Genomic DNA, 121,896 nt, shown 5'->3' with positions numbered 1-121,896 from the left:
CTGAATTCTGCAAGTTCACTATGAGGTGGAAGACTCTAGAACTCAGTCCTACCCCAGGCTCAGAACAATCTAGATCTCATCTACGTTTCCATTTATCCCCACTCTACAGTGCCTCTCCTAAGTCACACAAACTACTTTTAAGTATCTCTTCTGTAAGGTTATTACCTCAATAAACCCCTGTATAACACCTGAATGGCTCTTTTCCTGAGGTAGAATGAGCAAGTCAGAAGGCAAACTCCATACAAGGAGTCCAAAATGCATTGAGCAAATATTTTGGTTCCAGGACTGAGAAGATGAAAGAAAAGGGGGTATAAAAGGCCATTCTGTGGCTCCTCTCCCTGTTGGCCTTCTAAATCAAATTGTAATTTCAAAAAAACACAATTTCCACTATTATTTTCCTCTTAAACATTGTATTGTTTTCTCTTCTTTCCCACTGATTGTCAACAATCTATGCCTACAAGTAAAGCAATACTTGCTCATACATTGAAACAGATTTACGTGCACTGGTATGTCCTGAGAATGGGGGAAAACATCATCTCTGCTTTTGCCTGGTTTAAAATGCATGGAAAGAGATCATTTATTCTTAAACATTATACTGAAGATTTAAACACATTCTTATAGAAAATGTTCTCTGTTTATTGAATTTAATTAGGACCTACTATCCTAGTGATATGCCTAGTTGCATTCTGCTTAGTTTCCTGCCATCTTTCTCATTCACTAATCAAAAAATGACACAGTTTTCAGGGTAAGCTTGAACCAATTGTCAGTAAAATGAACATATAATGACACTTTGTAATATTTTTTTAAAATTACAAGTGACCCATATTGGTATTGAGAAGAGGTAATTTTATCAAAAGTTTCTTTGTTACACTGTGGTTTTTCAAAAAAGCATAAACCCTTGAATAAAATATTTGTTCCTTAAAACTTTTCAGGCAATTAATGTGTTGAGTAACACGTGAAAGAATGGGGACTTTTCCCCTGACATTCAACTACAGAATTTCATAACATAGATTCTCCAGTCAGAAAAACAAATCCTTGTTACACCTGCCTGCCTGAGTCATTTTGGTTTAAAGTATCAATGGAATGGAATAAAAAAGATCTTTTGTGATTTTTCATGGTGTACCTAGGAGTCAGTTATCAAAATTACGGATAGTGAAAGAAAGAAAATCCCACTTAAAACAGACTACCTAAATGTATATTCTTTGTCATATAAATTATAATAGTATTTATCATTAACTTTATATATGTAGCCTTTACATTTATGAATTATGAGAATCTCCAAACATGAAGCTCTTCATAAGAATATGGAGGTATTAATTTCTGTCTCCCCCCAAGATTTGGTTTAATAATTACTCTTGGCTTCTATTGCTGAATAACAAACCACCCCAAAACTTAGTGGCTTAAATTGATGATATTTATTTTTGTTCAAGGATCTACAAAGCAGGTAGGATTCAGTGGGACATAGTATCTGTATTCCACCCAGCATCAGCTGGAGCATCTTGAAGGCTTGGTGCTAGGATCATCTGAAGCCTCACTGTCTCATGTGCCTGGTGGTTAGTGCAGGCTGACCTCTGAATCCCCAGCTCACGCTCATGCCCGGACACCTACGTGTGGCCTTTATGTGTGGTGGTTTGGTTTCCTCACTATAGGGTAGCTGGGTTCCAAGGATGAGCATTCCCCAGACAGAAGTTGTATCACTTTAAAACAAAAAGACAAAACAAAAAACAAACTTTTGCTCTGACAACATGTATACACCTAAAATTTTTCCTTTTAAGCACATTCAAATTGATAATTCAGTGGTGTTAATTACTTTTACAATATTGTGCTGCCATCACCACTATCCGTTACCAAAGCTTTACCGTCATCGTAAATAAGATCTCTGAACCAATTAAGCGTTCACTACCCATTCCCTACCCCACCCTGGCCCCTGATACCCTGTATTCTAGTTTCTGACTCTGTGAATTTGCTTATTCTAATTATTTCACATCAGTGAGATCATACATTTGTCTTTTTATGTCATCTTTTTCACTCAACATGATTTCTCTAAGGTTCATCCCTGTTGTCTCAGTTGTCAGAATTTCATTCCTTTCCAAAGGTGAATAATATTTCATTGCATGTATTTACTACATTTTATTTATCCATCCATCTGTTGATTAACACTTTAGTTTCTTCCGTCTATTGGCAATTTTGATAATGCTACAATGAACCTTGGTGTGCAAATATCTGTTTGAGTCCCTACTTAGATTGTTTTGGGATTGTTGGGTTATATGGTACTTCCATACTAAACTTTCTGAAAAACTGTTGCACATTTTTCCACAATGGCTGAAACATTTTACAGTTCCACCAACAATCAACAATTGTTCCTATTTCTCCACGGCATCCTTGATACTTGTTATTTTCCATTTTTTTTTTATAGTAGTCATTTTAGTGGCTGTGAAATGGTATCTCACTGTGGGGTTTTTTTTTGCATTTCCCAAATGGCTAATGATGTTGATCATCTTTTCGTGTACTTATCATTTGTATATCTTCTTTGCAGAAATGCGTATTCAAGTCTTTTGCTCAATTTTTAGCTGGATTGTTTGTCTTTCTGCTGTTGAGTTCTAGGATTTCTTTATATATTCTGATAATAAACCCTTTTAGGATACATGGTTTCCAGTATTTTCTCCCATTCTGTAGGTTGTCTTTTTCTTTTCATGATAAAGTCCTTTGGTGCACAGTATTTAGTTTTTATGAGGTCCCTTTTATCTATATTCTGTTTTGCTGCTCGTGCTTTTGGCGTGAAGTCTAAGAAACCATTGTCTAACACAAGGTTCTGAAGATGCTTCTCTACGTTTTCTTCTAGAAGTTTTATAATTTTGGTTCTTATATTTTGGTCTTTGGTTCATTTTGAGCTAATTTTTATATACGATGTGAGATAAGGGTCCTCTTTCATTCTTTTGCATACTGATATCCAGTTTTCCCAGCCATTTGTTGCAAAGAATGTTGTTTCCCAATTGAATGGACTTGGTGACCTTGTCAAACATTAATTGGTCATAGATATGAGGGTTTATTTCTGAACCCTCAATTCTATTCTGCTGGTCTATTTGTGTACCTATGCCAATACTGTGCAGTTTTGATACTGTAGCATTGTAATAAGTTTTAGTACTGGGATGTCTGAGTATTGAAACTGCATTGTTTTTCAAGATGTTTTTGGTTATTCAGGGTCCTTTACGCTTCCATATAAATTTTTTTATTGGCTTTTCCATTTTAGCAAAGAAGGGCATTGGAGTTTTGATTGTGATTACATCGGATCTGTGAATTTCTATGGGTAGAATCTTACCAATATTTAGTCTTCCAATTCATGAACATGGAATGTCCTTCCATTTATTTAAGTTTTCTTTTATTTCTACTAGCAATCTTTTGTAGTTTTCTGTGTACAAGTTATCTAACCATTGGTTATTCCTAGGTACTTGATCCTTTTAGTTGCTATTCTAAATGGAATTTTTTCTTGGTTTCCCCTTCAGCTTGTGCTATACTGTTGTATAGAGAAAAACCTGATTTTTGCATGCTGATCTTGTACCCTGCTACTTTGCAGAATTTCCTCATTGACTCTGTCTTAGTTTGTTAAAGCTGCAATAATGCAATATACCAGAAATGGAAGAGCTTTTAAGAGGGAATTTATTAAGTTGCAAGTTTATAGTCCAAATTAAGGAACCAGCAAGAGGGTACTTAACTCCAAAGAAATTGCCAATGACATTTAGGCTTTTTCTCTCAGTGGAAAGGCACAGGGAGACGACTGTGAGCTTGTTCTCCTGGCTTCTAGTTTCATGAAGGTCTCCCAGGGCCATTTTTCTTCTTCCTCTCCAAAGGTCGCTGGCTGTGTGGGCTCTGTTGGATCAGTTGGCTCTGAAGCTTTTTCTAAAATGGTTCCTTCTTAAAGGGCTCCAGTAAGCAACCCCACCTTGAGTGGGTGGAGACACATCTCCATGGGAACCATTAATCAAAAGTTACCACCCACAATTGTGTGGGTCACCTCTCCATGGAAACACTAAAAAGCTCCCACCCAACAATTCTGAATGAGCATTAAAGAACTTGGCTTTTCTGGGGTACAAGACAGTTTCAAACTGGCACAGGCTTTAATTACTTTGTTGTGGATTTTTCAGGATTTTCTGTTTATAACATCATGTCATCTGCAAATAGGAAAAATTTTACTATTTCCTTTCCAATTTGAATGTCTTTTATTTCTTTTCCTTGCCAACTTGCTCTGGCTAGAACTTCTGGTACAATGTTGAATAACAGTTGTGGTAGTGGGCCTTCTTGTCTTGTTCTTGATCTTAGAGGGAAAGCTTTCAGTCTTTCAACATTGAGTATAATGTTAGCTGTGGGTTTTTCACATATATCCTTTATTATATTGAGGTGGTTTCTATTCCTAGTTTTCTAAGTGTTTTAATCAATAAGGGGTGCTGAGTTTTGTCACGTCTTTATTGCATAAAATGAGACGATCATGTTTTTCCCTTTGTTCCCACATATGTGTCCTCACATATCTGGGATAAATCTCACTTAATCATGTATAATTCTTTTAATGTGCTGTTGGATTCAATTTGCTAGTATTTTATTGAGAATTTTTGTATTGATATTCAAAAGGGATATTGGTCTGTAATTTTTTCTTTTGGTATCTTTATCCAGCTTTGGTATAAGGGTGATTTTGTCCTCATAGAATGAGTTAGGCAGTGTTGCCTTCTCCTCAATTTTTTGGAAGAGTTTGAGCAGGATTTGGTGTCAATTTTTCTTGGAATATTCAATAAAATTCACCGGAACATTTTTTGGGGAATGTTCAGTAAAATTCATTCATGGGCTTTCTTCTGTTGAGAGATTTTTGATTGCTGATTCAATCTCTTTACTTGCTATTGAGTCTTGTTATTGGTCTTCTATTTCTATTTCTTTTTGTGTCTGTGTAGATAGTTTGTGTCTCTAGGAATTTGCCAATTTCATCTAGATTATCTAATTTTTTGATATTTAGTTATTTGTAGTATCCTCTTATGATTCTTTTTCTTCCCCCATAGTGTAGATAATATTCCTTCTTTCATTTTTGAGTTTAGTTATTTGCATCTTTTCTATTTTTTCTTGCTTAGTTGATCTAAAGCTTTCTTGATTTTATTGCTCTTTTCAAAGAACCAGTGGTAGTTTTCATTGATTCTCTCTTTGTAAAAAATCTCTATTTCATTTATCTCTGCTCTAATCATTGCTATTTCCTTCCTTCTAATCATTTTGGGTTTAGATTGTTCTTTTTTCTAGATCCTCCAGTTATGAGTTTAGGTCTCTGATTGGAGATCTTTCTTCTTTCTTAATGTAAGCATTTAGAGCTATAAATTTCCCTCTCAGCACTGCTTTTGATGTGGCCTAAAGTTTTGGTATGCTGTGTTTTCATTTGTCGCAAGATATTTCCTAATTTCCCTCGTGATACATTCTTTGACCCATTCATCGCTTAAGAATGTGTTCATTTCCATATATTTTGAATTTTCCAGTTCTCCCTCTGTTATTGATGTTTGTGATCAGAGAAGATATACTGTATGATTTCAATTTTTTAAAAATTTATTGAGGTATGTTTTGTGACCTGACATTTGGCCTATCCTGGAGAATGACATATGCAATAGAGAAGAATGTGTAATCTTCTGCTATTGGGTGAAGTGTCCAATATATGTTTGTTAGATCTGGTTGGTTTACAGTGCCCTTCAAGTTTTCTATTTCATTTATTGATCTTCTATCTACATGTTCAATTCATTACTAAAATGGTGTATTGATGTTTCCTACTATTAGTGTAGCACTATCTATTTCTTTCTTCACATCTATCAGTATTTGCTTCTTATATTTTGGGGCTCAGTTATTAGGTGCACATATATTTATAACTGTTATGTTTTTTTGTTGAATTGACCCATTTATCATTGTAGCAAACTTCTTTATCCCTCTTAACAGCTTTTGACTTAAAGTCTGATATTAATAAAGTTATTCCAATTCTTTTTTGGTTACTAATCTACTTTGTCTTTGAATTTAAGTGAATCTCTTACAAATAGCATATAGTTTGGTCATGGTTTTTTTTTTAACTACCCTGCATATCTCTGTCTTTTGACTGAAGAATGTAATCTGTTTATGTCTAAATAACTACTGATAATGTAAGAATTTCTTCTGTCATTTTGCTATTTGATCTTTTGTAAGTTTATATCTTTTTTGCCCCTCAATTCTGCTAATGCTTATTTTCATACTTCTTGTTTTTTGGTAGTTGTCATGTGAGCCCTTTCTCAATTCCTTCTGCATCTATTTTTCAGATATTTTATTTGTGATCACCAAACAGATTAAGTTTAACATCTTAGCTCTATAGCAGTGGTGTCTGATTTAATACCAACTTGACTTCAATAACACACACAAACACTGTTTCTACACCCCTTGGTCACCTACCTTTTCATTGTACTTATTACAAGCATAGAATTAACATTACTTATTATGTATTTGAATTTTAGAACCTGTAAGAAATAAAAACTGGAGTTATGTACCAAAAATACATCACGAGAAAATGGGGAATGCTTCACAAATTTGCATGCCATCCTTGCTCAGGAGTCATGCTAACTTTCTCTGGATCGTTCCAATTTTAGTATATGTGCTGTCAAAGTGAGCACTGTATCACCTTTCCTTGCTTAGCCATCAAAAGCACATAATGTCACTTCAGTCCACTGAAGTCATAGAGCCATTTAGTTTTAAAAGGAAAGAAATACAGACATACATCTTTCAATGGAAGAGTGTTAACCTTGCATTGTGAGGAGATCATGTTGTGTGTGTGGGGGGGGGTGCGGGAGGATATATTATTGTGTCCACCTTAGGAAAATGTAATTTACCACAGTACTGATGGGAAATCATTAGAAATAAATGTTGCTCAGTTATATATGTGAAAAGGATTGATGTTTATTTTATTTATTTAATGCAAAATAGCCATAAACCTTCTAATTATATTAATTTGATTATGTGTATTTCAGCCAGAGTCAGAAGAAACTATTGCTTAATTAAACTGTGTTCCAGATTCCTAAGGTAGGAAATGAGAAAAACAAGAAGAAATTGACTAATCCCACTGATAACATTTCTGGGGGAAGCAGAAATTAGGAACCAAATGTCTTCTGAATAACCTGTGGTCAAATTACATAAAAAGTAATCAGTCTTAAAGTGTCCTCTCCTCAGAATGATTTTTCAGACATGCTAATGGATTTAATGGGATAGTCTACAAAATCTTGGTCCAATATAGAAGCAATACTGTTGTGTGATTCACACATCACAATTTTCCAGAATGTGCAACACTTCCACTCTCCTTCACATATTGAGGTTAGAAAGCAAAAAAAAAAAGCATTTTTTTTCTGCTTTTCTCTTTTACCACCCTTAAGAAAATCCAGGAAGTACTCCCACCAGTGACTTAATGTTTTCCATTTAAATTATTTTATTCTTATTTTTCAGAGTTTTTCTAGCTTTAGTTTCCTAAATAACACATTGACACTATACCCCATCTGCTGCCTTTTCAAAGAAAACAGAGCATGACAGGACGGAGAAAGGGAAATTCCTCAAACTGTTCACTCTTTGAAATGACTTCTAATAACAGCCTATTTTACCTTTTAATATCCTAACCTGCATGTTTATCCTTTTTTTCCCCTTTAAATTAGGTTTGCAAATTTTCTTTGCTTTGAATTTTGCTGTAGGATTTAAAAATGCTTTGTCTTTTGATTTGTCATTAATATTTCTTTGGTGCCTTGGAGCATTTTGTACTGTGGAGACACCTCTTTTCCATGGCTAAAGAGTCACGTCTCTCTGGTTCATGCATGCACAGGGACACAGCAGCACTCAGAATTATACATGAAAATGGACAATTTATAGATCTTAAAAATTGTGCATACACTAACAACATATGTCCAGCAAATTAGAGCAGGGTAAGCCCAGAAAAAGTATTTTGTATTCTCACTGACATTTTCCTGCCAACCTTCCTTTCTTATCCCACTTCTTTCAACCCTCCAATCCAAGCGAAAACATTTCCTTTGGTCATGATTTTCTCAATGACCCAGCCACCAAGCCATCCCACCTCGCTTCTCTTAATTTGGTAGCTTCCCAGCTGTTTCTACATTCTTCGCCATCTAAGAATGGTAGAGTTTCAAACTTCAACTGTTGGTGGATGCTTGAAGGAGAGGGATGAGGTAGAAGAAGAAGCTGACACATCTTTTCAGCCATTCTTCCATGACTTTTTTTGTCAAAGCAAATCCAGGTTTTGTGGGACATGTAGCTTATTGAATTTGGGAGACCCTTTCTTCTCTTTAAGAAAAGAAATACGAAATGATCAGAAAATTACCTCAAAAACCAAATATGTATTTAGGTTGAAAAATGGAATCTTCAAAAATTACAAATTTATTTCCAAAGCTGACAAATACCACAAATACTTAAGTCCAGAAAATAACATCATTTTATTTATTAGCTTTCTGTAATGCTTTTTCCTATGTTTTTACCTGAATATACTCTCATCACATGTTCGAAAGACAATGATTTTGTGATATTTTCTATAGAGAGACTAGAAAGATATTAGTCTTTCTCTAGCATAGTTGATTTAAATTTCTTTATTTTCTCATTGTTAATGACTTAAAAAAGTTTCTCCCAGCTCCACAACTCACTACTGGTAAGGTCATACAAAAGTTAAGATTGAACAAAATTTAGGGAAATCTCTCAAGCTTCATTCATACATGGGCTGAAAGATTTCAGGGCTTCTTATGATTTCTTGTTCAGTTAAATATTCTTTGAATATATGTCACAATTTAACCAGTTTGTTGCTGACGTCATTGTTGTAGAGTAGAGATGAGTGTGAATAACATAAAAATATCCCACCAAACTCAAATAAACCTGTTCCCACCTCAATTTCTTCTTTGCCTGAACTTAAAAATGCCTGTGGCCATTCCATCACCTAATATGAGAGGGAGGATGAGAGAAGAAAGGTTGAAGTGGAGAGACACAGTGGTCTTAACCAACTGTGAACAAAACATTTTAGTTTTGTAGTTTTACAAAAAAAAGCTTTAAGCATGTGGACAAACTAATGAGGCCCCTCCCAGGACCAAGAGAAGTGTCCTGTGGAAGGCGGAAGCCCTGACTTAATCTTATTAGGTGCATGGTAGATCCACCTTTGTTTCTGTTCCTAACATTTTTGTATAGTTTTTTCAACAAATATCTTTAAGGGTCTCTTACAGGCATTCTTCAGAGATATTGTCGGTTCTGCTCCAGACCACGACGATAAAGTGAATATAACAATAAAGTGTTTCCAGAGCTTCATGCATCAGAGCAGTATGGAGTAGACTAGGTATGCAAAAAATCCAGGTTCAACATTAATCAACTTTATGTCACTGAGCAACAATCAATCTCTCCAGGACTCAGTTTCTTGCTATTACCCATGAGTTTAGTCTAGATCTAAGATCTCTTTCAGCAGTAAAAATCAATGCATTTTATATGTTCTAAAAAATGATCATGGTGATGAATATAAAACTATGTGATGGTATTGTGAGCCACTGATTGTACACCAACTATGGAATGTTTATGTTAAGAATGCTGTGTTTGTATGCTTTGTTTTGTCAATAAAAATTGAAAAAAAAAAACAATAAAGTGTTTCACACGAATTTTCTGGCTTACCGGTGGATATAAAAGTCATGTTCATGCTATAGTTTATTGAGCATGCAATAGCTTTATGTTTAAAAAACAATGCACACACTTTAATTTAATAATACTTGATTGCTAAAAATGTTAACATCTGAGCCTTCAGTGAGTCATAATCTTTTTGCTGGTTGAGGCTCTGCCTCTGTGTTGATGATGGTGGTTAACTGATCAGGGTGGTGGTTGCTGAAGGTTGGGATGGTTGTGGCAATTTCTTAAAATGAAACAACAATGAAGTTTACTTCATTGATTTGACTGACTCTTCTTTTCATGGGAGATTTCTCTGTAGCATGCAATGCTGTTTAATAGCATTTTATCCACAGTAGTACTTCTTTCAAAATTGAAGTCCACCTCCTCAAATACTGCCATTCCTTTGGCGACTAAGTCTATGTAATACTCTAAATTCTTTGTTGTCATTTCAACAATGTTCACAGCATCTTCTAACTAGATTCTATCTCAAGAAACTACTGAGCTCATATATAAGAAGGAACTTCTCACTTGTTAAAGTTTTATCATGAGATGCTGCAATTCAGTCACATCTTTAGTCTCCACATCTGCTTCTCTTATTATTTCCACCATATCTACACTTTCTTCCTTTACTGAAGTCCTGGACTCCTCAAAGTCATCCATGAGGTTGGAATCAACTTCTTCCAAACTCCTATTAATGTTGATATTTTGACCTCCTCCCATTAATCATGAATGTTCTTAATAGCAACTTGAATGGTGAATCTTTTCCAAAACAATTGCAATTGACTATCTGTGGTAACTGTAGCCTTATGAAATAGATTTCTTAAAAAATAAGATTTAAGGGTGCACAGGTGGTTCAGTGGTAGAAAGCTCACCTACCATGCAGGAGACCTAGGTTCAATTCCCAGACTATACACCAAAAATATATACATACATACATACACACATACATACATACATAAAATAAGACCTGAAAGTCAAAATCACTCTGTGCCAGTTTGAAAGGATGCATGTACCCTAGAAAAGCCATGTTTTAATCTAATCCCATTTTGTAAAGGCAGAATAATCCCTATTCAATACTGTATGTAATTAGATCATCTCCCCGGAGATGTGATTTAATCAAGAGTGGTTGTTAAGCTGGTTTAGGTTGAGGTGTGTCTCCACCCATTTGGGTGGGTCTTGATTGGTTTACTGGAGTCCTATAAAAAAGGAAACATTTTGGAGAATGAGAGATTTAGAGCGAGCAGAGAAGAACAACATAGCCATGAGAAGCAGAGAGCCCACAAGCCAGCAACGTTTGGACATAAAGAAGGAAAACACCTCCCGGGGAGCTTCATGAAACCGGAAGGCAGGAGAGAAAGCTAGCAGATGATGCCTTGCTCGCCATGTGCCCTTCCAGCCAAGAGAGAAACTCTGACTGTGTTCACCATGTGCCTTCTCACTTGAGAGAGAGACTCTGAACTTCATCGGTCTTTTTGAATCGAGATATCTTCTCCTGGATGCCTTAGATTGGACATTTCTATAGACTTACTTTAATTGGAACATTTTCTCAGCCTTAGAACTGTAAACTTGCAACTTATTAAATTCCCCTTTTAAAAGCCATTCCATTTCTGGTACATTGCATTCTGGCAGCTAGCAAACTAGAATGCACTCCTTGATTCATGGGCTGCAGAATGGATATTGTGTTAGCAGGCATGAAAATAACATTAATGTCATTGTACATCTTCATTGGAGCTCTTGGGCAATATTTTGAAAGGAACTTTTGTTTTCTTTCTGAGCAGTAGATCTTAACAGAGAGCTTAACAGATTTAGTAAACCATGTTATAAAAGATATGATGTCATCCAGGCTTTGTTTTTCTATTTATAGGGCAAAGGTAGAGTAGATTTAGCATAACTCTTAAGGGCCCCAGGATTTTCAGAACAGTAAATGAGCATTGGCTTCAACATACAGTCATCTAGCTGCCCAGTCATCATTAACCCCTAACAAGAGAGTCAGCCTGTCCTTGAAGCTTTAGAGCCTCAAGCTATGAAAGTCCTAGATGGCATCTTCTTCCAATATAAGGCTGTTTCATCTACAAGTAAAATCTGTTGTCTAGTGTAGCTACCTTTATCAGTGATCTTAGCTAGATCTTCTGGATAACTTGCTGCAGCTTCTATATCAAAACTTTGCACTTTGATGTTATGGAGACAGCCTCTCTTCTTTCATTAACCCCCCTGAACCAACCTCTCCTAGCTTCAAACGTTTCTTCTGCAGCTTCCTTACCTCTCTCAACCTTAAATGAATTGAAGAGAAATAGGGCCTTGCTCTGGATTAGGCTTCGGTTTAAGGGAATGTTGTGGCAGATTTGATCCATCCAGATCCCTTTCTCCACATCTGCACTAAAGCTGTTTTCCTTTCTTATCATTCAGGTGTTCACTGAAGTAGCACTTTTGATTTTCTTTAAGAACTTTTTTTTTACATTCACGACTTGGCTAACTGGTGCAGGTGGCTTAGCTTTGGACCTAACCCAGCTTTCAACAAATCTTCCTCCCTAAACATAATCATTTCTAGCTTTAGATTTTAAATGAGAGAGATGTGACTCTTCCTTTTACTTGAACACTTAGAGGCCATTGTGGGATTATCAATTGGCCTAATCTCAGTATTGTGTGTCTCAAGGAAGAGGGAAGCATGAAGAGAGGGACAGAGACAAGGAAACAGGTGGTCAATGGAGTTGTCAGAGCACACACCGCTTTTATCATTTAAGTTTACTTTCGTGGTGCCCCAACAAAACAATTACAATAGTAATGTCAAAGATAACAGATCACCATAACAGATAAAATGAAAATGTCTGAAATGTAAAAATTACCAACATGTGACACAGAGATATGAAGTGTGAGCACATGCTGTTGGAAAAATGGTGCTAATAGATTTTTTCAACACGTGGTTGTCACAATCTTTCAATTTGTGAAAAATGAAGTATCTGTGAAGCGCAGTAACACAAAGCACAGTAAAAGAAGGTCTGCCTGCATATGCCTGGTATCACGAATACAAATATTAATCTATAATTTGGGTGAACTCAGGTTTCTTGAAAATCTACTAATTTTTAAATTTCAATTTGTTGACTTTTTCATTTTTTCAACATGCATCTATTAAATGCTTCCATTTATGCAATGTGATAGAATTCCTGTCTTAAGGCAATGAAATACATTATTACCTATAGAATGTAAGTACAAAATAATACTGTATAATGAATTTTTGAATGCATTATTGTGCATTGTGTATTTCACAGGATTGTTGGAATGAAATAATGAAACAGTGGAATGAAATTACATAGGAAAAGGAGTGTTAGAGGAAGTCTTAAATGAAGTGATGGTCATGAAATGAGGAAAGGACTTGGGTGATGGGCAATAAGTAAAGAAATAAATGTTGATAATATTACAGCGAGAATCTGGTTGAAGCTCTTCATTACCTTTTTGAAGAAATAGAGGGCCTCAGGAATGAAGATTTTGCTCAAGAGTCCTGATCTACTAGAGTATGAACTACTTCCAGCTGCAGCTAAGGGAAGTCATTCATTCACCAAAATTTATCACGTGTTTGCAGCATGGTTTGTTTGAATTGAACAGTGGTATTGAATGCCAGCTAACCAGTGACATTGTGCATTGGGGAGCGCCAGCAGCTAATGGAGCTAACTGTTTTTAATCAATGCCACTGTTGTTATTATGCTTATATTATGATGGAGAATTTGATAATAATTATTATGAGCAAAAGAGTATTTTTCATGAACACATTTCATTTTATGGAGGGATCTCTAGTTTGGGATACAGTAATGCTTATGATGTAATTAAGTGTGAGCCATTTGCTTACCATTAAAATTTTTGTAGCAAAATATATAATAGAAAGAAAGCAAAGGTCCAACAAAAAAGAAGTTAGCAATTAGTGATTTTGATTAATTATATTATAGATTTATCAGTCATTTTGGAGTGAATCATTTGATTTAGTAAGTAGACGTTTGCTTCATAAGGTATTGTGAGGAAAGAAATTAAATAATGCTTTTAAAGCATGTTACAATGCCTGAAATATAGCAAGTGTTAAGTAAATGTTAGCTATCTTAGTTATCTATTATCTGATTATTATCATAATGATTTTATCACAAAACAAAAACATACATAAATGGGAATATCCACTAAGATACCTCCTCCTCTTCTTTCTTATATGCCTCCTCCTCTTTTTCATGTATCCTTTCAAATTTTCCCATATACATAAATAATTTGCATATTATTATTAAAAATCATCACTAAAATGTTCATATGACAAATTTGGTAGAACAAGTAACACAACAGAAATTAGAATATGAAATCTATGTTCAAAAAGGACTGTACCCTACAACTTGGGTATAAGTTGTTGCATTAAAGATTCTTAGATTGGGGTGGGCAATGGTGGCTCAGTGGCAGAATTCTCGCCTGCCAAGCCAGAGACTTGGGTTCAATTCCCAGAGTCTGCCCAATGGAAAAAAAAATATTCCAGATTAGTTAGAAAAATCCAACAATATTGGGAGCCTCATGTTGTTTCCTTGAGCATAGCTTGGGGAGCTGAAAGTCCTTCAAGAGAGCCCCATGCTTGACATGGTGCAGAATCCAATGTTCAAAGTTGGGCCGGAGGGTGGTGAAGCTGTATCTTAACAGGGACTAACAAAGGTGGCTAAGGGTGAGCTCACTGAGTTTTGCATATTGCAGCACAGAGCCAAGGAAGTGTTCAAAGTTCTACTGGACCAAGAGGATAATGTAAAGATGAAGAGGCCTCCTGGGAGCTTTGTAACTGGAGGCAGTGGCAAAACTCCAGGGGATCCGTGGTGCGTGTCAGTACCAAGGCAGTTAAGACCAGTCAACTAAGCTACCCTACCTCGGCAGATACCAACATTCCATTTGTCTTAGTTTGCCAGAGCTACTTTGACAAATACCCCAGTGAGTTGGCTTAAGTAACAGGAATTGATTCGCTCATGGTTTCAAAGGCTAGAAGTCCAAAAGATCAAGATGTCAGCAAGAACACGCTTTCTCTAGGGATTGGAGGCATTCTGGTGATGGCAGTCCTAGGTCACATGGCACTGGCTTCTGACTTCTGGCTTCTACTGGTTTCCGGCTTCACTGACTGTGTCTGAATTTCTCTCTTTAAAGGCCTCCAGTCATGTAGATTAAGACCTACCCTGATTCAATTTGGCTGTACTTTAATGATATCTTCAAAAGTTTGCATTTACAAAGTGGCTCATCTCCACAGGAACATAGATTAAGATTAAGAGACTGTCATTTTTGGGATACATGATTCAATCCCCTATATTATTCCAAGATCAGATGGGACCTGTTCCACCAGTGTGAGTCAGCAGGGTCAGAAGAGAATCAAACCTTGGTTTCAGAAGCTGTTTCGGTGCTTTTCATCAATTAAGATGTTTAAATTCTCATTACAACTGTTTAAGGCAGTTCTATTGTCCATCCCCCCACCCCCTACCATCTTACTATGGTGGTAATAGGGTGCTGAAAGGGGAGCCATTCGCCCAAGGTTACCCAGTTGGTAAATGGCAGAGCAGAAATTTTTGCCCAGACTGCTGCAACCATGACAGCAGGCTGCCCCAGAGCCATGGAAGCTCCTCACCAGCCCCATGTTTCTCAGAAGGCAGAAACTCTGATTTTCAAATTGATTATTTACCTAAAGACATTGAGTTTCAATTAACGAGACTGTTCTTTTTGTTAACAGCTTTAATGAGATATAATTGACATACCCAACAATTAACCCATTTAAAGTGTACAATTCAATGGTTTTTATTATCTAAAGTGTTTTGCAACCACCAGCACAATCAATTTTGGAACATCTCCATCACTTCCAAAAAGAAATTGAATGCCCATTAGCAGCCACTCCCCAATCCCCCATCCTCCCCAACCTTAGGCAACTATTAATCTATATTTTAATCTATAGATTTTCCTATGCTGGATATTTTGTATAAGTGGAATCATACAATATGTGGTCTTTTGTGACTTGCTTCCTTCACTTAACACAATGATATCAAGATTCATCTGTATTGTAGCATGTGTTAGTTGGTTAAAGCTGCTGGAATGCAATATGCCAGAAATGGAACAGCTTTTTAAAAAGGGAATTAATTAAGTTGCAAGTTTACTGTTCTAAGGCTGTAGAAATGTCCAAACTAAGGCATCCAGAGAAAGATACTTTAACTTCTAAGAAAGGGTCAATGACGTTTGGGCTTTCTCTCTCAGCTGGGATGGCACATGGTAATATGTGCTGGTTTTCTTTCTGGGCTTCTTCAAATGGCTTCCCCAGGGGGCATTTTATTTCTTCACCTCCAAAGGTCCCTGGCTGTGTGGGCTCTGTCAGCATTGAAACTTTTCCCAAAATGGTTCCCTCTTAAAGGACTCCAGTAAGCACCCCCACCTTGAATGGGTGGAGACATATCTATCTAATCAAAAGTTACCACCCACAATTGGGTGGGTCACTTCTCCATGGAAACAATAAAAATGATCCCACCCAGCAATACTGAATGAGGATTAAAGAACATGACTTTTCTGGGGGTACACAACAGTTTCAGATTGGCACACAGCATATATCAGCACTTCATTCCTTTTAATTACTGAATAATAATTCCATTGAATGGACATACCACATTTTGTTTATCTATCTTTCAGCTGATTGTTTCCACTTTGTGGTGATTAAGAATAATGTTATAACATTAGTGTACAAATTTGTGTGTAGACATATGCTTTCATTTCTTTTGCGTATATATGCGAGACACTTTTAATCTAAAAATTTATGCCCCGCCTCTATTTTGACAGTACCCACTTTCTTTCATTTCTTACAATTTCTTTCTCCAGAATCCCATGGAAATTGGTGTTTCCAAAGTCATGAACTTCTTCTATTCTTGCAGATATGTTTACTTTGCACATTGTAAATGTATTCAACAATCCTTCAACAGAATTTATTTTATATATTCAAATTTTGTGCCAACCACTATATTAGGTACTGGAGACATAAGATAAACAAAATGATGTCCTTTCTTTAAGGAGCTTATATCTAGTTGAGGAGATGAAGGTGGGTAGATGCAAACATAGACAATTAGAATATGATTAATATGTGTTCTAGCAGAGACAAGCAAAAGGTGCTTTGAGGGCCTAGTGGAGGGGTGCCTTACTCTATCAGAGAATCAAAGAAGGTGTCACAGAGCGGGTGATGCTAGTAGGACTCTCCTCAGGAATGTTAGGGGCATAGGGATAGAAGGTGTTTTAGGCATGTACCAATGTCCTAAGACAGGAAGAGCATGGCTGGACTTGAAACCACAAAAGCAGGGACTGTGGCATGGAATGTCTCAAGGTGGAGTGGTGTCAGGCCAGGTGGGAAACCAGACAGAGGCAAAACCAGAAAGAATTCCTCTGTCTTTCTGAAGGTTGGGAAGTTATTAGTAAGCAATATGGCACCACTGAAAGATTTTAAACTGGAGTATACATATTACCGGAACATTTAGAGCAACATGAATTTTTGAAAAGCAAATCTCATAAAGAACTCCTGAACAATCTTTAGTGTGATATTTCATGATAAAGCTGCTTGACAGCCAGAGAGCCCAGGATTGGTGGTTGAAAGAACCCATCTGTGCAGGGGAAGGTCTTGCGCAGGTACTATTGTTTTGCTGGTATTCCCCACTGAGTGGTTCATGTCTAAATATAGAGCTCTTTCACTTCAATTCTGTTCTTGCCATGGTTCATCCTACCTTATGAAGTTCATGACCCCACCACTGCTTTTCTAAGGTTTTGATATGTTCTGCATTAAGCTCTATAATACCCCATCACCCACTAAGTCTTCTTTGAAGATCCGTTTCAACTTCCCTGAATACCTTGTTTGTTTAATCATGCTGTCAACACTTCTGTCAAATATGAAATCCTTGGAAGGCCCCAAGCCTTTTGGGAGCCAAGCCTTGCCTTGATGAAGGACCTGTTCACAGGATCTTGCCAATTTTCACTCACCTAGATTTCTGCCTTAAAAGACAGGAAAAAAAAAGAAAGAAAGAAAAACTGAATAATAAGTGAAGAGAGTTGGGGGAAATTCCAGAGATAGAGGGTAAGAATATCAGTAGTCAGACAGAGAGTTATAGAACTAACTTGGAAGGTTAGCAAGAAATTAATCTGTTTATAGATTTACAGATATTTGCTAATAATGAGGATGATTAGATTTATGTACAATCATAAGCCTTCAAATCAACCACAGAACTGAAAAGAAACTCAAAAGGACTCTTCTATACAACTATGTCATGTCATTATCTGTAGTATGTCCTAGACAATTAATTGAAAGCTCTAGAACTTCTCTTACATGCACTATCTCATAATCACAACTATCCTCCTTCCGTCCCTCTCTTTCTTTCTTGATAATCAGTATCAATTCCTTCATTTCTTTATAAGAATTATGGGAGACAGAAGTCACCACAGTTTATTTATCAAAACTCATATGAGTATTTAAGTAGTGCTCAAGAGCAGTGCTGTTTCAGCAGAAAAGAACATTTTAATTTAAGTCCAAAGTTCAAAAAGATCAGTATTTGTTCAGATTAGAATAGAAAATAGAAGGCAGACAATACTATTTTGATATTATTTTTCATGAAGTGTGTGTCTGAGACTTTTGCCTACTTTTAAATCAGGTTGTTTGCAATTATTAGGTGGGGGGGATTACGGTATTCTTTATATGCTCTAGATATGTTCTTTGCCAGATATATGTCTTGCAAATATCTTCTCCTAGGCTGCAACTAGCTTTTTTACTTTCTCAATGTTGACCTTTGATTAACAGAAGTTCTTACTTTTAATAAAGCCCAAATTATGAATTGTTCTTTTATGATTAGTGCTTTCTGTGTCCTGATTAAAAATTTTTGACTGCCTCAGGGTCATGCAGATATTCTCCTATGTCTTTTTTCTAGAATTGTGACCACTTTATCTTTCACATTTAGGTCTATGAGCCATCTCAAGTTAATTTTGTTTATGACATGAGGTAGAATGTAATGCCTCTCCCCTCATATGATATCTAATGAACATAGCATCATTTATTGACAGGACCATTCTTTCTTACCCTGAACTGCTGTAGTGCCTTAGTTGCAAAATAGGTGACCACATGTGGGAGATATTTTTCTGAACTCTCCACAGTATCTCAATGGTATATTTGCCTATCCTTGCACCAGTATCATACCGTCTTTATGACTATGATTAAAGAATATCTTAGTCATAGTCTAAGTACTTTAGTTTGGCTCTTCTTTGAGATTATCTTGGTATTCTAGGATTTTTTAATTTCCAGAACCTGACTGTCAGTTTCCACCAAAAAAACTGCTAGGTTTTTTTGGATAACATTGAGTATAGATTAATTTGGGTAGAACTGACATCTCTCCCAATTAACATAATAATATTGACACTTCCAAACCTGGTGCAGCTCTTCAGTTAATTTGGTTTTCATTAGTTTCTCTTAGCAAGCTTTCTAGTTTTAGCCTTATACATATTTCCTTCCATTTATTCCTAGGTATTTGATGATATTCTGATGCTAATGTAACCAATTTATTTTAAATTTTATTTTCTCATTGTTTGTTCCTATTCTACACATATAAAAATCTTGCATATTGATTATGCTAATTAATGTATAATTTTAATAGTTTATTTGCATGCCTTTAGATTGAAACTTTTCTAAAAATACCATTTATACTAGCCTCAACAATATGTGAAATACTTAAATCTTCAACAGTTATTCAGAACCAGGCACTGAAAACTGGTAAACATTGCTGAGAGAGATAAAGAAGACCACTCCATACAAACACCGACTGTAAGACTCCAAATTGTCAAACTGTCAATTCTTCACAAATTAATCTATGGATTCAACAAAATAGCAGTCAACTTCTGGCAGGATATTTTGTAGTAATTGATAACGTCATTTTAAAAGTCATATAGACATGGCAATGACTTAAAATAACCAAGACAATTTTGAAAAAGAAGAACAAAGTGGATCATTAACACTACCTGATTTCTAAGGATTATTATGGAGCTACAGGAATCATGACAGGTTATTGGTGTTCAGCCAGATCAATAAATTAATGGAACAGGATAGGGAGTTCAAAAATAGACCCCACATGTATAAAGATAACTGATTTTTGATAAAAATTCAAATGCAATTCAGAGGAGAAAGGATAGCCTTTTCCACAAAAGGCATGGGTGCAATCGAATATCCACATGCCAAAAATAAACTTCCATCCAAATCTTGTACCATATACAAAAACCAACTGATAATGGATTACAGCCCTAAGTTAAACCAACACTGTGCATCTTAGTGAAAATTTTGTGCCTTTGGGCTAGAAACAGATTTCTTAGATATGAAATTATAGCACAGTCATTACTGAAAAAGATTAGTAATTTAGATTTTTGTCTTGGTTTGCTAGGGCTGCCAAATAAAGTATCACAAATTGTGAGACTTAAAACAATAGGAATTTATTTTCTCATGGTTCTGGAGGGTATAGTCTGAAATAAAGACATCAGCAAGACCACACTTCCTTTGAAGCCTATTGGGTTCTTGGGGCGGTTGGCAATCCATGATGTTCTTTGGTTTATGGCATAATTTGGTCTCTGCCTCTGTCACATGGCCATCATTCTGTTTCTCTCTTTCTGTCTTACTCTGTGTCTAAATTTCTTTTTTTTTAAAGGACACCAGTCATATAGGCTTCTTCTTAACTCAGTATCTTCAAATAAGAATAATATTTTCAAATATTCTATTTAAAAATAAATTTACATTTACAGGACTTGGGGCTAGGACTTGAATATATCTTTTTGGGGGACAAAATTCAATTCATAACAGACATCATCAAAATTCTGCTCTTTGAAGGACATGGTTCAGAGAATGAAAAACCAGCCACTGATTGATTGAGAGAAATGTTTGCAACTTACATATGTGATCCAGAATATATTAAAAGAACTCTTCAAACCCAATAATTAAGGGAAAAATGCTCAGTAAAAACTGGGGAAAAAAGACATAAGCAGATACTTCACTGAAGAGAATATACCTATGACAAATAAGCACATGAAAACATGCTAACATCACCAAATGATGACAAAGATGCGGAGAAACTGAAACTTTTCTGTTGGTAACTGAAACTTTTCTGTTGGCGGGTATGGAAAATGCTAAATCACCTTGGAAAATATATTGGCGGTTTCCTAAAAAGATAAAGCTACACCTAACGTATCATACAGCCTCTCTACTCCTGGGTATTTATACAGGAGAAATGAAAGTTTATGTCCAAACAAAGATTTTACAGGATGTTTGTAACAGCCTTTGTGTAAATGCCAAAAAATTAAAACAACTGAAATGTTTACCATCAGGTGAATGGACAAATAGAACAGAATTCTCCTTTGTGAAAACAAAAAAGGCATAAACTCTGATTTGAGCACCTACATGGATGAAAATCAAAATAATTGTGCTGAGTGAATGAAGCCAGAAAAAAAAGAATACATAATGTATTATTTCATCCATGTCAAAGTTTTGAAAACACTAATCCATAGTGACAGAGAGGTGATCAGTTGTTGCCTGGACCAGAGGTGAGGAAGAAGTGAGTGGCAAGAGGAAGGGATTACAAAGGTAGTTGGGGAAACTTGTAGAAGTCTGGATATGCTCATTATCTTGACCGGGGTGATGATATCACTATTGTGTACATATGTCAAACTTAACAAATTGTATACTTTAAATATGTGCGGTTTATTGCTTGCCAATTATACTATAATAAAGCTGCTAAATATATTTAGTAATGTAGTTATGCCATTTTCATTTATAATTTTTTACAAATAAGTATGAAAACGAATTTTTTAGTTGTTCATGACATTTGCTAAATATCCCATAGCAAGAGACATATCACTATATTTCTTGTCTTTTATTCATTAATTCATTTAACAAACACTCAAAGTACCAGATTTAGTGTGCTGGAGAGAGAAAGATAAAACTTTTTCAATTAGTGGGATATATAAGTAGCATATATTAAGCACCTAGTATGCATTACTGTAACCGAGAAATAAGGATTTAAAAGGGGTAATTTTGATTACTGAATCATTATATACATATTTCGTTTTGCTTTCTGGTACACTGAAGTAGACAGAGGGAAATACCTGAAATCTCTAAATTGTAATCCAGCTGCCTTGATATCTGATAATGATTTTATAACCTTTATCTTCTGCCCCTGTAATTGTAAAAACCTTGTGACTAACCATTTATAATCAGTTATCCAATTTTTCAACTTCAGAGTCTGGTCATCATTAAAGACAGCCCCTAGGGTTTATTAAAGAAGGGTTTTGGGTCAGTCCAGAACTACCCATCTCAAGCTCAAAGCTATCTTGATAACCAAGATTGGATCTAACCAAAATGGGCCCTCCTGACATGTGCAGTAGCTTAGACTGTACCCTATAAGTCTTCTATACCTCATTATAATATTCCGCCATTTTCTTACCTGTGATTAAACATGTCATCAATCTAGGCATATTAATAACTAGATCACCTCTAATTACAACTTGGACCACTATGCTCATTATCCTAAACCCTGCCCATCCTTTTCAATAATAAAACTCTCAGAATGACTGCAGTTTGGGGAGATAAATTTTGGGCCCATAGGCCATCTGCTCTCTCACTATTGCCTCGTAATAAACTCTTTCTCTCTTTGAAACCCTGGTGTCTCCACAATTTGTTATTGAGTGCCTAGGCAAAAGAATCCATGACCTTTGTCGGTTACATTAATGATGATCCAAGAGGCAAATGCACTACTACCCAAGGGGCAGAAGCAATGCTTTCCTTCCTCAGCCCTTCCTTGGTATTTTGTTCAAGTGATCTATTCATAATACATTCATTTCAAAGTAAGGTGAGTTGTATTTGAGTTTGAAATTGACAATTACAGAGGGTGAGGTGGGGAGGGTTGGAAGCTGCTATTTTTATTGTAATAGCATAATTTCAAAGCACCTACTATGATCTGTGCTAAATCCTCTTACACAGATACATTAATTTTGTTACAATTCTATTAGATACTACTACTACTATCTCCATTTTACAAAGAAACAGATTGTGCCATAAAAGTAATCTAAATATGCAAAATAAAACACTCAAGCCATATAAATTTAACATCTATCTCCACTTTTGGGTAAAATTTTGTCTTGGAGTACATTAAACAGAAGTAACAATTAAGAAGAAACATCTCGTAGTCAGACACGTTCAAATGCACATGCACAATACATTCCAAGCTACTCATGAAATCTGAATTAACTATGTATTATTCTTACTGCTTCTTTCCGTTGTGGATAATAAAAAGTTAAGTAAGCTTTATTAGAATTCTGCATCTGCCTTTCAGGTAAAGTTATCAACATTTCGAAAAACAAGCTGAAACTCAAGGCTGTTTTGTCCAGTGTGATAATGCGGTCGCAAATACCTACCGCGCATCATTCGTCTTATGTTCCAACATCCAACAGTCGGTCATGGTTACATAATTACGCATCAAAACATTCATTACTGCCGCCTAAGACCAGAGCTATGTTTAAAATACTATATTTAGTGTTCCTAGATGTCACACGGCTTTACGTGTTCCGCGAACGCTCACTGTGCGCTCCTTCAGGAATGCGGATAAAACGCGTTTACATGACTAAGGGCAGACTAATGGCGACTCCCGCACACACGGAAGCCGTGAATATCGAATGCCTATTGAACCACAAAGATGAAAGGTGGATAAGACAAATGATCTGGAACCTTGGGGGAAATCAAGGACCCCGCTGCAGACTTTCCATCTAAACTAACAAATTGTGCTCGGCGGGACTTAGCTCCTGAGCCACCTCGGTCACCCAGTTTACAGGCGGGGCCGCGCCAACGTGCGCGCTGTCAATCTCATGGAAGGAGGGGCCTGCCTGGAGCCGTGAGTACGCATGCGTCCGCTGGAGGCGTGCAGGGACCCTGAGCGGCTGCCGTCCGATCAGACGTCGCGCGTGCGCAGGCGCTCGGCGCAGAGGCCTGCCGGAAGCCAAGATGGCGCATAGGTGTGTTTTGGGCCGCAGTTGGCTCCTGTTCAGTATCTGAGCGGGTGTTTTGTAGGGGGCTGTGGTCAGCGCCCCCTCCGCTGTCATGGCCCGGCATCGGAATATCCGAGGCTATAACTACGATGAAGGTAGGTGGCAGGGCCGAGCCGGGACGTCATTTTTGCTGTTCCAGCCTCGTTGGCATCCACTTCGACCTGTGAGTTTCTCGTCAGTGGTGCCAGTCTGAAATTCGGGGAAGGCCCAGCGGGGTACAGTAACATGGCATCTGAGTGTCAGCGACTGGCATTTCTTAATGATCTCAGCCTTCTGAAATTGATCACATTTAGGGTGGGAGGTACTGCATGGCGACATATGGAATATGTCGAGGTTGGGATCCCGTGATATTTATGCATGTTAAATCTTATCACACACACCCCCCCCCACCGCCGTTCTTTCGTCACTGGTCGGGCACGTGTCTCTCCTTGCTTCCTCCGACCTTCCCCACCCGTCACCCCCTGCCCCTAAAAAAAAAAAAAAAAAAAAGAAAGAAGAAAGAAAGGTTGCCAGTTCGTAAAACACAGATTGACTTAATGCTTATGTTCAACTGACTTGGTGTATTTATTAGGTTTATACGGTAAAAGTTTTATTAACGTTCGTGCATATTAGTGCAGAACCTGACTTGAGTTGGTTTTTCAAGTTAAATTAGAAATTTAAGAGACAGTAAAAACATAACATATTGAAAAGACCCAAGGAGTAAGTCTATCAGATGATCTTGAGGTGTATAATCAGGTCTTGGCTGGTTATGCTTAGTGTAAATGTGCTTTCAAGTGAGAAAAAAAGTAGTACTAGAAGAAAGGGTTAATGGAAATGGGCTTAATGATTTTTTTAAAAATATGGAATAAAGAAAAGAACACGAGAACAATGTGTATGTGAATGTTCCCTAGAACTTTAAAGGAAGTTGGAATTAGTTTTAGGACAAACACAACATCATTCCTTACACAGTGGATAATTATAGGAATTATCAAACATCAGTCCAAAAATGTAAACACACATGAACTAATGCAGAAGAGAAAGACCTATTGCTTTGAAAAGTGCAGAACATGCAGTGCTTACTATGTTGGTTGTTACTGGCACCCCCAGTAGACTATTCTAGGAGCATCAGGATCCTCTAACTATACTGGAGGGCAGCTAACACACAACTGCCAGATTTGGAGACAGTGACCTGGTCCACCTGGCATATGTTGGGTTCTTACTGTTCAGTTCAGAGTGGAGACACTTGTTGTCTAGGTATTGCTGCGGGCTAGTGTCAGCTGGGAAATGGGAGATATTTTTGCAAACATGATGTAAAGGACATGGATAGGTATAATTACAATCATTTATTTCTTTAATTTTCATTTATCATTTCCTCAGCCAGCATTGATTGAGTGCTTATTGTACCCTGTTCTAAACTTTGAGGACTGACAGTAAAGGGGACATATACAAGTAACAAGTGACTAGAGCATGAAAGATGGAACAAAAAAATGCAAAGTGTTATGGGAGTTATGTAAATGAGGACGCCTAATTCAAAATGGGTTGGGCCAGGGATGGGAGGATGAATGAAGCCTTCCTGGAGAAGGTAGTGCTTGGCTTAAGGGAGTAAGTGCTAAATATCTTCTCACTTGACCCCCTGAGGTCAGGTTGTTATGTTATCTTTGGAACAATTGGTGACATCATAACCAAAGCTGTTCTATAGCATAGGAGGTCCATCCCCTTTTCTTGCTTCTAATACTGCTCATCTTGGGGTTCAGTTCATTTCTTTTCATCCCAGTTAAGCTTTCCCTTGAACTCTCATGGAAATAATTGAAAAATTCATGGAAATAATTGAAAAATTCTCAGACGTGACGTAATAGAGTTTAAGGAAATAAAATTACCCATTTATTACCCATTTAAGCTACCCAAACATGACCTCCATTCACAGTTTATCTTTTGTACTGCAAAACCTATTGCTTCCTCTGTTGAACACACCTTTTTCTTCTGTGTAATTTGGGCAGTACTTGACTGCCTCGGCTACTAATTTTAAAGCCCCTGGAAGGCCAAGGGCTTTTTATATTTATTCTAGTAGCTGGAAAATTGCTTTACATACAGTAAATACTCCAACATTTTGTTGAAAAAGTGAGCCACTTTACAAAGATCCCTAGAAAGGATTTACTTCATCTTTTTATGTTGTGGTACTTTTTCTAATTAACCAACTAACCTACTGAAAGATTCTTGTCCTTAATACCTAAAAATATTTTTGGTGAATGGCCCATCTATTACTTGCTAATAAATTATTATTTATTAACTTGGAATCATGATCTAAAAATTTATCAAATGTTATACATTTTAGTTCAATTGCAGCATTCATTTAATTATCCATTGCTATAAGCATTGTCTCAGTCCTTGAGACCAAAGGCTATTCCTGCTGCAAATGAATACATATACTCAATTATTTAAATATATTTATGTTATTTATAGGTTTTAGTTTTAGTTTAAAGTTTTAAAATAATTAAATTAATTTTAATTATTTAAAAGAAATTTAACTATTAAATTAATAGTTAAATTAATATTTAATATTGTTAAATATTAATTTTATGCCAAGCATGTGCTAGGTAGTTGGTTAGATGAAATCTTAGCCTCAAGGAGTTTATGGTCTGACCAAGCGAAACAGGTCTAGTACTTTGAAGACAATCCAGTGGATGAGTGTGCTAGAGAGTGAAGGTGTTTGTGGTGGTGGGGCTTGCTGCTTTACCAGAGTGGTCTCGGGAGACTTCTGCAAAGAGGTGACATTTGTGCTGGAACCATCAGTAGGAAAAGGAAGGACTTGGGGAAAATCTGAACAGGGAATCTATAATATCTAGTCAATAGGAAAATAGGTCAACTGGCCTAGAGCAGAGAGCCTCAGGGAATTTGGGATAAGCTGGTTAAATAACAGTTGTGTAGCTTCACATGAAGAACGACTGTCTTAATGGTCTGATTGTATACTCATTGCTACTCATTTGTATGAAAAGTAAGTGTTTTGGGCTAGAGAGGGCACTTGGAAAAAATTTGCTGAAGTCATGTTTCAGATTTTGGTCTATACTGGAGAGACAATTCAAATTGTCTGGGATTATTACTGTTTTTTCATCACCTGAGGTGGAAATTTAGAAAAACTTAAAAGACCAAATTAGCCTAAAAGTTGGAGAACTATAAATGTTTTTGTAAATACAAAATGTCCGTGAATACCTAGTTTGTGGGAAAAATTCTTAGAATTTTTAGAAAAAGTAGACATTGCAGGTTCTTTGATTTTGATGAACAATTTAATTTTAGTTTGGAGAGAATTCTGAAATTCTTCATTAATTCCGCATTAATGGATAAAAATATAGAAAGAAGTTATGAATGAATTTACCTCTTGTGTTTTTATTTTAGATTTTGAAGATGATGATCTTTATGGCCAGTCCGTAGAGGATGATTATTGTATTTCACCATCAACAGGTGAATTTTTTAATACATTGATTTCTATGATTTGGTTATCTAAAAATGTCAAGCAAATATTGTCATTCTAGGACTAGCCTGTCCATGAAGCTATATGTAACATGAAAAAATAAAATTTATTTTAGTTTTTAAAGGTGTATAAAATAATTTCTTTACCCATGAATATAGTTTAAAGTTTTGATCTCATCATTTAGCTTTAAACAACTTAAAAGAAACTCTGAAGATTATGGATTTTCCAGTATTCATTGCAACATCATTTTAAATATCCAATTAATTTAAATTATTCTAAAATAGTAATTTAGTTAATAATGAAGTTCTAGAACTTGTGGGGTTAGGCAGCAGTTAATTTTATATCCCAGTGTAGAATGCAGGTTTGACACAGAGTAGGTACTCAAATTTTGTGGGATTGGATTTTTTTTAACTTTTTTTATTGTATAATATAACCTACATAATGAAGCAAAGAAATAAAAAATGATGGTTTTCAATGACTCTTCAATAGGTAGTTATAGAACAGATTCCAGAGTTTGTCATGGGTTACCATACAAACAAATTGAATTTTTATTTTTTATTCTCTTAAATGATTGTAGAATTATTTATATAGCATTTGGGGTGCTGAGTTTTCTTTTGAAACTTGTCTGCACTGCTTGAATTTTCCTTGTAAAGGAGAACTCTGTTTTCAGGCCGCTTCTATTACAGCTGCTTAATTTTCATTTCTAATGCAAAAATTTGGATAGCATCTGGATTAGAATTCTTTGTGCAGGAGAACCTGGAGGTGTATATATAGACTTCCCTTCCTACAGCCCTTTAGTTTAGTTAGTCAGACTTTAAACCAGTTTAAAAGATAATTTTGAGGAGTGAAGGTCTCCAGGGCTTACATAACAAGCTATGTAAACTTGGTTTACATAAGGGTGGGTGCCTTCAGAGAGGGACTACTTGAAGGCATCCTATTATTATATCATTTATTTACACTTAGCCTGGGTAATAATATTTAACTGTGAGTACTAGGTTAATTCAAGGCAAAATATTCTGAGGGTGATTTTATGAGATCTGTGCCATGACAGCTTTCTTGAGGTTAGGGTTGTAGTTTATCCCTGTGTCCCTCATAGCCCTTGATACTTTTCCTGTGTAGCTCTTGATATGTGTCTTGTGTACAATTCACATTAAAAGAAACCTGAATCTTCAAGAGATATTTTTGTGGTGCACACCAAGAAGTCAACCACCATTATCCAAGCAGGAGATAATTGAAATGGTTTTATATAAGTTGTTCTTTGACAAATTGGTATTAAAACAAAAGCGTGTGGTTTTTGAAATGTTTATAAAATAGCAGTAATGTGTGCAGATGAGAAACTTACTGTCCTCTTTAGTGGTATGTTTTCCAGGTTTTTTCAATTAAAAAATGAGTAACTTTAAAAGAATACTTTCTCTTCTTAAGGAGACAGCTAGTATTATTGAATACATGATTATACTCATGCTCTAAAAAATTCTGAATTTGAGTGACTTCAGTAATTAATAGAAATTTCTAAAATTCACCAGCACATGCTTAATTTTTTGAACTCTACTGGCCTTATTTTCTTGATGAAAAGATGATTTCTGAGTGTTATAGTTAGATTGACATTGATACTGAAAATTGAATATATGTTAAGGAGTTGGAGGATAACAAAAAGTCTGTATATAAATCTTTATTTGAAGGGTAATTATGTGCTAATATACTTGGAAGTTGTAATCCTTATTCAATCCATTCCAATTCAGAACCTTTGTTGAGCATCAATTACCCTAATAAAAACAGTAATCATCTTAATAAAATGCCTGTACATTTGAGAAGATAGGTTACCTTCTTAATAAAAAAAAAACTCCAGTAAATCTAGGACTTTACCATTAAGAAAAGGTGAAATGAGATGTAAGAAAGGGTTAGGCTGAGTAAGTTTGCAAAGGTAAAACACTCACAGATCTTGGAGCATCAAGTAGTGAGTACTTCCAAAACAGGGCAGGTGGCCACACTGAGCCAGAAGGAAGTTAGGTACAGTTGGCTTCAGGTAGAGGACAGTATTCCTTCATGGTTGGTGTCATTGGAGTTTACCTATACTGCTACTGCATGGTGATACAAAGCACTGAAGTGTTGGGAAAGTTTCACAAACCAAAGCAACTTCGATGTTACACCCTCTTCTCTCCCCTACTTATCAACTGGTATAAGCTAATCTGTGTTAAGGAAACAGGCTAATGCAGCTTTATGTATTGAGTGGTGACCCTGCCAGTACTTTAGGGTAGCACAGACTGATGTCCGGAAATCAGTTAGGTAAAGAACATTAGAATGACTTGTTCAAAAGCCTGTTGTGTTCTCTGTGAACTCTTAGATTCCAGTAAAATGAAGAATTCTTGGAAAGTGGCAATTAATCTAATGTTTTTAGGGCTTTCTTAATTATGCAAATAATAAATAGGTTTGCTATATAATTTGAAATATTTGAATCAAAGAAGAGACGATTTCAAGGTGGAGTAGTAGGCAAAGGTGAGATATCAGAAAGGTATTGACAATAGATACTGGAAGTTGAAGGAAAGACCCTTAGCTCAGTGCTCTTAGAGATTGGAGGAAAGAAGGAAGACATTTATAAGAGATTAATGAGTAGTTAGTGAGGACATTTGAGCTGCATTTTGGATATAATCTGTTTTGGCTTGGCTGTTTTTGTTTTGTTTTGTTCATCCATGAGTACAGAGTGTGGGTAATTGGCTTTAGGTGATAGATCAGAATCTTTCATTATTATTTTACTTTAATTTTTGTAAAAAAGAAAAGATACTACTCTTTTAGAGAATAGCTATACTTCAGCATTCTTCAATTGTTTTGTATTCTAGCTGCTCAGTTTATTTATTCACGACGTGACAAACCTTCCGTTGTTGAGCCAGTAGAAGAATATGATTATGAAGTACTGAAAGAATCCTCCAATTCTTTTTTGAACCACCAGCTCAGTGGAGTTGATCAAGGTATAGTAAGAAGTGGTTTTTCTTATCTGAAAATGATTAATAACCAGTATACTGGAATTTATCACTTTTATTGTGCTTGTTCATAATAGTGACTGAGTATTAATGATATAAAAGTATCTTGTATTTTCCAGGAAAATTTTAGGTATAGTTTAAGTGGAATATATTTAATGGTATAGTTGAAAAATTGATTGTATGGCTGTTGTTTAGTAACCAGAATTTTTAATTAAACTACCCCATTCTCTCATCTTTTCTATAGGAGAGGAATACCAATGATTTGTTTTAAGAACATTTTAGGAATATTTAGTGTTTCCTAAGCTGTGTGGAGCTTATGATTAGGTTACAGAAGCTCCTTTACTTAGGTTCCAAAAGGCTGGAGTTTTTTGGTTTGTTTTATATGTTTAACTCTAAAGTAACACTAAGGAAGTGTCCTGACTTTCACATCTATAAATTAAGCTTCAAGAGAAAACTTAAAACTTATTTATTGATGATGTGACAAACCTTTCCTTATTGAGCCAGAAGAATATAATCATGAATTACTGAAAGAATCTTTTCAACTATTAAATATTTTAATGAGGATCTTTGTATTCTGGTCTTCTTTTATACATTAATTTCAAACATGACATGGCTTCAATCACATTTAAGCCCTGGTATTTTTAGTACAAGTTTTAAAGACTAAAAATTTTTCAGGTATGCACATATTATGTTGGATAATGTTGTTCCCTTTTTGCCCCAAGGTAATCCTTGTACAAGGAGAATCTACATGCTGTTGTTCTAAAGCCATGGCTAAATAAAGCATGGTTCAATTGCAGAAGAGACAGCCTATTTTATAATCCTCTAAGATGATCATTTTGTTTATATTTTAAAATCTCAGAATTGGGAAGGTGTCTTACAACAAATGGCATCTTAGCATTTTGTAATACTTAAATTGATAAGCTTTTGTTTTTTTAAAATGGTATACTTTATAGTTCATGCCATCTTAGATTTGATAACACATGGTATTACTAAAATATGAAAGCTGGGCCGTTATATTCTTGATCCACCATGCTGTTGTAACACATTTTTAAAACAGATCTTTTTACAAGCTGCCTTATACCAAACTAATATGTGATGAATCTATTAGAATAGGGCTTTTCTTACCCGTAATAGTTGCTTCAAACACTTCGCTCAAGCCATAGACTGGTGAACACTGTGGCAGAACTAATACCACTGAATGTCATAGAGTGCTGTCTATTGGGAGCTAACAGAGCTGAGTCAATTTGCTGTTTCTCTGATGTGTGACTGTACTCTAAATGTTTCTTAAATTGAAAACATATAGCTGTTAAGTAATTTGAAAGTAAAAATGTATAAATCTGAGGGTTAATCTTTGATTAAACCAGTAAAATTTAGAGCAGCTGTCAACAAAATCAAGAAAAATAGAGAAAAAGTACTAATATACAGAGTTAGAAAGGAGAGAGGGTAATGGCAGATACAGAAGACCTAAAACAAATTTCTTTATCAATTCTGCAAATACATTTGAAAATCTGGGTAAAAGTTTTTAGAGGATCTTCTATATCAATTCGTCAATAATATTTAATTGTATTTTTAAAGAAAGTATCATATAGTTATTGTGGAATGAGAGGGTAAGATTTGAGTAGAAGTTTTGTTCTTTATCTGCTGTGCTCAGTGGATGATGTTTAAGGAGTTAACGAAATTCAAAGTTATGTTTGAGAAGGGAAGATAATCATTCCCACGTGGCAAAACAAGTAATTGCATGGCAGCATTAACAAGGATTGTAGCTAACCTTAAGTGAATGCTTTCCAGGTGCTGATTTAGGTGCTGTTTAGGCATTAACATATTTAATGTTCCCACTAGCCTTATGAGATAGGACAGTTTTTGTCTTCATTTTATAGGGGAGGAAAATGAGAAGCAGAGAAGTAGCTTGCCCATGGTTGAACCAACTAATCAGTGGAATATGAACCCAGACAGTCTGATCACATCACCTCCACTCTTACCACACTGCCTCTTTGTGAACCTGTAGAAAATAGCTACTAAAACTAGTTGGAAGAGGCTTTGATGCTCGCTGTATTAAGTATTCTGTTTCATTTTCAGTAATGGTGTTATTTTCCAAGCACAGCTTATTAGCCTAAAATTAGTCTTGGACTCAAGCAAAGCCAAATTACCCACATATTTGAGGATTCATTTTTAATAATTAAAAAAGGGAGTAAAAGTATCAAAAACTTTTTAAAGGAAGGATGTTGTCTAAAGATTCCTCATTCAACATGTAAGCATGTACTGTGACATGGTTTCAAGGAGTAGGGACATCAACATCTCAGTTCCATTTTGATTAGGGCAACCTAATTGTTCCATGATTTTCAGTCATCCCATCTTTATAAATTAGAATTTACCTATATATTTAGCTCATAGAGTTATTGTGAGGATTGCAAAAGACATACATATATAAATATTTAGAAAATGTTTAAATGCCATGTAGATATATTAATACAGATACTCATTTTTTCATTGGACAGTGTGCCAGGTACTATTCTGGGTTTCATTGGATACTAGGTGCCAGGTACAAAGGCTCTATTCTCAGAATTTACATCATTAATGAATATTAAGACATAGTCTTCAGAAATTAAAATCTCTTCAGGTTTTAGATAACTCAGGTTTTAAATTTCTTAGTTTGAAAATGAATATATTATCTTTGATCTTCTGTGCTTCTCTATGATGACATTTTTGTATTAGGTTATCACCCATTTTTAAAGAGTCATCAGGATGATTTTAGCTGGTTGAGGAAACATGAAGTTAGCATGAAAGAAAACTTCAGGTTAGTTAGTAATTTAAGAGATATACTTAGTGAAGCTGGGTTTACTGACAAGATAGATATAAGGGCCCACACCCACCAGTCCTTATATACACATGCAAAAAATCATCAGTGTAGATAATCATCATTGTTGAGTGAAAATAGATATTACTGAATATAGTTTACATTTTTTCAAGCAATAACTACTAGGAGGTGTCTATTATAGAGATTCTTTAGTGAATGGAGGGGATTTTAAGTATATTATAGAAAAAATATATAATATCAGTTTTGAAGATTAAAAAATCTTGGCATCATGTAGTATAACTTTTTTTTTTTAAGTTGTAACATAATAGAAAATTGCCGTTTTAACCATTTTTAAGTGTGCAATTCAGTGGCACTAATTACTTTCACAGTGTTGTCCTACCATCACCACCTTACATTAATAAGGCTTTTTTCTTATCTCAAATAAAACCTCTTAACCCTATAGCAACAACTCCCCATTCCCACCTCTTTCTACACCTTGGTCACCTTTTATCTCCTTTCTGTCTCTAAATTTCCTTATTCTAGAAATTTCACGTAAGTAGAATTCTGTAATATTTGTCCTTTTGTGTCTGTCTTTCATTTAGCATGATGTTTTCAGCGTTTATCCATGTCTTAGCATGTGTTAGCACTTCACTTCTTTTTATGGCTGAATAATATACCATTGTATGTATATACCACATTTTGTTTATCCATTCGTCTCTTTATGAGCACTTGGGTTGTTTCCACCGTTTAGTATAGCCTTTAAATTATTATTGTTTGTTTTAGCTCGTCTTTATTCATGCGTTGATCACTTGAGAGAGATACTTGGAGATGCTGTGCCAGATGAAATATTAATTGAAGCAGTTCTGAAAAACAAGTTTGATGTGCAGAAGGCGTTAGCTGTGGTTCTGGAACAAGATAAAATGCAGAACTTGAAGGTCAAGAATGAGGGGCAACTATCTACAGGAAAGATATCAAAAGGTATGCATTTATTTTTTCTCTTTTAGATGTTTTGCATAGTTAATGCCTAAAGAGAGGTTTTGATTTGTCTTGAGCATTTAAAATAACTAGTCAGAAGCTTTTGCGTATTACAGTTCACTCTTGATTATTTTCGATTGATTTTCTAGTTTGTGGATTTTTAAGCTGAGTACTGTGTTCCTTTTCCTCTATTATACCCTCTTTTGAGGTTATTTTACTGTTTGTTCTCATAGCTAACAAAGTATAGAGGGAATAAAATCAGATGAAAACAAGTCAAAGCACTTTACTCATTAGTGGCTTAGAGGGAGTTTAAAAAGTTTTTAATTATTAAATTTTTAATTAATTTTTAATCATCAAACTTTATTTTCAGTTCTAGTGATGGGAAGAAAATAATAGCCACTCAATTAAAAAAATCTCTTTATGACTATATCCTATATAAATATAATTTAGTATTTAAAATATATATTAAATATCATAAGTATTGTAATTATACGACTCTTGCCTTTCAAAATGAGATCTTTAGTTTCAGATTTGTACGACTTAGGGTTCAATTTGGAATTTACTGGACTTAAGAGAATTGAGGTACCTTAATATTAATTGGTGTGATATCTCTCAGTTGAAACTTGGTAATCTGTTAAGTATAGCTAACTGTGAACTGGGTTGACATTTCTGACATTTCTTCTAACCTTTGGGCTAGATTTTTGCCACAGCAAGATTGCATGCTGTCTGTTTCCATGAAAAAATGAGAATTTTTTTTTTTTTGCTATTAATGGCTAATTTGGGATGAGTTTGTAACACGTCATCTGTATTAATAGTGTATCTCAGATCATGATGGAAATCATAGGATGTTCTTTGTTTACTTGTTTGTTTTTAATGGATTTGAAAATAACAGAAGAAGATGAATCCAGTTCTCTCCATTGTTTACTTAGAAATTTTGAATTTGAGATACCCATGCCTATAACTTATATTAAAACCTTATATTGTATTATTTATGAAAATTAAGACATTGACAAAGTTGGTACTTATATTTGTATATGCCAGTGAACAAAGTATGAAGGTGACTTTAGATTAGTAAAGGAAGGTAAAATTCCTTCTTAATTGGATCATTTAGAATATTCATTTAATGTTAAATAATGATCAAGTAGCAATCTATTCATGTCATAATTATCAAAAGAAGCACTTAGTAATTGAATGCCTCATTTCCTGTTTCCTTCTGGTTGCTGTGATTGTCTTCTGAATATGTCCACCTGTTCATCTGAAAATTAATGGCTCTTGTAAGGTAAGGAGTTTTTTGTTCTTCTGAAGTTTCAGCTGATAATGTTCAAAGCTCTTGTCCTTCAGCAGCAAACCATTTGGATTGCAGTAGCACTCCCTTTGATATTTCTGGCCCAGTAGAAAAATATGGATTATATCATAACTCTTCAGTTAAACCAAGTCACTGTTTATTCCATAAAACAAAGAAACTTGACAGACCTAAAAGTGAAAAGAAACAAGAATCATGTAAGTTAACACAAGAGCTGTCACTAGCTGACCTGATTAATGATATGCCAAGAAACTCATTTTATGAATCGTGTAAAAGTCGGCCATCAGTCAGATTATCATCCACTCACAACCTGGACAGCCATCTTTCAAAGAGTCTAGGTGCTGATTTGTTAAAACTTCAACTATCTGAATGTGTTCCCAATGATGATTCTGAGTTCAAAGGGATACCAGATTTAAAATCCTTATTGATAAAGAACCCACCTAGTAACTCTTTATGTATTCAAAATAAGCCACTACCTGATTTCCAAAATACTCCAATACAAAACCATTCAGGAAGTTTAAATAATCCTCGTTTACACCTAACTAACTCACTGGAAAACATGACTCTTGATAATTTAAATACTGGTAAAAAGACTGAATTTGGAAGTATTTCTTTAGTTGAACAAAGTATCAAGAATTACATTTTTAAAAATGACAGTTTGCAGTTGTCCCAGTGTGAAAGTCCTTCCCTACCTGAACTATTTCAGGAACACAAAGAAAATAATCCTAGTGAGTGCTTTACTTTATCTCATCCTTGTAACAGGCCGTCTGCCAGTTTCACGGATCTAAGTTTGGAATCCTCTCCCCTGTCACAACTAGCAAATCAGTGTCAGTCTTCAACTGAAATACCAGAATTAACAGGATCTCTATCATCTTTGACATTTTGTAAAGCTTCTCCCACAAGAGACCTTGAGAATTTGTCACTTTCTGACTTGATTGCAGAAACGATTGATGTAGACAGATCTCAGATTAAGAAAGATTCCTTTAACCCCAGTTTATCTGAAATTAGGCCTCCTGGAATAGATTCAAGTATTGATCTTAGTGTTCTTATAAAAAACCCAGAGTCTGTTCCAAAACCTATAATAGATCAATCAGTTATGCCAATACCAGGAACTAAAGTTCTAAGTTCAAAGTTAGGAAAACATTCCAATTTCACTCAAGACAATAAGAAAAACAGTAACGTCTCTATGACTAGGAAACTACCTTTTTCTCTGTCTTGGACCAAGGCCCTTGCTGCTAGACCTTCAGCTTTTGCTTCAACACTGTGTCTTCGTTACCCACCGAAAAACTGCAAGCGACGCACCCTTGACCTTTATAAGACTTTTCTTTATAGTAGACAAGTTCAAGACATAAAGGATAAAGAAATAAGTCCTCTTATATCTATAACACCATTTGACTTCAAATCAGCATCTCCTGATGACATTGTAAAAGCTAATCAAAAGAAGGCTTTTACTAGAGAATAGTAACAAAAGGAAAACATCCCTTGTACAGCTTTTTATTTTAAATTCAGTTCACAGTCTTTATTAGGATCACTTTATATTACGGGATTTGAGATGTGATTTTTATATTAAAATTGTCTTAAGTGAGTTGATAATTTTAGTTGATACCTATTTTTGCACTGAAATTTAAAGAATATTTCCTCTTTTAGTGGGATAGCTGGCTTTATTAAATTGATAGCCTTTAATGGGTATTTGTTTACAAAGCGTGTATATGGAGACTTGATATTGTGAAATCAAACCTCAGATATTTTAGTGTGAAATATTCAACTTTATATATTTTTATGATGAGAAATACTCTTTTATAAATATTTTTGTGTTTTGTTTTCAAAGGAAAATGCCACCACTTAGGATTATGATTCAGTGATGAGGAATCTCCCTAAAATATGTGGCATAGCATGGCTAAGACATAATCACATTTTAAAGTATTATTGATATCATTCCCAGTTTCATTATTTTTCTATAAATGAATATTAACTTTTTATTAGAAATTCTTAAAATTCCTAACTTTTAAGAATACTGTGGGGGTTACTGAAATTCATTTTTCATGATTAATAAAATGAAAACCCTTTAAGGGACTATGAAAATATTGAAGTTGGGTTAATACATAAATTTTCATGCATTTTCAGAACGATTTGTTCTAAATGCACACATTAAAATATATAGACAGTGCTTTCAAATATGGTTGCGTGTTCTTTTACAGTTTTTGTTAAACTTTTTATTTTGAAATAATTTCAAATTTACAGAACAATTACAAAAATACCACAAAATCCATACAGAGAACTCCTACATGCAACCTCTGCCCTTGGTCCACCAATTTTAACATTTTGTTACATTGCCCATTGTTCTACGTCTCCATCCATCCAATCTAGCCATCTGTCCATTATCTATCTAATCTTTCTATCATGTTTGCATGTTTTTTGAATAGTCAATTTTATCATAACTCTTAACCTTTCCTTTATAATAAATAATGGTATATGGGGTTTTCTTTTGTAGTACTGACTGATAGCTGTGGGCTCCACAAAGTTTCAGAAATTGCAGACTCTTAATAAGAGCTCTCACAGGCAACAGAACAAATCAGTTTTTCATCCCTTAGAGGAGTGGTCCTCAACTGGCCATCAGAACCATTGGGGGAATTTTTTTTAAAACACATACCATGACTTCATACCAGAGAAACTGAATCAGTGGCTGAGTCATGGGACTTGGGAATCCCAGTGGGATCATCTAAAATGGTCCCCAAATGATTCTAATGTATTCTCTATGCAAGAACCACTGCCTGGGGAAAAAAGAAGTCAGTGCAACACATTAGTGATGTTAACAGTAACATCTGATCAACTTGAATTCATAATTAATATTTTCTAGTGATTGGGATTACCAAAAATAATTGCTAATTAGCAGTTACGGTTTTTTGCATACAAAAGATACTGCAGGAAAAATACAATAATGTCCAAAATGTTATTTCTTAATAAAAATAACACACCTGTCCTTTTCCCAGTAAAGAAATGTTTTTCTCTAGCAGCTACTTAGCTTTGCACTTGATAATTTTTTTCTTTTTGTATTTCTTCTTGTTTCTGCTTATTTTCAGAATGACATTCCAATATTTTTAGCTATGTAGTTGTTTTTATATATTTTGGTGGGACAACAACTTAAGATGGCATTAGCTCTTCACTGTTCTTGACCAAATACTTTTTGGTTTCTTGTGATGAGTTCAGGTATTTTTTAATTTATTAAATTGCATATTTCAGTAATAGTGATACTTATGTGATCATTGAAGCACAAACTGTATTTTATGTTCACTTTTAGAGTTTGAATTACCCCAACTACTGACTTTTTCTTCTCTTGAATTTTGAGCATTCAGCAATTAATTATAAATTAATATATGATTGATCAGCTAGATCTGATATATAGGCAGTCTCAAATTTAGAATTTAATTACATTCTAAGAGTTCGTTTGGAATGGAAGATGCTTTCTGACAGACTGAGTGCAACATAAGTGGTCCACTTTTCACATATACTCATTTAATCCACATTGAAGTTCAACATTGGAACTGCTATTTTACCTTCTTTTATAATAAACTAATTTTCAGGTGAAAATACTATACTGCTTTAGCCATATGGCAGACCTTGTAGGATGAAATAGATCTTTGTTGATGGATTAGAATTGTAACTACCATTTGTAAGAGTCTTTTCATAGGAAAAAAACACTTCTGTTTTATAGAGTGTGGAGGAAAGGTATCAGTATTTTAAGTATGTTTCCAATCTCTTTCCCTGCTTTAGCTCCTGGCCTATCAGGTAGCTTAGAAATTAATTGCTTTCTATTGTTTAATAGAAACAATATATATGAACAAAATAAGGTTGACTGAATAGGAGTAAATAATAGAAGTCTCTTTGCTACTTTTATCTGTATTCATATAATTATATAAGGCTCTGTTTATGCAATTACATGTTGTAATTTTAATTTTTAGGCTGTAAAAAGATTTGCCACATTTTGAGTGTATATATACATTTTTGCAAAAGCTATATTGAAAGAAATTATAATTCTGAGGTTTTCTTAAGTCAGATATGCGAACAGCACAATTTCTCGATTATGATTTTTTATATAAACTTGATATTTCAGAATGGTATTTTAATAATTTATGCTGTAGATGATGCTTTATGTTTCTGTAAACAAATTAAAAAACAAACTACCTGGATATGTTGAATTTCTTTTAAAATATTTGTCATTTAGAATTCTTGTTTTCATAGGGTAAAAATTAATACATTCTTTTCACTTTTTAGACTCCCATAGAAACACTTTTAAAGTATAGGTTATGGTGAGTATTCATAATGTAATTACAGAGAGGGTAACGGAAGGTAAAAGAACTGATCAAGTATATACTTCTTTCTGATTGACATGTCTGATTTGTATGCCTGGGGCGGGCCATGGTGGCTCATCAGGCAAGAACGCTTGCCTGCCATGCCAGAGGATCCGGGTTTGATTCCCGGTGCCTGCCCATGTAAAAAAAAAAAGTCTGATTTGTATGCCTTAAAGAAAAGCATCATTTTAGATTGAGGCTAAAGTGAATAAAGGTGATTCTTACCTCAAAGGGGAGAGAAGCTGTGGGCACTTAACTCGTAATTATATTGCAGTGTGCTGTGTATGACATCATACCCTCCAAAGCCGACGTCTTTGTCTTCCTGATCTCCGCTGCCACCCCCTCCTATTGCCATCTTTATTAGTAACACAGTTACCTGAGCCAGAAACTTCGTGTCATCCAGTGACCAATTCCTGTTATTTCTACTTTATAAATAAATAAAGACATATATATATATATGTTTCTGTATGATGTGTATGCGTACTTCGACCCACTACTCTCCATCTTACTCACTTCTTTTTCTGGTAAATACCATTAGATATTGACAGAATTCCTGAAACATCTAATTCTTTATTTTCAGGTTATTTCTTCCTGAAATATTTGCTACACTATGGGCAGAATAATTTTTCTAAAATTTTATGTTCCCCTGTCTAAAACCTTTATATTATTTTATAAGGCTGTTCATGAAGTAGTTTCTGTTTAAGTGCATCCCTCTGTCCAAACCCACAAGGAATACCTACCTGTGTTTCCTCTGGTTTTGTAGTTTCTGTATTATTTGTCCCAATCTTCCTCCACTTCACCCCCTGCCTCCCACCCCCCCCCCCCCCCCCCCCCCCCAGCTAATCGTTCTTCAGGCTGTAGTTTAGATTTCACTTTATTCCCACCCTGGAATAGAGAACCTTTATCCGTGTAAAATGATAGGCACCCCCCTCCCCGCCCAGTATACTCATACCCTCTTTCTCCCTACCAACCCTGTCTTATTGTTCCTCATGGCTCTTGCGTAATCTGACATAGTGTGTGTAGGCACGTGTGCATGGTGTGTATACACTAGTAATTTATCTGTGTCCTCCCTGTTCCCTATCAGCCCCACCGTCATGCAAGTTCCATAAATGCAGGACTTTTGTGTATCTACTGCTGCATCCCCAGTTTAAACTAGTGTCTGGCATATTAAAGGTAGAAAAGGATTTAAAGTAAAAATGAATCTGTCTCCTGGGCAGTCCCACAATCTGGTTTTACAGAGGAAATCACTGTAAACAAATTATTTCTTCTGTATTATTCTTCCAGAAATGTTCTTTGCATATTACACGTCTATGAATGTACATGTATACTTTTTTACACAAATGGAAGGGTGTCCTAACGCGTCTACATTTGTGTCACTTAATATAATTTGCTGTTATTTACCAGCATTTACAACTCAAATCTCATTCTTTAAAAGCTGCATAGAATTCCTAGGATGGTTGTACCATAATTTATTTAATCAGCCCTTATTGATGAGCATTTTAAGTGTTTCTAGCTGCTATCACTAATGGTACCAAAGTGTATATCCTAAAGTCTAGAAATTAAATTTGTAAGCCAAAAGGTACATACTTTAAACATTTTGATAGATACTGCTTAACTGCCCTTAACAGGTTGTACTAGTTTCCTTCCCGAGAGTTTATGAATGTTTCTGCTCACATTCTCACAGATAGGGATATTACTCCTTTTAGTATTATACCAATATGATAATTGGAAAATATTTTTCATTTACATTATTTCTTTAATGAGCGAGACTAATCCGTCTTGTCGTATATTTAAAGTTACTTGTGTTCTTTTTTGTCAGAACTGCTTGTCTTAATCTTTGCCCATTTTTCTGTTGGTTTACTTTCATTATGATTTTTAGGAACCCATCTACCTATCAAAATTACTACGTTACATGAATGGAAAATACTTTTTCTCATTTCCACCTTGTCATTTCTTATGTCATATTTTATAAGACAAATCTTAAATTTTTATATATTCAGATACATCAAACTTTTTTCCATCATTTCTTCTAATACCTTTTACAGATTTTTTTTTACACTCACATCTTTGATCCATTCACTATTTGGGATTAAGGTGGTGTATTGGTTTTCCAGGCTGCTGTGACAAAAACCATACAATGGATTGACTTAAATAATAGGAATTTGTGTCCCACAATTTTGAGGCTAGATGTGTCAGCAATGCCATGCTTTCTCCCCAAAGTTTATAACATTCTGATGCTGGCTGCTGTGGTTCTTTGGTTATCTTGGCTTGTGTCCCTACCTCATGTCTCATGGTGATGTCTTCTCCTTTCTCTTCTGGGTTCTGTTGACTTCTGGCTTTCTGTCTGTGGCTTTTTCTGACTACATCCACATTTCTTCTGATTCTTACGGCTCACACTTATTGGCCCACACCTTAATTAAAATCCTCAAGAGATCATAAAACAATGGTTCATACCCACAGGAATGCAAATTGAGATTAAGAACATTTCTAAACGGGTGAATAATTCAGTCTACCACAGGTAGGACCCCGGTTTCTCTACCACCATCTTCCTTCTTTCCAGTAGCTGTATTTGTCACAGTATCGTTTGTTGAATTTTTTATCTTTTCTTTTTTAAAAAAAAGCTAATTTGAAATGTCATCTTTGTTAGCTATCTCTATTTTGGTGCTTTATTCTATTGTAATTCTTTGACTAGCTCTAACTTAGTACAAAACTTTTAATTACTATAGTTTTGTATTACTCTTAGATTTTTACATTTTGTTGGGCTATCATGTTTTTTCTGTCCTTTCTCATAGTTTCCCTGAGTCACATGATTTCCTCTTTTTTCCACACGAACTGAGAAATAGCTTCTCAAGTTACTGAAAAAATTCATTAGAATTTTTATTGGGATGTTTAATGTTATCAAAAGAGTTTTGGAGGAAAAAAAAACTGTCTCCATTGATGCCAAAAGCCTTTAGATAACAGCATTATTATTTTAATAGTCTTATAAATTGGAACAACCTCAGTTGGTGGATTATTATTTTAATGAGATGATGTTATTTGATATTTTATTGAAGGATATTCAAATTATTCATGAAATTAGTTAATTTATAGTTGTGTGTGTATATGAGCAAACTGTGTTGAATTTTGGTTTGTCTTGTGATTTTTTTTAAATGTTTTAATGAGATATCTTCACACTCTATGCAGTCCATCCAAAGTATACAGTCAGTGGCTCACAGTATCTCACATAGTTGTGTATTTATCACCATGATCATGTTTAGAACATTTACATCACTCCAGAAAAAGAAATAAAAAGAAAAAACTCATATATCCCATACTCCTTACCATTCCCTCACGTTGGTTAGTATTTCAATCTACCCAATTCTTCACCCTGACCCCCACCCCCATTATTTATTTATTTTCTGACCTTATTTTCTTACTCATCTGTCTGTACTCTGAATAAAGGGAGTATCAGCCACAAGGTTTTCACAATCACTCGTTCACTTTGTAAAAGATATGGTTATACGTGCATCTTCAGGAATCAAGTCTATTGGATAACCTTTTGACTCTGTTTGAAATCTCTCAGCCACTGAAATTTTATTTTGTCATATTTCTTTGTTCCTTCTTTTGGTCAAGAAGACTTTCTCAGTCCCACAGTGCTGGATCCTGGCTCATCCCCAGCAATCACCATATTGCTAAAGAGATTTATACCCCCGAGAATCATGTCCTACATGGAAGGGGTGGGGGATGGGTGAAGAGGGTCATGGGTTCACCTGCTGGGTTGGCTTACAGAGAGAGGCCACATCTGAGCAACAAAAGAGGTTTACAGGGGTGACTCTTAGGCATAATTAAAGGTAGGCTTAGCTTCTCTTTTGCAAAAATAAGTTTTATAGGGGTGAATCCCAAGATCGAAGGCTTAGTCTTAAATTGGTTGTCCACTGCTTGCAAGAATATGGTTTCATAGGTACTTTTCAAGAGTATGTTTTCCATTTGCAGAATTTCTGTTAGTTCCTTTTAAATTGTTACAGAATTCAGTATTCCTACTTATATTCTGTTTCCTTGACTGGTTATAGGCTGAGTGAAGAAAGTTAAAATGTAATAGCCCTGCATTTCTATTTCATCTTATTTCCTACAGATTTTACCCTCTAAATGTTGATATATAAAGATACAAATCCTTTCTAGAGATTTGAATTTTCCATTTAAATTCTTTTCTTTGGACATGTTTTCTGTTTTTTGGCTTAGATTTATTTCTTTTGCTGTATTAATGTCATGATTGCTGCTTTCTGTAAGTTTTATTTGTCCATCATTTTGTTTTCAGTGTTTTGAGTCATTTGGCTTAGTTGTTTATCTTTTGTGTACTTGAGTTTCTCAGACCCATGTTTTAACAGATGGGTTTTTTCCATTTATAGAATTGATATGATAGCTTTATCACCTATTATATTTTATATATTGTGGTCCTCTCTATATATTTTGATGTAGTCTATGTTTTAGTCTTGTGTATACTTTTTCGTAACTTCTATAGTGCAATAACATTCTTTAACATTTGTTTTTTAATTTGCCAACTTTAAACAATATGTGTTGACTTCTTACTATGAAAAAATGAAGAGATTAACCAGCTGCAGTTTACCCCTTCATTTCTCATTTTTGTTAATCTTTTACATTCTTAGATAACGTATTTACTTTTATATCTTTTATAATATTTTTAAACTTCTGTTAATTAAATTATTACCTTTAACAGTTATTTATTGATTTCTGGCTTTAAAAGTTGAGTTAGTACAGTTACATTTTCTCATACTTATCCTCTCTCCCTTTATCGCCTCATTTTAGTCATTTTTTATTAATTATCAGGATTTATAATGTTTTTTGACTTGGTTTTACTTCTGGTATTACCTACCTGCCCCACTTTTCCTCTCTTCCAAAGTGCATTTTTGAAATTTTGCCTGAGTGGAGTATTTGAGAATAATTCTGTGGCCTATTTTGCATGACAGATTGACTCAGAATAATCCTGGGTCTGTCTGCCTTTCCTAGAGGGCTTTGCAGATGTGTCTTCACTGTTTTCCCAGTGTTTTTTTGTTTTAACATCCTATCCATCTCCTGAATCTCTGTGAAATTGCTTTTTCATTTTCCAACTAACTTCACTAGAATATGTTGTAGTTTTGATTATTTTACATTTTTTTTTCTTTTCAGACTGTGGTTTCAGGTCTTCATTTATGTTCGGAAAAGTTTTCTTTTATTATATCATTGAATATTTATTTCCATTATTTGTTCTCTTCCCCAGGTGAACCAGTTAAGCAAGTGCTGCTTTTCTTAGCCTTGTGTATTATTTTCTTTCTAATCATTTCAATGTTTTTTTCTACTTTGCTCCATTTTCTTAATATTTTCTTTGTGTCACGATCTCTTTTTTTTGCAATGTTATGCGCTTAACATGGCTTTTATACATGTAGTAAGTCCTCCCTTCCCACCTTTGTTTTTCCTCTGACCTCAGCTTGTTCACTTTTTTTCATCTCCTATTATTTTTATCATCTTTTCTTTCATCCACTGTACCTTTCTTTCAAGCGTATTTCTCACAAACTACATCTTATTTCATATATTTGATATCATGGAACTTAAAAACTTCTCTGCTATACTTTCTCATTAATCTGTTGTGTATTCTTCATCTGCCATTTAATTATTTCACTTCCATTATTTGTTCTTGGAATATCTTCTCATAGCTTCCATGTCATGTCATGTCTGACTATTTCTCATATTTGAAAAAGAGGTGGTTTTTTTTTTGATAGTGTTGTGTGAAGAATAATGTGGGGAACAGCCTGATGATGGAGCTGGGCCTCTTCTACTCTTATAAATTCTGTCTTGAAGGTTTTTATGATTTCCTTTTCCTCAGTGTATATGGGTTCTGGGATTCTTCCTCAGCTTTCTTTTAACTTTTTTTTTTTTATTGTGAAATGTAACATACACAAAAAAGCAATAAATTTTCAAGTACATTTTAACAACTAGTTATGAAACAGATTTTAAAGTTTGGTATGGATTATAGTTCCATGCTTTTTTATTTGTTTTCTAGCTGTTCCAAGATGCTGGAAACTAAAAGAAGTGTCAGTATAATGATTCAGCAGTCACATTCATTTGTTAAATCCTAACTTCTCTGTTATACTCCTCCCCCCTTTTTTCCCTCTTTTTTGAAAAATAACATATATGCAAAAAAAGCAATACATTTCAGTAACGGTATATCACAGCAATTAGTTGTAGAACAGATTTCAGAGTCTGGTATGGGTTACAATCCCACAATTTTATGATTTTTACTTCTAGCTGCTCTAAGTTATTGGAGACTAAAATATCAATATAATGATTCTGCACTAATAACTTATTTGTTAAATCCTACCTTCTCTGTATAATTCCACCCTCACCTTTGAATGTTCCCCCACTCTTTAGGGGTCTTACTGTTCTTAATAATGGGTCTTTGGTTGGTCCTTCTGAGCTATACCACCAACTCTGGAAAACTGGTCATAGGCATCCTTCACTGTCCTTTCAACTCGATCCAAGTTGCTGGGTGGCAAATGCTCTCTTAGCTTGTGTTTTGGTGTTATGTTTGCTTTCTAGTTTCATTGAAGTCGGGATGTTTTCTGCTCCCCCTCTCCTCCCCTCCACTTTGATGGGTATTTTTTTGGAGAATGGGAAATAAACACTTTTACCTTGTCCCTTTAACTGGATGTTTCTCTCTTAGGGCTATTTGATTAAATACCCTTTTTTCAACCCTCAAGCTAGACTTGACTGTTCTCCTAAGAGGTATTATGCAGCCTTGTCCCAAGGCAGGAGCTGAAGTATAATTCCACAATTCATATTCGTCCAGCTTTGTGATGGCATACCATTAAGCAGGCTAGAAGGTTATTTCTTATATCTCATTTATGGTGCTTTACTCAATATTTTTGTATTATTTTAAAATTTTGGAATGTGGGCTTCTTAAATACCTGTATAAAAATTAGCCTTTGCGTTGTGGTTATAAATTGGAACTGTTATTTCTAAAATAGTGTATTACAGCTTGACATGGCTCCTTAATTTAGATAACATTTTAGTTTATTATGTTAATATATCTATCAAAAGTCACTAATAGCAAATACAACTTTAGAATGGATTATCATGTAATTTTATTATACATTCATATGAATGAATGCTAAGAGAGCAGATATTTGGAAAGTAAAATTATGGGCCAGTTTTTAAAATTTTAAGATCACATTCATTTTTCTGCCACCTTATAACTACTAAGGAGAACAATCACAAAGCAATGAAACAGAATATGAGTAACAGACTAAAATTAAGATACAATATAGTATTATTGTTTAAAGGGAAATCATTTGTAAAAAGATCATATCTGTGGTTTAAAATTTTATAATTAGGCAATGTAACTTCAAGACAAATAATTTTCAATAGAATGGATATTATATGAAGTGAAGTTTAACCCTTATGATTGTTATTGAGGCTTTCTCTGACATTGGGTTTATTTTGACTCTTTAAAAAAAATAGTTGGCCTATAAAAAGGAAGCATTGAAGAAACAAAGTAGTTCTATAAGTCTGGAAGAGGAATCTTGTATATTTAAAATTTATCATTTTGCACAGTTCTCAAAGTTGATATTTCCATTGCTTCATAAAGTAGTCAATGAATGTATATTACGTCATTCAGATTATTAATATAATTGGTTATTTAAAAATGTAGACGCCTTTGGAGAAATACCCTTCAAGTTTGTACTTCACAATTGAACTGCTGTTTTTGATAAGGTTTGCCTTAAGTAAAATTGATTGGCCCATACTATTTAGAAACCTGTGTATCATTTTCAGTACTCTTGGAACTTCACCTGGCTTTTCCTGCAAGTAAGGTTTTTATTTTATAAAATAAAGTCTAATTTTATATATTGAGAATAATCATTATCTTCTTGTATTGTTTTGCTAGTTTCACAGTTTTAATTGTCCATTAAACGTCATATAGTATGTCTGTATACTACTGTTTAAATAAATATTTGAATATAATATTTTTTATAACTGTAGTCAGATGATTATAATGTTCTTGAGCTTAATGGCAGTTTCTCTAAGAGAGAAGGCAAGAAATTAAAAATTGATAAAGCAGGCTACGCTTGGAACCAGTGCATTCTTTTTTACTTCATTGTGTTATGTTTCTGTCTTTCATAGACATCTTCAAGGAAACTGAGAAAGATAAGGACAATAGGTTGTTTTTTGAGGCGATACAAGTTCTTGTTTCTCCCTTCTCAGGTCAAATGTTTCATGAGGGCGGGCCACGGTGGCTCAGCAGGCAGAGTTCTTGCCTGCCATGCCAGAGACCTGGGTTCAATTCCCGGTGCCTGCCCATGCAAAAAAAAAAAGAAAAAAGTTTCATGAGGTTTTATCCTTATCTAGGAAGTACCTTGTATGGTTAATTTGGAGAAAAGTACTTGAGAACATAGGTTATGTTATTAGTAACGAGAGATGTCACAAACATCTCTTTATCAATATAAACTTTCCAGTAGTGCACTTAAAATATGTATTTCATTTCAGTTTTTAATCCATTTTGTAGGGAGTTAAAATAGGCATATTTAGTTATAATTTTTTGGTATCCCTTTTGAAATATATTGTTTTTGAAAAATTTTTTCACTAATTTACCCATCATGGAGTAATTTTATGTGAACAATTAGAGGAATTCTATACTTCTTATACCAAAATCTTCAGAATTAATTGACTGTCTGCCCAAAATTATGTGGGTTCTTGAAAGGAAGTGGTTTATTTCAGTGAATAAACTAGTTCAGAATGTTCTCAGCTAAGTTTTAAGATTCTCTTTGTATATACACCTACACTGGAAAAACTGAAACACCAATAGCTTAACTTAAAAATAATTTGCCTTAGACTCTCAAAACAGCTTATTTTCTTCATGAGTAGTCAGTAGCATATACCAATTGAATGAATGTTGAATGTAAAGTTTACTTTTACTCCTGGCGGCCTTGCTTTTTTTTTAACCTTAGAAGTTATGTTCAGAATATATGTGTCTGTATACACTTTTTTGTTTGATTCCAAGGGCAATTGTAGATTCTTTTAATAAGAAATATTATCAGAGTGCTTGCTATAAACTAAACATTGCTAAGTACATTAGCAGGGGATAGAATGGAGGGTGAGGAAAAATAGTCACTTCAGCAAGCAGTTATTGCATGTTCACTTTTTATCAGATAATGTGCTAGGTCTTGGGGACATAGAATTAAGTCACAGACTTTTCTCTTGAGCTTCATAGTAACCCCTTGGGGGCCTTACAGTTGATAAAATGCTACATCTCTGATTTCGTAGTAATACCAAATATAACGAAATATTTTCACTCTGAATATATTACCTGCTTCTTTTTCTTGGCTCTGTGTAAGGTTCTCTGTTTTGGGAGCTGCCACCTCTCAAGGTGAACATAGGGAAGTGAATTAATATATTGAGTGCCGAATATGCATCATGCTTTGTATTTATTTTATTTGATCATTTCAAGAACCTATAAGGTATGAAGAAACTGAGGCACATATAAAATAAATAACTTGCTTTATATCACATGGATATTAAGAGGCAATTTATAATTTAAACTCATTTCTTTTGAACTTCAAAGGCATTTTTCATTTATGTATATTACTTTCTTGTAGCAGTTTTCTTTCTTGTAATAGTTACCCGTTCTCATTTTTCTTGTTTGGTGGTAAATGTTTTAGGGATAAAATTAAATCCTTTGTTAGGAAAATCAGCTTTATTACTAGTGAGGGTTTTAATTACAATTATTTTTTTGTAGTTTTTTTTTTCTGGCATTACTTAACTATGAAGAACTTGATATTGCTTTGTAGAGAATTGGTATCAACTAAAAAAAAAACTTTCAGAGTCATTTCCTAGTGGTTTAAGTTTTAAATCATTTTGTGGTCTTCTGTTCCTTATTTAAGCAACAGTTCTATTTGATTTAATATAAAGAATTTATTGAGGAAATTCATATGCATAAATAGGAAAAAATACCTGATCCCATTATCTATAATTTAGAACTATGAGCATTTTTATACATTTAAGTAATAATAAGCAGTTTTCATGAGGTCACTGTACATGAACTGCTGTCCTGTGCTCTTTATACCTGTCTCATTTAACAGTAATCCTAAAGGGTAGGGATCATGTTTTATTAAAGTTTTAAAGGAGGAGGAATCTGAGGCTCAAAATAACATCTTACCCAAGGCCACAAAACTAGTAAATGGTTGTTGAGCCATCACTCAGAACAAGGTACCTCTGATACCAAAGCCCTTCTCATTTATGTACTTATTCTTATTTCAGTGTGTGTGTGTGTGTGTGTGTGTGTGTGTGTGTGTGTGTGTGTGTGTGTGCACGCATTTCTACTCAGAGGGTATATTCATCCCTTTGGAGAAGGGGGAGGAGGGAATGCTTCACCTTCTTAACGTTTTTGACTTGTGTGCCATAAATCTTTTTTGTATGTTGAAAAATTTAGGTTTCACGTTGTTGTATAGGTGTCTAGTTAATTGACCAACACCTGTTGTAGAAAGTTAAGTTTCTCAATTTATTATTAAAGAAAAATGCTTCAGTAAACGTTCTTATACCTTCATGCATTTTTTCCAATTGTTTTATAAGGGGTGTGGTTTTAGAGTGAGATTGCTGAGTATAGGCATTTTTAAGGCTTTTAATACATATGGAGCTACCCCTTGGAAAGGTTGTACTAATTCACTTCTTACATTTATTAATCATAGGAATATTTCTAGTGCTCTTTTATAAAGGGTACTCAGACTCCATTGAGGATTTTATATTTGTACTGAAGTTCTTAGTCATTAACAGCGTGGAGAAGAGTCAAAGACAAATTATGCAGTTTTCTTGGGTCTGTTGTAATGGCAATCACCTTTGCATCCCTGAGAATTGTATCTGTATTGCTTTGAGCATGCCATTATAGGTTTACCTATACCTAGAATATCATTTTTCCTTGAGAAAATAGTAAGTACCTGACAGGTTTCTGTGAGAAAAATAAATAACCCATTTGATATAGTTCACACAGTATCTGGCACATGGAAAGTGTTCAAGAAATGATAGCTGTTCTTAGTCCAAAGAAATGGTGTTCTTTTATCACTACATAAGAAGCAAAGTACTGTTCAAAAGTGGATTCAGTATTAATGTCTAATGAATTGAAGTGCTTAAGTGGCTTCCATTAATTTTGTGGGACTTTTTTTTTTTTTTAACTGTTCATGATGTTTTTACAGTAGGCCTTTTCCAGGAATTACTTATCTACCCCTCCCCCCCAGCTATGCCAATCTTAACAGCCAGATAAATATTTTTCCATGCATTTCTTTATGGTCATATAATCATATCTAAAAATAGACACATATAGATATGGAGATTTTTGATGACATCTGTAAAAAAAGTATTATCTGTCGTTTTTCTTATTTCATACTGTATTGTCAAATAGAGTAACTCTAACTTACTGTATTTTGTAATTATGTAATATTCCATGATATGATTGCATCACAATTTATTCAAGATTTCATGTATTGAAGGACCTTCATTTCATTTCCAGTTTTTGCTTGTTTGAGCAAGTGCTGCACTAGTACATCCTTGTACATAGCCTTACTAATTAGGGCTTTCATTTCTGTGGGCTAGATCCCCCTTAGTGGGATTGTGGGATGTATTGGATACGAATTGTATGTGGTTATGGCCATTGCTTAATGAATGCATTCCCATTCCAGCAGGGACAGTCAAACAGGTAAGAAGTTAATATCATTATTGCTTTATTTTGCATTTCCATGGCCATAAATGAAGTTGAACATGTTTTCATATGTTCGTTTGCTGTTTGAATTTGTTCTGTGAACTGCTAGTTGTATCCTTTGCCCATTTTCCTGAGTAGTCTTTTTGTCTTACTACTTTCAAAGTCTTTGTTTCTATTACAGATACTAAATTTTTATTGTTTGTTGTGTTGTAAATAATTCCCTCAGTTTATCATCTTTCTTTTACTTTGCTCTTTTTCTATAGAAAAATTCAAAAGTTTAATGTCACTATATGTCTTTTCTTTTATAGCTTATCAGTTTCTGGTCTTGGATTAAAAGAAACAATCTCAATCTCTAGATTATACATATTCTTCTAAAGTTTCTTCTAAGAGAATTGATCTAAAAATAATGAATTTTTTATAGTTAAGATTTTTTTTTTTGTAATGTGTAAAGAAGGGGTTGAACTTTAATTTTTCCAGATCTCATTTAGACTTAAGAATGCATTGGCATGTACTCTGTGACTGGGAGACTGTGGTAAAGTATGTAGAAGGGAGTGGTAGCTTTGAAATTAAATCAACATCAACATCAGCATTGTTTTGCAGCCTAGCTCTGCCATTTGCTATCTGTGTAGCCTTGTTAAGGTACTGGATTTCTCTGAGGCTTGGTTTCTTTAAAATGCTGATACTGTCATCTTCCTCAAAGTATTGAGATGATTTATCCTTTATCCCAGTAGTCTACCTTATAGGAGTCCATTAATACAGTATTTGATACCCTTTCTTTCCCTTTACTAAAGAATTCAAAACATTTATTATTATGGAATTATTTCTGAATATTGGCACCATTGCCAAATCTTCTGAAGCTATTTAGGAATGGCAGTATCCCATCACCACTTCAAGGTGATGTCTGAAGGTTGTATATCTTTTTAAAATTTAAATTTGTTCAAGATTATTCAAATAGCAGTAGGTTCTCCTTGTCCTGAGGTCAAGTTCCTGAAAATCCCAAAGGGAGAATTTAGGAAAGAAATTGAAGACTAGTTTGAAATAAGGATTAGGATGGCTCTCTGAAGGTCTGTGTGCATGTAAAAATATTTTAAATAGCAGTGAAATAGAGACTCTAGATGAAATGTAATACCTTTTAAATTTGTTTAATCAATTTAGTTTTTATTTGCCATCTCTTGCTATTTGGAACCATTTCCTGAAGTTTTCAACAAGGTTCTTATAAACTTTTTTCTTTATTTCAGCTCATATGTGTATTTTGAAGTTTTATTTCTCCATTCCTCTTCCTCTGTCTAAATGTTCTGTGTTTTTCTGACTTTATGAGTAGAAATCACTGACTTGCACACCTGGTTTCCATGGTGAAAGAGCACAGGTAGTGGTAGTAAACGTCCCGGGTTTAGATTCCTACCGTTCTGCTTACTAGCTGCGTGGCCTTCAGCAAATTACTCAGCATTTCTGTGCTGCAGTTTCCTCATCTGCAAAATTAGAGTAATAGTTCTTTTTAGGGTGATTATGATATTGAAATGAGGCCATATGTATTATATTAGCCATTGTAGCATTTCTTGGTTCATGATAGAAGCTCATTAAGGGTAGGTTATTCTGCATTTTGAGGAGGTATTTCTCAAATAATAATTTTAGCTCTGCTTATAATCACATCATGTTTAGGCTTAAAATATGAAGGATTAATGTGATTTGTTTGGGAGTCGCCCAGAGGTAGAAAATTTCAGGAATGTGGATATAGATGAAATCTCAAGGAGCGTGGAACAGGAGGTCTAGGGCAGAATGGTGAGAAAAATCAAAGTATTTATCTGAAGTTGTTGAAGGGTTTTGATATATACCGTTTCATATTCTGTAAATGTTTTGTAGTCTGTCCTATTTCTAGATCTAACAATTTTCTACTACAGCAATAATGTTCATTTACAAATAGAATATAAATCCCTCCTCTTTTTGTAAAAGGAAAACTGTTAGTGTTGCAGTATCCTTTATTCCATTATATCTTGAAGTAGCAAGAATTCTCATTTCTATACATGGTAATAATGATCATACTTTAAATTCATTGCTTGTATTAGAAGTACTGAATCCACAAGGTATATAAGCCAACCTAATACACAGATTGAGGTCAGACAGCTTTCTGAAATCTTGTCATTTAAACTTTAAAAAAATTTTTAGAAATGGTTGGTTCAACAATATTCATATAAAACTGAAATCTGGTCCCAGTGAATCTTTTGGGGTAGAGAGTTTTGTTCTTCTGCTTGATAGGAGATGGATGCTGCATGATGGATTTGACAAGGCTTATGTTGTAAAGATATTTCCAAGTAAAAAAATAATTCCTGCCGAATAAATCATAGTCAGTACTGCTGTTAGAACGAAGGAAGTGGTTTATTTTCTGTAGCTAGTTCTTGTGCTTTCTGAATGACGTCTGATAATTAGAATTTAAATATTTAGTGTGATTCATTGAAAATTTAACACAGATTTCTTTGAAAATTAAAAAAAATCTTATTTTTGTGTGTGGGCCTATATGTCCTGGCATATTGAAACATTTATAGGAAAAATAATGATTAACAGCAAAAAGTGTACTTACCTGGAAAACCCCTTTTGGTGTAACTTTAAAAAAAAATCTTAAAATGTTTTCTAAACTTAAGGTGTTTTGATCTGAATGAGTTTAAGTCAATTGTGAATTTATCTTACATTAAAAGGATATATTGTGAATTTATTTTGAATATGTTTCAGTCTTAACCATATACATATAAAAAAAAGCGTTTCCTCCGTTTGAAATCTTTCAAAGCACCTTTAAACTTGATCTTTTTCACAAACATCAAAGTAATGTATTTTTAATGAAAAAGTCACCTATGATTTTCTTTGCTCAAAGACAACAATCATAGTTTTTGTTTCACCTTACTTTTCAGGTTTTTTCCTATGCATTTTTGTTTTTTGTGTTGCTGAGGTCATATTGTACATATAATTTTGTATCTTCCCCCCTTTCATTAAATATATAAGCATTTTTTTATGTTGGATCAATTTTAGACCCCTCTGCAAATTATGAAAGACATTTTTAATTTAAAACAGAAAACTAATGTTTTATGTTAGTGTTTGCACATCTTAGTTGGTGCTATCCTTATTTGAAATTATTTAATCCCACGAAGTAAACAAGTTTACTTTCTAAAATTGTCCCTTTTTAACATTTCACATATTTGATTGTGGATTTTATATGGAAAAATAAAACCTTGGTTGCTCTGATTGAAGTTTAAGAATATTTCTTCCTAGGCAACAGTTTTCATTAATTGAAGTGATTAATAGCATTGAAATGGTCAGATTATTTTGATTATATTAATTTGCCATATTAAGCTTTACAGTTGATATTATTTAGAGGTTAATGGTACTTTGTGTGCATGCGTGCATGTGTGTGTGTGTGTGTGTGTGTGTGTGTGTATAAGAGATTCTTAATGAATAGGCTGAGTAGCTATTTTTCAAAATAGGATTAGAAGGGCACGATCCTTAAAGTGGTTTTCTATCTTGATTTCAAACATCTTTTTAGTTATGAACTTGAAACCAGTCAGCAAGAGATAGGTGGTTATAATTTGCTGAGAGTATTAAACTAAATTGTAAAGTTATTTAACTTATGTGAACATCACTTCTTCATCTGTAAAATTAGTTTTATACCAGATAATTTGTTCTCAGCCTTTTTTTTTTGTCCCTGCACACCCAAGAGATGTAACATTTGTGAACATCAGTATCTCTGAATGACAGTGATTTTCAAAAGGAGAGACAGGATGTCTCTTGTTCTCTTGATCCGCATGTTCCTTCCAAACTGAGAATCACTGGATTAGAGAATTTATTATTTCTCCTCATGTAAAATTACATAATTCTATTAAGTATCTGAGTGCCTTGGCATGTACCGGGCACTGGACTAGATGTGGAAAATATCAAAAAGTACCCTTCTGAAGCTCACAAGTTAGTTGTACAATACAGGCAGAAAAGAATATGTGCCGCAAGAGTATATACAATGAAGGCCTTAGATGTTCAAGTCCTGTCATTTTGGTCTGGAGCTGTCATTTATAGGAATTAAAAATTATCAAACACATGACCTAAAATTTGTAATATTAAACTGTGTTGTATGCTTTTGAGCCTAAATATTCCTTTTGCCACCTAAAGTCGACCTGAACAGAGGTTAAGACAACAGAACCCAGGTGTTTATTATTAGGGCTTCAATAATAGAACAAGGACATCCTGTCTCTCCTTTAGAAAATCATTGTCATTGAGAGATACTGATGCTGACAAATGTTACATCACTTCAACTAGTCTTCTAGTTTCCCACAGGAACTTAAGGTTAAATTAAACAAAACCTATTCCGTTGTTAAGCAGAGAATGAATTTATTACTAGGTTCTAACTGTATGTACTTAGGAGACTGTGGAGTGCAAACATTCTACCTAATCAGAATCATTGAAAGTAACATTAACTCTTATTCAGAAGTACCTGCGTAGTTATTAATGATGATCAGCCTCACTAAAATCACGGAAGCATGGTCTGGACTAAGTACTAACGTTTTATCAAGGCACTTTTTTCAGTCATCTTGGGGAAATCACCCCATAAGGTCCTGAGGCGGTGCAGCCATATGACACAGTGAGTGGGAAGGGGAGGGGGCCTTGGAAGCAAAATGGAGAAAACCAGAGAGCAGTTCCATTTGTCAGGTATGTGATCTTTGGAAAATTACTTAAATTTTCACCTGTAAAATGATGAACTAAACCAAGCAACTTCTAAAAATGTGGCCCTGACAAACTTATGGTTGTATGAAGCTAAATTCCACATAAGGACTCTATGAGAAATATGAACTCTTACTTCTCTCTCCCTCGTTATTGAATATCCGTCCGAGTTCCTTCCTGGCTGTCTTCTCACTCTTCGCCTCCTGTGCGCGGTTGTTTCCATTCCCAGGTCTTGCGCAGCTGCTGCTTTTTTTTAATTGTTATTTTTTTGTATGCTGTATGGTGGGATCACATTTCATTCTTTTTCCATGTGAGTATCCTGTTATTGCAGCACCGTATATTGAATTTTTTTTGTTTCTTTGGTTTTGTTGGTTTCTTTCTTTGTTTTTTGGGGGAAGTGCATGGGCTGGACATTGAACCCAGGTCTCCCACATGGCAGGTGAGAATTCTACCACTGAACTACCCTTGCACCCCCCAGAGCAGCTTTGTTTATTTTAAGGCACTCAAATTTCTTCTGCTTAGCAAATTTGATTAGCCAGCTATTTTCTCTATATTTCTTGAGGAAAACTCAGGCCCAGCATATTCTTGTATGCATTCATCATATTTAAATGAGAGTCCTCGCATTCATTTAGAACCCTGTCTTTGCTTCCCCAACATTTAATTCATTATGATCTAATGTATCATCTCATGCCTGTCCCCTCCTAATCATTCCCTCAGCTGTGGTGTTTACCTTCACACCTTTCATGGACTCCTGCAGCATTATTCTCTTAGTCACCTTGTCTCTATCTTCATTCCATCCTGTTCACTGTCATGCTCATCACATTTCTTAGAATGAAAGCTTCCTGAAGATGGGGACTTTTGCTTATTTTTGTGCTGTTGTCATGCTATAATTTAACCTGAAAAACTCTGAAGACCTGAGATAGCTTCTAAGCAGTATTTTTTTTAAAAAGAAACTCTTCGATATCAGTCCCTTTCTCCTGAGTCCCTGTGGACTGCTCTGACTTTGCGCTGCATAAAAGGACTGTTCAAGAGAAGCAAGAACCTGCCCAGAAACCTGGCAATCGTACTTTCTCTCACCTAACATCCATTCAGACATCAAGTGTTCTTGACTTTACTTTCTGATACCTTTTGGAGATCTCTTCATCACCATTGTTCCTATCCTGGGTCCTATAGGCTTTCTTACACATCAGTATAACCGTCTTCTAAGTGCTCCCCCATCGTTCTTGACTTCACTGTCCGTTCTCCATACTGTGGTCAGAGTCAGTTTTCAAAGTGTTATATGATGTCATAGCACTTCTTAAATTCTTTCAGTGGCTCCTCTTATATTTGAAAACAAGTGTCCTAAATGTCATCATGACCCTAAAATAAGCAGCCTGCTTTCCTCCCCTTGTATCCCACCACTGAGTCTTTCAGTGTCCTAGCCATGCTCATCTACTTGGAGTTGTTTACATTGGTCCTTCCCCCAGTCCCTTTTTCCCTATTAGGCATCCTTTGAAGATGACCCCCACCCCTGATTCTTCCAGTGTGAGTTAGTGCTTTTGCCATGCACACCCCATCTTGCCCGCATTATGGCTATTCACTTGGTAGTGATATGCTCTAGTGGTAGCTATTAGACTTGAGTTTCTTGAGGATAAGCATCGTATCTTATTCTCTAATCTGTTTATCCCAGTATCTAACACAGTTGGCCTTCCCTCTTTCCTTCCATGAATTAGTATATGATTGCCAGAAGGGTGGCTTGTGTTTGGAGATTTCCTGGTTTAAAATGAGGGAAAGGAAAAGAAGCTGATATTTAGTAATCTCAGAGATTTACAGATGGCATCCCTTTCTGTCAGTGGTGTGAAGCTTTGAGTGCTTATTGTATGCCAGATATTACTCTGGGTACTTTATTAACTTATTTAATTCTCATAATAGTCCTGTGAGGTAGATACTGTATGGAAACTTGGCAGAGAGAAGTTAGATAATTCAATTGAGGTAACATGTAGCTAGTAAGTTGTAGAGTCTAGCTTCAAACCACACTATCTGGTAGCAAGGCTGGACTACTTTACTAAACTAACTGGTGAACTGGAAGCTTTTTACATGGAGTGATTTCCAGGGTTGTCCTGTAGGAGCATGGAAATATGTCTGCAAATGCGAGCATACTTTATTGTGTTGCCATTCCACAGGAGAGACTGCTCAGGGGTCTTCACCTCATAGGCTCTTAGTAAGTCTGTGGGATGAAAGTGGAAAGTGGGAGTCTGTGATAGTTTGATGTGGAGGCTACCTCTGAGCCATGTGTTACCAAGAGGCCTTGATGTTCTTGTGGTATTAATGGTTATATGTCTTTTGACAACAAAATCCGAATATAATTTTCATGAAAACTGTGGCATTTGCTCTGGGCCTTGAGGACCAGGTAGGATTTGGAAAGAAGGAACAGAAGTGGAAAGGGAATCCTGAGTGTGCGCTTGACTAGAGGGTAGCCGAAACACGTAATAGCATGAGGCCGTGGAGGTGAGAGAATGAGAGTGTGCATGTAGGAGCACCCCAGTCAGTCTGGGAGCAGTGAGGAAAAGGTGGGTCTTGAAAAAGGTAGATTGAGGTCAGGTTGCAAAGGACTGCATACACATAGCTAAGGAACAGAGACTCTTTACGGTGCCACTGAATGTATTTCAGCAGCTGAGTGCTGTGGCATTGGTAGGACATGCTTAGAGAAGCAAAACTGAAAGTAGAGAAACACCATTTCAGACACTTAGGCCCTAGAGGTCTGAACTAGTAGGTGGGAAGGGAAAGGAAAGAACATATTTGAGAAACGTTGATGAGGAAATTTTGTGTCTAATAATTCGATACCTAAGTATGTAATAGAATTAGTATTAATTGGATATAGAGGTTGTGGGAGCAAAAGGAATCAGAAATAAATGACTTCGAGGTTTGAAGCTTGGCTGGCTGGGAAAAGAATGTAGAGAGATACCAGTTTGGCAGGCAAGAGAATGAGTTTAGGAGATGATGTATGTATTTAAACTGGTGATTATAGTGTACATAGCATGCATTCCATTCTTTTGCTAGTAACTCTTAAGGGCAGTGGTTCTCAACTGGAGGTGATTTTGCTGTACAAAAGACATTTGGAAATGTCTGAAGACATTTTAGGGATACTATAGCAATGTCAATGGAATGTCCTACAAGGGAATGTCCTGCTAGGTGGAGGACAGATCCCTGCAGCAAATTTTCCTGTCCAAAATGTCAGTAGAGCAGGTTGAGAAACCCTGCTTCAGAGAATGTGATGAGTACAGGATAGATTTTTAAAAAGTTTTACCACAAGGGTTTTGTTTATCTAGTGAAAGGATGCATGTCCAAAGAAATCACATAGACAATTTCCAATTAGTTTTCTCCTTCAGCCCTTTAGGAATTTCTCAGGAAGTTGAAAGAGCTATCAGGAAAGGCTTTGTGTGTTCATTCAGGCTTCAGCAGACATGTATAGAGGTACAGTACACCAAACACATACGCCGTGCAAATAAAGAAATGGAAAAGATGCAGTTCTTGTTGCCCTGTTACTTAACACGCAGAGCAAAACTTATGAGCATTACTTTCAGCCTGTTTTCTGAATATGAAGTCATCGTTGAATGATTGATTAGATGAGCTCAGTTCCTTTGTTTCAGAACATGCACTTTTCCCTAAGTGTTTTCAGTAATGTGTTCAGGATCATTGATGGAAAGAGTTTGGGATGGAGTACAGATATTCTAAGTGTTCTTTATAAAAAGAATTATGGTCTTTGTAGAACAGAAGTATCAAGTTGTGAAAGTCACCTCTTTCTCAGTATCACTCCCTAAGTTAAAAGTTCACTCAACCTTCTGTGGACTTTTTAATGCCAATAATACATATACATAGGATCATCTCTATATAATATTGCAGTTGCTTTTCCACTTAGTGTGTTATGGTTATCTTTTTACACATGCAGATCTTCTACTTCTATATCTCTAATATCCTATCCCGTTGTTTCTTTGCATCACAATTTAACCATCTCTCATTGATGCACGTTTACAATTTTTTTTTGTCATTTCAGACAGTGCCATAGTAAACAGTCTTGCTCATATGATGTTGCATGGTACCATTAATATTTCTATAGGCTACATTCCAAGAAGGATACATGTATAGAAACATTTGTTATTTTGTCAAATTTCTCCCTGCCAAAGGTTGTATGTACCAGGCTATGGTGTCATCAGTGTCAAATTGTGTTCTCTTCTCCTTGGCAATGACTAGATGCTAATAAGTTAGTAATACTTCTTATTCTTCCTCCCCTTCCCCTGCTGCTGCTACCTCGTCTGCCTTTCACCTCCCCTCCTTTTCTCTCCATCTGGCTGCTTTACCTTCAGCTCCTTACCTGAAGGACCCTCTCAAAAACCTCCTCTCTTCCTCCCTTTCCCACCCCCCTTTCTTTCTCTGCTGCCATGCATTTCTTTGGCTTCTGCATATTGTGCTGGCTTATTATTCACTTTTTTTTTCTCTTGAGTTGATTTTTCTTCTTGGTTTATAGAAGCTCCTTATTATATATGCACAGTAATCCCTTGCATGTGTTTTCTCCACCTGATGTTTGTTTGCCCAAGGTATCTTTAATCAGGGAGAAATTTTTGAATTTAAATCAAACTTGTCAGTCTTCCTCACCTGTAGATTATAAAGGTATTATATTTTTTCTTTATGTTTATATATTTAATCAACCAGATATTTTTGTGTGATATGCCAGAGATAGAGGATATTGCTTTTTCCATTGAATAGCCAATGTTCCCAATTCCCTGTGCTGAATTTCCCCACTGATGTGAAATTCCCTCACTGATTTGAAAACATTATTTTTTTGCGTATACTGAATTTCTATTTATAGGTAAATATAATGTATATGCCTACATATTTTTCTGTAAACTTAATTCCTGTGTATTTCTATAAAATATGTATGTGTGCATAAATGTTTCCCTATTATTTGCTCTGTTTGCACATGCTCTATTCTGATTCATGGAGCTGTTGTTCCAGTACCATGTTTTTAAATTACTCCTGCTTTATGGAAGGTTTAGACCTGGTAGTTTAGGTCTCCATATCATTATTATTAATTAAGAAATTTTGTTAGTCATAGCCTCAAATTTATTCTTCCAGATGAACTTCAAAATCATTGTGGCATATTTCTCCCCCAAATTGTTCCATTGAACTTATACTACCAGATCATTTTGTTTTTATTATATACTCTTGAAATTTATTTGCATGACATTTAAACAAATAAAAAACCATTGAGGTCAAGCCACGATAAGATACGACTTTTTGTGTTACAATATGTCTGTAGCTCGGTGTGCATTTATTCTAGTACCTCGTGATCTTATGATCATCTAAAAATCACTTTTAAAAAAAGGAATTAATGGTACAGAAATAGGCACACAAAAAATAGTACAGTAAAAATGTACTTGATCACAAGCTTTAGCAAGGATTTTATTGGACAAATGATAATTTAAAGGTCTGACTTTTATTTTGAGAATTTTATTTTTAATTAATAGTTTGAGTGCTTTCATATGTTTAATGTGAATGACAACATCTCTGTGAGGTGGATGGTATGGGGGCTGGTATCTTTTTTTTTGCAAGTTGAGTAAACCTAAGTTCCGGACTATTGGATGATTAGGTCAAGGCTCAAGTTGTGTGTATTTTCTGGGAACAGAGCCTTTGATACTCTATCTAGCTGAACTGTATTAGTGGGAATTAATTATGCTAGGGGAGACGATCCCTGTGTGGCTATAAATTGGGTCCTAGGACTAAAGGCTGGGGAATGCCTCAGTAAAGGTTTGGAGAAAGTAAAGGAATTATAGCATGATGAGACATGGTAGCATACTTTATGGAGAAATCACCATTATCTCCAGTAAGTTTATGTGGTTTTTCTCTTACCCAATCTTAATGTGGCCTTCCCCATTTTCAAAGTCTCAGTAATTACCCTTTCTAATTTAGAATTTTTACTACTGTTCAGCTTTCTACTTACTAAATGAGAAAACTATGGAGTTCTTAAAGATAAACTGAACAAACAAAAAATGCTTTTTTAAAGGCCTGTCCACTCAGAGCCTTAATTGTGTAGCCTTACTTTAAATGTTTATTGACCACTGTCTGGTGTTTTAAAGAGTTTTGCCCCATTGATCCCTAATATGGATTTCTCTTGTTCGTTTTGCCTCCTGTGGGCTTTTCTGGGTCAGGTCAAATCTCATTTCACTCATGAGCCTTCCATACTACTCTTGTTCATGCTGGGCATTTCTCTTGTTCATTGTTTAACTCATTTCCATCCCTTTTAGAACTTATTCTAGAACTTGTCTCTCAGAACAGTCAGAATAGTGTATAAAGTCCTTGAGAATAGCCACCATGTCGTTTTTATTTATTTTATCTAGCTGAATCACAGCCCAAGATTGTATGGCATTTGGCGACTTTCCTGAAGCTCATTTTCTCTCAAGCAAAGTGGAATATTAATGCCTACTCCACAGTTGTGACAAGGGGAAAGGCGATGGAAAGCACCTGGGTAGGAGAGTACATAAGGGGGTTGATCGCAAGTGTTGAGCTAGTTTTATAGAGTCTGCATCCCTTACATTAGAAAGTGGCTGGTATTGCGTGGAAGAAATAGGTAGAGATTAAACTGAGGTTATTGCCTAAAAAAAGATCGAAGATAACTTGTCAATCAGCAGAGGTCAGTCCGTAAGGATTTTAAGCCCATAGGAGTTCATCAGTAAACTGTATATTGAATGCCTGTTGTGGGTCTCACACTGTGCGATACGCTGCAGACTAGGTGTGAGTTCAGTCCTGCCCTCCCAGAGCGAGTCCAACTCTGTGCCTAGAGGTCTAAGGTGTGCAGCAGAAGAGGGTGAATACTGTGGCTTTGCAAGCAGAGAGTTTTATGAAATTTACTAAGATCTTTAACAAGTGTGGTGCTAGAGAGATCTGGCTTTGAATCCTTGACAAAGGACTGTATATTGAAAAAAAAAAAAATTCAAGACAAGAGACCTAGATAGACGTTTTTGTATTCAAGAGAAAATCTAGATTCTCACATTTAGCTCTTAAGCTCCAGAAATGAAACAGGGGTGCCTGGAGAAAACAGCCCATCAAGTGGTAACCACTAGGGACAGAAGGCAGTTGCTAATTGTGTTTTCTAGACAATTGGAGAGTGAGAAAGGTATTCTAAACAGGCAGATGAAGTCATCTGATTCAAATCCAGGTCCTGCCACTAAGGTGAAATCACTTAAGTTCTTTGTCCCTTGTTTCTTTGACTATAAAGCAAACAGGTTGGATTCCACCAGTGCTTTTCAACTGTGTAACTTTTATTTCCGTTGAATGCAGTATTTGACGCATGATCAATTCCTCTTCTCTGTCCTACCAGGGACTGAACATTAATCATTAATATGTCAATCTTAAGAATGCCTATCTTTTTGCTGACCACAACTTGTTTGATAGGGATTTGTTGGTCTTGTGTGTGTGTGGGGGGGGATATGGATAATACTCCTTTGGCAAAACACGTTCTATTTTTACCCCACACGGGTTATTTGACTTCAAGAACATCTTAGGGTTTTGAAGTCATAGATGTATACATTCACTGAGCTAGAAATTGTTTAATTCACTCCATTCAATAGACAAAGGAAACGGAAGCTAAATGCACTGCTTACGTCTTAGGCTAACAGCGAATTCATATCAGGGTAGGGGCCAGAATTCAAGCTCCCTTTTTTCCATCCAGTATGTATTCCATAATGTTGTGTGTTTTGGTGAGTTGGGCTTTCTGGAAATTTAACTCTTGATATCTTGAGGTTCTTATACAACAAATAAATTTATAGTTTGAGGTTGGGGTTGGTGAGAACAGAGTAAACATTTTGCATTTTTGTTCAGTGTATTGGATTTGAATAGTCACATTTCTCTTATTGATATGTTATTGGTTATTTTAGTTAATTTCTAACCAAGTCAGTAGACTTTGCCTACTGTCCAGTATGCTGCTAGTTTTGTAATCTCTAGTTATGTCATGTGGTCATTAAGTAATTGCAAATTCATCACACTGCTGTTAACAAGACAGTGCAGTGGATAATTGACTGAAAGTGTGTTTTTTTCTTTGTGGTTAACATCATTCATTTGAATTAACATTTTTCCAAAATAGCTCAAGCCAAGGCTGTCTCAAATACAGGGTTCTAGAGTTGGACTCAGTGAACCTCCTTGAAAATGCATGTGTGCATGGTAGGTACATTTTGCTGTCTAGAGTACCCCATGTTTTTTATTAGAGGTTTCAAAGTGGTCCCTGACACAAAAAAAGTTTTAAGAACCACTGCTTCAATGGATTATATGCAGATCTACATTCTAGATTTTTGTCTCTACTTTCACTTAATCAAATTTTTAAAATAATATATCTTAGGTTTGAAGTTACCAAAAAAAGAAATGTAATACAGATATTTATTACATCTCCGAAATATTGCAGGATTAAATTGTGATTTTCTCTATGCTCAGAAGCTTTTATGCCATTGTACATTTTACCTACTTATTTTTAAGTCAAAATTATAGTATTTTGATGTACTAAGTGTCTATCAAGAAATTTTTCTACATGGAAGATATTTAGGAGATATTCACATGAATTCTGATGGGAAGTGGGAGTTGGTCCTTTGGCACCAGGAGTGAGACATTTTCATGCTTTAATGGTTTGTATCCTAGTTTTTTTGATAGAAGCTTAAATCCACCTTGCCTCCACTCTTTACCTTAGGGCTGTCTTCTGCCTGTCATCCCCTCCCATTATTACCAGGATGCTCTAAATGACCTGCTCCCTTGTCACTCACTCGCCTTCCACACCTTTCCACCTTTGCTCTAACACTCAGAACTGCTTTTTTCATAAAAAAGCAAGCTCCTCTATACCCTCAGTTGGTTCTCATAGTGTTCTTTCACTTCCTTACTTCATTTATATCCCCTCCAACCTCAGGGTCTGGAAGACAAATTTGTTCTTTTTGCTGCCTTTTCCAACACCATTATTCCTTCCTCCTTTATGATTTGTTATGTTATTTATTTGCTATTATGTGTTTTAATTTGTTATGTCTGCTCACTTGGAGTGCACCAGTGACTTTTACCTGAACCAGCCTTTCTTAGTCCCTGCTTTTATAATCTACTGAACAGCCTCATGGCCGTTTATACTTACTCACCAAAGGCTTTGGCAGCTGGCTTACAATTTTCTTCTCTACCCTGAGCTCCATCATTATTATAATTTATTGTGCCACTTTATGAGTAGTCTCTCCAACACCCTGGCTTTGACCACTTCATTTCCAGTGACTTTCACCTTTCAGCTATTCTCTGTAATTGCCCTCATTCAAAATCACTAATTCACACATCCCATTTTGACTTCAGCCATCTTTTATGGGGCCCTCATATCATGACCTTTTCTTGAACTACAGACTCCTTAAATTTCTCCCAGGGCATTAGCACACTTCTCTTGTAATTTCATTTTTTTTTCTTAGTTTAGATTTATAATTTAAGTATTTGTATTTTGCCAGTTCCTCCAGCTACTTTGATTCTCTGCTTCCTCCCCTCGCACCTGTTGGGTAAAACATTAACCTTGAATGAACTTGTTAATGCTTTCTCTGTGCCTGTTCCAGAATGATTAAACAATGCTAGAGAAAGTCACACAGTAGGACAGATTGATTCCACTATAGATTCGTTATCAAAGATAGTAACTGACCTTCAGTACTACCCAGCATTCCTCCTAATATTTTTCTCTTCAACTCATACCACTTTGTGCAACAGGTATTGAAAACCTTATAATATTAGCTATGGCTCATGATTTAACTTAGATTTCATTGTCTTGTGCAGTTCTATGAATTTCTTTTTGAAATTTTTATACTAGTACCACATTACAACCTAAAATTTTCCCCTTTGATTACATTTAAATACATAATTCAGTGGTGTTCATTGCATTCACAGTGGTTGTTACTATTACCCCTATCCATTACCAAAACTTTTCCATCATCAGAATAGAAACTCAATACTTTTAAGCCTTAAATCTCTATTCTCTACCATGACCTTGCCCCTGGTAACCTTTATTCTCCATTCTGACTCTCTGAGTTTGCTTATTTTAATTATTCTGTTTCAGTGACATCATGCAATATTTGTTCTTTTGTGCCTGGCTTATTTCACTCAACCTGACATCTTCAGAGTTCATCCATGTTGTCATATGTATTAGGACTTCCTTCCTTTTAGGACTGAATAATATTCCATTTTGTGTATATACCACATTTTGTTTACCCATTCGTTGGTTGCTTCCATCTTCTGACAATTATGCATAATGGCATTTTGAACCTCCGTGTGCAAATTTCTGTTTGAATCTATGCTTTCAGTTCGTTTTAGTGTACACCTGGAAGTGGGATTGCTAGGTCATATACTTTCTGAGGAACTGCCAAATTGTCTTCCATTTTATATTCCCTCCAATAATGAATGAGTGTTCTGTATCTCCACATCCTAACACTTGTGATTTTCTGTTTTTTTTTGTTTTTTTTTTTAATAGTAGCCATTCTAATAAGTGTGAAGTGGTATCATTCTGGTTTTTACTTGCATTTCCCTGATGGCTAATGAGGTTGAACATTTATTTTTCATGTGCTTTTTGGCCATTTGTATATCTTCTTTGGAGATGTCTGTTCAAGTCTTTTGCACATTTTTAAATTGGGTTGTGTCTTTTTGTTGTTGAGTTGAAGGATTTCTTTATGTAATCTGGATATTAAATCCTTATTGGGTATGTGGCTTCCAAATATTTTCTCCCATTTTGCAGATTGCCATTTTACTCTGTTGTGAAGGTCCTTTGAGGCATAAAAGTTTTAAATTTTGATTGCGGGCCCATTTATCTACCTTGCCTTTTGTTGCTTGTGCTTTGGGTATAAAGTCTCAGAACTTATTGTCTAACACACAGTCCTGAAGATGCTAGCCTACAGTTTCTTCAGAGTTTTATGGTTCTGACTTATATGTAGGTCTTTGATCTATTTTTATTTTATTTTTGTATATGGGCTGAGGTAGGGTTCCACCTTCAGTTTTGAGCAAAAGGAGGTAGAGTTTTCCCAGCACCATCTTGTTGACACTGTTTTTACCAAACTGAGTGGTCTTTTCCCCCTTGCAGAAGTCACTTTGTCATAAATGAGGGTTGATTTCTGAGCTCTTGATTCCATTAGTTTGTATGTTTCTCCTTGGGCCAGTACCATGCTGTTTTGATTGTTGTGGGTTTGTAATAAGTTTTAAGATTAGGAAGTTTGAGTTCTCCAGTGGTGGTGTTCGTTTTCAAGATAGCTTTGGCTATTTGGGGCTTACCCTTTCTTATAAATCTGATGATTGGCTTTTCCATTTCTGTGAAGAAGGTTGTTAGAATTTTGATTGGAATTGCATTGACTTTGTGAATTGCTTTGTATAGAGTTGAAAACTTAACAACATTTGGTCTTCCAGTCTGTGAACATGAAATGTCCTTCCATTTATGTCTTCTTTGATTTCTCATAGCAGTGTTTTGTACTTTTCTGTGTACAGTTCATTTACATCATTGGTTAAATTCATTCCGAGATTTTTATTCTTTTAGTTGCCATTGTAAATGGGTTATTTTTCTTGATTTCCTCTTCAAGTTGTTCTTTACTAGTATGTAAAAACAATACTGATTTTTGCATGTTGATCTTGTACCGTGCCACTTTGCTGAATTTTCTTATTAGCTCTACTAACTTTGTGGTGGATTTTTCAAGATTTTTTGTATATAAGATCATGTCGTCTGCAAATAGGAAAAGTTTTACTATTTCCTTTCCAATTTGGATTACTTTTATTTCTTTTCCTTGCCTCATTGCTCTAGCTAGAACTTCCAGTACAATGTTGAGTAACAGTGGTGACTAGTGGGCATCCTTGTCTTATTCCTAATCTTAGAGGGAAATTTTTCATTCTTTCACAATTGAGTATGATGTTAGCTGTGGGTTTTTCATGTATGTCCTTTATGTGTTGAGGTATCATCTTTCTTTTCCTAATTTTCTAAGTGTTTTTATCAAGAAGTCATGCTGGATTTTGTCAAATGTCTTTACTGTATCAATTGATATGATCATGTGGGTTTTCTCCTTTGTTCTATTTATGTGGTGTATTACATTAACTGATTTCTTTTGTTGAACCACCCTTGCGTATCTGGGATAAATCTCACTCACTCATGTCATATAATTGTCTTATTGTGCTGTTGGATTCAGTTTGCACATATTTTGTTGAGTATCTTTGCATCAATATTCATAAGAAATATTGTCCTGTAATTTTCTTTTCTTGTAGTATCTTTATCTGGCTTTAGTATGAGATGTCATTGGACTTGTAGAATGAATTACGGAGTCTTCCCCGTTTTTTGGAAGAGTTTGAATTGAATTGCTGTCAGTTCTTAAAATGTTTGGTAAAATCCACTGTGAGGCCATATGGTCCTGGGTTTTTCTTTGTTGGGATGTTTTTGATAACTGATTCAGTCTTTTTTGCTAGTTATCTTTGTTGAGATCTTCTGTTTCTTCTTGAGTCAGTGTGTTGCTCGGGATTTATCCATTTCATCTAGGTTATCTAATTTGTCGGCATACTGTTCAATTTTTCATAGTATCCTCTTACAGTCTTTTTTATTTCAGTGGGATTGGGAGTAATGTCCGCCTTTTCATTTCTGATTTTATTTATTGTATCCTCTTTTTTGTTTCATTAGTCTTGCTAAAGGCTTGTCAATTTTATTGATCTTTTCAAGGGACCAACTTTTTTTTTTTAATTCCAGTTTTTATTCTCTATTTAATTTACCTCTGCTCTAATCTTGGTTCCTTCCTTCTGTTCTCTTTAGTTTGCTCTTTTGTATTTTTTCCAGTTTTGAGGTTGGGTCTTTGATTTGAAATCTTTCTTCCTTTTTTTTTTTTTAATTTCTTTTTAATTGTAAGCATTTAAAACTATAAATTTCCTTCTCAGCACTTCCTTTGTTACATCCCAAACATTTTGTCCTCAAGATATTTCCCAATTTTCCTTTTAATTTTCTCTTTAACCATTGATTAAGAGTTCGTTTTTTAATTTCTACATGTTTGTGAAGTTTCCAGTTCTCCCTCCATTATTGATTTCTAGCTTAATTCCATTGTGTTCAGAAAAGATAGATTGTATGATTTCAGTATTTTTTAATTCATTGAGACTTCTTTTATGACCTAAGATATGTCTGTCCTGAAAAACGATCCATATGCACCCAAGAAAAATGTGTATTCTATTGTTGTGTAATGTATCTATATATGTCTTTTGGTTATGTTTGCTTTATAGTATCGTTCAAGTCTTGTATTTCTGGATGTTCTATCTATTACTGAAAGTAGTATATTAATGTCTCCTGCTATTAATGCAGAACCATCTGTTTGTTCCTTCACATCTTTCAGTATTTGCTTCCTATGTTTTGGGGCTCTATTGTTGAGTGCATATTAATTTTGTCTTGTTGACAAAATTTTGTCTATGTCAGTATATAATGATAGTTTTTGTCCCTCTGTTATTTTTGAGGAAAGTTTTATTTTGTCTTATATTAGTATATCTACGCCAGCTCTCTTTGCTACTTGCATGACATATATTTTTTTCCATCATTTCATCTTCAGCCGAATTATGTCTTTGAATTTAAGGTGAGTTTCTTCTAGACAGCATAAAGTTGGATCATGCTTTTTCTAATCCATTCTGCCCATCTCTGTCTTTTGACTTGAAAGTTTAATCTATTTACATTTAAAGTCACTTATGATGCAAGGCTTTATTCTGCCATTTTGCTATTTAGTTTTTATAAGTCTCATTCCTATTTTGTCCCTCAGTTCTTCCTTCAATGCCTACTTTCATATTTATTTTTTGTATTGTACCATATTAATTTCCTTTTCATTTCTATCTGGACATATTTTTCATACATTTTCCTGTTAAAATTTAACATCCTAAATATATAAATTCATATTTAAATTGATACTGACTTGACTTCATTAGCATTTATGTGGACTATTTCTACATCCCTCTGTACCACTATCTTGTTTAGTACTTGTTACAAATTGTATCTTTGCTCATTGTATGTCCAAAACAGACTTATCATTACTTTTCATGCATTTGCATTTCAGCACCTTTAGGAAGTAAGGAGTTGAGTTACATACCAAAAAATACAATGCATTAGTACTTGTATTTATAATTACCCAAACGGTTACCTTTCCCAGAAGTCAATATTATTTGTTTATGCTACTTTGAACCACTGTCTAGGGTCCTTTCTTTTCAGTCTGAGAAACTCCATTTTGTATTGCTTCTAGGGCAGGTCTAGTGGTGATGAATTTCCTCAGCTTTTGTTTATCTGAAAATGTCTTAATCTCTCCCTCATATTTGAAATAAAGTTTTCGCAGATATAAAATTCTTGGTTGGTTATTGTTTTATTTCCACCAAATACTTCAGCCTGCTTCCTTCTTGCCTCCATAGTTTCTGATGATAAATCAGCATTTAATCTAATTGGGGCTTCCTTTTTCATAATACATTCCTTTTCTTTTGTAGCTTTCATTGTCCTTTGCATTTGACAGTTTGATTAGTATATGACAAAGTACATTTTTCTTCAGGTTTGTCCTGTTTGGTGACCTCCAGGCTTCTTGTATATGCCTCTTCATGTCATTATTCTGTCATTAATTCTATGCATATTCCTTCTGCCCCTTCTGTCCTTCCTCTCCTTTTGGCATTCCAGAATGTGTATACTGGTATGTTTGATGGTGTCCCAGACGTCTGTTTTCACTTTTCTAATTCTGCTACTAAGCCTCACTCATTTCAGTTGTCTTTCTTCTTCTTCTTAATTTTTTTTTTTTTGTTTTTTTGCCATCCCCGACTTGCTGTTGAAATCTTCCTGGAAATTTTTCATTTCACTTATTGTGGTCTTCAACCCCAGTCGTTTTGTTCGTTCCTTTAAAAAAAAAATTTCTTTATTGAGATTCTCATTCATTGTTTTCCCGATATCCTTTAACTCTTTCTCTGTATTTTTTTTTCCTTTATCTCCTTTAGCATATTGAAGGTCATTAAAAAAAAGTCTTAGTCCAGTATGTCCATATCCTTGTTTTCTTCATTGGTATCTTTATCCTCTTCCTTTGGATGGACCATCATTTCTTGTTTGTTTGTCTTATCTTTTGTTGCATACTGTACATTTTATTATTTAAAAATGTTACCTCTGGGATTTATTCCCTGAGTTGTCTCTTTCTTGAGCTTGAAACTAGCTGATGTTATGGACAGGAATTTTCTTAAGTGTCAGCTCTCCTGTCAGGAAGGTCTGTCAGAGGTGAATGCCAAGGACAGGGTTCTCCCTGTCTTTTCTGGGCCTGGGTCTTATCCTGGGTTTGTGCTTGGTAGGGGCTTAGGAGTCCCCTGTTTATAGAAGTTCTTAGAAGAGAGACCTTCTCCCTCTCCTGGGTATTCCACCACAGATAAGTCATTCTTGGGCTGTCTGCCTCAATTGTTTCTTATCCTGCTTTCCTGGTATCAAGCTGCTTTTGCCTGGAGGTCAAATTCTGGGGTGGGGGGCAAAGGACGTAGCACTTGGGGGAAGAGTTTCCTAAGTCAGTCTTTTTTAGCTGGAACACAGCCAGGGATCCATCAAGGGAGTGCCTGCTGACTCCTACCTGCCCTGGAGTGCAAGGGTGAGGGAGGAGGGGTCAGGAGCCTCTTCTAATGCCCTCTGAAGCTGCACTTTTTTGACCTGCCCAGCAAATGTAGCTCTTCAATTTTTTTTTGCAGCTCTGTGGAATCATATGTCTTTAACTCTTCACCGTTGCCTTTGTCCGGGTCAGGGTGGAACAAAAACCATCCTCAGAGCCAGATCCCTGTGATTCAAAATCGCTAATCAAAAGCTATGATTAGCGATTGATAGGGCTGTGCCCACCCTAGATTTTGGGAAGTACATTTTTATGTCCCTTTCTGGTACCAGCACGCTACACCAGGTACCAGACCCCCTGCTGCCTACTGCAAGAGGTGAGGTTGGGTGATGGTAACTGCTGTGTAGAAAGAGTAAGTTACTGGTATTTACCATAATTTACCTATCTCTTCCTCTCGCTCTTCCCTGGATGCTGTACAGTGTTCTACTGATTTAACAATTCCTGCCTGTTTGGTAGTTGTCCTAGTGGAGGGACTGATTTTTGAAGCTTTCTAGTCTGCCATCTTCTCATAATCCTTTCCTCAGACATTTTTTATTTTCCTCATCCACCTTCGGTCTTAGAGATAACTGGCTCCCATGTAGTGGTGAAAATGGAAACCATCTATTTGGAACTCTGGTTTTCTAGCTCCTAAATCTACAATTCTCCTTTCTGTTGCAGTAGAAGAAACTTTCTACCCCTCTCTACCAGCTTAGAAACTAAAATGCTGATGATCTGACTCTTCCTAACGTGTTTAATCTTCCTGTCTGTATTTTATCCTTTCCGTCATCTAGAGCTCACCCTCCCACCCCTGCTTCTGCTCCCATTCTACCAGATTCTTCCTATCCCGGCCGAACTTTTCAAAAGTCATTGTGCCAACTCCCAATCCTTTATCTATAATCCTTGGGGGCAATTGATTTTGAATTTGGAATTTTGCGGGTTTAGAATGGTATTAACATGCGTATACCTTCTGTGGTATAATTGACCCAGTCTAGGCCAGCATCCGCAATCAAACACGTTGCTGTGTCTACATCAACTTGTACAGATTTTTATGTTTTTTTTCAGAGCTTTTGCTTTTTGAAATTGTGGATAAGAGAAAGTGGACACGTACTTCTCTTCTGTTTTCTTGCCTTCCTTTTATTTTGGTGTTTATTTTCCTAACTTCTTTCAAAAAGCACTAGCTGACCCCACCAATGACCTTTATCTAAAATGATTATGGCACCAGAGAATGTTTTCATTCCTTATCTCGCTTGACTTCTCTGCAACCTCAGACCCTAGTGATACTTAGTTCTTTGAAACATCCTCTTCCCTTAACTTCCTTGGTACCACCTTCTCCTGACTCTCTTCCTTCAGTTCAGACTCATCTTCCTCTACCTGGTGATTTAATGTTGGAATTCTTTCAAAGCTTTGACATAGGATCTCTTTCCTTGCTCTGTATTCTCTTGACAGTCTTATTTATGTCTGTGGCTTCAAAGACCAATTATATGTTAATGAATCATAAATATATGCACCAGTGTTGACTTCACCTTTGAGTTCCAGATCAATATGTTCAATTGTCTGCTTCACATTTCCTTCTGGAAAGCTCAAAGGATCCAAGTTCCTAATATGTCCCTGTCTCCTGATCCTCCCATCCCCAAACTGTTTGTTACAGTATTGTCACTTTACTTTATTCTCTCTTCTCTCTTCCTCCCCTCTCCCCACATGCTTTAATTATTTTAGCAACTTCCATTTGCTATTGTATAGATACTAGAATCTTCTGCTTGGCTTCAAGTCCTGCATTGTCTGGCTATTGCCTACCTCCAGCTCGACCTCATTCCCCACGCTTCCTCCCTGTCCTTTCACTCATTCTGAGGCACCTTGCTTCCTCCTGCTACAGGGCCATTAAACAGGCTGTTCTATTTGGAGTGCTCTTCCCTCCTCTCTGTGGTAGCTGATTTTTATGCATCTGAGCGCAGGTCTTGCTTTCCTAGGGAAACTCACTGATTAATTCATGTACCTCTGCTTTCAAATCTAATGACACCATATATGAATTTTTTGCAACACTAAATGGTTTTAATTTAACATTTATGATAATTTAACTGATTTTTTCCCACTAGAATGTAAGCTCTTTGAGGGCAAGGATTATTTCTGCTATAGTGCCTGATATATGTAGTAGGCATGCAGCAAATATTTGAAAGAAGTCATACGTTAATTTATCTTTTCTAATATTTTTAGTAATTTCTGTGTATTCACCAGTATGTAGTTCATGAAGTTCCTGTAGGGTTTTATGTGGACCCGGTCCTACTTATACTCTTACTGAAAAGTATAAAGATACATTCTAAAGAATTCCATATATGTTTTTTTTTTCCACATGGGCAGACACTGGGATCGAACCCGAGTCTCCGGCATGACACGTCAGAATTCTGCCACTAAGCTACTGTTACCTAGCCCTCCATGTATGTTTTAAAGGATCAAATGCAGAGAAGTCTTACATTGATCAAGCTTGTTTACTCCTCCTCCAAGTTCTTAATTCATTTTTTCTTATTGAATTCTTCCACCATATTGTTTTTAAACAATAAATATCTTTCTAAATCTAGGATTATGTGCAAGTAAAACTCAGTAAGCAGGGTTTCAGCACACTTCAGCAGATTCTCAACTTTCTCATCAGTTTATAGATATCACAGGATTAAAAATACTTTGGCCATCTGCTTACTGACCACATAATTTTAGTATTGTGAAAGGGTGTGGTTGGAGATGGAGGTATGAGCCCGAGGTGCCTTGTCAGAACAAGGCTCAGTGCAGAAACCACCTTGTGACCTCTTAATAGTGAAACTTAACAGTCAGTTCAAAGTAAGAAGAGATTTGGTAGGAGTTAAAGCATAGGAGAGTCCTGACAGTAGGGGATTTCCCAGAATAGGGTGATAGAAAATTTCTTTCAGCATTTTAATATTTCACTAAAAGTTTTATTGAGAAAATGTTTTTATAAATATGTGAATTCTGTGAAATTTGAGTATATATTTATATAATAAATATAATATATAATATAAATCTATTTCAGGAATTATCGGTAATTAATTAGCCTTTTATATTTTGTTCCATAATTAGGAAAATCAATAAATTCCCAGTCATCTCGAAGTGAATCTGAAATTGTGCCTAAAGTCGCTAAAATGACTGTGTCTGGAAAGAAACAAACTATGGGATTTGAAGTACCTGGGTAAGATTTCAAGACTCTAATTTTTTGTTTCTTTTTAAAAAACCGATATTGTGTACTCTTAACCTATAATGGAAGAGAATCTATTTCAATTTTATATAAAATATCACTAGCATTGGAGAATCACATCTTCAGTGTGATGTAGTACAAAGATAAGGGGATGGGAAATCTGAGAAATGAGGTTTGATTATAGCTTTAGCTATGTATCACTATCAATTTCCATACTTGGATTAAATGATAAATAGTTACTTTAAAATAAAAACAAACATGATTTTATGAAATCTAGCACTGTAAGATAGAGAATTCTTGCCACAAGGTGGCGTTAGTAAACAAGGTTTGGCAATTAACTGTGGTTAGAAGTTACCGTTGGTTATTAATATTTTTTAATAACTAAAATGTTATCTTTAAACTCCTTTAGATTTTCATATTAAATAAAATAGACCTGTGTAACAAAGATATAACATATAAAAGGAAATATAGCTAGAATTTCAAATATCTAGTGAAAATTGGTAGTAAGACACAGTTTTTCCTTATCAGTCTCTAGAACTCTTCCAGGAATTTTTATGGACAAAGGAAGTGAGTTGCTTGAGATTTAAGGGCACAGTTGAAAATATTAACTTTTAATCTTTTTAAAAGTTTTTCAGATTTTTCAGTCCTTCCCTGAAGTGTTACTTGCAAAGTGTTTGGATTTTGTCTGCTAGTAAAGTAACAGAGGAGCACATCAAATTTATGCATGGAGGTTTTTTTTTTAACTGCAAGAAATGTAAACTCGGCTTATTTCCTCCGCTATAACACTCTTCTAATGTAAATTAATTGAAGTACCACAAGTCTTTGTTGGAAAGAACCTTAATGATCACCTAGTTTTAATATTTGAATTTTACAGAAGCAAGACTTAAATCCACTAGATTTCAAATTCAGTGAGGGAAAGGACTCTGCAGCTAGAATATAGAAGAAGGTCAGTTTACATTAGTTGGATGATATTATTAATGAGAAAGTTTGTTTTTATCTTGGCTAACTATTCCATTAAAATAATTTTGAATCCTGATTCACACAAAGTTTGTGTGACAAAGCTTAATGCATGTCTCTCTTTCTGTTAGGATTGGGTTTTTCATAATTGTACCCATCATCTTTATGTCCAGGGCCATTTAATCCTATTCTGGGATTATTTCCATTGAAAGAGGGAAAATAAATAGAATACAGGATTCCTGATTATAAGGATTTTGTCATTAGAATACAAAAGATTTCAGAAGTAGTAAAAGCATCACACAAATGAGAGTAATGTGCCGTAAGACCTCACAAGGACAGGAACCATTTATTTTCATCATTGCATTCCTGGGGAAAAGTGGTCACTTAAATATTTATTGAGCAAAATACTTGGGAGAATTGCATTTTATTTTAAAAACAAACTTGTAAATAGTTTAAAAGTAAAGGAAAAGCTTGTGAATCAGTATTTTGACACAGCCCTATGGGAGATGTCATCAGAAGTGAAAGGTCAATAGCAACAGATTGAGATGCTTAGAAATGCATAATAGTGTTCCAGGTAACCAAGATGTATTTGTATCACATGTTTTTATATAATTTTTTGAAACTTATAATAGGAATAATATTTTGATGGTTGTTCTGGCCTGGTCTCAAGAATGCTCAGAAAAAGTAACACTTTTCAGTCAAGATTTAAGCATTGTAATTTTCTATATAGTGTGAATTCCCATGGTGTCCTATAAAAAAGGATAAAGCATTGTTTAGAAGGGGCTGAAACAGGTGTTTTTTTTCTTCACTGAGTTAAAAATAATACCTTTCTAGAAAATGCATGTAAGTAAACATGATTAGAACATGCATAGAGAAAAAATACTTTGCATTTCATCTCTTAATTCTAAATTGTAGCTTCAGGGTATCATTTAAATAAGTCAAGAAAAAAGCCTATACCTTTAGTTTTATGCAGAAACAGTTCCATTTCTGGAAAAGTGGTTTAAAATAAATAAGAGTCCAGTCTGCTTGTATCATTAGATAAGGTTATAAAATTAGTTCCTGAAAAAATAATCAACTCATTTTTTCATTTATAACAGTCAGTAACTTATACCCCTGGACCCAGAATAGCTATTTTTGGTTCTCATCTTAGAGATTTTTACAAATCTTAAACCATTGACTTTTGTTTCCTAGTATCAAGATTGTTTCCTAATTGTGTACTTCTCTAGCAGGCTTTTCTTATTACTGTGGCCACTTCCTTCTAGCACTGTATAATTTTAGTGAATTAATTTGCAGTTTACTTGGGATTAACTTGAAAGGAAATGTTATAACAAAGAGCGAGCAAGCCTTTTATGTTAATTGGATCATGAACGAAATGGTGAAGTTAGATTTCTGTCTGGTAAAGCTCTTGGTAACCTGAGTACCCCTCTGAAGCTGCCAGGCCCTTGCCCACTCTAACAACTGTAGCAATTCCACTTTGAAGAATCTGTGACTAGAAATGAAAAACTTTGCAGCATAGAAATTGCGAGTTCTCCCAGGACAGATCAGTACCAGATCTTGTATCATATCCTTTGATTGTAATTTGTAGTTTTGTTCTAGTTTGCTAGCTGCCAGAATGCCAATTTACCAGAAACAGAATGGCTTTTAAAAAGGGGAATTTCAGAAGTTGTTGGCTTACAAGGCCAAGAAAATGTCCCAATTAAAACAAGTCTATAGAAATGTCCAATCAAAGGCATCCAGGGAAAGATACCTTGGTTCAAGAAGGCCAATGAAGTTCAGGGTTTCTATCTCAAATGGAAGGGCACATGGCGAACACAATCAGAGTTTCTCTCTCATCTGGAAAGGCACATGGTGAATGCAGTCAGGGTTTCTCTCTCATCTGGAAAGGTACATGGCGAACACAGCTTCATCTGCTAGCTTCCTCTCCTGGCTTCCTGTTTCATGAAGCTCTCTGGGAGGCATTTTCCTTCCTCATCACCAAAGGTCGCTGGCTGGTGGACTCTGCTTCTCATGGCTGCATTGTTCTGCTCTCTCAGAATCTCTTTCATTCTCCAAAATGTTTCCTCTTTTATAGGATTCCAGTAAACTAATCAAGACCCACCTAAATGGGTGGAGACATCCTTCCACTTAATCCAGCTTAACAACCACTCTTGATTCATCACATCTCAGGGGGGGTGATCTAATTACAGTTTCAAACATGCAATGTTGAATAGGGATTAGAAGAAACGGCTGTCTTCACAAAATGGGATTAGGATTAAAACATAGCTTTTCTAGGGTACATAACCTCATTTCAAACCAACACAAGTTTCTTTTACTCTTCAAGTACAGATTTATCATGTTTTGATTTTACCACTAGCTGTAGTCCTTCAAATAAATGCTTGAAAGTGCTAGTCTACCTGTTGGAATCCTTTAAAATAATGGAAACAATTTATACATACTTAATTTTTTTTCTAGTTGTTTGAAATGAAGCTAATCTATCTAAGCAATTTTAAGAACTGAATACCTACATTTATTAGTGGGGGTTTACAAAAAGGAAATAAAATGGAAATGGATATAAAGTTTTAAAAGAAGCGCTATACGCATATAACTAGTGTACCTCTTTCCTGGGAGGCATAGGATGAAGTGCCGATGTTGAGTATATAAGAATACCCAGAGGAGGAATACTGTTCTTTGTGAAAATTGGCAGAAAGAAAACAGATTTTCTATTCTCACACATTTCCACTATGCTTCAGTCTTAAGTGCAGCTTAAATGCTAACTCCACACCGAGTTGGATATAATTGACCTCATTCTTAATAATGTGTAATTTGACCTACTCTTCCTCCTGATCCCACCTCTCCGTACTGTTGAGGGGAATGTAGGCATAGCATAGCCTCCTGGAGTAGGTGGTGTTCTGTGAAGGTATCGATGTGAGGAGCACTGGCACTCATTCCTACAGAGAATCCTCAAAGATAAAAGTTTCCTTTTGGAGTCATCTTTTTTGTCAGGGAGAAAATACATTAAGCCAATGATCTTGTCTCTAGTTTACACATCTGAGTCCCTTGCTAGATTGTAAGCTTTGGGGAGTGGGAGATAACTCTCATTTTTATACATTCTTTTCTTCTCAGTTATTAATATATGTAGTTATTAGTATATGTATATATGTGGTACTTTTAGTAAATCAGGGTTTGTTGAATTAATGAAATAAAACTCCTTTTCCAAAAGTATTAAGATGATGTAAACATTTGGAGATATCTCCCTTAAGAACAGTGTTTGGGCAAAAAAGAGTTAAAGATCTTAAGTCTGTTCTGTTGGATAAATGAGTTAGGAGGAATACTAAATTTTAGTATTTTATCTCTAGCAACACATTTGGTGCCAATTTTCACAAAATATCTCCTTTATGTCATCTGGCTATGATAGGATTATGTGGCCAAGGCCATAGGCTTACACTCTGACTTTCAGTTATTGTATAGGGTATTTTCTTATCTTCATTTTTGGTAGACTGTTTTCCTCCTAGAAACTTCCAAGCTTGAATTTATGTGGTTTGGGTCTAGCTACTTATCATTTCCACCTTAACAGACTCTAGCTGCTTATCAGAGATGAATTTATAAGGGAATATGAAGAGACAAGTTCTCTGCCCTTCCTAAGTTATAGGACTTCAGTTGAGTTGTTTGAAACACTTTTTTTCTGCTTTCTACAGAGGAACTGCTGAAGAAAATAGTCACAGTTTCCACACACCTCACAAAGGACCTATTAGTGAAGACACCAGCATTGCTTCTTCTGATGTTCTTGAAACCATTTCTAAATCAGCTCTTCCATCCCACACTGTTCCAGCCTCAGAAGAGCAGAGTTCAGCGCCAACTCCAGTGAAAAAGTCCAGCAAGCTGAGGCAGCAGATAGACGTGAAGGCAGAGCTGGAGAAGCGGCAGGGGGGGAAGCAGCTCCTCAACTTAGTGGTCATCGGTAACACCCTTTGTTCCTCGTGGCTGCCAGTCTGCTCTGCTCAGGCAGTCCAGAAACTGTGCTCCATACGGGGTTTCTGTGGGGATGTGGTAGACATAAAGCCAGGAGACATTGCATCACAATGCTTTCTAGTCACCCCTTCCAAATCACCCCAGGGGAAATAATGCCAGGTTACCAAGGAGGGGGCCATTTGACTTGGTTGTGGCATTTTGGTTTTTGTGAACATTTTGAAAATGGCACATCTTGTTGACAATTTTAACTTCCAAACATCAGGGAAACTTTTTCCCTCTATAAAAAAATACGCTTTTTTCCCCCCCTCTATTTAGGTGTTTCAACTGTCATTTGATAAAATTGTTTTTTATTACTCTGAACATTGATATGAACTGTTGAATTAAACCTGCCTTGATGTCAGCAGCATCTGAAAAAATGTACCTAGTATTAATTCTTAATCAATTTTCCTTAGGTCATGTCGATGCTGGAAAAAGTACTCTGATGGGTCATATGCTTTATCTTCTGGGTAATGTAAACAAGAGAACTATGCACAAGTACGAACAGGAGTCTAAAAAGGCTGGCAAAGCTTCATTCGCGTATGCTTGGGTCTTGGATGAGACTGGCGAAGAAAGGGAAAGGTAGACACTGTATTTCACAATTTTCAGTTTTAAATGACATGTTATCTTTTAAAATAATACATAATATGAGTTTAGTATACCTGAAACATACCTACCTTGAAATACTGTAGAAACTGAATAGTTTTAGAAAAAAGCTTTCAATTATCAGGGAAATGTTTTTATTGCATTTTTCATTATAATATTCTACAAGCTTTTTTTAAAACTTTTCAGATTTCTGTGAGAATAGTTTAAAAGAATATTTATCAAAACAACAACAACAGGAAAAAGTACTTAAAAACTCTAAGCTAATTATTTTTTCAGCAAAGTTTTATTTATCATTTCCCTAAATATATATCAGATGGTCTTGTTATGAACTAAAATGATTGGGACTCCTAATTTTATATCAGGTTATAAAGAAAAGGCAATTTTTTTTAGTAAACTCTCTTGCCTGCAATCAAAACGACCAGAAAAATCGAAATTGCCGTATTTATTTTTGTGCTTTCTGTACTATGTTTTTCTGAGACTAAATCAACAGATGAGTGATTAAACCTATACTCTTCCATGCGGATTTAATTCAGTCAGATGCTTCTTTGTCTGTGACTGTTCCATGTCAATTTTGGAGGGATTCTAGCAAAAGAATAACTACCTTTAGCCAGGGAGTAGTATTTCTTTTGAAGTCTTTTTAGAATGGGGTGTGTGTGTATACGTATGTGTGTATATGTATATATATATATATGGTGTTAGAGCTGAAGGAATCACTGACACCTTTGTTAGAAAAGGAGATACCTTAGTGTTTGAGTGAATTTGCAGATATATCAACTGTGTCAAAATTAATGACCTTAAAAGTCCTGTGAAGTCCTATGAAAATTCTTCTAAGTCAACACCGATGATATACTGTGTTCCCTGATGTCTTCGTTCTGAATACAATTAGAGAATAAAATGTTTATTTTCTTATAGTTTTAGATAGTTTACGTTATAGAAGATAATTATCAGTAAAGCAGTTCACAATATTCTTCAGCTCTTCTGATATTGGGAATGTATATCATAGCTGCTTTTTTTCTTGTAGGTGTCTTCCTTTTTTTTCATTTTGTTTAGTGTCACAAATTTGTTTCCAACCTAGTAAGGCAAATAAGTTGGGCAGTTGCCAACTTTTTAGAAAATTAAGTTTGGAAGACAGGGGCATTGTATATGATATCAGTATTAGAACCAAGAACAATTTCTACCTGTCAACATAACAAGCAGTTTATTGTATGTATGCATGTGTGCATGTATGTATGTGTGTGTGTGTGTGTGTGTATATATATTTATTTATTTACTTGCATCATATATTGTAAGTGGGTAATAATATTGAGAAAGGTTGGAATGACTTAAGTTTGAATTTACTTAAAATTTTAGTTGAGCCAGCAAGTGAGTTAACAATCTTTTAATTCCTAAACCTATCAGTCAGTTTGATTGTCTTAGGTAATACATAGGCAGCTGCTTTTGCTGTGGCTAGTTCTCTGCTATTCAGTGTCATTGGAATTTTCTAATAATCCTTCATTCCATTGAAAGCAGAAGCTTCCAAATACATTATGGGAATTTTAAACTCACCATGCTCCTTAATAACATTTCAAAAATATAATTTCTGTTGCTTATCCCACAGGATTAAGTATTTGTAAATCCTCTATTTTATCCATGTGTTGAGGAACAGAAATTATTAAAATAAGTAACACTTTCATTAGGGTTATAAATCCAGAGGAGTGCTGGATCCAGAGAGTCTGGGGAGGTACTCACATAAGCCTTGGTTTATCACTCTTGTGAAGGCACCCATGGGCCTTCTATTATTTGAGGGTTATTAAAGATAATTAAGCGTCACTTTGGAAAATTTAAATGGCCTGTGGTTTCAGGATTACTTGAATGGCTTGGCTAAGACCCACAGTTACATTACTTCTGGGGTGAACATATAATTTATCATTATAATTGGGGTTCTTTGATAGTAAAAGGGAAGGTAACTAACCATTGCGTAGGACCATTTTGGCCAAGCCAGGACAAATGATGAATCAGTTTATTGCCCATCTAATTTCCCCTCTAAGTTCCTATCTCCAGAATGGCTCAGGGCTTTCTTATCTTCCGAGTCGAGGCATTGCCTTGTTCTCCAAGAAGGGTGAGATGGTGTACAAAGCAAAACTGCTGCTCATTTCTCCCAATTCTTTTTCACATTGGGCGTGTGATTTTGATCAAAATGCTTTGATATTTCCTGCTTTTTAAATGTGTAGTTTTCTTACCAACCTTGCAAATGAAATTTTATAAATGTATTTCTATACTTGAAGAAACATAACAGAATTGAGGAAAACTGCCTTCATTTTATCCTTTCTCACATGCTATATTTATTCCCCCTGTTCCCCAAGGGCTCCCTGCATAAATTTTCCTTTGTTTACAGTTGACACTGTTTCTCTTAAAAAAGAGAAATAGGAAAATAGTGATTATCTTTTTTATTGTACTTGTTTTCCCAGTCTTTTTTTTTTTTCCGCATGGGCAGGCCCTAGGAATTGAACCCGGGTCTCCGGCATGGCAGGCGAGAACTCTGCCTGCTGAGCCACTGTGGCCCAACCCCAATTTTATTTTAAAGTCATTTGGATGTAATCCTATTACAGCAGAAATTTCAGCTCCAATTGTTAGTTTAATTATTCCAAATAATAGTCTATATAATAAAAGTCTTACCATTAAGACTTTATATTGTATTTTAGCTTATTATTAAATAGTTTAATCATTTATATTGATGGCATGGAGTATTGTAACCACTTTGTGTTTTGTTTAAGGGGAGTAACAATGGATGTTGGCATGACAAAGTTTGAGACCAAAACCAAGGTTATTACGTTAATGGATGCTCCAGGACATAAGGATTTCATCCCAAATATGATTACAGGAGCAGCCCAGGTACCAGATAGTTCCTTAACTGTAGTGTGCTAACTGTATGTGAAATTTCCTTATGCTGAGTTTATCATTTTGGGATTTAAATGTTTAAAATACAAAGTTTGAAATGGAAGAGGAAAATCCTGTTTTCCATGATCTTTTTATCTGTACTTTATAAAATCTTTTCTAATTTATTACAAGGAAGCAGCTATATCAATGCTATGGATTTCTTTGTAGTAAAAATAATGATAAAATACTTAATGATATTCAGCTTTATATTTTATTTACTGATGGCTAATATGTTTATTTGAAGATCTGCTTTTTTGCTATAGTTTTAAAGACATAGTTTATGTAGAAATAATGAAGTTTGTGTTTTGTGTTCCTCCCCTGACCAAAAATCAGTTATAATTCATAAACTTAAATAAGTTTTAATGAGGATACTGAAAAAAAATCGAAAGTTCGTAACTGTAATCAAAACAATAAAAATAGCTCTGTGAATGGTACATTGACTTCTTTTATAATGAATAATAGTTGGAAAAAACTGAAAGTTAAAAATTTGCCTCTATCACTTGGCAAAAGTACAACTTCAAGCACTTGACCGTTTTCTGAATTCTTCCATCCATTAGCAGAGCATTTGTCAACCTAAAAATGGATTAATTTGAATATATTGCAAAATAAATGAGAAATTTTTTCCACTTTAGAAAGTTGATATATAATTTCAGAATATTATTTTAAACTCCTTGGTATGAATGAGAAATGAAGATTGAAAAATAAGAATACCTAATCTGGATTGGACACTGTGCTCAGTGTCTCGTATGCATTTAGTTTAGTCTAATCCTCATACCAACTCTCTAAGATATTCTTCCATTTTAAATCAGTATACTTCTCATCACATGTACCAAAAGGTACACTGTATCTTTAGTGTAATCCCTCTTTCTTTCCTTATATATAAGTGTATATACTTTTATTCAGTGACCACTTATTGAAAGCCTGCTCTGTGCCAAGCACTGTGGTAGACTGTTTGGGTGCACAGTGGATTTACACAGCACAATTGGATAGTTTGATGGAAGAGGCAAACACCCAGGCATTTCTTGCATAATAGCTTTGGGTCCTAGACCCTTAGAGTCCAGAGTAGTCATCAAGATCATTTATCTTAAAGTCCTTGTAGAATTAGGGTAGGAAAGAATCGTAAAGATTATCTAAATGAATTCCATTATAAGACAGATGAAGAAATAAACTCAAAAATATTAACTAACTTACTCAATGTACAAATACTGTGATAGGCTTTCAAGGCTACAAAGAAGCATGCTGCCTCTCAAGGAAATCACAGTAGGTAGACAAGACATGTAAGGACAAAGAGATTAACTCAGATGTACTACAAGAAATATATGGACAGTATACATGACAAGGAGAGATCATGGTTGTACTGCTTGATCATGAAAGGTTCCCTTGAAAATGTTTAGGTATTTAAGCTCCCAAAGACAAGAACTGCTACATTCAAAGTACATTAATAAAGCAATTTCCCAGTAATGGTTTAGAGATGGTCATAGAAAAGAAAGTTAGAAAGAATACTTATGGCCTAGGTATCTTCATTTCAAATTTTAACTTAAGATGATAAATGTAATTTCCTAGTTTTAAGCAAAATATTATAGGAAAGAGATTTACAGTTGAGCCTAGGATTTGCAAGAAAGTATATTTAATCTCAGTGTTTCTGTAAAGTGAACAAATTGACACCCACAGAGATTAGAATATTTGCCTAAGGTGTAAGACTTGTTGGCATCTAAGAGGATGAGTGAAAACACCGATTTTCAAATTCATTGCTTCAGTTTGTGTTCTTATTGGAGAATCCTTGATCAGAAGAACTGGATCTAATTGATATATATATATAGAGAGAGAGAGATAAGTTCAGCATCATAAGTGATGATGAAATGGAATTGAATGTATTTAGGGTAAAAGTGAAGCAAAGGGAGTATTTGGGTAAGAGCAAAGGAAGAAGAAATAGAAATAATAGTATAGCTTCCTCCACCAGACATAGCATCATAGCATATGGATGATACTTCTAATTCAGATTATAAAGTTCACTTTTGATAAGAGCAAAACATCTGATAAATTCTTTTTGTACAATTCCGAGGAATAATGCCTAAGAATTTTTTTTTTACATGGTCAGGCACTGGGAATCGAACCCGTGTCCTCTGGCATGGCAGGCAAGCATTCTTGCCTGCTGAGCCACTGTGGCCTGCCCGCATCTGATAAATTCTTGACTGATTTTATGACCATTTCATTTCTCATTATGGTGAGGATTATATAATAATGTGTGTCAAATTAAAAAAAAACAAAAACTGGATAACATAAACAAAGTGTTATTGAAGAAGCAACCAAGAGAAATGTGATTCTGCACTCTATTCTGACCAAAGGGCCAAAGCACTTCATGATGTGGATGCAATGTAATTGCTTGAGAGAAAGCAATTATCAAATAACAGTTTGAGAGCACTCAGGGAGGAGAATCCCAAATTTAGTCATTGTGTCCTGATTTCTGCATAAAAAACCTGTAAAAGGAAAATGACTTGAAGCTAGGCTGTTCTTTAAAAAATGTCCCAACAGTGTATTGCCCGAGATCACAGATGACAACAAAAATGAAGGTACATTTGTGGTTGCACAAATTGTTTATTACAAATTTTCAAAGCCTGCATTCACAAGATTCAAATAAAGAAGCTGCAACACAAAAGAATAGTGGGAATCTGTACTACTGCTTTTGGTAAGGTTAAGAGGAGAATGAGTTAAGGCCAAGGTTAGCTTTTTTCCCTTTTTAATTAAGTTACATATGAGAAGAAATGGCTTTCGCTAAATTCTCAAAATGGTCCACAAAAGTTAGGGAACTATGCAAGAATTTTTTCAGAGGCTATAGAGGGTAAATGTTATTTTTGATACTTCATTTGCTTATATTTTTTCATTATTATAAATAATACTCAGATGAATATCACAGTATTTTTGATACTCTGATATTTTTGGTGTTTTATCCCCTTTTGCCTATATATTTTAATGGTGATATAATCACATACAGAAATATTTTATTGCTCTCTATCATTATTTTTGTTGTGAAACTAACACCTTTTTTTTTTAATTAAAAAATTTTAATCCCTTAGTGGTATTCTTTGATTTGCTTTGGTGTCTGGTGTCAGATTGAGGTTGAACTTTAAAATTTAACTAACAAAATTAATCGAATAATCTATAATCCATCCTTTGAGTTAAAATGCTGTGACATTTTTAGTTTTGATGATGTTTTCTTCCTTAGGCAGATGTAGCTGTTTTAGTTGTGGATGCCAGCAGGGGAGAGTTTGAAGCTGGATTTGAGACTGGAGGACAAACACGAGAGCATGGCCTCCTGGTGCGTTCTCTTGGAGTGACACAGCTCGCAGTTGCTGTCAATAAAATGGATCAGGTATTAAAGGCTCTATGAGTATTCTTTTGAGATGTTAGAAATTTAAGTTGTTTTCAGCCCATAGAGATGACCTGAAATGAGATAAGTTTATATTTTGTTAGTCTAGTTGCCGTATTTAAAAAAATAAATTCATAGATCTGATATTAAATGGCTATGACACTAATAATTTTTAAGCAAGAAGATGTCTTCTCATTGTCAAAATGAATAAAAAGCCTGTAACATTGTTTTTAGCCATAAAGTAATACACATTTATTGTAGTAGAATGAAAAAGTATAGAGAATCCAGAAATAACCTGTATTTCCAATTCCTCCCAAGAAAACCTTTGGACATTTCATGCATCCATCCATTTTCTTTTTCTTTTCACATAGCAGGCACTGGGAATTGAACCCGGGTCTCTGGCGTGGCAGGCGAGAACTCTGCCTGCTGTGCCACTGTGGCCCTCCCGCATCCAGTTTATTTTTGTAAATGAAAATCTTTACAACATTGTGTTACAGTCTGTTTTTAAATATGTTATTTGCTTTTTAAAAAAATTGACTATATTTTTGAGCATGTTCCAAAGTAATCAGTGACTACTATATAAAGAGGTTGTCTTTATGGCTTTATTTTAATCTCTTTTAAAGATACGCTATAATTTATTAAAACAGTCCCCTACTTTTGAACATATCCAGTTTCTTGTGTGCGAGTGTACATGTGTGTCTGTATATGGGGGGGGCGGCATGAAAGGTTTATTCTATGGAAATTTCTGGGCTTGAGGGCTTACACATTTTAAGACTTGTAAATCATCAAAATGCCTTTGAGAAAAGTTATAGTATTTACCTTTGGCATGCATCATATATTTACCAAACTCTTGCCAGACGCTGCTATTGGAAAATTGTTTTCTAATCTGATATGCAAAACATATTTCTTTTGTTTAATTCACTTTTCTATTAATATTAAATATGTTTTGCATATATATTGACCATTGTATTTCTTCTTTGGGAATTATATTTTATCATTTTTATAACTGTATTTAAAAATATCAATTTGTAAGTATGTGTTTATCACAGCTATTAACTCTCCATCCTACTATCTTTCAGATATTTTCCCTCAATTTTTTATTTGACTTTTAATTTTGTTATTGATATGTTTTTGACATTGATTCAGATTTGTAAATATTTCCCTTGTGATTTCTTCCTTTATGCGCAGATGTTTTCTTACCCTGGGATCAGATAAAGTTTATCTACATTTTCTGTTAGTTCTCTTATGATGTCATTATTACATATACCTTCATGTCCCCTGCTCCGACGTTTTAGCATGAAACATTTCAAATATGGATAAATGTTGAAAGAATTTTATAGTGGACGCCCACATCATACCCACTACTTTAGATTCTATTAGTGATATTTTACTCTACATGCTTCATTTTTTTCTTTCATCTATTCCTTTATACATCAAGTAAAACATCTTATTTTAGGATGCATCTTGAGGCTGCAGACCTTAGTACTAAATACTGCAACATGCATGTCATCATGTAGAATTCATGTTATATATACATTTTTAATCTATTTGGCTTTGGGGGAAGGTGGTGTTAACTTTATTTTATTCCTACCATTGGTTCATACACAGTATAAATTACTCACCTTTTTCCCACAGATTTGAAATCGTTTTTAGTATATACAAAAATTTCTGTATATATTGAATTCTGTTTCTAGACTTTCTGTTACAGAAAAAAATTTGTTTTAGATCACATTGTTTGTAAGATCTGATACTTTCAGTTATAATTTTAATAGATTTTATAATTAATAGGATTATATAGTCTCATTTATATTTTACTGCAGAAATTTAAATTTTGTATGTAGCCTATTCTGAAACATAGTTTAATAAATTGGGTCTTTTGCAGGTTAATTGGCAACAAGAAAGGTTTCAAGAGATTACTGGAAAACTTGGACACTTTCTTAAACAAGCAGGTTTTAAGGTAAGATAATTTTTAATTTACTTTGTTTTTACTTTCCTTTACTTAAATCTCATTTTACTGATACAGAAAAAATTAGTACTCTGATATTCCTGTGTTGTTAAATGTTTAATTTTTATTTTCATTTTGTTTCATATCATTTATTTATTATGTTTAGATTATTTCACCTTGTAAAACTGTATGTTTTATAAGTTGACTTGGATTTAATATAAGTAAAAGGCTTTTTTCCCTACCTATTAAATTAGTGAGGCCACAGAGGAAATTGAAAACTAGTAGAAAAGAATTTCTCTAAGCAAAAACCTGAAAAATGACGATGTCATTTGGGAAAATACTTGAGTTTTTTTGGACCAAGTTTGCAAGTGTCTCATAGAATCTAAAGTTATAAACTATTGAATCAGGCAACTTTGGGGCTGTAGTTCTATGATTTCTATCACATTTTGAAAGTACACTGTTGTTATTTACAAACTTGGTGTGGTTATGATAATGGTGAACATTTTAACATTTTTAAAGCTCCTCCTGCTAAGGAAGACTTTGAGATAGGAGGTGACAGGAGGGCCCACTCTGGCCTGGGCCAGGGTCCGGCGTCTCGGGGCCAAGCAGCCACTCCTGTGAATGGTATGGCCACAGCTGGCCGGGCCATGGGCACCTGAGGGTGGCGGGCGGTGAGCCCAGGGCTCCATGGTGGGTATAGGAATCATCTCTGCAGTGGGTATCCCTGGAGCCCACCCCTGTTGCCACAATGGACTTCGTGAAGCTGTGCCATGATAGCGTGGGTGACTTCTCACACAGTGAGGACCTGCCTCCAGGATGGCATTCTGGACTTCAGTACCCGATATCTCCACATCGTGGACTGGGCGCCCTCCTGAGCTCCCTCAAGGTTAATAAAGATCTGTTATTGATCTCTATAAAGAGCTACTGCCAGCCGTGGCTTGGGGAAAGAGGTAGTGTATGACCACCATGAGCATTCCCACCATTGATTTCCTTTGTCCTGCATGAAGTCACAAACCGGTTTAAGAAGGAACCCTGGATTGTAGTGGATTTGCAAAGTTCATCTCAACCTCCATACATGAACCATCCCTTCCTTCTCAAAACCCAAGCTCCTGGGATACCCCAGACCTCAACTCAAGCCATGGCACAAGACAGAGGACACACTCTCCCATTAGAAGAAACAATTGTATTTTTGAAGGGTAAATATCACTGACTACAAAAAGCAGAGTTTATATAATCAGAAGATACCCTATGAGTATTAAATGGACTTGCTAAAATTGGAATGAGACATTTTTTTGAGCAAAATTTTCTTCTTAGACTTGTTTAGTTGACAATGAAACCCATGTTCCTGAAGGTGAAGATGGTACCATATAGTTCCTGGCACCTTTGGTGTATCCAGGCCAGGGTTGAATGGGAACACAGGACCCTGGGAGCCTGGAAGGAAGATGCCTTGGCCACATTTGTTGATCGTGGGATTTTGGGATTTCCCTTAATGTGTCTCTCTGTCTCTCACCTACCAGTCTCTGCCTGGAAAATTCAGGCCCCAGAGGCCACATGAAAGGTGTAGGATCATCCAACAAAGGGTTCTGCCTGGGCTTGAATTTTCTGCTGCCCAAGCATGAGGCTGATGCTAAACCCCACTTTCCTGAGTTCTGCCCAGTGGCTCTCTTGTTCTCCTAATTTCCAGTATCTTACTGCCCATAAAGGCAGCTCCATTTTCACCTGGGCCTAGGCTCTGCACACTAGCTGCCCTTAACAGAGCTTATGGCAGGGAATCTTCCTGCCCTTTGCCTTTCCTCTGGGGCAAAAGCCACTGAAACTCCCAATTCTAGTTCTAAACTGACTTGTGAGGAACCTGTCTCTTCTGTGGCAGGAACTGGGGGATTTCCTCACAATGGTCTCTGCTCATCCCCTTTACTGGGCAGAGTAACTGTTTTCCATGAGGTGGAAGATCCCCTCTTTGCAACTCTCCTGTTTTGGGTCTCCACTATTTCCAGAAACAGACAGACAGACTTGTTTTAGTAACTGCTGCCTGCTGACACTGGACCTGGGACTTTGTGGAAGGAGATATGATATATCAACCTTGGAGAGTTCAGGGATAAAACAGGTCAAAATAACCTGAATGATTAACTTTTTTTCTGCTTCCTGCCCCTGCCTTGATTCTAAAAGACAAGAAAAGAATGAGGGGCTGGGACCCAAATCTTCTCTCTGAACTAATACAGACACACATTCTTTATTCATGACTTGCGAGATTGGATTGACTCCATGATCTTGAGCTGTTTTTCATTTATAAAGGAAGTAAAAATATTTTTCAGTTTATGTACTTCATTGGAAAGCTCAAAGAAGTCCTTTCTCTATATCCAGCCTCATGGATGTTTCAGTCAGGAGTCCCTTGCTGGACAGAGCCTGGCAATTCTACAGATCAGAGGTCAGATTCCACCCTCAGGTCACAGCTCAAATTCCATCCTCAGGCCCGAAGTCAACACTGTTCTCCGTGTTAGCCTGAACAAAAAGCCTTGGCCCAGGGACCCCTGAGATAGGAAGGGGGCTGATGGTTAAGTGCTGGACACTTTGTTCTCCAGCAGGTATCCTGAATCCTCTTAGTAAGTCAGTCCAGGATCACTGAATCACTGAGTTTGGAATTTTACCCCAGAGCCTTCTACTATACCCAAATAGATATCTGTAGGCTTGTTATAGAAATATTTGGTCCCACTCAAACCCATGCCCTGCATTACCTGTTGCCCTAAACTGATGACACTCTCATCTGGCCTAAGTGCTCAGGTTTCTCTCTGCCGCAATTTAACTGATTAGGAAGGTGGGAAGAAGAACAGGAGAAATAGTAGTCCAGTTTCTTTGGATCTGTGCAACGTACTCTCTTACCCGACTTGTCTATTTTTCCTAAGTATTGGTGGAAATGGATTCCTTTTTAGAAGATGAAGCAAGAAAGAGGAACCCTGTACCACACGCGGAAAATTTGAAATTCCAAAGGAAGAGATACAGCTCTATCAACTCAGTGCACTGCTTGCCTCAGGGATCTGGGTCTTGAGAGTATGAGCTCTGGACTAGAACTCCAGGGACATGGGACAGTCGCAAAGAGTTCCTCAGGGTAGGGAGGGGCAAAGGGCGTAGGTGACACTCTGCCCCTACCCAATATTCAAGCCTAGTAGATACCTGTATACCTCTCTTTTGGTCTTCACATTTTTCAACTCCATCCTTTCATCATATCTATGTTAATATTTACCATTTTCTCTTTATTCCTTATGTAACCAATTATATGAGAGTCCAGCTTTACTCATTGGCAATCTTGGCTCCACTGGTTCAACAATTTTGAAAGTCAAGTTTTCTTGAGAATTTTTGCTAATTCCTGGAGAATTACACTTAGGACCTTCTCTCTTCTCAACATCAGCTTCCCCATATGTATTAGTCAGGGTTCTCTAAAGAAACAGAACCAACAGACAGTTCCTGTAATATGAGATTTATAAAGGTGTCCCATACAACCGTGGGAATGGAAGAGTCCAAAATCCACAGGGCAGACTGTGGAAGACTGACAGGGTATTGAATGAACTTCACAGGAGAGGCTCGCTGGCTGAACAGGAAGTGAAAAAGTCTCTCTTCTCCCTTAAATCTTCAATGGATTGGATTATCTCGTTGGTGGTAGGTGCACCTTAGTTAATTGCAGATATAATCAGCCAGATGCAATCAACTGACTAATGATTTAATACACCAGCCTTCCAGTATATAACCAGCCACAAAATATCCTTGCAGCAACGGTCAGACCAGTGGTTGTCTGACCAAACAACAGTGCATCATCACTTGGCCAAGTTGACACTGAAACCTAACCATCATCACATCATATAATTTGTTTTGGCGTTATTTCGGTCTAGATAGAACTCAGATCCCTCCTTCAGTGCTCAAATGAATCTTCTTTTCCAATAAAGCGTCAGTGAGCAAAGTGCCCTTTATTAAAGATGCTGACAGGTTGACAGAGAGGGAGGGGTGCCAGCACACCTGATGGCCTAAATTTTAAAATTTCTTAATAATTGTTTTCCTTTCACATTCCCTGCTTGGGCTGTTCTGCCCCTGAAGGTTCCCAGCTCTTCCGTTTTGCCCCTGTGGAGCCAACCCTACTGTCCTTATCTCCTTTTTACCAGTGATTTCCCTCTGCACACCAGTTTAAATTTTCCCATTTTCATACAGAAAAATTAACTCTCTCAAGTCTGTAGTCCAACCTGTATGGGGAATGGTGAGTAAATTGAAGGTTTTACTTCATCCTTATTTTCAGCATGGGTGAGGCCTTCTCGTCATCATAGTCTAAACTCTTAAGAGCAATTGCAATAATATATGATAATTTTTTGTTTTAAATCATGCAATGGTTATTTCATCTATAAAGGATTTACTATTTTTCCCCTCCAATTTCTAAATTATCAATAAAGTTGCAGTAGGCCTTTCATTATTTTAAAACATAATTAATGAAATCACTCGATTGTGCGTATATGATATATACACATATTATATATGTGTTTTATTTTATGGTAAATATATATGATGTATTTGCTCCAAATAAGCAAATGTTCCAAATAAGCAAATGATACAAATGAGTGGATTTTCTTTTTGTTTTGCTTTTGTTTTTAGAGAGCTACTGTTCTAGTGTCCTAGCTGCCAGAACGCAATATACCAGAAACAGAATGGTTTTTAAAAAGGGGAATTTTATAAGTTGCTAGTTTACAGTTCTAAGGCTGAGAAAATGTCCCAGTTACAACAAGTCTATAGAAATGTCCAATCAAAGGCATCCAGGGAAAGATACCTTGGTTCAAAAGGCTGATGGGGTTCAGGGTTTTCTCTCAAGTGAGAAGGCACATGGCGAACACAGTCACAGTTTCTCTCTTGGCTGGAAGGGCACATGGCGAGCAAGGCGTCATCTGCTAGCTTTCTCTCCTGACTTCCTGTTTCATGAAGCTCCCCATGAGATGTTTTCCTTCTTCATCTCCGAAGGTCGCTGGCTTGTGGGCTCTCTGCTTCTCGTGGCTATGTCATTCACTGCTCTCTCTGAATCTCTCGTTCTCCAAAATGTTTCCTCTTTTATAGGACTCCAGTAAACCAATCAAGACCCATCCAAATGGTTGAAGCCACACCTCAACCTAACCTAGCTTAACAACCACTCTTGATTAAATCACATCTCCAGAGAGATGATCTAATTATAGTTTCAAGCATGCAATGCTGAATAGGGATTAGAAGAAATGGGATTAGGATTAAAACATGGCTTTTCTAAGGTACATACATCATTTCAAACCAGCGCAGCTACCTTTCTTCATTTCAACAGAGTTGTAATGCTTACATTTTCATTATTAAAATTATATACTGCTGAAATAAAAAAATCAATTCTGTATTAAGTTTCATGCATTCAATCTTTTTAAATAGGAGAATGATGTTGCTTTTATCCCCACGAGTGGTCTCAGTGGTGAAAATCTAATCACTACATCTCAATCAAATGAACTCATAAAATGGTATAAAGGACTATGTTTATTAGAACAAATTGGTAAGTAGTACTATTATATGAATTTTAATGCAGTATATGCTTGGTGTTGTTACTTAGAGTTCTTTATGGGAGATAGTATGTATATGAAAAAGCATAGGTTTTATGTCAGAGAAGCAGGATCACCAACTATGAAATCAGATGAATTATTTAAAGCAATAGTCAATTTTCCTCAATTACTTAATGATAACTGAGGAAATGTGCAAGTGCCTTCCCTACCTGCCATATAAACTATTGTTGAAATTAAATGCAGTAATTTATGAAGACATCTCATAAACTACATAAATGACAGTCAGTTTGCTATTAGTATTTATCAAAGATAATTATCTCTTAAGAGAAGTGGGAATATAATGGAATTATTGGATGTGAGTCTGAATTCACATTTTAAATTAAACCTTGCTTCCTGCCATTTTTCCAGATTCATTTAAGCCTCCTCAGCGATCTATTGACAAGCCTTTTAGATTATGTGTTTCTGATGTTTTCAAAGGTAAGTTCATTTCTCTAGTGCTTCTTCAGTAGGCCCCTTCCTTTCCATTTTCTCTTACCTCTTTTCTTAGACTCAGTTGTTAAATTGTTTTCAGGCACTGTCTTCTCCATTCCATTGTAAAGATCACTTGCAAATTAGTCCTAAAATGCACAGTTCTAGTTTTTTAATGCCCTTGCTCAGAAAACCTTCAGTGTATTCACCAGTCCCTTATCATATGTATCTTTCAGGCATGAAAACCTTATTTATATCTTCCTAGCCTCACATTTTCCCCCTTCTCCCATTAGACTCCTTTAGTTTCCATATCCCCCAACAAATGGATTCGTTCACTGTTTTTTAACTGCCACTATGCCGCTTTGTTATTAACTGTCATTACTGCCACTATGTCTACCTGTTTTGCTCTTTTCTCTTTTTACATGCCTGTTTCCTATCCTTTAGTAGCAGTTTGGGTCTAATCAGGAGATAGAAACCACACGGTAGGTAAAATGGAAAGTTTAATATAAGGAATTATTAACTATGATAACAAAAGTAGCCATAAGGCATAAGAAAACTCTGTATGTACTCCACAGCTGAGAGAGAGTACCCAAGGAAGGTTAAACTCGAAAGGGTTCCACACCTCATTGGAAAAGGTGTGATTCAGCCCACTGTGTAGAAGACAAGTTGACTGTTGGGCCTGATGTTCTGAAGTCATTGGACAAGCAATAGGTAAACTTCCAGGTGCAGGAGGGGCAGCAGGTGAGCAGCAACAGGCAGCATATAAGTGCAGTGGAGCCTGGCCCTGGCGAGGACAGGAGGACTTCAGGCCCACAGGCTGTGGGGGCTTGGTGCAGCATCAGTGTGTGACTCAGGACCCCAGGTGGTTGCATGCAGGAGGAGCCCAGTGCCAATGGGGACAGGAGGACTGTGCAGGGGCTTGCAGAAGTGCAGCAGTGTGGTGCATGAGTCTCAGGCCAGAGAGAGCTACGCACAGGTCAGGCAGGGTTCTGGTTTCCATGTTAAGGGAACTGCAGTAAGGTTATCTTCAGGCCAAGGCAGTGAGGTCCTGTAGGGACTGCGTATCGGGCCCATGGTGAGGCAATACTCCACCATATGTCCTCATACCCACACTACAAATCGCAGCCTGTCTGGAAACTGTCAGAGAGCCTATTCCTCCTGTGATGATCCTCCAGTGTCCTCTACTGAGAATGCATAACATTGGGCTTACTTTAAAGGAGACATGCTTAATGGAGTTCCACTGTTTATCACTGAGCATATATCGAAGGGTGCATTTGGAAAACAAATTGATAACTTTTTGAGATGAACTCCAAAGGGAGAATTTCTGAGGAAGTTTCTTCCTCAGAAATTGATAAAACAAATTGATAACTTTTTGAGATGAACTCCAAAGGGAGAATTTCTGAGGAAGTTTCTTCCTCAGATCATGTGTAAGACTAAGTTTTATTCATATTTTAATCTTTTTTAAAAAAGAAATAACACACAAAGAAAAGCATTTGAAAATGCATAGTTCAATGACTTCTCCCAAAGTAAATAGCAGGTATCTACCACCCATGTGAAGAAATAGAGTAGATTAGCAGAATCTCAGAATACATTTTTATTTTTGCTTTAAATGATAGTTATTTTTTGAAGAAATTTTAAAATGAGAAGAAATCATCTATATTTATTACTCCACTTATTTACCACTTCTGTTGCACTTCATTCCTTAATGTAGGTCCAAGTGTCCATTTTGCATCATCTTCCTTGCTTTAAGATCTTCCTTGAACATTTTTTGTAATGTGGTCTGCTGGTTAGAAGTTTTCTCAGGTTTGGTTGTCTCAAAATATCTTTATTATGTATTCATTTTTGAATAGTATTAGATTCTAGTTTGATGGTGTTTTTCCTTTAAGTACTTCCAAGATGTTGCTTTCTTGTCTTTTAGGTTATATTGTTTCTGATTAGAATTCTGATATTTTTACTTTGTTCCAATGAACATAATGCACCTCATTCTGTGACTGCATTTATCATGCTTTCTTTATCACTAGTTTGAGGAATTTCATTCTGATGTATCTTAGTGTGATTTTCTTTCTGTTTATATGCTCTTAGCAGTTCATCAAGATTCTTGGATCTGTGGGGATTCATAGTTTCAAAAAAATTTGGAAAATTTCTGGTCACTACTTGCTCAAAGTTTTACTTCTCCCATCTCTTTCTGAAAGTTTAATTCCATCTGTGTCAGAACTTTAGATGTTATTCGTAGATCACTGATACTGTATTTTGATGTGTCTTCAAGTTCACTAATCTTTCCTCGTATAATGTCTAACGTTATTCCAGTGACTTTTTCACTTCTAACATGTTTTGCCTCACTAGAAGTTTCATTTGGTTCTTTTTTGCTTCCCCTATTTCTCTCCTCACTTTGATCATATTTTCTTTTAAATACTTGGACACAGCTATAATAGCTATCCACTATAATTTTACTGTCTTTGTCTGCTAATTCCATCATCTCTATCATTTCTGGGTCTCTTTCTCTTGCCTGATTTTTCTGCTATTATAGGTCATGTTTTACTGATTCTTGTCCTGTCTAGTAAAATTGGATTCCAGACAGTCCAATCAAGGGTCTGGATTCTTTTTTTCTTCCTTTAAGTTGTGTTGGGCTTCGTTCTGGTAGACAGTGAAATTCCTTATAGTTAAATTTGATCCTTTGATGCTTGTTTTTAAACTTTGTTAGGGCTGGTCTATAGGAGTCTGTACTCAAGGGATGGTTTCACACCATTACTAAGGCTTCACTCTTCTGAGTGCCCCAGCCAGTCAGTGAGGACTCTCCACCCTAGTGATCGTCACCTGACCAATGTTCAGCTCTGTTTGAGCTCTGGAAACTTGTCGGGTCATACCTCCCTGGTTGCTCTTTACCTGCCCTTGTGTAGTTTTAGTTTATACATGTGTATCTTAGTATTTAATAAATATTCAAGGAGAACTCTATTGCAGATTTTTGGAATTCTTTTTTTTTTTTTGCCAGTGTCCATCCTCTCCTGAACTCTGCTGCTTAAATTCCAACCACCTCAGTGTCACTGATCTTTGAGCTTTGTCTCTGACTCAGCAATTTCACTGTACTCTGCTTGGAAACCCATTTCCTACCTGTGGTCCAGACTCTTCCTTTATGCAGCAGGCGGGGTGATTTTGCACCACAATTTCTTTGATACCATTCTCAGGGATTATAATAATGTCCATTGTCTGAAAACAATTGTTTCACATATTTCATCCAGTTTTCTACTTACTTAAAATATCCTTCCAACCCATTTCTAGGTTGCTTTCATTGTGGTCAGAGTACATCTTCCACGTGATTTTGATCCATTGAGATTTGCTTTATTGCCCAGCAAACCGTTCATTTTTAAAAATGTTCAGTGAGTTCTTGAAAATGATTAAGGTCATATGTGTCAGATAAAGTTTGCTAATTGTATTGTTCAAAACATCTTTATCTTTACTGATTTTATCTGTTGTTTCAATCAGTTACTGAGATGCATGTTAAATTTCCCACTTTGGTGTGAACTTGTCTGTTTTTCCTTTTCGTTCTGTCACTGTTTACTTGATACATTTTTAAATCATGTTATTAGATACATAAACATTTATGATTGTTATCACCTTCTCAGTGAATTGAACTGTTTACTGTTAAAAGTGTTTCCCTTTGTCTCTATTGAAGCTTTTTGTCTTAACCCGATGTTTAAGCATGATATTTATATGATTACAGCCCCCTTCTTCTGTGTGAGGTCTGTGAAAAGCATAAAACTCAATTTCTACCTATAGGGAGTTTACTTAGTCTTGGGAGGTTGGGGGAGGAGGGAGTACATTTTAATCATAACAAAGAAAGAAACAATGTAATTGTCCTAAATTATTTGAGAAGCTATAAATAATTGTAGGGTATGGATATTTTTTCTACTTTTCAGAAGAAAGAGATGAGTGACCAATAAGCAGAGGTTTGGAGACAGATTTCCACTTAGTACAAGGAAGATCTTTCTCACTATTAGAGGTGTCTTAAAGCAGTGAATTTTGTAACTTGGAACATACTCAAGCATGACTGGTTTGAGCAAGGTGGTTGTAAAGGATATGACTACATTGGTTAGTTTTCTTTAAACACAAGTTTGTGCTTTTCATTGTTATTTCTAGAAGTAGAAAACATGGAATGTCTCCCGCCCCATCATGCACATGTGTATATTCATACCTATTACCCTTTTCCTGATGGATTCTTCTGTGTTCTTTAAAACTTAGCTCAAGTACCATTTCTGAGAATCTTAACTGATATTAACAACTGTTACAGTCAGGGTTTAATCAGGAGACGGAAACCACAAAGGAATTTGAGCAGGGAAAACTTAATTTAAGAATTATTGGCTATGGCAGGAGATTAGAATAATGAAGGATTGACTCATAAGGAAGAGAAGTAAAGGATACAGAATAGCCGATAATGGGAGGCAACCACCACTCCTGTGGCTGACATGGAGTTAAGAATGAAGAGAATCTGGGAAGGAACCCTGCCCCACTCCAGGTGGAGATCTAGACCTTGTTGGAGATCTATAGCTGTGCAGTATGGCTGACTGGGTGATGGAGAATTTAGTTGAGGCTGCAAAGCCTCCTGAGGGGATGATAGGGGGAGATGCCCACAAGAAGGTACCACATCCTGTTGGCCACTAGACACTGCTGGAGCCTATTAAAGAAGCACATCAGTGAACCAGGGAGAGGAAACCCTTCCTCTGTCGTGCCCTCCAAGACCTTCTGTTGACTAAGATTAGGTTCACACCATCTGGAGAAGGAGGGACGTGTGTAGGTCCATCTCCATTATCATGGAGCCTGCAGTGAAGGGCAGATGGGAACTGGCAAGCAGGAAATTGGTAGCTGGCATGAATAAAGATGCTTTGAAAAATCGTGTAATTAAATTTAAATATTTTGTTGTGGTTATTTGCTTCCAGCGTTAGTTGAAAAGAGTTATGGTTTCCAAAATACCCATTACCTACTGAAAATGTGAGAGTTGTTTAATTTTCTTTTTGGTGACTACTTGCCACCTCCTCTTCTCTTTTCAGTCTGCTTCCTGCCTTCTATCTACAACTGCTCCTGCTTCTCCTTCTCTCATTGTGTGCTCACCAAGGTCACCAAATGACCTCTGGGTTGCCAGAGTCAGTTGACAATTTCCAGTCCTCCCTGACTTGGTCCTGAATTCACTTCTGACCCTGTTAGCCTTTCCCTGCTGGAAGCTTTTCTCCCTTGATTTCTGATTCCCCCTTTCTCCTGTCCTCCTGCCATCCCTCTGGCCTCCCTCACCTTCTCTTACTCCTCATTTTCTGTCTTCTTGTGATTTTCCATCTTAAGTCTTCTCTTCCTCCCTGAGTTCATCCCCTCCTGCATCCTGATGCTTCCCAAATCTGCATCTCCAATCCTAACCTCATCTTTTCTCTCCAGACATGTGTCTGCCTGCTGCTGCATGTCCACAGGGTGTGCTCCCAAGGGTACCATTCTTGGGAGATTTGTGTGACTGGTGCCCCTGGAATGCAGCTTCTCCACCTGTCTGCTTCACAGACACTTTCAGATTCACTGAGGCTAGAAAGGATCTTCTTGTACCTTAATTTCCTATCTCGCAGTTAATGGCATCATCAGCTCACATTTCTCCAGAGCTTTTTGTCATTATCCCCACTCACCTTATCACTCCAATCTTAACATTCCTTCTTCCAAACTTCTTGAAGGCACTCCATTTCTATAGTTTGTGTGTCTTTTTCAACCTCCTCTGTGTTCTAACATGAAAATGCCATCATGCCACTTCTCTGTTTGGAATTCCTTCTATGATTTATGGGGCCCCTTTATGATTTGTCCCTTCCCTGCCTCTGTAGTCTCCATGTGGTCCTATCTCATCGACAACATGTGGCTCTTAACACAAACCACATTCAGTTATGACTGCATCTTTGTGCATACACTTTCCTTGGTCAGCAGTGTCTTCCTTCTTCCCCTGTCCGTTCACACAACTACCCTTGAAACTCCCTTTCCTTCTGCAGAGTGCTCAGCTCAAGTGTAACCATTCCCCATCTGGATTCTTTGACCTTTTTTTGTGTTTCTAGTGTGCATTATGGAAAGCATTTTTTTTTCAGGACAATGCAATTGATTTTGTCTTTTTCTTCACCAGTGTAATTCCTTAAGGGTGGTATATTTTCATCTCTTTATCCCAGACCTGGTACTGAAGCACTTAGTATAATATTCAAGGAAGGAAAGACTCCTCACTTTTTATAATATGAATATTTTTATTTGCAAGAAAGAGTGGAATGTCATTTGTCATATTTAATGAAAAGTTTTAAAATTCTAAAATGATCATTGCTTAATAACTATTGAACTCTAAATATATAAATATAGCAACTAAATATAGCCAACAGGTAACTTTGCTGTGTATGACTCATAATATTCTGTCATGTTTTACAGATCAAGGATCTGGATTTTGTGTAACTGGTAAAATTGAAGCTGGTTACATCCAGACTGGTGACCGGCTGCTAGTGATGCCTCCTAATGAGACATGTACTGCAAAAGGTATTCTGCTATGAGAGTCTTTTGCTAAATAAACCTTTAAGTTGAGACAGCAGATTTTTTTTAACAGAATTTAAGTTATTAGCTCCAGAGTAAATAACCTCTTACTGAAATTGTAACTGACTGTCAAAGTGATACTGTCAGAGATAAGAATGTTGAAAACATTAAATGATTTTTTTTCTGTTTTGACTGTGTTTATATGTGTCAATAGATCATTATAACTGCTGTAGCTTCTTTTTTTTTTTTTCTGACACTGATTCAAGATGTTTGGTTAGGGCTTAACCAAGAATACAGATACCTGACAGATATATTGAATATCTTATTTTGTAGCAGAAATTATATTTGAATCCAATTTGATACTGTGTAGTCAGTGGCTAAACAGACTGCTATAATCTATTGTTTTGAAATGTATATTTCAGAATTACTATAAATTAACAGCTTTGACTATTCTTATACCAGTATTACCAATATATACACACACACACACACACACACACACACATATATATACAGGGAGACTTAATTAAGAAAATAAGATGCAAATAGAGAAAAACCTGATGTTCAAAAGAAAAACTGAGTTAAGGTGCCACAGTCATTGCCTTTGCACATAGATCTAATATGTATCCTTTCATAATGGCTGATAAGTTGTTATTCTTTTCCCAATTCCAATTAGAAGTTAATAAATCCCAAATTTTGTTAATGGATGCTGTTGATGGTGGCACAAAATTGTGAATGTAAATTAACATCACCTGGAAGTGGTTAAAAGTGGGAAATTTTATGTTGTCTATATATTACCACACTCAAAATTTTAAAACAAAACCCGTAGACCTGTACAACACAAAAACTGAACCGTGATACAATAATACTCTTGGTTCATTAATTGTAAGGAATGCTCTGCCCCAGTGCAAAACATCAGTAATATGGAAAATTGTTTATGTGGAGGGTAGTATATGGGCACTCTGTACTTTCTGTATGATTTCTCTTTACGCCTACAACTGCTCTAACAAAATAAATAAATGCATACAATTTGGAAATTAATATCAACATGAAAGTACAAAGGCAAAAACATAACATTTTTGTATACTAAAAAAAGTATGTAAGTCCATACTTAACGTTAATCCAGCTTTTAACTATGCCTCTGACTTTAATATAAAACTGAAAGTCTGTTTTATACTATAAAGTAATATTATTTGTAATTATTTTAAGCTAAAGTATAACAGTGAAAAGTTTAAAAAGTTTGTTTCAGTATTTTTTTTCTGTTACACTTAATTTATATTCATAGTTTCACCTGTCTAGTTTACAGATTTGATTATATATTTTGTTTGAATTTGCTCATTTTCTTGAAGATTTTATTTAGGTATAGCAACTGAATTTAAAAATTAATGAAGGAATGAAAGCCAAGATTACTCCTTTTTTTATTGTTTGCATTGGGATCATGAAAATTTTGATTAGAAAAAATGATAGGCACTTTTTAAAGTGTTTTTCTTAGATCTGTTGTTTTCAAGTACAGCTCCCTGCTTTTGATTTTTAAGGTGGTTTAGAAATACTGATACTATCTGTGTGTTAACAAGCTATTTCATAGAATGCGGTTTTTTTTTTTTCATCGTTTCTTAGTACGTTTGCATCGGTTTAGAAGATAGAATGTGTTTTTTAAATAATCAGCAGACATGAAATCTTTTGTTCATTGAGCTTGTAGTATGAAGACTATTCAAAATCTTAAGCCAGGGTGGTATGACGGTGGCTCAGTAGCAGAATTCTCGCCTGACATGCCGGGAACCCGGGTTCAATTCCTGGTGCTTGCCCATGTAAAAGAAAAAGAAAAAAAGAAGAGAAAAACAAATCTCTGTTGGATATAAGTAGGAAGCCTCTTTTCAATCCCATATTTCATAGCAAAAATCAGGTATAGTCATTTTTTTTTTCAATTTTTTTTTTTTTTTTTTTTTTGGCATGGGCAGATACCGGAAAACAAACCCAGGTCTCCAGAATGGCAGGTAGAACTCTGCCACTGAGCCACCGTTGCCCACCCTAGTCATTTTAAATTTACATTTAACAACTAAATTTATTACTTCATATTTAACAAATATTCCTTAATACCATGACTCTTCAGACTTTAAGAGTCAAAGACCTCTTTGATACCTCAAAGAAAGTCATGGACCATCTCCTCTGATTAATGCAGATGAGCACCTATGGGATATATCAAATAAAACTGTAGGTTGTCTCAGATCTCTTAAAGCTTTCCTTGGATTCCCTAAAAATCTCCAAGGAACTGTCCCTTGAGCGTACACTTCATGGGAAAAATGAATATTTTCAGAGAGATATGAGTGAATTATAATTTACTAAAAACAAGTCAATCAATAACTGTTCCACTGTGCATGGCCTATACACTGTCTTTATTGAAAGACTCAAGTTCCAAGGGAAAGGAACTTACCCTATAACTGCAGAAAATACGTGATTTCTTTTAATAGCCTTTGCATAGAGTAGCTTGGGTATTGTCCACTGGAACTGGCATCTAGGATTACCACTAGGTTCTATAAGTATATTACACCTGGGGTCATTTTTAAATTAAATTTTATTATCACTGTTTCCTTAAAGATATCTCTTTCTTTTCATATAACCAGTGTTCAGGATGTAGATCTCTCTCTCTGAGAAGTTCTCTTTGTGCCAGAAATAGTAGAGGGCTGATGAACACCATCTAAAATACTTAGTCTGTATTGAGTCCCTGTGGATTACTCAGAGAACCCAGGCTAGTGTTTAGGTGGTTGGCTAATTAAAAACAAAGCAGAAGAGAATAACATAAACTAGGCATCTAACCCCAGTCCATTAAGAATAATTTGAACTATTACCTGCATCTATTAATATAAGAAAAATATTTTAATGGGGCCTGTTCAATAATTATTACAGTTGTGTCAATAAGTTCAAATCTCTTGATTAGATAAGCAGAAATCAGCCTTTTATGGGCAAGTACAAGCCACATTATGCTTAGAGTGGTGTTCTGGAAGAGTCAAGTATAAAGGAAGTATGTTTCCCTCACAGCTCACAGTTATACTTCTCACTCTCAATCCATTCATCTTGAAAATGATGAGTAGTGGCTGATGAAGCACAAATCAGCCAAGCTTTCTTGGTTGTTATGGTTAGACATCGAGGTGTTTCACTGTATGCTTCGGTTCTTACTCATTTCCAGGAATCACCCTGCATGACGAACCTGTTGATTGGGCAGCAGCAGGAGATCATATTAGTCTTACGTTGGTTGGAATGGATATCATCAAAATCAAGTGAGTGAAAAGATAAGTTTAAGCAACTGTTGTTTTGAATAAGGACCCCAAAACACAGAGATCTGCAATCCACTAGCTCATCTGAAAGATTGACTATTAATTTTGAATTTCATTTGGCCAAACATAGACTCTGGTGGAAGTATAAGAATAAGCGGAAAACCAAGTCTACTTAAAATTGGAATTAATGTATGTCTTGTTTTTTGAGTGAAATCTGCAAGATCAGAACATAAGGTTAAAAGCATAAAATCATGCTTTATGTAAGCCAAAAGGGGATTTAGAAAACGTCCCTAATTTATTTAATTCTCTTACTTTCTTTCTATATGATTTTAGAAGTATACCCATTGGGTGTAAATTTATTTGTCCTTCATTCACCTCCCCTCCTTTATTCATTTATTTGTTTTTGTTATAGTGTCGGCTGTATATTTTGTGGTCCCAAAGAACCCATCAAAGCTTGCACTCGCTTCAGAGCCCGAATCCTTATCTTTAATATTGAAATTCCTGTCACTAAAGGATTTCCTGTAAGTTTCAAAATGTTTTATTGTCACCTTTTCTATAAATTCAAAGTAGCTTTATCCTAACAAGCAGTAATTGTCTTTATAAGTGGTGATGCTAGAATTATTTTCAAATAACACCTATTACTCTAACCCAGAAAAGCATAAAACTAAAATATGGTAATATTTATTTTGCCCCTAAAGATTTTTTAAAAGAGGCATTGAGAAGGTATTTCATAATCAATAAAATAGAAATTGATGATAATAAAATTCATCCAGAGAAAATGATAAATAATTACTTTTTTGCTGTGCTTTCAAGGTCATCTACTTATTTGTGTTAAATTGAACCTTTTGGTTTCTGTTTTGTTTTATCTAATAATTTTATTGGTATTGCTTTTTTTCCCTTAATTTTACAAGTAGTATATTGTTGTAGAAAATTCTGGAAACACACACGAAAATGAACATAAGAATGCTCTGTAATTGCAGAACCCATGTATACCTACTGTTGACGTTTCAGTGTAATATCTGTACAGATCATCTACCCATGGTATTCACGCGCTCGTGGAATTGTCCCAAAGCAGCACGTTCCGCCCCTGCTTGCTGTGAGGCTGGTTTGCAGGTCATCATCGGTGCGCATCACTTTAACATCTGCAGTTCCATGGGGAGGGAGATTTTATCTCTAATACTCTTCAGCAAGGAAGAATATTACTTGTGAATAGCAAGATGTCCTTGTTTTATATGTAATTTTTTTTTCATGTATTTGGGACCAGACTCTGTTTATAGTTTTATATTTTACTTTTGTCACTTAATAGATGAACATTTTCCCATTAGGCCTTTATTTATTTATTTTTGAAATGAGAATGACTGTTACAATGCACAAACAGTGAATCCTAACTTATACCATGGACTTTAATATACAGTTATAAAAATGTGTTATTTTCAAGTGTAAAAAAAAATATTTTCAAGTGTAAAAAAATGTTTATTTTTAAATGATCAGCTCATACAGTATAGATTCTACACAATAATAAAACATTTTTTTTGTTGGGATTAAATGCCTTGCCTTTGGAAATCTAATCAGATCATTTTTACCATTTGATACTTTTGAAATAAAAATAAAAGTTGACCTTTAACTTTTTCAGTTTTGCGATAGTGCTTTAGAGGCTGGCAAAATTTAGCCATTTTACACTTACATGCCTATATTTGAGTTTAAACAGTAACCGTTTGCTTTATGATTTTTTGTAATTATGTCTTATGTCAATTTGATCATATATAACATTGTATTTGTAAGATACTGTTTAAGTACTTTAATGATATTTCATTTCTCTCATACACTAAAAAAGAGTTAAAGTTCCTTTCCAAAAGTTATTATAGTTGAAAATATTTAATTTTTAAATATTTAAAATTCATGTATTGATAGCCACATAACTAGAAGCTAATCGCGTACTCACAAACGGAGCTTATTCATAGAAAGCCGCGTGTCCTCCAAGGAAGAAGGTGGAGTGGTTGGTTACTGCCTGTTCTTACTCATGCAGCAATAGTATTTGAGAGGTCGAGAGGTCAGTAGTTACTTTGAATAGTAAGATTGTTTTCCTGTCTATTGTAGCTTTTTAAAAATAAGTATGAATTGAAAGTTTTCAGTATTGCTTTAGGAGATTTCTTCCGAATATATTTATTTGCAAATAGGGTGAAGTTTATTTCAGAAAAGAAGGTCGAATTTTGTTATTCAATCCAATATCCATTCTCTATGGGAAAAAACTTGAAATTTTTATAACCAAAAAAGGCTTTCTAAGCAATTAAAATTGTATTTTTGGTGACTGATTCCTAATACAAAATAAGTATATTTTTTGTGAACTGCTATTTGAAAGATACCAAAAAAAAAAAGAAGAAAGATGCCATAGAGATAGAAAGATGAATAAAATTTAATCCAGCCCCGTAGCACCATACCCATTCTTCATGTACCCTGTTTGTACCTGGGTTCCAGAGATAACTGGCAAAGGCTGGATGGAATTCACTTTGGCTCTCGTGCATCTGTTCTTCTGAATTAGGCCAGCCTATAGACCACATCCTTAGGCACACACCCAAGTGAAGAATGAAGGGACTCTTGCGACGTGCCTGTGCCTAGGCTGTCACGGGAGGTGTTCCTTAGATAGTTAGACCTTCGTATGTATTGCACTCGTTCTCTTTGAATGCACAAAAGCGATTTTCACTTCTTTTCTATACGTTCTGGTGCATTTTTCCTATGAGTTGTTTGTTAATTCTTTTGGAATCTTTCCAGTTCTCAGTGGTCAAATGCCATTGAAAAGGGAAACCCATTTTACCTCTATAGAGAATGGAGGTTCAGTTGAGCCTTTTTGTTTGTTTTTTTAAACCCTGTGTGACTGATTTTCTCCATGTGTTTTAGAAGTCTTTCATCCCTTCATGGTTTCATATATCTCATAAATACTTGGTGCCAATTAAATGTTGGGCACTGGACAACTGTGGTGACTAAGGGATATCTAGGTCCTTTTCACATGGTTTATCATTTACAGTAAAGTGAGTTGTTCCATAGAGAGATTATATGTCACAGAGGAAGGGGACCAAGCTCAGATTAGGGGTCAGCCTTCTTGTAGGTGCTGCTTTCTTGGGACTTAGAGGTTGAACAAGATGAATAGGAGTTAGCCAATCGGAAGGACTGGTGCTTGGGCTGGCAGGTGCAGTCTAACCACGGGACAAGCACATGTGAAAGCCCAGGGGTGAGAAAGAGCTTGGTACAGGTAGGAAATGAAGGTGGAAAAGGTCTAGAATATAGAATGCAGGGAGGATGGAGAAGGATGTGGCTATAGAGGTGAGCTGGGGAAGGGCCTTGATGCCTGTGGTGGAATGAAACTTTCCAGGCTTTTAGAAAAACAAGGAAATGTCAATAAATTTGTACTTCAGAAAAATCAGTCTGGCGGCTATGTAGAGAATAGGTTATTGAGGGCCGAGAATGGTGGCAGAGAGACTGGGGTGGCAGAGAATAGGGGTTGTATTTTAATTCCTATGAGAAGTGCTGGTGTCCTGAACTGCCATACTGCTGGAAGGACTTTGAATGCCTATTACCTCTGTGCCCAGAGAGTTCCAAAGTCCAGGGTTGGGAGTCTGCAGTTCCCTCATTTTTCTGTTTTTTGCATGTGCAAACCAGAGTAGGGTTATCAAAATGTTTCTTCCAGTAAATGGTATGTATTTACAAACCGATTAAGACTTTGATCACTTTGGCCATTGCTGGGAATTTGTTTTTTCTTCTGTACCCACACTGTAGACACATTGCACACTTATGCTTATTATTTGAGAGAGCATAGTCCGTCTAACTAGATTCTGGTTTGGATCAGAATCTCTCTAAGCCTTAGCTTCTTCTGTAACCTGAGAGATTCTACTTATGTGAGTTTTAAAGGCCCCTTGGTCAGTGGTTGTGGGAGGTGCTTGGGATTTGTAACTGCAAGGGATCTAAGCATAAATTTCACCTCTGATACATGTCACGTATACACTAAACCTCTTTGATATGAAGTTTCTATGTACAAAACAGGGACATAATATATAAGGTCATCAATTAAATGTTTTACCATGTATATGCTGGGTATCATGATCTGATTTTTCCCAGTTTACTGACAAGAAATCTGAGGCCTGTGATATTGGCATGGAGGGTTATTAAGGAACTTGCCCCAAATTGCACAGCCAGATGAGAGTCAAGATGTAAAACCAGATCTGTCTGGCCTTAAAACCTGCCTCATTGTCCATATCAATGAAGTAATGCATTACAGTTACATCACAAAATGCTTGATACCCAAGTAGCATTAAAATTGTTATTTTCCTTTTCTCTTTATTTCTGTATCTCCAATATTTTATTCTTCTTGTCCACCAAAGATTATATTAATTACTGTTGGATCTGACATGGCCCCCTCCCTCATTTTTATTATTGACATTTGTTGAATACTTACTCAGCTAAGCGCTCAGTCCCATCTTATTTAATTCTCATCACAAACCTGTCAGACTTATCTATTTTACAGCCCAGGACTGAAGTGCAGAGAGATTGGAGTAAAGGAGCTGGGATTCAAACCCAGGCTTTTTCTCTATTACTCCTTACAGTAATAACAAACATTCTTCTAAATAGCCAGTTATTTTATTCAGCCTTTACAACAACCCTAAGATGGAGTTGTCCTCTGTGTTTTACAGAGGATAAAGCCAACAGGAAGTTGATAGAATTTCCCAAAGTGTACACAGCAAGTGGTGTGTGAACTGATTCCCCTGACCTTTCTCCAACCTGATTGGAGTGAGGGCCCCTAAGGAAAGAAGGGCCCCTCTAAGTGGGGGCCCCTAGAGATCCTGAAAGGCTCCAGGTGGCGATGCTGAACTGAGTGCGATTAATATGAGTGCCAAAATGGAAGGCAGGAGATGCTCTGATAAACAGATTTTCAGTGTTATTTTTTGTTTCAGGTGCTGTTACACTACCAAACTGTCAGTGAACCTGCCGTAATTAAACGACTGATTAGCATCTTAAACAAAAGCACAGGGGAAGTTACAAAGAAAAAGCCTAAGTAAGTGTTTTAATGCAGAAATTAAAAATAAAAAATGAAAAACCCAACAATTTAAACAGAGTCCTTGCAGATTATCTCATTTATGTAGTATTTCTCTTTGGGATGGGTGAGATGCCTTTTTACTTGTTTCAGAAGTCATGCTTTTCAAGGTGTAGATTAAAACAAACACATGTAAGTATGTAAGCCCTGTCTAGGTACAAATGCTAATAGAATCTCTGTTCTATGTGTGGTGCAGGGTGTGAATTGTAAATATAAATTTCTATGTTATGTTTCAAGCCCTAGATACTAAAAATGTAAAAATAAGGGTATTTAAAAAAACAATATGTTAAAGATGAATTTGAATTATGCCTAGCCTCTAGTTCCAAATTTCAGCTGAGTGCTTTCTTCAACTTTCTTATTATTCCTCAATGAGAAGTTCCTTCTGCTGAGAATACGCTTAAGACAAAATGATCTGTAGACTCTGTATGCCTTCGTCCCCTACCCAGACAGTAGTCTCCTTTCTGCTCGAAGTCCACCTGAGGTCACCATCATCACCATTTTGGTCCCCTCTGACTGCCACTCACATCCAGGCCTACAAGCCCCCTTTGGCTCAGACAGGGTCATCATTTTTCAAAGAAAATGCTTCTTCAGAATCTAAATACTGTAAAGAAGAACAAGCTACAAAAGACTAGAGATGAATGTTACAAAATACAAATTTCTTACTCTAATGCAAGCAAAATTTTGACTTGATTGCTTCCATTATGGGGATTTCCTCACTTTAACCATATGGGGACTCCCATCCAACATCTAAAATCCCTCCTTTTTTTTTGTCCTTGGGTGTTCCCCACCTTTTGCACCTGAATAGGAGTCCTGAAGGTGGTTAGTGGGTTCATGGGTTGGCTGCAAGTGGAGGAGAGAATCTTCACGCTGCTTCCCACTTGCCTGTTTCCCTTTAGTTGGGAAGAATGGCTGGGTGGACTCCCATGAAGATGGTTCTTTATATTTAACCTGAGTCTTTAGCTTATGGCATGAGTGCTTGCCATCTTCAGAGAAATGTGGTATCACTATGTTATGTGGCTAGCATTTCTTCAGGATCACTATCTTCTCTGTGCTATCGTCAGTGCTGTCACATGCTTTATATCCTCAGCAACCATATGAAGCAGGTACTATTATTTTTCCCATTTTCAGCTCAAGAAACTGAGGCTTAAAGAGACAGCATGTCATGCTTAAGGCAACTGAGTGAGCAAGCGGCAGAGCTGGGGTTCTAACCCAGTGAGGTGGTTCATGTAAATTGTGTTCTTAACTCTAAACAGGAACCAGGTTGTTTGGCCCAAGCAGCTGATTTGGAGAATTTGCAATCTGAAATTGGTTCGTAGTATCTAACCCTGAGTTTTCCCTTCCCTGCTCATGCTACAAATTCCAAGCTTAGTGATGCTGGGGTTTAACATGCGTTTATGTTAGCTCTCCATCTCCCTCTTCCCAGTCACCTTCTTAGTCCTTTTGTCCTGTTTTGTATCAATACCATTTAACCCTCCCCCTTCTTCTTAGGTCAGGCACATTGTAGACTCTCATTTACTTTTTGCTGAATGGAATTTTAGAAATTAAATTAACAGTAAGTCCTGAATTTATTAGATGCTTTCCTTCCTAAGGAATAGAAGTTTGGGGCTGAATTGTTCAAGCCAATATTTGAACTTACTCAGCTTAATCTATCTGTCCTTAAAAGTGGAGTTTACATTTGGCTTCTCTGTCCTTCTGGAGCACATCAAAATAAATTGGAGAACATTTTCCATATGTCCTCTTTGGTCTCTACCCCTAGATACTCTCAGTAAGAGTATCACGCAAGGCTTTTTTATTATTGTTTGTTTGTATAAAACCCTTTATAATCTGATGCATGCCCATTTCCCTTCATTTCCAACAAAATAATTTGAAAAAGCACTTTATGTGAGTATTTCTTAAATCCCTATTAAAGAATCATTGTTACTATGTGGGGGTAATGGTGTATGTGTGTGTGTGTATTTGTGAGAAAGAGAGAGAGAGAGAGGAATTTAGGGGAGTCAGTTGGCCCCAGGAGTATCCTCTTTAAAAATCACTCCTAGCACACATCCCACCAGCTTGAATTTTACTGGAGAAGACATAGGACATTGTACTCTTCTTTTAGAATGCAAGCACCTCTTTGTGGGATTAAGCCTTAGTGTCACTTTGTTAGATAATTGAACTTCTGGGTTTCCTCGCCTGGATCTTCTGCAGGAAGAAAGTTGAGGGGGAGTGCTGGTCAGGACTGCACTGAACATTTTAGGGTCGTTCTTTTTTTCTTTCCTAATAGGTTTTGAAAGACTCCTTTGATTTGTCTGTTGAAGAAGAAATGCTCATTTTTCAGGGCACCGTATTACGCCTATTCACCTCCATTGTATATCTACTTATTCTTTTGTGTGTGTGTGTCTAGGCTGTTGACTAAAGGTCAGAACGCGCTGGTAGAATTGCAAACACAAAGACCAGTCGCACTGGAGCTCTACAAAGACTTCAAAGAGCTGGGCAGGTTCATGCTGCGGTATGGCGGCGCCACCGTCGCTGCTGGTGTGGTCACAGAGGTACTCACAGACTGCGGCGGTTTCATGGCTTCAGGGAAGCACAGTGATGGTGTTAGAACCAGGCTTTAAAGTTTATATTAAAAAATCAAAAGAATAGTGGGAAAAATGTTTGGTTGTAAAATTTCTCATAGGGAGATTTCTAAATATACTCTCCACTAGGAATGTTGCTCAGGATTAAAGGAAGTCTTTGAAAAGTAGATCAGTAAGAATGCATTCCCAATTGTGATTTCTTAACAGAAAAGCCTTCGTTACCATTTTTTCTTTAAATAGTTAGCTCTCAGTGCATTTAAGACAATTTTTTTCAAAAATTCAATGAATACATTTGTAACTTTTCAAAAACATATCTATTATATAATGTAAAGTGCAGTTGAATTTTGGAGAAAATAGTCTTAATGAATTCAGAAGAATTCAGCAATGTAAATTTTCTACACTAATCACATGTTTAATATGAATCTTATGACTATTATATTTTTAAAGGGGCTTCATTTCATGTGATTGTTTTCTTCAGAAAACATTCCATTCATTTAATTGGATATCTACTTTGAGCAGAAGATTTGAAGTTAAATCAAAATTCATTTATGCATGTGTCATGTAGAAATCTTATGTTTAGTTTTGTAGAGTTACGAGAAACTTGAAGCCCATCATTTATATGAAATACATGTGGGAGGCAGTGTAGGGAAGAGGTGGAGGGAACAGGCATCACAGTTAAACTGCCCAAGTTTGTATTGTTGCTCCACCAGCTACTAGCAGCACAGCTATGAAATCTCTCCCTAGATGAATTTATCCGTAGAAATGGCTTAATAGCTCCCTCCTAGAGTTGTGCAATGAAGTGGTCCATAGAAAGCACTTGGCATAGTAATCGCATATATAAAGCACTCAGTGCATATCCGCTACAGTGCTTGTCAGCAGCATCTTACTTGATCTGTCACTGCATTCTTGTGGAAAATATGGAGAGGTTGTATTTGAATTAGCATGGCTGGGGAAGGGAGAAAGTTACAGGAGAAAAGAAAAGTTTCCTCTGGGTATAATAATTATTTGTGTCATTTTCTTTGTTGCTTTATAGTGTGATTGATTAAATCATAGCACTTGTACTTTTTCTTTACAGATTAAAGAATGATGAATCAGACTTCCTACGGTGTTATCGAAGTCAATGAATTAGCTAACCTCTGTTTTTAAAGAGCCCAGGCATTCAGTTAATGAAGCATGTGCAGTTGATATTTTGTAAAAGAGAGAAAAGAACTATAAACAGATGCAAAGAAGTATTAATAATCATCTCCTGCAAAAATTTCAAGTTGCCAACCAACTGGCAGAGAAAGGCCAATATTGTACCTTCATTTAAAAAAAACAGTTTTCCCTTTGAAAAGTGGATTTGCCTTGCCGATTTTCATGAAAACTATCAGAAATATGTGTGAGAAGATATGGAATTGTCATGAAATGAATTCTCCTTTCAGCCAAGCCACAAAAGTCTTTTGATTTTCAATTTTACTGCACACTTTTTAAAGGAAAAGGAACCAAATTTGGTTGTTGAAATAGTTGGTATTTGACCTGAACACTGTTTTTTAGTAAATGCTTAAGATTTGCTGCAAGTGACGATAAAGGTATTTTGTGTGGAACATAAGAATATCTCCCCTCTAACAAGTAAACTTTTGAAAGTTGGATTTGGAATGAGTGGAAGCTATTCCTTTGGAAACCAAGATATTATTTAAGATGTATAGCTAGCTAATAAAATGCCTTAGTTTGAGCATAACAATAGAATATGTTTGTTTCTTCAACATTTAGGAGATTCTCTGCCACTGTCACCGTGACTTGGGGTTTTGTGGAATCTTTTTCACCTAAAGGTTTCCAGGTCCTTTCACATGAATTCTTTTTATCTTAACCACAGCCCATCAAATATAGTCTCGTCTGTTCCTAACCATAATTTATTTAACTCTGTTTTTCCCATTCTCACTCTAAGAATTATCTGATGACTGTATCCTTATCTTGTCTACCTTACAGATTATAAATTCCTTCCAGTGAGAGTCATGTTTTTCTTTTAACTCTTAGCCACAAATCCCAAATTTAATGTATTTAACAGGTATTTGTCAGGCTGCCTCCTGAGTAAGAGGAGGGAGTCTTAGGAGAGCCTCGCACTCTGGTCGGAGGGACAGTTTATGACGGCCTTTGGAATGTGGAATGATTTGTCTGTCTTGGCTTCTCATGCACTACAGCATTTCTTCTTTTTATTGATGAATAACATGCAAATAGCAAAGTGTGCAAGTCACAGATGTGCCACTTGGCATGCACACACCCAGATAACACATTTTTTTTTACTAAAAACGTATTTGTTTTGTCACTTCAGAGGAAACTTGCTGAGGTAAGAAAGTGTTCTGTTTACATACCTATGTTAATCAGGAGTCTTCCAGATGCATGCGGCAGAAACAACCACCAAGACTTAAGCAAAGCAGAAAACTCTTTGAGAACCGGGGAGGCGCAAGGTAACCCTGGCTTTGAATCCGCCCCTGTAGTTGTCAGGGTTCTCTGGGAAGCAGAACCGATGGGGTATGTATAAATATGAGATTTATTATAAGAATTGGCTCATGTGACTGTGGAGATGAGCAAGTCTAAATTCCCTAGGGCAGGACTCAAGCTGGGAATTCTGATGGAGGTTTACGATGAATTCCCTTGAAGAAGGTGGCTGGCTGATGTAGAGATGCAAGTTCTCTCTTCTGACTGCTGACATCTTCAGTTCTCCTTTGATGGCCTTGGACTGAATGAGAAGACTTCTCTCATTGCTGAAGGCAGTTTCCTCAGTTGTGTATAGATGTAATCAATCACAGATGGAATCAGCTGGTCATTGATTGAAATCCACACTATATTCCCATAGTAACAGGCAAGTGCTCTCTTTCTAAACACCGGAACACCATAGCTAAACTGACACGTGAATTTAGCCATCAGTCTCTGTCGAACAGCGCACACAATGTCAACAGGGCTGTATCACCTTTCTGCTTTCCCTGGCGTGGGGGGTCACCCTCAGGCTTCCTACAGAGCTCCCTACAAGTCCAAGTTCTTATATGGAAACAGCGATTCCACACTTATGTCCTCAGATTCTCCAGCCCAGGACAGGCTAAAAGAGTGTCTCTGGGCCAGAGGTTCTGTAAACATCTCATCACTAACTGTGATTGAGCGCTGCGTCTTTCCCTGGGGCACCCTTGGGATTAGGTGTGAGACAAATATTACCCAAAGCACATAGCTGACGGTGTGAGAGGGTTTGAGATCCAGGTGCTATTAGGAAGGGGGCAAAAGCAAGACTATTCACTTGGTTTATCATAGAAGACCACGGTATGATTGCTTTATACACCGCAGCATCACATATATCACCACGAATTATACCCTTTGGTCATAAGACATGATATTAATACCTAATTAGTGCTTAAGGACTACATGTTAAAAAGTTGGCCTGAAAAAGTATAGGATAAACCAACCTTCTAAAATGCTGATGAAAAAGAAAAGTGATCCTATGACTAAACTTTACAGTTTATATATTAAACATATTTACTATCTTTTGTGTTAATCTTAATAAATTAAGAACTTAGCATAAAGCAAATAGAAGTAGTAGAAATGAGTTTGTTTATTCCTCCTTAAATTAGGGGAAAGTACATTGCCTTTGTGTTCACAGTGACTGTTGCTGAGGGGCATTGGGAGGCCCAGCAGTGGAGAGGACTGTTGGCAGTGGGAGGTGGGGAGGTGGCAGGGGGGCAGCACAGACAGGCCTGAGCTTGGCTTTGGTGTTACGGCTCTGCTGGAGCCTCCGCGTAGTCAACAGTGCATCTCTCTTGTGTCATTTTGCTTCAGTTCTTTCTTGTCGTGCTGGTTTCACTGTTCCCATGGCTGTGTCCGCTGATTTTGACGTTTTGTGCGGCTCTTAGGATAACCTGGCTTGGAAACATAGAGCCATATCTTGACTTCTTGTTTTTACACATGTTCATTGTTTATGACAATATTTGAGCCCCTCTGTATTGTAGGAAGCATTTTAGAAGACAATTTCTAGACAGGTTTTTTTTTCTCTCCTCTCATGAATATGCAAATCAATAATACTAATTTTGACCATTGTTAAAATGTAAACATACATTTAGAAATACAGAAAAGTAGAGGGAAAAATAAAATTCCCACGTAATTTCATCATCCAAAGATAACTGCTGTGAGCATTTCAGTATATTTCTTTTGTCTCTCCAGGGCATATTACTCTTTTACATAGTTGTGATCAGTGGGCAAGATAATGAAAAATTTTCACTGAAATATCAGAAACATTTTTTAATTGATGTAAAATGCAAAATTATAGAAACCAACCTATAGAAATAAATTGGGATTATGTTTTTTTAAAAACTTCCAGATAGGTTGGCCCAATAAAAGTTCCTGAACATCTTGCAATTTCCCTCTAAAATATCCATGGAAATGAATGAAAAGGAAAACATCCACCCCCTCTTCACCTACTGAGCCTGCGATCTGGGCGCGGGAGACAGCGTGGGTTCAGGTCGTGGTGAGCTTGGCAGTTCCTGTGCCAGGGGAGCCAGCGGACCTTGGACTACTGAGGACTCACTAGAGCAAGGCAGTGGGAGGGATGGGCCCGCAGGACAAGGCACAGGGATTAGGGAAGGGGGAAGGGCCAGCCACTAATGCTGACTGGGGAGAGGGGTGTATGAAAGTGATTCACCGTGTAAATTACAATCCTCCCCCTGCCAGTTCAGCAGTAGAGTGGGGTGAGGGGGCGAGGCAGGACTCAATGGGGCAGAACCATCCAACAGGTGGCTTTGGCTTCCAAACTGGCAGCATTCAAAAATTCCCACAGCAGTAAACAAAATCCTTTAGAACCTGCCGCTTTCCCTAGGGAGGGCCTCAGCTGTGGGAACCAGGTAGGGTGGGTGGGGGCCAAGCAGGGCCAGTGGACAGAGCCATGCCCTGACTCGGAGTGGGGGTAGGTGGGAGAGGCAAGGGGGCAGCCCAGCAGCCCCCTCACTGAGGTCAGAGCCCTATTCTTAAGAACTCAGTCCTATGGGTGGGAAAATGGACTTCTGATGGACGAATCCACCCTCTTTGGCATTTGAAAATGCCAAAACTAATCAAAATTTTAAAGGGGAAAAAAATGACAAAATGCTAGGGATGAGTTGAGGCATGTAACTACAACTTACAAAGGTGAATTAGAATACTATGTGCAGCAGTAGCTTACCAGCGCCTTGCTGCTCTTGGGGAACGTACCCTGGGAGCAGCTGGCAGGCAAAAAGGCCACTGCTTTTAGAGAGCAGTGTCCCTTTCCTTGGCGCACGCTCATGGCTGCCACTTTACATTTATTTGTGTCATGGAGTGTTGTTTGCTCCTTCAGCTGAAATATAGGACCCAAGAGGAAAGAAATCCTTTCCTATTTTGTTCACCATTATTTTCTAGCAATTGTGCAATTAAATGAATAAAAGAAATAATGCTGGTGTCAGGGTTATAGGTGATTTCAAATCCCTTATGAAAGACTATTTTCTTTGACTTGTCCATTAAGTTTTTATTTCTGTTTCAATGCTGTATGTGAAGGGGGCTATTTCTGTATTGGGAGAGAAAGAAGTTTTGTCAATGCCATCAGCCAACTTTAGAACTGCTTCTGTCTGTCCTCGGCTGGTGACCTGCATCCCCATGTGAGGTGTGTCCTAAAGTAGGATAAGCCTCTTGTCCCTGGAGGAGCCCCAGGAGCTGGCATTTCTAGGAGGGAGTTGTGATCCCACCAGCACTGGGGGGTGGCAGGTGCTTGAGGGTCGTTTATAAATTTTTGTCTTCCAGCACTTGGCTTGGATATATTTCTTTTTATTCAAAGATAAAAAAGAAATATATGAAATCTGTGGGAAAATCTGCAGTGCACCAAAAGCAGAGGAGTATTCTGAACATGTAGTGGTGAACCCTTTCAGGTTTACTGCAGGAGACAAAATTAAAAAAAAAAAAAAAAGGTGGTGTCCTGGTGTCTGTTAAGACATAAGAGAATACCTATGCTGAGAGAAGGATAGCAATGTGTTAACAGAGAGACTGTGGGGCCTCTGGATCCCAACGGCGAAATTCAAACGTTCATTGAAGTCTCTAAAGCCCTTGGAAACCATTCCTAGAATGCAGGGTGGATGGAAATGATGGGCAGACAGAGCCCAGGCTTGCACATGCAAGGAGCTCACCTTAATTTTAAAAAGCCATGAGTAGTGCGCGGGTTGCTCAGTGACAAAATTCTCACCTGCTGTGCCAGAGCCCTGGGTTCGATTCCCGGAGCCTGCCCATGCCAAAAAAAAAAAAAAAGTCATGAGATCACAATTGACATTTTACATTAAAATTTTTAACGGAAAAAAAAAATCCTGGAAACAAGACAAAGGACAGAAAAGTTATCGTTAAAGAAACCAAAAACTAGTCAGCTTCAGTCTTCTCTGCAGCACTAAACACCCAAAGATGAGGGAGCAAAATGGATGAAACTTTAGGGTAAAGGGATTTTAAACTGCGGACTCAGTACTCAGCTACGTTATCCTTTATAGGTGAGGGCAAAGAGGGTGTCAGAAAATACACCGTCCGGGTATCCTTCTGGGAGAGGATAACGGGGTCGGGGGAGCGGGGAGGCAGGATTTTAGAAATGCTCAGATCATGAAGAGAGAATCCCAATTGGGGAGGTCAGCTTTGCAGCAGTCATTGGCTGAAGCCCGTCATTGGTTGGACACACCTCTAGCCCAGCTAAAGTAGGTGTGTTGGTGCCCGCAGCAACCCTGGGGAGCTGTAGGGGCTTCTCCGTGAGATGATAGGAGGAGCTTGTTGTGGAATATGTGCATGTGTAGGTAGGTAATTTTGAGAGAGATTCAAGTAAGAGGGGTTCTCTCTGGACTGGGTGCTGTTAGCAAGTGGGGATTATTCTGCAATTAGGTATCAGGTTTTTTCTAGGTGATGAGAGGAATGGAGACAGTCTTAACTGGTAACTGCAATTATTCATGTTAGCCATGAGAGGGGTTGTTTTGGTCACTGTTATGGTTTGTGCAGTGACTTGGCGCTCAGGCAGGAAGTCCGTGTCTCGATTTCATTCATCACCATCACAGTGTGGCGATGTCTGATGTCGGAGATTAATGAAATTGTGGGCAGCAGGAGATCCACCTGCCGGATAACTTCCCAGCTTGTCAGGAGCTGCTTTTCCTCTCTCCAACATCAAAACCATGTAAATATGTAGACATGGTTTAATAAGCTGAACACACAATTTTGTATTATAAAAATATATTGGAAAGCAAGATAATGATTATTTCATTGACTTATTGTCAATGAAAATGTACCTCCAAATATCAGGACATGGAGTAGGGGAAGAAAAGACACTAAGTTGCTTATATCCCATAAAAGGACTTCATTATTTTGTTTGTTCTACTGATAATCACAGAAAGTTTTAAGAACATTTAAGGCAGCCACCACTGGAATTAACAAAACTGTTCATATCATTGCAAAAGACAATTGAGAGTCTGTGGAGCAAAAGATAGGATAGATAGGAAACCACTGCTGATCACATGAAGACAGGTAGCAATTATTACAATAAATGAAAATTGTTTAGATATTTCTCCTTAAAAAGTGGACACAAATTACAAAGTTAATAAAGAGCATTTGGGTTGATCTCGGTTTTGGACAATGACAAAGTTGCTGTGAACGTTTGTGTACATATTTTTGTGTGGACCTAATTTTTCATTTCTCTGGGATAAGTGTCCAGGAGTGCTGTTGCTGAATCTTATGCATATGTTTAATTTTTAAAGTCACTGCTGAAATATTTTCCACAGTGGCTGTATAATTTGGTATTCCTATCAGCAATGAATGAGGGATTTAATTTCTCCACATCCTCAGAAGCGCTTTGTATTGTCGCAATTTTTCATTTCAACTGTTATAATTAGTAAGTGGGTAGAGATATCTCATTGTTATTTTAATTTGCATTAGTTGTAGAGGAAGAAGGATCTAGCACAGTGATATGCACGTATGTACTTTAAAATTAATAAAAAAGTAAGAAAAAAAGGTGAAATTAACTGTTGATATTGACAAGATATCCCCAAATTATCATTTCAGCATGTAGCCAATATAAAAACAATGAATGAAATAGTTCACATTTATTTGTACTAAGACTTCAAAACCTGGTATTTTATACTTGCAGCTCATCTCAATCTGTACTCGCCACATTTCCAGTGCTCTGTAGCCACATGTGGCCAGTGGCTGCCACACTGGGCAGCACAGAACAGGTGCAGCTCTGACCCACTGAGCCAACCAGCCCACAGCCTTATTTTTGCAAGGTCCATGAGCTAAGGAAGGCTTTTGCATTTTTAAAGGTTGTAAAAATCAGAGAGAGAATGCAGCAGAGATCATATATGTGTCCGGCAATGTCTAAACTACTTACTGCCTGACCCTTGACAGAAAGAGTTGGTTGACCCGGTCTAGAGGGTTTATTTTAATGGGAAAACTAACAGCATGCTGTAAGCCAATAGAAAAACCTGGTGGGGAGGAAAAGCATGTTGATGTTTGGGTGGTACAGAGTCGTGGAATGTGGGTATTAGGTATTAGAGAGGGTGGTGGTTTTTCCAAGCGAGAAGGCACTAGGGAAGAGGTTTCCAGGGGGTTGTGGGATTAACTGGAGACCTTCGCTTCTTGTGGATGTAAACAGGCCACTGGCCTCATGAGATTAGTCCATCCCAAGGTAGATAGCTGTGTAAGGCGGCTGGTTTTGTGGGAAGAAACATGAAGTTCTGGGGCTCCCCGGCTCCTCCTGGATCCCTGGAGTCTGAGGGAGGAGATGGATAATAGAGCATACAGACCTTCCTTTTTTATGACTTGCTCATTTTTTCTTCCATTTTTTGTTTAACCATTTCATACATAATGAATTTGTCTTCTGATAAGTCCAACACCTGGCATCCCGGGTATGTTGTTACTTCTGCTTACTCCCCCTCAGGGAGTTTCCTTGTGAGTTTGGTGCGCTCTGTGAGCACATTGTTTAGTTCATCTCAACTGGGGAGAATCCTGCGGACCTGGTTTGGAGAAGCTTTCTCCCGGAGATGATATGTCCTTGTCTTTGCTGGGAGCCAGGGAGGCGGACCGACCTGGGACTGGGCTGGTCCCTTCTGGGATTCCCTGGCCTGGCGTGGGAGGGGTGGGCCCTGTGCCTTAGGATGGCATTTTGGGAGCAATGTTTGCTTCTGGGGCAGCTGACTTTTCCACGTTCACTCACCGCCCACAGCTGTCCACTCCAGCGCACTTCATTATGTGCTTTGGTTTTGCTTTTGTTTTTTGTGCCATGGAGATTTTCCTTATTTCCTCTTCGGCCAGTAATGCACTAAATATATGTCTTATCCAGGAAGGAAATAAATGGATAAGACTGAGACAGGCCTTCCCAGTAACCACTGTTTGCTGTAGAGACAGAAACAGTGATCTAGTTTTCTTATTTCAATTTTTCTTCATTTCCCAAATTATTTGTACTTGGGAATTTTTTAATGAAAAATTTTTTTCATTTTTTAATGAAAAGGAAAAAAGTAATATTGTATGCCTTAATACCACAAAATAGAAAATACGTATTTGAAAGGCCAATCAATTCCCCAAAGCCCAAGAATTTTAAAATACTCTGATTTTTAAAGAAGGAGACTTCACCATAATTTAGTTATAATGTCCAGATTTTTTTTTTCTAAAGCAAAATAGTGTTTACCTCAAGACAAAAGGGAAAAGTTAGTCCCTGCCCGCCTTGAACCCAAAGTTCAAGGATCATTGTTAATATACATGTGGCCTCCTTTTACTCAGTTTTCAGAGCTCTTCTATCTAGTTTTCAATTCTGTGTCGTTTTGGCTGTGGTTATGTGGAGGGGACTGTTTAGTGGAGGAATCTAAGATTTGTGGGTCCCTGCTTGCAAAGTCAAGTGCATGACCAAGTCTAGAAG

At 36.2% G+C, this 121,896-nt stretch overlaps 1 protein-coding gene, 1 long non-coding RNA gene and 1 other non-coding gene across 6 annotated transcripts; 1 reads left to right on the top strand and 2 right to left on the bottom strand.

Annotated features, from left to right (window-relative positions):
- Positions 1 to 1,400: 1,400 nt before the first annotated feature.
- Positions 1,401 to 23,577, bottom strand: LOC143669078 (uncharacterized). Its single transcript, XR_013168679.1, has 3 exons — positions 23,110 to 23,577; positions 17,526 to 17,667; positions 1,401 to 1,697 (listed from the first exon to the last, which is right to left on the bottom strand). It is a non-coding gene; the product is annotated as an uncharacterized LOC143669078 (long non-coding RNA).
- On the bottom strand, positions 6,544 to 6,650 carry LOC143669413 (U6 spliceosomal RNA). Its single transcript, XR_013168925.1, has one exon. It is a non-coding gene; the product is annotated as a U6 spliceosomal RNA (small nuclear RNA).
- A 49-nt stretch (positions 23,578 to 23,626) lies between the features above and the next one.
- On the top strand, positions 23,627 to 113,732 carry HBS1L (HBS1 like translational GTPase). Of its 4 annotated transcripts, XM_077144067.1 has the most exons (18): positions 23,638 to 23,831; positions 27,106 to 27,171; positions 30,016 to 30,144; positions 33,734 to 33,928; positions 74,675 to 74,783; positions 79,421 to 79,683; positions 80,147 to 80,312; positions 83,090 to 83,207; positions 86,476 to 86,622; positions 88,502 to 88,576; positions 93,980 to 94,097; positions 94,513 to 94,581; positions 100,996 to 101,100; positions 104,279 to 104,369; positions 104,779 to 104,887; positions 109,310 to 109,410; positions 111,833 to 111,977; positions 113,083 to 113,732. In XM_077144067.1, exons 1-18 carry the CDS (start codon positions 23,789 to 23,791, stop codon positions 113,092 to 113,094), a joined length of 2,061 nt encoding a protein of 686 aa, XP_077000182.1. In that variant the 5' UTR covers positions 23,638 to 23,788; the 3' UTR covers positions 113,095 to 113,732. The 4 variants fall into 4 exon arrangements, with proteins under 4 accessions (XP_077000183.1, XP_077000182.1, XP_077000184.1 ...); XM_077144069.1 differs by lacking the exons at positions 23,638 to 23,831; positions 27,106 to 27,171; positions 30,016 to 30,144; positions 33,734 to 33,928 and adding an exon at positions 35,328 to 35,425; XM_077144070.1 differs by lacking the exons at positions 23,638 to 23,831; positions 27,106 to 27,171; positions 30,016 to 30,144; positions 33,734 to 33,928 and adding an exon at positions 73,945 to 74,025.
- Positions 113,733 to 121,896: the final 8,164 nt, after the last annotated feature.

Source organism: Tamandua tetradactyla, chromosome 25 (assembly GCF_023851605.1).
Source record: "Tamandua tetradactyla isolate mTamTet1 chromosome 25, mTamTet1.pri, whole genome shotgun sequence".
In the NCBI taxonomy this organism is placed as follows: domain Eukaryota; kingdom Metazoa; phylum Chordata; class Mammalia; order Pilosa; family Myrmecophagidae; genus Tamandua; species Tamandua tetradactyla.
The sequence above is the reverse complement of the archived record's forward strand: the minus strand, read 5'-3'. Positions and strand labels throughout refer to the sequence as shown.

What these genes read in the sequence shown, in the direction of transcription:
- HBS1L (XM_077144067.1), top strand. Translation starts at nt 23,789, where the DNA reads ATGGCCCGGCATCGGAATATCCGAGGCTATAACTACGATGAAG. An exon ending in TACAGGAAAGATATCAAAAG is followed by an intron (nt 33,929 to 74,674) that starts GTATGCATTTAT and finishes TTCCATAATTAG; the next exon opens with GAAAATCAATAAATTCCCAG. An exon ending in TGATTACAGGAGCAGCCCAG is followed by an intron (nt 83,208 to 86,475) that starts GTACCAGATAGT and finishes TTTCTTCCTTAG; the next exon opens with GCAGATGTAGCTGTTTTAGT.